Source organism: Manacus vitellinus, unplaced genomic scaffold (genome assembly GCF_001715985.3).
Source record: "Manacus vitellinus isolate BGI_N305 unplaced genomic scaffold, ASM171598v3 scaffold_48_pilon, whole genome shotgun sequence".
Classification (NCBI taxonomy): Eukaryota; Metazoa; Chordata; class Aves; order Passeriformes; family Pipridae; genus Manacus; species Manacus vitellinus.
The window spans coordinates 596,108-740,286 of NW_021940593.1; the positions used below are offsets into that span (position 1 = coordinate 596,108).

Genomic DNA, 144,179 nt, shown 5'->3' on the forward strand with positions numbered 1-144,179 from the left:
GCTTGCAGAGCCACGTCTGTGGTGGCCATTGACCTGAGGCAGCTATTTGCTGAGGCTCCCCACATGTGGCCACCTGCCCCATGCAGCCGTTTGCCCAAGGCTCTTCATGCATGGTGGCCGTGAGCTGACTGTTTGCCCAAGGCGTCTCATGCAGCGACCATTTTCTGAGGTAGCTGCGGTGCTGGTTTTCATCCCTGAGGGGGGCCCAGTGCGTCCTGTAGGCTGTGACTTGGGAGCACTGACAGGGGAACAGTGCTGCCAACATCTGAGAATGGGAATTTGTGACAGACAAGAGACGAGAGGGCCAACAAGGGGCAGCTCTGTGCTGCTCTCTGACCCCTCATACATGCAAGCACAAGGCAGCCCCCAGGGAATGGCCACAGGGAAGCACTGATCTTGGATCCTCCCTGGGAAACCACAAAGCTTCATAGGGAGGGCTGGGTTGGTGGCTCTTCTTCTTGTACCTGAAGGTCTGACTCTGCCAAGAGCCCAACACTGTGCTGTTCCAGTCCAGTTCCACCACAAACAGTGGTTTTCCAAGCTAATGAATGCTGTAAGGAAAAGAAATTAATCCCTCTAAAGCCATATTATCAAACAGGCTTGTGCTTAATTGGACAAGTTTGACTTGAGTCAAGAGGATTCCCAGAGTGAGAAAGGAGTGAGGATCATCTCATAATAGTAAAATAATGAAAAAAACTTAAAAAGAAATGGAAAGTAAAGCGATTGAGAATAAAATATATCAAATTAAACACAAGAAAAAACACTGAACTATGCTTTGGAAGTACTGTTTTTTTTCAAATAGATCTTGTGTTTCTTGGTATATGAAGGGAAACAGGCATTTTGTTGGAGATGCTGTTATTCATGTCATTTGCCCGTGGTTTGATCTAAATTTTAATCACACACACAAAGTTGTAAATAATAAATTGTGCATCCTTATTTTTTATCTTTTTAAGAACCCTGATCAGGCAGTGTGGAAACCTTCTGAATGCACAAGAAGGAAAGGAATCACTGAGAGCAGTGAGAATAAAGTATGAGGCTTCAGTAAGTAAGTCAACAGAGAGAAGAGGAGGAAAGGCACACGTCTGGAAGGCTGTTGGAAGTCTGCAAACTGATGATCAGGAAGAAGACGGGAATGAATAATAGCATAAGAAGAGAGACAATGACCAGAAAAGAAATGATGGAATAAAAGGTGAGGTGAGGAATGATGCTGAGTTGTAACAGTGTCACAGGAGATTCAAGCTCTTGTGATGTATGGGAAAGTTGAACATGGTTGCACCATTCTTGTAGTGTCTTGAATACTCCCCAAAAGCCAAGTCTCATATCAGTGCCTTCACTTCTTTGCTTGGCACCATATTTATAATTGATTTCTTGTAGGATTTGTCTCTGTTCTCCAAGATTCCTTTCCCCTGTGACTCGTCTTGTCTTGATTTACTTGTATGTGGGACTAACCTTGAAGGCTGTTCCCAGACAGGTGCAGAACATAAAATGGTGCCTGGCAGCTTGGTTATTCTGCTCCACAGGTAGTGAGAGTCTGGACTTTCCAGGCTGCGTGCTAAAGCTACACTTACTACTGTGAGCAACATGAAAGAATAACCCATCTGTTTGGACAATGTAACAGTCTTATCCTTGCCTGGAACAAAGTTTGATTTGTAAACATTGGTGAAATCTGAGGTCTCTTGCAGTGCAAGGGCTGTCTCACCACCTTTCTTCCAAGAGAAAGAGGTAGCAAGACTTCCCCTGGGATGGGGGAAGATGGTGTCCTGCTGCTCCCTGGGGAATACTTTAATGCTCTTAGCTGGCAGTGCACTTTTATTTGCTGTAGGTGGACCTGCCTCCTCCAGCTCCCAGGGAGGAGGCTGAAATGCAGTCACTGCATGCAGAATCTCAATAGATAATGTGAGCTGAAAAACAGGCAGGAAATAAACTCATCTTTACTCTGAGATGTGGTCTTGTCTAATACCTGAGGATTTTCATCTGAATTTGGGTGAAGTTTTCAGAAAACTCCTTAGTCAGCTACTGTTTCTTTGTCTGAAAGTAATTTTTTCTCTCTGGATTTACCCAACCTTGCAGAAGCCTCCAGCAGGGAAAAGAAATCCTTTTAAATCATGATAGCCACAATCATACAATTGAACTACCTTTTATACAGTAGTCGTTGCAAATGCTGTGTTGAAAAGAGGCATTTCTTTCACTAGAATAAGCTATCAAGTCAGGTTCTGTTATCCAAGTTCATAGCAATATTAGTTCTGGTTTATTGATGTGAATTGGTGGGGAAAAACCAAGGCAGAACAATAAGAATTCTGTAATGATTGACTGCTTTGAGGCAGTGTTGACTATCAGAAAAGGGAATGTTCAGAGTAGGAATATGCAAAACGTGGCATTTGTTTATGATTAAAGAAAACGGAGTGGAGGGAGTCGCATTTGCAATAAAAGTCAGAGTATATTGTAATAATACGATTGCTAGCTTGCTTTTTATACTCATAGACTTCACCTGTGATACACATTTTGAAGAAGCTTAATGTGAACCTTTTGTCTTGGAGTAGCAGATGGCTGTTCTGGTCTAGCTGTGGATTGGTGGTTTGGAGAGCACTGAGAAGCTCTGTGGCAGTGGAGTTAATGAGAGAGAGCAGACTTTTACTTAGTTCAAACCTGAATTCCAGGTAGCAGTTTTTCCTGCTGTCCACAGGATCAATTGTACAGATGACATAAACGAGGAAGATCACGGTGCTGGCTGTAAACTGCTGAAATTGCCTCTCATGACAGGGTCCATAGACCAATTTTCCAGTCTTCTGGGAATACAGGCCATGGTTTCACCCAGTGATCCTTCGTGGTTAACAGAAAGGCATCCTATCATGTGAAGATATTAGGAACAGGGAACCTGCTGTTTCTTTTCTTATTTCAGTAGTTTATCATTCATATTATTAAAAGCTTTATCTAATTTCAATTTGCCTCACTTTGGGGCTTTTTTTGTCGTTAAGTCTTGTTAGACTTACTCTGCAGGATTTAAGAGCCATGATTACAGGTATTTTCTCCTTTAAGAAAAGGAAGTGTCATCAATTTTTATTCTGTATTCTTTGTCCCTTCATTTGATTCCAAAACCTCTTCTGTGCGTCCTTCTCAATTTTGAAGTGTCTTTAAAACATGAGAAGTCCTAGGAGCAGCATTTTGTTATGGGTCTCAGGAGTGCTTCAGAGGTAAGCAGAACCACATCCTGATCTCTTATTACTTCTCTTTTGTACAGCCAAGGATCACACTGGAACTTGGCACTGATTTTAGAGTTGCTGCTGTGCAAGGCAGGGTCCCCCACTCTGTAGCTGTGGATGACAATATTTGTAGCTTTATGACTTTGCATTGGGCTGCCTTACAACTTTTGGGTTTGTCGTGTAGGCTCAGTTTAACAAGCATCTGGGTCCATTCTGAGTGAACTCACTCATTTCTTTACTGTTTGTCATTCTGAATGTGTTTGCTTCTAGTTGTATTTGCAGGGATATAATATTTGCCTCCAGACTGTAAATACTGTATCATCAATGGGACCGACTCCTGTTGAGTCATGATTACCTCTAACAAATGTTTTAGTGTTTCTTTTCTTCTTGTTTTCAACACTTAGGTAATGTAGTCCGTTTTTAATCCAGTAACTATATACTTTAGGGCCTTAAAAACCTCACAGAATTCTGAGGATATTGCAGTTCTGCTCTTGTCTTTATCAGCCAAACTTGTAATCCCATCAAAGAATGAGGCATCTTTGGCTCTGCAGGAACTGCTTGTGGAAAATAGGCTACAGAGACATTTTGAACAGCTGTTTTGCTTGAGAATTAAAACACTGTGGAATGCTGTAAGTGAAAGACTTGAAACTTTTTCCGTCCCTTAGTGTTTCCAGATATCCATGCAGGTTAATGTTGGCACCTTTCTAAGCATACTATGCATGTAGTTTATGGAAATTTGTGTGACATCTTGGCCAACTTCAGAGGTCTGGGCCTTTTGCTCGAGTTTTTATTCAAACCTTGAGGATAAGAGCAGTTTTTGGCACCAGCTTGATCTGTTTTCAGTAAATTAATTTCCTCCGCAAAAACCTGCATTCTTAACACAATGGGCACTGTTTATCTGCATTGCTGTTTCATTCCTCATGATGCTGAAAAATTAGAATTTAGAATAAGTTTGTTTTTCTATGCAAATATTTTTCCTACCCATTAAGTACCTGAAGGCTCAAACTGACCAGAATTTGCATTTATTTCTTGTGGTTTTGAATTCTTGTAAGTATTTCTTTACAGGTATTGAAAAAATTGAGAGCCTCTTTTATGAAGGAAGTTATCTAGTTGTTTAAGTCCACATTTATAAAAAAAACCCCTAAAGCCCCCCTTACTACATTCTGCAACACAAAGGAGTTCAAGTTGGAGGCTGATAACATGATCATGAAGTAGCTTTTCTCTTGCCTGCATATTGATTTGATCTTAATATAAAATAACATGAATTCTTTCCATGTCTCACTACCTCAGCAATTAGTGGAGACTTAAGGTTTCAGAAGAGAATGATGTATGAGAAGCGAGTATGTACAGACAACACAAGGACAGTGTCAGAGCAGTAATGACTTCATTTCCTTTGCATGTCCTTGTTCATGTGATTTATTAACTGTGATTTGTTTATCGGTTGCGGCTTTTTTCCCTGCTAATATTTGGCTTGTTTGGCTCTGTGCAGTGGTAAGTAGCTAAAGCCCTACCATCAGTAGTTCTGTTGCCTACTGAATATTTTCTTCTGAGATGAAAGTGTACTTCAGCTGTGCAGCTCTCAAATAACCGTCTGATCTGTCCTCGCTGTGCAGAGGAAAACAATATTTCAATTTCTTTTCACGTGGGTAACTTCTCTGTAAATTGGGTGCTTCGTGGGCACACTGCAGCTTCAGCATCACTACAGCACAAAACAGAGGGAAAGGGCGAAAAGGAATTAGCATGTGAGCTGATCTTCTCTAATGTTTAGAAATGGAATAGTTTTTACTCCTTCTTTATAAACACCTTCTAGAAAATTAAAATCAAGGAGGGCATGTGCACTAATTTTATCAGTGGCAAGAAGTTTTCAGCTTACAATACTAGAAATAAGGTCAAGAAATATGCAGTTCTGAGCCCTATAAAAGCCTCCTTCTCCTTTATCATGAAGTCTTTACTCGTGATACATAGGAGCAAATATTTAGTCTTAAATATAACTATATGCATTTCAGATTTATCAGAAATGAATGAGAGAAGAATAAGACATTCAGGTATACACTAGCAGTTTAGCATAAAATCAACCACAGAAGATTTAAGCATAATCCTTGATTCTGCAGAGCTCAAACTGCTCTAATTCCTACCCAGCACAGCACTTAAACACACTCTGAACTATAAGCATTTACCTGCTTCTGCAGGGTTCTGTGAGGAATATTCATGAATTTAAAGACTAAGAAATAACAGAAATGCTTTGTTAATGCAAGGATAGAATGCTTCTAACTTTGCAGGATCAAGCCTATCTTCCTTTTTGTGTCTTTTTCTTAAATTATCTTTTAATTTAGCTATTATAACGTAGACTTTGCTGTTCTCTCATGGGACTCTATTTTTATGTGTGTTTCATTGGATTAAAAACAAAAAAAGATGATGATTTTCCTTTCTAAAGAAAAAGTAATGCTTTCCCCTGTGTATTGTTACACCGACTTTCCCGGCAGAGAGGAGCACCAGGGGATTTGTTAGTGCGCACGTTAACTCCCAAACCTCCTTGCATCCACTGAATTTTTAGTGCATTTTAGTGTAATCCTGCTGTGCCCTTTTTGGCATCACTGCAGGTACAGTTGTGTCTCAGTGACTTCCTGACATTGCTTGTGGTGGCCAAGCAAGCTCACTCAGAACCCTGTTGACTTGACACTGCTGCATACTAATACTGCCAGACAAAAGGGAGTCCTGAGGAGCCGGCCAGAAGCTGTGTGTCATTGCTTCTATGAGGTATATCTTTCTGTAGTGTTTGAGATGTTTTGTTTTTCACCATGCACTGCAACAGTGGAAGGGGGGGGAAGGAAGAGCTGCTCTTCCCATTTCACACAATGGAGTGTGGAAAAATTAGCCCAAGGCTACAGATAATGTCTGTTATAGTTGAGTAACAAGTTGCTTGTCTTGGCCACTGTCTTGACTGTTGTCTTGGAGACTCTGCGCCTTTTGTGTCACACAGCTGGGAGGAATTTAACTCAAACCATTTTCATGCCCAGGTCTGCACCTTCCTCAGATCTAATGAGACCCTGCAATTAACTGCTGCTTTATGGAGTCCTGCGGGGTCAGACTATGGAAGAATTGCACTTGACAGGGATAAGTGGTGTAGAAATGTTTCTTAGTCTACAGAAAGGCACGGAAGGCAAATGTTTTCCACAAGGAAGTTCAGAATTTCTATGGTAAAGTTGGTAAAAGAATGCACCTTACTGTGGTGTTTTGGAATAGTCCAAAAATCTGCAAACCACAGCACTTCCTTTTAATTCCTGTCCTAAACTGTTGGGAGCTATTGAATTCTATGGGAAAAACATCTTGGTTAGAGGAGACTATCACAGAATGGATAGGAAAGTAAATTCATCATCCTGTATAGAGTGCAGTGCTGACTATTGAGATGGTCTGATCCTCCTGCTTTCAGTGCTGCTTAGTAAGAAATGGTCCTGAAGAAAAGCTGGTGACATCAGACAAACATCTCTGTTACTAGTGTGCATTGAGTTTGAACAATGTACTCAGGAAGTGAAGCAAAAAAAGACTTAAAGGTTTGGACCAAGCAATTATTTGGGGCTTGCAGAATGGACTTTTTGCCTGTGTGTATTGTATCTATTTCAGAGATTACAATGTCAGTGTTTTTTAATGCTGGTTATTATCAGTGTAAAAGAGACCCATAAGTGTAGGTGATCCTTGTATTGCTTTATCTAAGGAGTTCCAGAAGGCACGTGAAATGTTACAGGCTGAAATTTGGAAAAGGTTTTGAGTCAAAAGTTCAAAGGCTTGTTTTGACCCCTGTAATAAACATGTTATTTCAGGTAAGATTAAGCTGGAGAAAAGGGAGTAAGAGATCAGATCACACTGTGAGCCATCTTCTGTTGGTGCTTGTTCAGTGTAACTGTTTCAGTCCATGCACATGCATTAGCCAAGACCACTGGAGCTAACAAAAGAATACAGACCCCCATGGATCCAGGCTTGTACTTGGAAATGGGGATCAGTTCTTCTCAACTTCTTTAAAATTCAGGATGTTTTATGATAATCTGACATGAATATTTCAAAGCAATTCTAAGAAGAAACACAAAGTCACGACTCATGTCCCAGCATGTGCTTAACTTAGCATATGGTTTATGTTTCCTTGAGGTTTCTTTATTAGCTCATGAAGGAAGGCTGGGGTACTTCTATGCATATACAATTCAGAAGGTTTAAATTTGAGGTTTTTTTGAAGTCAAAGTATAGAACAATGTGCTTAGTAGTCTCCCCCTGTGTAGTTCGTAGGTCTACTTATTTTGGTGGTTTTTTTTTTTTCTTCAACAAGTCAGCGAAAATTGAAATTGGCTGGTAGTGAGCCAGACAATAAAACATATATGGACATTTATTGATAGCAGTCCCTGTGCTCTACTCAGTCACAAAGATAACAGAAATGCTTCACAATATAACATGAAGATTTTTTCTGACCCTTTGCCATTTAGGAATTGCCCAGCCTCTGTGGTAGATGTTCATTTATCTTTCCCACTTCTCTGTAGGTTTTATATTACTTTTTTCTCCCCTTTATTTCAGTAAATAACATAGTATCCTTTATGTGTATAATGGAGATTTTTGACAGTTTCATATATATTGAAATCTCTCCACAGGGAAATGATTTAGTATAATGAGTTTTATGTTGTTAGGATCAAAACTGAGCATATACTTTTGATCTACTTTGTAACCAGCACCATGAAAAGAATTCACCCTGAAATGTCAAACCCCTGTGTTGTAAGTGCTATATTTTCTTACTCCTTTCATTTTCACCTCAGATTTTTCACTAGAAGTGGAAGCTAAGGAATTCTATAACTTACAGCATCTTTGGGGTGGGTGACACACTCTGTCTGAAGCAGTTATGATGTACCAATAGGGAGAATAAAGGGAGCTCCTGGTGGGTGAATGTGTTGTTACCCAGAGCTGTGCTGGGGTGACTTTACACCCCTTGTGGTCTGGGCCATGCAGTGAGAGGAGCGCCATGAGCACTGTGGCTGTGCAGGGTCAGGCTCACCTCTCTGGGGCCACATGTAGCTTAGAAGGTCCTGCTGCTCTTCAGGTGAGCTTAGAGCATGGTATCAAAAAATCTGATTTTTTTCCCTGCAAACTGCTATCACAAATGCTGTCACTTAAGGCTCTTACTTTGTTGCCTGCAATCTGGGAAGGATCCAGAAGGAAAGATCTTCCATAAGCATGTCCAGGGTCATGCAATGAACCAGTGTAGTTGAAGGAAAAAAAAAAAAGGCTTGATTTTTGGCTCTCTGGTTTTACTGCTTCCTGGATTTGAAATCTGCAAAAGGTCTAACATGTCTGACTCTATGGCCCTCTGTTTTGTATCGCTTCAATAAATTAATGTTCTTGTATTTCACAAAGCAATCCTGAAAGGATCAGGGAAAAGGGACCAATTTCAGCAAGTAAATTACAGAATAAATTGGATGAAAAATCAGTCTCTGCTTTCTTTTTTTCTAGTTTTTTCCAGTGGTCTTCAGGGAGCAAAGCAGTAGCTGAGTAGGACTGGCTTGTGAAACAAGGGTTTTTTTTTGGTTGGGTGTCCTATCCTCTGTGCCCCCCTGCCTCTGCAAATGTAGGTGTTACTTCTCCCCTTGAGGTCTTCCAGCTTCCTTTTAGCCATGGTGGAGTGCTTTGTTATTTTTACCACTTGACTGCTTTATTTCAGTTAAAAAATATGTGAAGAGCTTATTTAGTCCTTCCCAGGCAGCTGCTGGTGAAGAAGGGGAAGCATTTATTCCTATTGCTGGAGTATAGAGTAAAGGAGAATTACACTGGGATTTGTGCATAATTAGAGATCTGTGAAGGGACAGGGCCTTGAGGAACCTCGGGCTGGTCATGCCTTGTTGACCTAATGGAGAGAGCTTGTACTGAGACTGAGTAACAGCAAGACAGCTGAAGCATGTTCTCAGTGGCAGCATGAAACAAATGCTACAGTGAGATAGACTTGGAACAGGAACAAATGGGCTGACAGCAGTGTGCAAGTCTGCTGTGGCTTCTGAAATGTGCACATAACAATTGGAAGTAGTTGATTGTAAATGCAGGAATATGCTTTATTTGGGATTTAAGCTGTGATGTGCCTCCACCCCACAGTGTGCTGGCTCTGAGTCTGCGCCCTGGCACCCCTGCTGAACCCTGCACTGGGAGCTGGGGGCTAACAGGGGGTAGCAGGCTGATGGAACAGGCAGGAGTGGAACACTGCATAGCAGTGGTTTAGTAAAGGGACATGTGCCCCTGACAGTGCTTACACACATCACCAAGTGTGAGTTTAAAACTGCGTCATCTGCCTGACTCTTCTTTGTCTTTTAGACTGTATTCACAATGTCTAACCCTTGTCACTGTGTGACTGGCCAAAGCATAGTTATTAGGGGTCAGTGATTTTAATCAGAAGAAAGAGCTGGTTATTTTACAGTCATTTGAGAGACAAATTCTGCCATTTGAGCAGGCAGAAGAATTCTGCAGCTCTAAGAACTGGTAAATAGCTTCTTTATGGAGTGGTGAGGTTTGGAGACTAAAAGAATAATCTTTATGGACCATGGCACACGAACTCTCTGTCAGTGGTGCTGTGTAAGCACCTTAAACTCCTCAGAGCTCTTTTGAGCAAATGCACACACAACAAGAACAACAAATCCCAAACAAAAAAAGCCATTGTATGAACAAGCTGAGCGATGGGGTTGTATGTTATAAAGTTAATCTTGGCCCCTGAGATGTCCTAAAAATTTGACTAGTTTTAATGCTTCGTGGTTAGCAATGTGGGTGTGCCAGGAAAGTATTTTTAAGGCATACTCTATTGCTGTGTTGGCCTTTTGTACTTCAGGCTTGTATTTATTTTTTTCTCCCCCAGTGTGAGATAGCTGCATTCCCCAGTCTGGGCAGTGCTTAAATATATATTCAGTACAAAGATCGAATCACATGCCTAACTGTTTGCTCTACCAGAGCTTTAATACTTGTCAACTTTCTTATGCACTGACTCTACCCCCAGTGCTCTACAGTTAAAGACATCCTATGGTCAGTTTGTCTCTTTCTGCCTTGGCTTTTAGTTACTAGAAGTAAAAGGTAAAGGAGATTTGTTCAACTGAGATGAAAAGAGAGAAGGACAGTGTGAGAGAGAAAAACATTTCAGGCAGTAGAAACAGTGCACATAGGGTCACATTTGCCATCATGTTAAAGACATCTGTGGAAGATTCAGTATTTTGTGGTTGGGCAGAGAATTGGGGTGTGCAAGACTGAGATAGAGAAAGAAAAGAAAGAAGCATCCAGCACTGGAGATACAGGGGAGAATTGTGAAATACTAATCCACCGATAGTGAATCTGACCTAAAGTTTTGTCCTTAGAATCAAAGTGATTTTGGTGCTCGTTGTTCTGGTATGATAAAGGAGTAAGCTTACAGGAGAGAGGGAAATCTCTCTCCTTTCTCACTTTTCCTCCTGAAATACTGATACTTCAGTATGATCTCAGTATGCTTTTGGCTTTTCCTTGGGGCTCTTTGCTTTATATACTGTAACTTAGGGAATAGCTCACTTGCCATGTGTGATATGTAGTAAAATGTGATGCCGTGAAAACACCTAGATCTTGAATTTTACTATAATATATTAACAATTTAGAAATTATACAGTAAAAACAGTGTGTGGGATTCGGTCTAGAGATTGCCAAGAATTCCTAACCATGTTTGTTTTTTTTCTGCTAGGGAACTTGGCTGAAGGTGAAGTATACCCTTTCTTTTTCAGTGACAAAGATTTGGGGTTCTGCTTCTAAAAGTCAATCTAAATCATAGAATGTGACCCAAAAACTTGTCAGACTTGCTTGAAATGGTAAAAGAATTCCATTTCATGTTGTTGGCTTTTCATTACTCCCTGTGTCACAAAAATTGTTCACTTCAAATCTCCTGTGTTCTCGAGCTGAATTAAATGGGCTGAGTTCTGGTTTGATGTAGTATTTGCTCTCTGCTTGCTGTTGTCATCTTTTATCCTCTGAAGGAAGTTAAAGCAGAAATATAAGTGAATGTGCTTTTTGATAATGAGAGGGAGGAAAGTGTACTTCATCTGACAACAGAAAGCAATTGCAGGAATGAGCAATTTCTCCCCATTTCAAGAAAGAAACCTCAAGAAAAATAAGAGGGATGTTTTCATTAAAAGGAGAATCATCTGTAATCTTAGTGTGTCGTCTTCCACTGCAGAGCTTTCATCAGTAGCATTCCTCATCCTATCTTATTTTACAAACAAGAATTAACATATAATAAATCAATAACATTATTATATGTTCAAGTGAATTGTTGGCTCAGCCACTCAGATGTAAACACTGCCTGGCTTTGAGGAGAACATTGTTCAGCTGCTTCTCTTGGAAGATGGATGGCCAGAGCGGCAATCTGTTGGTCAGCATATTCGTGATGTCTCACCAGGACAGTGGCACAGCCTTTGCCAGGGCTGACAAATTGATCCTGACATAGTGAAAGATGGTTCAAATACAGTGACAGCTGGGAAATGATAAGAATTTGAGAATGTGACCTATGAAGGAACAGGGTTGGTTTCTGCTGAAGAGGACTGGTGGATGGAGGGGGTTGAGGGGACAGGGGTTATGTTTACCGATACTGAAATGGTTGTTGGAGACAGAATAGTAATGGGTGTGTTACTGCTGGGCTAAGGAGCAAGGCATTGAACTGGTGCTGCTGTTTAGCTTGTTTCGGTTAGGAAATAGCTAAGTGCCCTCATTTCAATGGTGGATTTGAAAGGGTATAAGAGATCTGGGGAGGTTGTATGAGCCCTTAGGAGCTTTTAGGAGCATGGCAGATGAGCATCTGGTAATGCCAACTCATTTGATACTGCATCAATGATGGAGTCTCCAGAAGTCCTTTACAGTCCACCTCTCTATCATTCAGATTATATGTACAACACAAATGATGGAAAAATAGGAATTGTGTAAAAACCAATTCTGACTCTTGTGAGGACTGTGATTTAATGCTGTCCTGCTCTCCCCTCATTGTTTGAGTGTTTGTGACTAACAGGAGCCTTGCTACTAATATTGTAGAAGAAATCCACCTGAATGCAGCTGAGAATGTTCTGTTTCCCCCTTGCTTTTGCCCTTCATTTGCTTAGGCAGGAGACCTCTTGAAATATAGAGAGATTTTGAGTATCTCAAAGCTTACCTCTTTTCTATTCTAAGTGATGAAGAGCAAAAGAAGACTTTATGCAGGCATTGACACACAAACAAAATTTGCCATGTTTTACCTGATAAGTACATTCAAAAAACTGCCTTTTTATTCGATTAATTCAGAAATTTTTTGCCTCTTAGGGGTTCACTGACTGACTGTGGAAAGTTATGAAAATATTTTTTTCCTGACTAAAAAAATAGGCCACTTTCACCAAGCTTTGCCCTGAAGGCTTCTGGAAAGCTACAGTCCAAGGGGGTAGCTGACATTTCCACGTAAGTGCGTAACTATGTAAAGAGTTCCCTGCTTCTCTGAGAAGTTAGACTTCTCTGACTTCAAATATTTAAGTCCACCTTTGCTCTCATGACCTTGGTCTTAAATTTGTCCTCTGAGTCTTTAGAAGAACATTCTCCCTTTTCCCTGAAAGGCAGAACCTGTCTTATGAGATTTCCATGCATAACTTGAAGCAATTTACATAGAAATGTCAAGGTAAAGCTTGCAATGGCTTTACCTTGAGGGCTCACATATGGTAAACAAAATACAATAGGAGTTGGGTAGTAAAATATGAGTGTTCATGAGCTCAAATAAAGATTTTTCTCACTGGTAAAAAGCTTTGTTTCAATTAATAATTTTATTAATTATTACTTGGCATAAAATGACAGCTGTAGAATGCACTGAGAATTGAAGATAACTTAGTTGGCCTGTTGTAAAGCAAATTAATATTAACAGTCTGTCTATTTTTCCATGTAATTAAGCAATAATAATCAAAGCTCAATGCTTTTCTTGGAGATTAATAGTGACTTTGAAAATTAATGGTGTGAGGTGAAAGCAAGGACCATTAGCTGTAGTAAATTGTTAAGATTCCAGAAAACACACTGGGCTGAGTCACTCAATTTGTTTTATGATTATTTAAATACTGGTTTTCCCTCTATTTATTAGAAAACAAATGGATATTCATACAGGCTAAGTAGCGCAAGATGTAACAGTTTCACTGTAAGCAGCAGTCGGCTCAGGGTCCAGCCACGGTCACATCTGGGAACAAGCATAATGACTGTTTCAGGCTCTGTTACCTACTCTCTACATCTCCTTTTCATCACATGGATTCTAGGATTCATTACTGGTACTCAGCCTTGTTGCTCTCTCATGAAATGACTCTCCTAGCAGGTGATAAAAGCAAAACTAGCATGTGGCGTTTGCAGGATCAAGTCCCGCATAGCTCCCTCAGTGCCCAGCAAAGGAACCACATCAGCACTTTCACTCTACTTGTGCTCGGTGGGAGAGACATTTCCAAGATAACTTTTTTCTTTTTTAAGACTCACCCTTCATTATTAATGTTTTCAGACCAAACCGTGGACAGCAAAAAAAATGTCAGCAGAAACTGGCCATCTGGGTCTTTGCTCCCAGGGAGCTGCAATAGATTTACAAGATCTTCTAAAAACGGTGTTCTTTAGGTGCTGAGTTGATTCTGGCACTCACTGCAGTCAACGGCATAAATGCTATTGAGTTCTGTGGTGCAAAATCAAGATGAAAGCTCTTTTTTTTTTCTTTGTTACAATAGCACAAATCAGAAGTAATTTAGTTGAAATCAATGAAATGGAATCTCTGAGAGGAGACTAAGATCTAAGCTATTGCCAATTCATGCTACACTCCTTCAGCCACACTTCATGATGGGAATACTCCTGTTTCAATTAGATGTGCTATGAGAGAAATCTTTTCCACTAAAGCTTTTAAAGCGGGGATGGTTACTGAGATTTAAGAGCTGCTTCCAAAATGTTGTACTTAAGTTTTAACTGTGGGAGGTTGACAAACACCCTTTGCTCCCGAGTTTGTTGTCTAGGTAGTAACTGGACACCAGTATTTGACATTTGCACTGACCTCCTTTTTTAGATATCCCTTTGCACTGACTGCAAGTGGCAGCTTTAATAACTTAATGATAGCCAGAAAAGAGCAGTGTCTGCAGACAGCTGTAGTGGGAAAGACACAAGTATCTCTAATACTAAAAGGCCTGTTTTTAACCTAAAAATGCTGAACTCTTCTACGCCCTGCATATTTCTCTTGTACATGGGCAGATTTGTTAGTAAGTGTTCGAGAAATTAAAGAGAAGCCTGTTTATCCATTTATTTCTTTAAAACTATAATTCTCTTTGAAGACCAGAATAAATCAATAAACTGATTTGGAATGGTTTCCTGCATAGCGCAACCAAGCATGTTGCAAAGCCAGACTGGTGGATTAGAGGGCTGGGGAGGTGTTGGTTTGTTGTTTTACTTTGTTCTTGAATTAATTCTTCATTGCAAATTTCTGATCCTTTATATTTTGGTTGAAGATTAAGACAACAGAAATAATCTCTAACTTATTGAAGACCAGCCAACAAACCAGTCCCTTTACTGTTTCTATAAATGTTACCTTTGTTCTGATCTTCTAAGTATATTTGTGGAACAGAACATAGGTTTTGGCAATACTAAAAGCAAGATAGTACGTAAGTCATGTTTTCCTGCAGCAGATTGCGTAGTATACAGTGGGATCCTGCAGTCATTTACGAAGAGTTGTTTGTGCAAATGCTAGAAGCCTTGGAAGAAAGGACAGTCTTCTCTTGGAATACAGTATTGATATCAAGTCTTGTTAGTAGTCACGTAAAACAATGTGCTGTGTGGTTGTGGTTTGTTGTACAGCTTTCTAATATGTTGACTTTTGCATGTACTCTTTTTTGGCAATCCGTGTTCTTTTAAGATATAATTTGTGTTCCTTATGTTTTTTTATTCCAGCATATAGCAACTGCTGAGAGCTTTAACCAGTGTCTGCTGCAATTGTCTGGAGTCACAGAAGTCAGCAGTAGCATTTTACTTCAGGTTCATAATCCATTTGTAAATGCCTAAACATTGTCATCCTATGCTTTGTAACAGGAATGAAAAGCTGACCCAAAGTGGTGTCTGCTTTGTGGTGCTGGTAATGCAGCAGGGAAAGGCTCAGGAAATTCTGCACAGGTCCTGAGTTTGTCTCCCAGTGCAATGATGCAGCCCACAGCAAGAACATATGGCAAAACCATTTCTCTGTAGAAAAGCAAACCTCATTCTGGTGTCAGTGTGGAACTCCAGTGTGGCACAAGTTTTCCTGCAAAGTGCAGAGAACAAATGGGATTGTGTGGCTGCCAGCTGTGTCTGCATTGCAAGTGTCCTATGTTCTGCTGTGCTGTGCTGGGGCTTGAGAGTGCCAACAAGTGTGCAAGTGCTGGCCAGGGCGCAGTGCTTCCAAATGCAAGGTTTTGGGCACAGGAAGCTTCTTTCTCTCTAGCTCAGAGTAACACTGAGAAAGCCTAGATAGAGAAAGATTCAGAGTTCAGTGAGAAAATCTGCCACCCCTCTTACTTTTTCCAGTGATCTTAACCCCTGTACTACTTTAACCCTGCTGGTGTGTTGGCTGTGGTGCAGTTTTACGCTCACTCTTTGTTCTGGGTTACCCCACAGACATTATGTATGTAGTGTGGCTCAGAAAAGACGCAGCTTCTGAACAAAAGGGAACATGTAGATTCCTCTGTTTTGTCTGTGACTGAATTCAATCAAGTAACGAAAAGGGAAGGTCAGTGCAACTGCCTTTGCATGTAGCACACATACAGAACTCCAGCTGTCTGCCTACAGCATCCCATGTGATGTGGGAGCGAAGTGCAGCAGTCAGGGCAATGCTGCTATCAGCTTTCTAAGGGTACTGATACCCACCTCTGCTCCCACCTGTCCCCACACAAGTGTCTTACTGCTATTGAGATGGGAGAAACATATCCACAGGGAACACTGCAGGGACTGCCCTGTAAATGGGCATGAAATCTGCTCTTGCTCTGGAGACACAAGCTGTGGAAGAGGCCTGAGCAGCACTGGCACAGCTGCCTGTTAACCTGGTGGAAAACATGATGGTTATTCAGTGAATGCTGGCACAGTCCTTCCTTTTGGGTCCTGTGAGATTTGACTTGACTTTTCAACCCCTAGACTGGCTACATTTTAAATACAGTTAATTAGGCTGCCATATCACTCTCAGGCATAAGTGCTAGCTCTAAAGCAACTTTGGCTTTTTCTATCACTGGTGCTTTCTGCACGAATAGCTCCAAGAACATGATGCCACAGAAATTATTATCTTCCCTTCACCACCACAACTGTCAGCTCTCTCCTTGGAGTCAAATCAGAGATTCCTGGTCTTCCTGTGAAACACCATGACATGCTCCCTTTCAGACTCTTCTTAGCTCAGTGGAAAAGCAATACAAGTGCCCCTAAACTCCTAGATTGCAATAGTTGAACAGTGAGGCAAGAGAAGGAATTGGTACTTGGTTGTCAGAAACTTTGGTGTGTGTGGTTCGTGGCTGAGGATGAATAGGATGTCAGTGAGATCTGTGATTTCAGTACAGTAGAGATAATATCTTCACTGCTGTGGTCTTCACTCTGTTATGTGATGGTTAGACACATTTCATTTTGAAATCTGTAATTTTCCAGGGCTGTCAGTAACACAACTGCTCACTGAGACATTTGCTATGCTGGGAAACACAGAAAAATGTGTTTTGTTCCTCATTCATTATCTTGCTAGGAAATATAAAGATGAACTTATCCAGCTACTTCAAACAAAATCATTCTCTCTTGTTGAGTCTTTTCCCACCGTTAAGTTTTACTGCAGCAGTTTCCACACCAGGAATTTAATGTAAGTTATTAAGCAGTTCTGGTTTTCCTAATTTAAAAAAAAAAAGTGTCTAATCCTTCTCTTGTTACTTGCAGTAAGTGAAATGAATGTTAGATGACAGTATTATGGCTGGTGTGAGGGTCTAGGCTGCTAGAAAGCGATGCCGTTATTTTAACACCTACTAAAGCTATAGAAACACCTATTAAAACTATAAAATGGAAATATCAGAACATCAACAGCATATCCAGGCCAAGTGTAGCAGTTGTTCTTCATTTGAGCCCTCTATATTTTCTGCATTGAAACAGAAAATTGCCAGAAAACTAGCTTTCAGGCCTTGGCTGTGATTACTGCTCTTCCTAAACTGTTATAGAGATGCTGGAAAATACAACACTGGGATCGGACTGCACAGATTATTTTAGGTAAAAGGACTACATGGCACTTATTTTTTATTTTTATTGATGATAAGCCTATCAACTTTCTCCTCGGGATTAAGTGAAGAATAGAAATGAAACTATTTTACTTTTTGAATGAGGAATGGTAAAGGTCTTTCCAAAAGCTTCATTGAGTTGAAAGCAAAAGCTTGATAGTTCTGTAGATGAATGTTACAGAAGCTGATATTTTTGGATGAATTTGATAATTAGGGTGCTATCTCAAACCATGATGCAAGTGTAAAAATGAACACAATTGTTTTTTTCATTTATTTTGTCCTTTGCCAGGTGTGACTGTTGCTCTTAAGTCAATGACTACAGCAAAAACTCTTTTGACTCAGGTCAAGATCAGCTTCCTTTCTAGGAATGTTAGACTCCCAAAATTTAAGAAAAAAACATTTATATCATTTGCTTATTTGTGTTATTATGGCAAATATTAACAAAGACTCTGATTTGGCAGTTTTACGTTTGGTGGTATTTTTTTAAGTTCGTCTTCTCCTTACGAGTGATTATATTAGAAATCAGCAGTTTCCCTGTACACTTCCATGGGGAATTGTACACAGCCTACACATCTTTGAGTATTTCAGAGTTGGTAGTCTGCCCCAAGTTCACTTGTCATTTGACTCCAGCTTCTCTGCCTGGCACCTGTACAACTTACAAAAGGAAAAAGTAGATGCTGGAAATAAAATATGTCATCTGTGAGCATTTGTTTCAAATGGTTCTGTGCTCTGGAGAGGCTGCTGCCCATGGCCAACTCACAGCAGATGGGGATGCAGTCTGGAGAGGGAGAGGGTGGTGCCCAGAGTCCCTGTGCTGGCAGCCTGGCTCTGATGCCATGTGCTGGGATTTGCATCATCTGATTATTGTAGACCGTTTTGGAGTCTAACTCCAGACTTTGCTGCCTGGAATAACACTTTGGCCTTGCTGGTATCTGTGACTTTTTCCAGAATTTTACACCTGACTTCTGAATGTTATTTTAAATATTAATTTTTGTGACTGGAAGATGCCTTGCCATCCCTCTTGTCCCCTTTTCCTCAGTAGTAAAATACAGAATTGCTGAATGCACTTGTCTCTCTTAACAGTTGCATATTTGTAAATAGTCTGTGTGCTACAGTGGAGTTGAAGCTGAATTTTCCCTGGAGTCCATTGCCACAGACTCAAAAGATACAAGGTCAGGTCTGGAAGAATGCCATGGCAATCAAATGTTACCCAGGGAGGAATATCAGACAGATTTATGACTGCATTGGATGAAAAGCTTGAGGGAATACTATAGACAGGGCAAAAGAGATTTTACAAGTGGTCCTGCATGGCAAGAACCCTGCCTTGGGCAGAAATGGCCACAGTGATGCACAACTGGAGAGCTGTCAGGGTGAAGACAGGCCTGATTCCTTCTCACTCCATTTGCAAATCATCACCCCGGTGCAAAAGGCATTTTTGGGGTATTAGGAGTAGCTGATGTCATCAGTGCTGTCGCTGTGGAAGTGTCCCAGCTTTGCTCTGCCTGAGCAGGGTGTTCACTTCCCCGGCCCTGCTGTGCCCCAAGCCTGCTGAGGGGTTTGAAGAGCTGGTTGCAACCTGGGATGTTTGTGTAAGAGCTGATGGCAAGGGAAAGGATAGCTTTGCCAAGGCCTTGGCAGTGAAAACAAGGAGCATACGTTTGTGATAGAGAGGTGGGAAGAAGCAGAAAAACAGTGTGATGGGAGTCAAGGACAGGTGAGGAAAAGCCTTTATGTTCATCAGACAAGGAAGAGGATGTCAGATTGCACAGCTGAATGTAGAATGAGCTTGGTTGAGGATTTTGACTGTGTGATCTTGCAAGTCGATATTTTAAGAGATGTTATGCAGGAAGAATTTGCAACATTTAGATATAGTCCAAGTGCAAAGATGAGGAGGGATGTTTAATTTTTTCTGCAAATTCTTCATCAGAGCTCTACCTTTAAAGTCCCTTTAAATAATGCCCCACACATCTGGCCTGGTGTTGCTTTGGCTGAAGGTGAATTACCCTCTTGTGCTGTCAGGCCTGGTTCCTTTGACACAGCTGCTGGGTGTTACTCATATCACCAGTCTGCTCTCAGGGCTCCACCAGGAAGAACTAAATCAACTCTGAATGAGTTTCCCTTACCCTTAAGGAGAATCAAGTTTCACAGCAGGGAACCTTCAGCTAGGTGAGTAATTTTTCTCTGTAAACAGGCCAGCACATATTGGCTGTCTGATGATGATGGGTGTGTCTGGATCCCTTTCCCCCCACGGCGTGGGGCGGCCCAGTTCTAGTTCCATTTCCATCTGAGGAACCATTTCCGACGGCTTGAGGTGGATAGGGAAAGGGAACTCCAGCACCAGGGGTTTCTTAGGTCCTGAGCCTGGAGGGGAGAGGTGCCCTCCCCTCCTTCCACCCACGTGGTCCCATGGCAGGTACAGAGACAGCACACCGGCGCAGAGAGGAGGCAAGAGAGAGTTTATTGTTGGGGGGGTTACATTTATAGGGTTAGGAGGATTCACAGAGTAACCAATTACAGGTTGCAGGAAGGGGTTAACAACCAATAGGAAGGGGTTAAAAGGGGCCAATGAGAACACCTCAGAATATCTCCTCAGGACATTCCTGCATAGGATAACACTTGTCGTGGGGGATGTTGGGAAGAAGAAGCATGTGTTTACAAAGAGACCACAAAAAGCCATTTTAAGACATGTTTAAACAACAGTTTTCCCATATAATGCAGGTTTAGTGCTACAGGTGTGTGTCTTTGGTCAGAGTGCAAATGCCCTGAGAGATGAGACTACAATGCAGCATTTTTGCTGCTGAAACCCGTCCTCTTGTTTTCATCTTCAAAAGCAGCATATGCTTTGCTTTTTTCCTTTTTTCATTTTTCCAGGGGAGAAGGGGAAGGAGTATGGGTTGACTGATTGAGGCAGACCATAAGATCTTTCCTAGCTATGAAGGGCGACTGTCTGTCCCAATGGTCTATCACACATCACATGGGCACTGAGCTCTTACCTCAACCATTTAGTCCATCGTCACCCCTTCTAAACAGCTAAAGCAAAAGAAAGAAATGGAGGCATGCAGGGATCACAGAACTATTAAAGATTTTGTCAGGGGTCATGGCCAGCTTTTTATTTCCAGTGCCTGGCAGCAGCGTAATGATGGTGTTCATTTACTGCCAGGTACGGAGGTCTTACCTTTATTTTCTCATGGCTGTAGGAGAGAATGTCTGTCTTGGTCCCAGCATAAAGAGCAACTGTCATTTCTGCACCCTTGAGAGCAGAATTTCTCATTTCAATAATTAACTGTTGGCAAACCCACAAGCCTGCAGCCCTTTTTCTGTCTCCTCCGTGTAAACGACCAAACCATATGTGTTGGGGAAGGAGCATGTGGGAAGATGTGTATTGCTGCTGCTCCTCATCTCCATGTCAGCAGTGCTGCAGTTTAAATCAGCTGAGGATCTGCTACAATGGGCTGGCCATATGGAGTTTGAGAAAAACACTGTACTGCCCATTTAGACACTTTTTATTTGGTTTGTACTACACAGATTTTGCATTTGCACATTTCGTGTTACTGCTTAAGAGCAACCAAAATGACCCTTGTTTGTTTGAATGCAGGAGAACACTGCACACATAACTGCTTTATTAGCTAAATTCAGCAGTCACTCACTACCTGCTTTTGTCCAAAAGAAAGGGGAAGAATTTATTCCTCTGGCTGTTTCGATTCTGATTCGGTTTCTCTGCCAGATTTTTTTTTGGGATCTGCACGAACAGATTCCTGATGGCAGAGAAGATAAATGGGAGACAGTTATCCTGACATAGGCAGTCTTTGGTAATGTCATGCTTCAGTGTCAGCTGTTGATGGTATCGAGGGATCAGAGATGGACAACTCTTGGCTTTCCAGTGAATAGGACGGTTAAGGATAAGCTGCAGTTCTGGCAATATCAGCACCTGCTGTTCTTTCTACTTGATTGTTTTTCCTCTTTTAAAGTGTGGGTGCCTGTAACTACTGACCTTTCCTTAAACTTTCTTTTTCTCTTTTTTAGTTGGGAGTTTTCTCCTGTTTGCCTTGTTTTCAGGGCCATATGCTTTCAAAACCTTTTTCTCAATGTATTGGATTTTGTGAACCAGAGGGATTGTTGACATCTGCTAATGTGTGAAAGCTATTATGATCTCTGATTGTGAATTTTGTCTGAATTGCGCTCATCAGGTAAAAAAAATCACTAAGTGTATGGGATCTATCTTAACTAAACAAAGACTCCTAAGTAGAAATTGTTCTCAATAATCAGGAGGTGCAGCCATGGAACGTAGCCTTTCTTATTGTGGCCCTGAATCTAAACTGATCAGCAGCTGAAATGAGACCCTCGTTCCCTTGTGTTGAAATCTTCAATTGATTCTATACACTGGGCTTTTTACTGCACAAGCCAGCTTTGTAATGTCCCCAGTTACTTATCTCTCTTTTCAGGTGGTTCTCCTTTCTTTTTTTTCCTCCTTCTCTTTTTTTCTTTCCATCCCTTCCCCGTGTCCACATCTCACAGCACCAGAGGCTACAAGCTGAAGGCAGACATTGGGGCAGATATTGATGTGCATCTAGAAAGGCAGGATGCAGTCCCGAAGCTTTTCACCATCTTCTTGCTTGGGTAACTCTTCAATTAATTTTCAGAAGTTATTTAACTCAAGGTGTAGTCCTGAAGCAATACAGCATGAAGTCATTAGTCATGAGCAGAATCCCGACATCCTTCTCATGCTGCAGATGATAAAGCTTCTTCTTGCTTAGAGAGCTGGAAGCTGCACCAACACTGTCAAAAACTGGCTGGTGTTTGTGCAACAAGAGGCGATGTACCTTTATTCCTCCAAGTGCCCAAGAAAACTCGCAAGACCCTTCTGTGGGGCTTATCTCTGCTTTCTTAGGAGTGGGAAAGGGGACATTTGTAGTTCTTGTTGCTCTGGAATGCTCCCAAAGGATACAGCAAGTGCTCTTCCGAAAAAAAACGTGTATGTGAGTGTCTTGACGCTGCCTCTGAAATGAGTGTTGCAGAGATCCCCCTGCCCTGCCACCATGGTGGCACAGGACAGCCTTTCAGACCACTGGCACCCATGTCATGGAGGAGGTGGCTCAATTGAGTGCTGAGATCTCATACAGGGACTTGTACTGTTTAAAACCCACAGTGCACAGGCCAAGTGCTGAGCAGTGCACTCTTACTGCCCCTGATGTGTCCTAGAGCTTTCCTGAGCCTTCCAGAGTTGTGTTGGGTCCAGAATGTCTCTCTTTGCTATTTTTTGCATTTTTATCCTCTCTCCTTCCCTGGAGCACTTCCTTGGAAGTGCTTATATCACGAAGGTCTGTAAAGCCACTTGTGGTTTGTAAGTGCTCTGACTTCCTGCCAGTTCCCAAGGCTAGCTTTCTGCAGCCACTGGCCACTCTGTCTCTCAAGACAGGTAGGTGGTTTTTGAAAATGTTTGCAGAACTGAAGCTGCTTTTCCTTTATAGATAAATCAATATGTTTGCCCTTTTTTTAGGAAGTGGGAGTTACAGGTGTATTACCTTTAGGTGTGCTGCAGTTTTTGCTTTATTTCCTGCTGAAGTGCTGTAATGAGGGATACAGTTATCATGATGCTTATTTGGAGGAACTAGGAAAATGGTAGATCTCAATTAATGACATCTGGTGCAGATTCCTTTTCTCCCCAGAGCCTTTTCAACAGCCTAATAGCACAGGGTAACTTTAAAGAGGGCAGGAGCTGCCTGAGGCTGCCAGAGGAGCATAAAAGAGATGTGAAAAGACTTAAGAATTAGTTTACTGTATGCTTTTCTTATATAATCCCATCTTGACCCCTTTTTCCTTACATTAATGTAGTTCATATCCAGACAAGTGCAGTATTTCTGAAGTGCAGGCTTCAGTTGCAAAAGAAGCTAAGAGTAACAGAGACTGGCTGAAGGCAAAGTTTTAGAATGTTGCTAATAAAAATCATATAAGAGGGGGACTGAGAGAGAGGAAGAATTTCTGTGTAACTGAGCTCTCACCTGAAGCTCCCTTGAGCTCAGTTAGGGCCTATGGTTTTGGGGTTTTTTTTTTGTTAGTCAGAAGTTTGCTAATAACCCAGCAGGGTTTTTGGTCTTTAATGCTTGTTTTAAAGGCAAGCAGTTAAAACTCATAATCTTCCCTTAAAACATTATATTCTGTCCTTTCTTTGCCAGTAGCAGCAAAATAAATGCTTAGGAAGAGGCATGGGCCACACAGAGGATCTTTCAGACCGAGGAGGTGGTGAGTGCCCGAGATCACACAGCTTTGTCATTGCTTCCAGTCACAATCTGTGGTTATGAAACAGCTACTTTGAGCTCAATTATGGAATCATTGGTAAAGCTGCAAAAGCTTATGTTTTAATACCCTTTTAATACCCTAAAGGTGGAAATTAAACCCCTGAAGTCAATTGGTCACAGCAGGATGGTGGTTCTTCAATCCCTTCTGTCCCGTCTTCTGTTAGTTCTACCTAAAATCCCATGGCTGAGCAAAGAAATACACAAGCATTTTTCACATGATACCTTTCCTGCTTGGCTCTGGGCTCACAGTTCACTGGCATTTTGTAATTAATTAATAATACATAGACTGGTTCTTGTAGGTTCCACTCGCATTCATCCATGTGCTAAGTACACCACAGGTATCATATAAAGTTTGTTCACGTGGGTCTTTTTAGAAAGTCAAGAAGCTAACACTCCAGATAGGTGCTAAGTGAGCTTTTTCAGAATCTCGTTGGATGCAACTCTTGTTTGAAAATGGTTCTGAAAATCCCATTAGCACTTACTCATCTCTTTCACACTTAGTCACTGTTTAAAATGTCCCCTATGGGCCATCATTTACACTTGTAAGTCACCTGACCATACATCTGCAGGGTTAGCACTATAGGATGAGAGCAGATGAAAAAAGACTGCAAATATTCAATAATTTCTAATTACAGGTGATAGAGAGATCATTAGAAGGTTTTTTGAATTCACATTTAGAGGACTTAATTTTTCAATATTTTGTTATTCCATCAGTTAAGAATCTCTGGAGGAAAAATTGCCCTCGATGTAAGATTAATTGATATAGTACTTCATCCTTTCACCTACTTTTGGACTGTACCTTCAGAAGCATGAGAGGAAAACCCCTTGTGACTTCAGTGGAGCCAGAGTTTAATCTTTGTTACAGGGAGCAACTTTATGATTGGGCCCAGTAAGAATATCCATGGTAACTAATGTGTGCTGTTGCAATTTCTGACATTTATTCATCCAAAACACAACACTCTGATGATAGAAAACGAAAGTTTAATTTTCAATTCTGATCCTTTAAATTATGCTGATACAACATCTTCTGGGAACATTTATGGAGTATAATTTAATAATGATATTTTTTTCACATACAGATTGCACAATAGGTAAATTAAAATTGAAACATTAAGGTGAAGATGTCTTTACCATAATACTGAAATGATTGTGCAATATTTACAATTTATTTTTTTCCCAAATAACACTGGTGGCACCTAGAGTTTTGTTTATCAATTTCAGATCTATATTATTCATAAGACGAGAGAAATGCATAATTTAATAATATATTTTCTCATGCTCTGTTTTCCAATTTCCTGACTTAATCCCTATGAAACCCTATTACTTGTGCTCTCAGTGAATATTTATTTCACATTCACTTTATTTTAGCCTTTGTCCTAGTTGCAAAGGTTCCTGTAGCAGCACATGTAAAACCAGGATATGACAAATGGGGTGCCATATCTCTCACTTAGGTGCCTGGAGTTAAAACACCAACTCCACAACTGGGGTAGCAAGATCAGATCTGCACTGGGTAGCAGTGCAAAAGTACACCTGAAGTCAAAAGTGACCAGATGTTCCTCCGAAAGGGCTGTAGCAACCTTCTGTCAAGAGTCACAGGTGTCACTAGATTAAGGAAAGCTGAGCCTCAAATTAGTGTTAATCACCAAATCCTCCGTTTCACTACTTGTGAAAATCAAGGCTTCTCTTGCTCCTGCTTTCTGAACGTGTGGGACCACGAGGTTCTGGCCTTAAGATACAAGGAAAAATGAAGTCACAAAAATTGCAGCAGTGGAGATGTAGGTTGGATATTAGGAAAAATTTCTTTGCCACAAGGCTGGTCAAGCACTGGAACAGGCTGTCTGGGAAAGTGGTGGGGTCTCCATCTCTGGAGGGATTTAAAGGACGTGTAGGTGTGGTGTGGTTTAGCAGTAGGTTAATGATTGGACTTGATGATCTTAAGAGTCTTTTTCAACATAAATGGTTCTATGATACTGTGAAAAGGAGCCTGAAATAATGAAAAATTTTTTCTCGGCCGCATTTCTTAGTGTCCCATGTTCTTGGAGTCGTCTGTGCTCTTCTAGCACGCTGTTTTGGGAGACTCTTGAGTGTGACAGAGGTACATTCATGGAAGAACTATGCTGAAGGTGTGTGTCATTCTGAGAGTCTTTGGGTACTTTTGAAGAGAAGCTGGATCTGGCATTACTGTTGTCTAAAACAAGTACAGCATTCGCCAGGATCTCACCTAAGCCTTCCACCATGCACCAGCAGAAGTTACTAGGGAATGACATCTCTCCTTTCTGTTGCTGTTAGGACACCCATTCATTATTTTGTGATGCCAAGTGTAAATGGAACACGCCAAGGCTAAAGTCTAAAAGATCTTTTTTTTTGGCTTTGTTTTCTGCAGAATGGACACACAGCAATCCCTCTAATACTGTTACTGCACAGAATCGTGTTTAAAATTGCTTCGGTGCTCTCTCTAAATCAGTAATATGAAAGAAACAAAGTGCAAAACTGGCATTTGCTGACAATACAGACACAATTGGAAGCTGTGGGCTCGCAGGTCTTGTAGGGATGAATGTAACAAAGTGACATGTTTCCATTTCAGTCTTCCCAGCCCTTAACATAGTCCAGTGGCCATTGTTACAGTGTGTTTTCTTCTTTATACTTTACCTTCTTTCTTTAATGGCTGTACTGTTTACTTCAGGACAAGACTTACTGTATGGACTTTACATTTTTAACTTTTTATTATTTGACTTTCTGCGGTGCACAAGAGTAAAACATGAATGTAGAAAAGATGCCCAATAGTTTGGTGGAAGCTTGGTCCCAGAACTCTCCCTCCTTGTCCTGTGGTCTCTTTCCCCAGTGTGCACCTGGGCCAGAGCTAATCCCACTCTCTGGAAAGGAGAGTAGGAAAACACTGAGCTGAGATGCTGCTTGGAGCAATTATGAAGCAGCTGCACACAGGTTCCCTGTCAGAGATCCCTCCTGGCAGTGAGTTGGATACGGAGGTGAGAGCAATTCTAGGGCTCAAGTGTGACTGGTCTCTTCTTTCCCTCAGGTAGGAGCTCTGTGGCCTTTATCTCGCCCAGCATGGAGGGAACATGTTTTTAAATGAGATTCTGGGAGTCCATGGACTTTCAGTTGAGAATGGAGGTGATGAATGCCTTTCTTACTTCAATTTTATTGCACAGAAAAACATTTTATGCTGGAGTTTTCTGGCACCAGTTCCCGTGGCTTTTGAGAACAGGTAATAACTCATTCTAGAGCTTATTTAAGGCTGATAAAAGTGCTGGATTTTAAAGAAATTTCCCATTGTCACGCTGTTCCTTTATTGTCTATTGTAGGGTTGTGCATTGATCTGAAGGACACTGGCTGCCCTTGGCTATGGTGTTTGAACTGAACTCTGCATTGTTGTGGAGTAATAGTATGTGAAAATTGACTATTCATTTTAGGATAATAAACTGGGGCTGAGATCTTGGATCTCTTGAAATGAACGTGTGGTTTGTCATTGACTTCACTGGGGACATGATTTCTTCATTTTACCAGGGGGTATTTGGCATAGATATGTTGTTAAAATGAAAAACAAAGTTTGATGTAATTAAAGTAACTTGGAGTGCTGAGATCTACTGAGAGATGGCTCTTCCTGTCTTAGGGTGAATTAAAGTGGATTTCTATTGTTTCAAGCTAAGCAAGTGCCTTTTTGTCCAAGTCTTGTAAATATTTGGCTTGCTCCAAGTTTGCTGTGACTGGTGATTCTTCTCATCTTCAGTGCTAACTGGTTTAAAAAATGATATTATTTTACTGTGCCTATTTGCATCATCTAAGGAAATGGCTGACACCATTTGGCAAAGGTGGGATTTTTTTTCTCTTTATGAATAATTTAAATTCCTTAATTGAAGCACTGGGGTTTTTTTTGAGGCAGGTAAATCAGCTCCTCGAGGAAGAATGGTACTGCTTGTGTAGCATGCCATCATTAAAGTGTTCTTTAGGCCTGCCATTTAAATTTGGAAGGAAATCCATTCCCTAAAGGAATAAAAAGGGCAGGATTGGTGGCCAGAAAGTCAGGGTGAGTTAGTCACCAGAAAAATCTTTTATTCATGAAATTAATAAATAAGAGAGAACTGCAAAAGACATGCTGCTGGGTTTTGTCAGAAAAATGAAATAAAAGAAATTGCAAAGCTGGCTTCCTGACAAAACGTCACTTCCAGTTTAAAGCATAGTTTAAAATCAAATGCAAAAACTGCTAATCAGTTTTGTCCTCTTTGAGTTTGTTTGTGTCTTCTATGGATATTTTTAGATCTGAAGGCTTCCTTTATCAGAACATCCACGGAGAGCTCTGTTCCATGCAGAAAGCTTGGCCTAGAGAATCCTCTTAATTTGAAGCTGGTATCCTGCCACTTTCCCTGTCTCACTGCAGCAGCCCCAGTACTTGTGGTGTCCCAAACAAATAGGAATTTGGTCAGGAAGGATCCTTTGGAGGCTCAGACAGCCCTACTTCTCCCTCTCCTTTATTAAATACTCTTTGTAGTGATGAAATTTGTGCCTTTTGGCTTTACAAACTGTGGTTTTAAACAAACCTCAACCTCAAATGTGACAGCTTATTTTTTGTTGTTCATTTTTTGTCTTTGCCTAAAAAGCATCTCTCTTGATATTGCACATTTTTAATCCCTGTCACCTGAGCAAGCTTCTTCTGAGAAGCAATGGAAGAGAAAAAAACGAAAAGATTTTTTCTTGTGGAAGCATCCAGAAAAAGCACTCCTCTTTTTTGTTTTTACTGTTTAAAAAACCCACCCAACTTTAACCAATAAAATCAGTAAATGTTTTATTGTGGGATTACTTTCAAAGCAGTTCCCTAAGACAGAAGACTTCTAGGAGCCTGTGAAGTGTCCCTCTTGGGCTCAGGGACACAGGGACTTGTGCAGTAAGAAGCAATCCTTGCACTCCCAGACAGAATGGAAATGAGTATGATTTGTTCTCCTGGTGCTTCAGGAGAACCCTTTGAGAGGATCAGAGGATCTGGTAGCATTCACTCAAGTGTCCAAACTGTGACTTTCCTTTCATGTGAGACAGGAGTGACTCTTTTACATAATTCCTATCATGTAAAGTCATTTTCAGGAAGGAAAGAATCAAACCTAGAGTCTATAAAACATAACACATCTGTAGGTTCATAGATTTGTACTTGGAAGGAAGCTTTAATACTTTTCAGTAGCATCCCTGACCCTCTTTATTTTTTATTATTCCACAGTACAATTCTTGTAATTTTTTTTAGGATACATATACCATAGGTTTGTTGGCATAAAAGTAGTTCATGAATGTCATATATGGTATGCATAATGTTAATTTGATGTTTATTCTGTGCTTCCAGTCTTACCTTAAAGATTTGAAAAGAGAAAAATAAATTTTACAATTACAGTTTTATCCACTAGACAGTGGCACCAGTGTAGCATATGACCTCCTAACTGAATTACTCTGAATCAGCTTCACTTGAATTTAACATTATAATCTCTGCTGCTGTTTTGGAAATACAGCAGGCAGTGAATCTGCTCTGGTCTGTGTTCACTAAGCATCTACCTAGGCTCCAGCCTGTTCTCATAATGGCTTGATTTTCTTGTAGCAGTTTGACCAGATGTAATTACTGTGCCTTCAAAAGACTGTCTCCTCATTTTACATGAATTAGACCTAAAAATATCATTTAGGATAGCTAGAATCCAAATGCAGTACCACTGTGTAATTAACATATCTCTGTATTCCTGCAGAAAGAATTGTGTTCAGGATGAATTTCTATTATGTTCCTGTTATCACAGCAGTCAAGGTGAAACGCCACCTGTGTTATCCCTTGCAGTCACAGAGTAGATAAGCTGTATTTTATTGTCACAGTGTGAATCAGTTGTGCAGTCTGACCTGTTGTAAGCAGGTTCTGCCACTGGTATATTGCCAGGGGACCACTCATCTGGGGAGGGGCTGGTTGTGTGTCTAATCTCAGATCCTGCCTCTGGCTGCCTTTCAGCTGTGAGACCTGGGCCAGGAATTGGACTTTGATGATCCCTGTGGGTCCCTTTCAACTCAGGATATTCTAGGACTCTATGACTGTGGATTCTTTGACTCTGGGAGCAGCTTAGATTTATTCACCACCAGTCTGCATAAACTTTGATTGTTTTTGCTTCATCCAACAGCAATGTTAAACACTGTAACGGGAGCTTAGCAAAGATTTTTTGATTTCTTTTCTTTCTTCCCACTCATTTTTTCCCTCACAGAGTCCAAGAAAGTTTTAGATTTGTGGAAAAGTGCACAGTCCTTTATCTGATCTTTCTCTTTTCATAGACCTCTTGTGCAACAGCCTTGAAGCCAAGACCTCCCCTACCTCTGCTTCCTTCTGTCAAGTCCCCTTAACAAGGATGGAGTGGCTGACTTGGGTTTGGAAAAGCTCTCCTTGGTTGGCTGAGGCCCTCAAGCTGCTTCCCTCAAGGTTACATGACTAGAATTGGCCTGTGCAGCTTTATCTTCCTATTTAAGCTTCTGTAGAAAAAAGAAGTCACTCAAAGGCAACAGAGCTTTCTGGCAGAAATCCCCTTGTTCAGCTGGCTGGGAGTCTTTTGGGCTCAGTGACCTTGAATTCCTTTTTTGCAAAAAAGGCACAACTTTTTCCTTATTTCTAATGGCTCCTGCCACATCATGGATGATCTAGTCCTTTCACTCTAAGTGATAAAGCTGATATTCCCTATTATGTATTCCCTGAATTTTCAGATGTTACATGGAATATGGGGCAAAATATTGATAAATAGGACCTGACCCTTCTTTCTGTTGCCTTTCTGGAGGCAGCTCACTTCCCCTGCTAATAAATTGATGACTATGTGCTCCCCTTGTTATATCTGATGAGACTGATAAATAGCAAACACTGCAAAAGCAACTAGTGTCTCCAGTGTTTATCTTGCTCAGGGGCTGCATCCCAGGTTTAGTTTTTCTTCACTGGAGTTGGAAGACATGGAGAAAGAGGGAAATACAGGGTAGGTGTGGTGGTGGCAGTGTTGCTGTGTGTGCTGACATTTATCAGCACTTCCTTCTGTTTACTCCTGCATCAGATGAAAAGTCAAGAGGGTTTGTACACAACTAGAGACTTTAGCACTTCCTTTGTGCTATCTTCTTTCCTCTTCCCAGTTTCAGAGACCTGGTGGTTAGAGAGAGGCTCTTGGGGATAAGCCCTGAGTTGTTGATGTGATTGCCAGCTTTCCTTTTGCCTTCCCTGTCTTGGTGATGGAAAAGGCTGGTGGATGTGTGTGCATTCAAAATTTAAGACTTCCTAAAATGCCAGTGAGCAGGTGGTAGCATTTGGCTTTGTTGTGTTCTGAGATTTGGTTTTTGAGAAAAAGGTTCATTGCAAAGTGTCTCAAATGTCTCAAATTTCAATACTTTTACGCCTAAGAAATGCCCAAATGTAGTTTCTTAAAGCTTTCAAATTAACTAACCTACTACTAGCTCAACTACTAACCAAGCCAATGTCTTCTTACAGGTCAAACCTGTGTTTACACTGGAAAGGTGTGAAATAGAGGTAGAACGTAGCTGGCAAGTCAATATACTGTGTCTCAGGGAAAGTTTTTACATTTAATTACAAATATGACATAAAATTTGGATTTTTGATGGGAAATCATCTGCAACTTCAGCAGTGTTTGAAGAAATGTTATGACTGATCATAAATGAGAAGGACATTCATTGTGAAGGATACCTTTCCAGTCATCCTCCACTCTACTGGTTTTCTACAGATCTCTGCTTCCAAAAGTGCTGAAACAGAGCTCATGATTCCTCCACTGTGAGTCACCTTATTCCTCTATAATTAAGGTGAAATATCAGTTTAATAAAGTGAATGTAATGACTGAGTTTGAGCCCTATGTTAACAGGAAAGTTACTGACATTCTTTTCTCTAGATTCTTCAGTCATTGTCTGAAGAACATATGTCTGTTTTCAGACTTAGTCCTAATTTGATCAAACTGGGCTTCATGCCATATTCTTCCTATTATTATTTCATACAGAAGATCAAACTTGAGAAATATTCCTGCCGAAATTTTTAAGTTTCACACTTAAAATTCAGGAAAAAACTACCTAATTGAAAATAATTTTTCAAAATTTTAATTAAGCATATTTGTTACTTTAATAAGCAGTTGAACTTAGTTAACTTTTTGATTGGCACTCAGCAAGTTCCCCTGAGTGTGATATGGGCTCAGCTGAGTAAAGAGCAACCTTTTTAATTAGTTTTCCTTGAGGGTTTGGCTTTGTGTTTGCTTATCACTATGTTGTTAGTACTGTTAATGATTTGGTGGCAGCAGCTGCAGGTAAAGGTGCAGGGAAGATGATTCTGCCTCCTTCACCCCTCCAGGATCTGGATTAAAATAGCTATTTTTCACAGCAGGGGCAAATAGTAGCAGAGAGGTAGTGTTGAAGAGCACAAAGAGTTTTCTGCCTTCCAAGTCTGCCATTGTACCTGACCTGCTGGACACAGTCTCTTCATTAGTTGGTCTGTGTGAAAGAGATTAACAGCTGCTCCAGAAAGCCAGTTTCAAAAAAGAAAAACAGCTCATACTCTACTCCCATAGAAAATTTTCAATACAAAAAAATGTTCTGCAGCACATAAAGTGTTCAGCAACTAAAACAGAAATGATAGTTCATCAGAAATTATCCAGTGAGAATGTTTTCAGGTTTAATCGCTCTGCTGTTTTACCAGTTCATGTTGTAAGCACCTTTGGAAATGCCATACAATTATTAGTGTAGTATGGAAATGTTCTTAGATATTCAAGTTAGTTAAGAAGGCATGAAAAAAAATAGTCCAAGGAAGACTAGGCCTTGCTGAGTAAACCATAAAACTGAATGCACATTACTTCCGCAGAACCTCCTCTGCTCTTAAATGTCCCATTTCCAAATCCAAGAAGGATGGGAAGTGAAAGGATTAGATAAACACAGTATGTCTTTGTTTTCATGTCTCTACGTCCTATGGTTCAGATCTTCAAAGTCCAGCACCACTGTTCCTGACAAGGTGGCCTTTTCAGCAGCAAAGGAAATGCCATGAAGTAACATCAGCAAAGCTCACAGAAGTGCAAAAGCACTTTAACGAAGGCAAATACTTTGTATGTGTCATTCCCTTTTTGCCCAAATGTAAATTAAGTGTTCACTTCACACTGTTGGTACTTCATGCATCTCCCATTAGTATGTAGAAGTGGAAGCTAAGCTAGTCCATTACAGTGATTCATATTCTGTCTAAGGAACAAACATTTTCTGATGGGACTGGGGACTGAAGCATATTAATGCTGTTGAAATTTTCCAGCTTCCAAAACAGACAGAAAAAGAAATTGTTACAAGGAATACAACTAAAAAAGCTAATATTGCTATCTGTGCAGGTACAGTGAAAAGGCAAATGGTCTCCATCTGTATTGCCTGGCACTGTGTGCTGTCTGGTTTTTATCAGCTGAGCTGTGCGAGCACATCAGAGCAGGAGGTGCTGGCTCTCTGTGATGTGCTGCTTCCCTGACCTGGTTCCTGGGGGCATGAAGGGGGGATCATTCGGTCATGCTGTCCACTGAACTCAAAGTAGCAGTGAGATTTTTAATTCCTCTGTCATTAGAAGATCCTCTTACACCTTTGAGAGGATTAGCAGAAAGTGATGGCGACATTTGGGGCAAGTTTCAGGAATATGTTTGCCTGGCAATGAGAAGTGGATGGGGAGAATTCAGCTGGTCTGCAAACATGTATTTTCCCATATCATGCTCTGCTGTGGCTCACAGCCCTCCTCCCATCAGATCAGTGCTCTGTCCACCCCAAATGATTTAATAGCATTTCCTCTTTAAATAACAGTAATTAGTTATGGTTTCCTAGAGGCTCAGAGGAACACAACTGAGCATTTTTTTCTGTGCGTTGTTGCTTATTTTTTCTGAGTCTGCTGCACCGAGTAGCTGTGCCTGGTGAAAAGGCTCTTGCAATGCATCAGGGAGACAAATGTATTTCATTTGTGATTTCAGTGATTTCCATATATGAGAGTATCCTTAGAGATGTCTGTGCATGAAATGAATGCAGTTGCTCAGGTTGTTGCCTAAAAGAACAAGCATACGGAAATTAAATATGCCACTAAGACGCTCTCATTTTCTACGTATTCTCACTGATGCAAACCTCCATCTGTCTGCCCAGCCCTGAACGCTCACTCTCATTTACCACAAACACCTCTCCTCCACCTTCTGCCAAACACTTGCTCTTTCCACATTCTGAGACCACTACAAACTGCAGGCCCTCTGTGAGGACACCCCAAACCATTGCTCCCTCCCATGCCAGCCTGTAGCTTAATTCCCAGATCTGCCACGTGAGGGTGAAGAAGTGAAGAATACAAGTAGAGAAAGGTTAAGTCACCTTGAGCTACAGTGATTTAGTATTTTTCAGTGCCACTGCCTGAGAGGTGTAGAAGAGTATAGAGGTGGACCAATGCAGAAAGGATCAGTATCCAGGTGACTTGAACTATGGCCAGGAGGTTCCTGTTGGCAAATTTAATACAGTTTTCTGAAGCGACCTGAGAATCTGGCCTGCCATTTTTTGTGAAGTGCTTTGTACCCTGTACTTTTTTGTAAAGTATTTTGCCTTGAATCCTCAAAGGGTGTCTGAAAGCACCCCAAAGACAACAGGAACTCAGACGATGACTTTCATCTGTGTCCTTCTGCTTCCTATGATCTATTCTTGGGTCAGACTATGCCTTATTCAGCAGGTACAATATATATCACTAAGTGTATGATACAAGGGGTGAACGATACTCTTTATGCTGTTGTTCCCCATGTGTTGCTCCTGACATGTGGCTATAACTGAATTTGCTACTTTGACAAAGGAGGGTGCAGTGGGGTAAGGATGCAAGGATCCCATTATTCTTCTCTCTGTCTCTCCCTTCCTGCCTGCTCTGTCAGATTTGCTTGGGTGCAGTGGGGAGGACCCAAAGAGGTGGGCGATGCTTCTCCAGTGCAGGCAGCAGTTCAGGTGGGACCAAGTGCTGTCATTCTGCGTGGTCAGTGTAGCAACAGAGCCACAATACAGGTGAGCAGGGCAGCAAGTGCCACCACTGGGACTGTATGGCAGTGGTGTTCAGCTGGGAATGTGCACAGGTTTTGTATCTGTGGGAATTTTATGCCTTCTTTTTGTACAGCTGGTACTGGAGAGCAGATGGCAGCTTGGTGTGGGCTTTGGTGTGTCTCAGAGAGGCAGTTCCTTTTGCTCCTTTGCAGAGGTGGCCCCAGTGGTGCTAAAGCAGCATGTTTGGGTTCCTGTGCTGGGTTTTGCCCATGTCCCTTCTCACACAGCTGGGAATTCGTTATGTTTTAACCTTGACCTGAAAACTTTTTTCTAGGTCAAAGACTCAAATACTTCTAGCTGAAAATTCAATTCATCTGAGAAAGGACTAAAGCAATCACACAAGTTCACTTTTCTCTGCTAGACACTAAGTGCAAATCGGTTGATGCAGACGGGTTTCTCTCAGCGAGGGACAGTGCTCTAGAGGGCAGGCTTTCCCTATTTTGGGACAAGCATTTCCAGCTAAAGCCCAATTCAGTCAGCCCAAACAGTATTTTGACTACTGAGCTTTCTTTGTATTCATAAATCAGACAAGTCAATAATTGTTTAAAATGTGAAGGCTTTAATTTGCTGGCATTACATGTGAAGTAAAGGCAGCATTAAATTAGAGATGCTACTGTGGTGAGGTTGTGGTGTCTCTGTCACCTTTCCAGTGATGTGGGCTTTTCTTTCCCATTGGTATTAAGCACGTTTTTTTGTTGAAAATTAGTAAGGATCGCCAACTAGAAACGCAGTTATTTTAAGTTTTTTTGTTGAGCCTGTTGCAGTTTCAGAGAATGCACCACTTTAAGAGAATGTGTTGCTCTTTTATAAAAGCATTTCTGTAAAGAAGTTGCTGGGGGGGCTCTGGTCCCCTCAGCAGTGGTTTTGGTCACCAGGTCTTTGGTGGTGGTGAAAAATTCTGAGGTGAGACAACAGTGTCTTATCGTGCAGGGTCTGGGTTAATGTTTCTATGGCTGCCCACTTACAGACTGACAGATGGCCAGGGGGATTTAAAAAAATCTTTAATTATTGATATTTGTAGTGAAACTGTCAATGTGGTCTGAAATGGTCTAACTACACTGTGATCAATGAAGCTGGTACATTCCGCCTTTCCTGAGGAACTACTGTGGGCATCATGGATTGTGTGCTGTTGGCCTGGGGTCACAACCCGTGTGTGAGGTGCACAAGGACTCCCCAGTAACTGAGATCAGCAGCACTCTGGTGTGGTGCAGAATGGCATTTCTCCTCCTGGCTTATGAAGCTGCTGATCCACTTCTGGTCAGCTCTGCACCAAGCTGAGATGTGCCAACGTGCTCTCAGTTGCCAAAATGAGTTTCTGGAGTGAGTGATCCTGGAAAAAGGAGTCTGCAAGACAAAAGGAAGCTGACTTTATTCAGTGTTTTATGATTCTGTTTATTTTTATATCCTGTGTATAAAAGCTAAGGGGGGAAAAAGCTAAGATAAAAAGGATAAGAAAGAGCTCTAAATTGTTAAATAAAATCCTGTCTTCCTTTTCTTTGCTTCTGGGCTGGTCAGTAAGGGTAGAGAAATAATCATCTCTGTTTGTGACTGTGTGTTTCAACAGAGTGAGGAGGCTGAGATCTGTAAAAAAACGGTGAGAGACTGTATAATTTAAATATCAGTTTGAAATGTCTGTCTCCTAATTATGATGAGTTTGATTTTTTTCTTTCTTTTTTTTTCTCCAGACCTTTACAGCTTGCCTTTTAAGGCATTCACAATCTTTGGATGTGGGGTGAAATGATTAATAGCCTGTATTGATTTTTTTAAAATAAGGAGATACAGTAGCGTGAAGCAGGGGACAGCAAACTTAAATTTTCCATTATGTTTTCACTCCTGGAGAGAGTGCTTGGAAATGACTACTGCTATTGGAATGTCAGTGAGATTCTGAACATTAACAGTCCGTTCTTGTGTTTCTTTTAAGGCTGATAAATGCTTTCATTTACATTTTTTTGTCCTGCTATATTCTCTATTCTCTTAGGAAGTGATCACATTAAATGGGACTTTAAAACAAAGTGTCAGAAGAAATAGATTATTTGTCTGTCTGTCTGTACATGATTACCAAATGAACTGTACATTAAAATGGTGGAGCAATGGGGCATGCAAATAAAAAAAATCATGTTTAAGCGATCTGTGAGATTTAGAAAGCCAATTACTATTCTGCCAATGGAGAATTTTTCACTAAACATGTCCTAGTAAGTTTAAATGCCTATTAATTAATGTTTTAACTGTTTCTTAATGGCAGTGAAGTCTAGTGACTGTATGACTTCCACATGAAAATTAGTCTGACGTTGGCTCTGTGGAACGGGGAGATACATCACTGTTAATATGGTAGCCCATTTATTACCCTGCTGTCTTAATTCAACTGCATTCAGGGGCAGTGAATTGAGAAGATCATAATCAGTTTGGGTAGGAATATAAATTAGAGGAATGTCACGGCGGTGGCTGTGCCCCAGTCTGAAGGCTGAGGGAGCTGTGTGACAGTGCTGACCCTACTGCTCCCACCCACAACCTGCTGGGAGCAGACCCTGGCCCTGGGCTACGGAGATGCCGTTGTTGGTGAGGGCTACATAAGGCACCTGGAACACCTTCCACTGAAATGTCTCTTACAGTTCTATTTGGAGCAAAACTGTGGTAGATTTTTCTCCATCCAACCCGTCTTTGTTGCAGTCAAGGTTTCCAGCGAACCACTAAGTGCACTTCAGATCTTACCACAGACCTAAATTCCTGTCTTTGTCCCAGTCCAACCTGTCCACACCTTTCCAAACAAAATCTCTGTTGTTGATAAAAGGGAGCTTTGTCTCAGAGAGGCTGGAGTAGCACCAACAGGAATGGGGGCACAGAGCTGCAACATTCTCATCTACCACCTGGATTCAAATAGACCATCTTGCCATGGGGCTACAGGAGCAAACAAAACCCCAAAGCTGACCTCCAGCAGCCACATGTAAGGCATAGGATGCAAACTTAAAGGCCCATGCAGTGTACTCAGATGTATGCAAAGATGGTATGGCCTATGACTGTGAGCTGACTTTTTCAGTGCTGCAGTAATTTATAGGACAGTCTCTGGCCTGTGTATGATTCAGGAAGGAATTTGGTCAGTACAGTGTCTTAAAAATAAATGTGAGATAATCTCGGCTGTTGGTTGGAGTTTTTTCTTGCCTCAGGTATTTCAGCTTATAAAGTCTAGCATTGTTATTTCAGAGGTACTGATGATCTGGCATTTTGGCCCAGTCAGAATGATTTTTCACTCCTGACCTGACATCTGTAATTTCCAGTTATTTTTCTTTCTAAGTTGATGAGTTATGAGAAGGACCAGAAAGAACCAAACTCTTGATCTCCTCTGGTGTGGTTAGAGGCAGAGTACTAAAACCTCCAAATAATGATCTGCTTGCAAAATCCTATCCTGTTCTGCCTTAACCTTGGAATTCCTCTGAAGTTGAGGATCTTGAAGGAAATTTTGCTCCCATGAACTGCTGTCCCTGTAGCCATCACTGAGCCCATTCCCTCTTGTCCATGGGAACAAAGCATCACCACCATCCTTTAGCAGCAGGTCCCATGCCATGGATGCACAGGCACAGGACTGGAGCAGGAGCCACATCAGGAGGGAAGACTTGCAAATGCCTGTGTTCATTCTGCCAGGAAGTCTCTGAAGATTTCAAGATAATGCAGAGTTATAAACAGCTTTCTCATCCTTGGCTTGGAGCTGGAGCAAGTGTGAAAGCTAGTCTTCCAGGCACCACCCTGCTCCTCTGTCCACAGACAGTTTTGAGCCAAAGGCTCTGAAACCCTTAAAATGGTGTGCAGGTTTTCAGGGAGGGGTGTGTGTGTCTCAGTGCTGTACCTGCACATTCCTCATGGTCTTTTTCTTTTGCTGTCCCTTTGGTTTCTGAGTGCTGTAGTTCGAATTTCCTAATATGGCATTAATGACTTGCAATTTGAGAAGTAAGGCCTGGATTTGGTGTGGAACTTTGTCCCTTAGCAGAAACTAGGACCATATTTCATGTTTCCAGGCTTGATTCTGGTCTCTTCTCCATTTCTCTGCCATACTCAGTTTCTGTACTATGAAGAGGAAACCCAACATCAAGAGCTTCAGTGAGTGATCTTGCTACCGTTTCTCCCCCATTTAGAAAGGTACCTGGTAACTTCATCTGTACATCAGCTGTCAAAAATAGTCAACAATAAGATTTATTTGAGGTTTACTCTACTTTTTTCATGTTGGCCCTGATTGCTAAATAACAGAGCAAGAATGACTACCTCTATATAAAATTAAAAAAGACTGCAAAAGATGAATAGTTCATGTAAATTATTGTAGAATTGTATTGAGCACCTTTGCTTCAAAGTACTGTGCATGGATGCTTGAAATATGACTAATCATTAATTCAGTGAAAGAGAAAGTTGAGGATTTCAGTTTTACTAGTGTATTGTTCTGGAAAAGATGTTCAGAAGATGAAGCTTAACAGTTTGTGAAATCTTTTTTTCTTTTAACTTTTAGAAAGGTTGCCCTTAAACTTTTACTTCTGAGAGAGGCAAAATGGTTTAGATTGAATTAAAATGCACCTGATTTTTCCCTCCAAACATGAAATAAACACAATTTAGCTTTTTCCTTGCTGTTATATTTTCCCCCTCTCATTCTAGTATGCGTATTAGCCTTGGTCTCATGTGAGATATTTCTTCAGTTTGAATAATTTACCTTTATTCAGTATTGCCAAATAGAAGATGTTGAGAATTCAAAAGGCAGTTCTGAGTGACTTTAATAGGCTCTACAATTTGAAATTTTAAGTAAAATGAATAGTAAGTTTGTGTTCCCTGCCAGTTTACTCGTGCTACTTTAGAGTGTGTTTCTTCTGGCATGTGCAGGTTCTACACCTGTACGTTCTTGAAAAAGCTCAAATCCTTGTGCACTCTCTTAACTCCAGTACTGGGGCTTTACCATGGACTTCATTATACCAGAGATTCTCTTTAAGTCGTGAAAGTTTACAATGCTGTCAATAGTTTACAAAATATACTGACTGTCTGGGTCTACATACATGTGAGAAGTGTGTTCTCATTAGAAAACTGCAGTTTGTCTTGTTCTGGAAAATGAAAACAAAAATTACACAAAGAAGGGAGAGAAAGTATTTGTTTTCAAATACGGGGAGACAGAGTGTTGAGGAAGAAACAATTTGTTTAAGTGTTTCTTGGCACAGATCTCTCATGCTTCGATAGTTGATAAAGAGAAGTAATGGGCACATTCTAATCCAGATACTTTTGGCTTTCTTTTGTAAGGCAAAATAATAAGCATGATCCTGTAACTCATTGACTAAAATGAGAGGGTGTCTCCTTTGTTCTGCCCGAACTGTCCTGTGCATTGATGTCTCTGGAGAAGGGAATACTAAAGGGTGGTTGGATCTCATGAGGGAGTTGCAATAAGGATCAGTGACTGGGCCCTGCAGTCAAATTCAGAGAAGAAATCGGACAAGTGTGTTAGAGTCTGTTCGCAATAGTGCAGCTGGACTGAGCCCTGGGACAAAGCAGCACTGGGTTGGAGGCATAGCTGCTCTGTGCACTGGGGCCCAGTCGCGTTTCCATGAGCTGAAGCACAAGTGGTGAGCTCTGCACAAGGCACCCACTTGGCTTGGCACAAAAGCAGTCGGTACAGGTGTGGCTGTGAGCTCACTGTCTGTGGGCTGTGACTGCCCTCAGCCAGAAGCCTTGGGCTGCTCTCAGCTGCTCAGCCTCAACACCCAGGAGTGGGCTGAAAATAGCTGAGATGTGCCCACCAGTTCAGAAAGAAAGGCAAAATTTTTGGAAATCTCATCTAGTGGGGTTATATCTTGCCATTTAAGACATATTATTCTGTGCAGCTAAAATTAGGTTTTTCTTTAGCCCTGTCATGGACTGCATTAATATCACAAGTATGCTGGAGCTGAGCATGAGGGTATCCATCCAGCTGTACTGTAAAGCCATTGCTGCAGTGCTCCTAGAAATGGTAAGTCTCTGGTATTTTGTCAGTCCTTATTAACAAATGCCAGAATGGAAATTGATGATCAGTCTTAATAAAAGAAATGATTGTGCAATTTACATCAAGGCAGTTTTAATAAAATATCTACTCCTTAAATGTGTGTAATTAGACTTACATATTCACATCACTGCAATTAGAAGTTGGTATTTAAAGGGCATGCTTCCCGTTTCATGTGCTTTTAATCACTCTTCTCAAGTTTGCTTTTTCAAATTGCAATGTTAAGGTAAATACAGTCGTTTGTTTTTTCCCCCCTAGGCATGTAATATTTTTTCCTCTGGAATGAAATTTGTATATTTGGTTTGGCTTGTGCTAATCTGCAAAACAGATAAATAAATAAGGAGGTAATCCCATTCATCACTGAAGACTTTCAAACCTATTAAGAAGTGTGGTGGTAAACAATTTTTTTTCCAGTGTTGAAATGTTCTGGTAACAGTAACCCTCTGAATACAGCTTAAGCTTCCTCTCTTCCCAGCCACATGTCTTTGCTCCCTAAACCAAAGACCTTACTACTGTCTCTAGCAGATAAAGAACATGGATTGCAAACTGCCTGATCAGCTTCTGACCCTGCACAGGCTTCCCCAGCCCTTTGGCCAAACTGACAGGAGTGTTTCCATGAAAGGCACTTCCAAAATCAGTGGGGATCTGCAAAGATCCGAGGGAAGCATGCCTGTGGTTCTGCTCACTCCACAGCCCTGCAGTGGAAGGTGCAGTTGCCGTTCCTTTCGACACAGTGAGCTGTGCTGGGAGTGCTGTCATAGCAGCCTTGGACTGGCCTTGGGGCACAAACCATGGCTTGGAAGGTTCCTCTGAGCAGGCAACTGCCTCCAGCTGCATCTCAGCCTTCTGCCAGGAGACTTAACTCCCACTGCCCTTGATGTGTCACACTTTCCTCTGCCTCCCAGAACACTGTTTTTTCCTGAAGGCACCACAGACCGTACACTGTTGTCTTCCTTCAGGAATGGATCTGCAGTGCTGCTGGTGCTGAATGGTAACTGCATGTGGGAGAAGTTTATTTTGCACTTGAAGTAGCCTGTATTCGTAGGTCGTCTTAGGAGGGTTGCTGCTTCAGAACCCGAACTTTTCTGGATTATGTGAAGACTTAACATTATACAGAGACGAAAAAAAAAAAAAAGGTTAGCTAGTGACTAGGATGACATTAATAATTCAGCACATTGAAATGAAAGATGAAAATCAGACAGGCAATAAGTTAATGCTTATGTTCTGCTGACCATACACGTTTCAGTTTGAAATGCTTTCTCATCCACTGGCAAAAATGCTAATGGCTGGAGTAACCCTGTGGTCCAGCTGCCCTTCTTTCACTTTGGCAACCACTAGGGGTTGGTTTATCTGTCTGTTTAAGAGTATGTAGAAAATGGTATTTGTTTTGCATGTGCCAGTAGAAATAAACTGCATTTTCACTTCTAATTTTTCTTTTTCATTCTAGTCCTCCCTTCTGATATCCTGAGTTAACCTCTCATTCCCTGTGTTTAAAAGGATGTTGGCTTTTTTTTTTTGCTATTTCCTTCTCTTTCTTTTTTCCTTTTTCTTTCTTTTCATATCCATTTTTCTTTTTTTCTTCTTCTCTTGGTTTGTCTTTCCTTTTTTCCTATTTTCCCTTTTTTATTTTCTCTTATCTTTTTGCCTGTTTCCATTTTTATTTCTTATTTTTCCCTTTTGTCCTTTCCTCTTTTTTATCTTTTTCCTTTTTTCCTTTTTTTTTTTTTCCTTATCTCTTTATCCTCTCTGGTAAGTGGTGCAAAGTCTTTGGCCAGCTGGGGACCAGGTAGTCTGTTGTAGAGACACTGAAAGGTTCTTCTGCATCCTGGCATGTATCTGGAACCACAGCCTGTGGATGGAGAACAGGAGGCTGAAGTAGCTCCAGGGTTCTGCTGGTGAGCTGGGTCCTGCAAAGGGCTGTAGGTGGGTTACAGGCACCCTACAGACCCTGGCTCAGGGCTCTGCTCTCAGGTCTTGGTGTGGATAATGATTTTTCTTTTACGGTCCTTAGGGCAGGTTGAAGCAATACAGATCCAATTTCTCCCATCCCAGACCTGTAGCAACAGTCATAAATTCTGTGGTTAAAATTATCCAGAAGTCTTGGTTTCATCTCTGTCTGTACATGTAAAGCTAAGCAGAGACAGTGATTCAGATTAAATTCTTTGTTCTGTTGTCACATACTTAGCTAGGGAATCACCTTTTTCTCTTTCGACATCTTGTTTTGCTGCTGTGTAGAGTGAGAAGCAATTTGGTGACTTTGCAGTCACTAAAGAAATGATGACTGCAGGAACGTGAGAGAACAAGTTTAGGAAGAACTAGCACTGCTGGGGGAAACTATGATGGTCCTTAATTGCATTTATCTGTAGTGGCAGATAACAGTCTGTCCTTTAGCATCTTTTATGGTTCCAAGTGCTCCTGCAACCCCAGCCTTACCCCCATGACCATTGTGGAAATGGCCATTTCCCTGTCAGAAAGGAAGGGAGTGCTGCTGATTTGGATATAGAGGGAACTACTCTTATTTATTCCATCCCACATATGCTACTTAAGTGCACCAGAATCTGTGATGTTTTTCCAACATTGCCTTGGCAAAAGGGAAAGGTGAAGACTTGTGGCTTTTGGACATGTGGTTGCAAAGCTCCACAGATCAGAGTGTTTGTCAGGGTAAGGATGGTGGGGAGAAAAAGGGCAGTGTGGTCTGAGCTGCAGCTTACAACACCTTCATAAAATGGTCTTCTCTGGGGGACAGCTTGCCTGTCACTCCTTGGAGAACATGAGAATGAGTTACTTCCTCCCAAACTGAGCATCTGTAGTGTTTCTTCCGTGGCTTTGTCCCTTTTGTCTTATAAGCAGTGAAGAGAAAACAGATTTCATAATTGACTGAGCCCCAGTTTTTGCTTTAGTTTGAGTATAATTTCCCAGCACACACTGATACCGTGTGCTTAGTTTTTCATACATGCTCAGTTCTGAATACAATATTCTGAAGAACTGACTAACATCAAAGATGTTTCCAAAATCAATATTTGTATAACATACCAGTGGAATTCTGTTGAAATGGTGCTGACTCGTATGGCTTTGGATATGCACAGTTTGGAATCACCAAATAGCATGCAAGGTGAAGAATTGCAACTGAAAACTAAACATGCTGTGGAAGGTGTTATATTTAATAGAAATGTGACTGTTTCAACATCACTATTATACTGCAAATGTCTGAAGTAAAATGAAAAAGAGAGTGATCAATAACAAGTTACTTGTAACTCCAGCGTCACATTCCATAGATTACCTTTCTTGAATTGGACAGCATATGAGTCTCATCAGATAAAGCACAATGAATTTGATGTGCCCTAATTCAAATCATAATGAACTTCATTCTACATCACAGTGATATGAAAAGTTTGATACCCTTGGCAGCCTTCTGTTTACAACAGGTTTCCACAGAGGAACAAGCATAGCACAAACACTAACTAGCAGCTGGCTCTTCCACTACCGAGAAATAACTGCACACTTCTGGAGCAGTAAACTAGCAAGGAGTTAACACTGGTGCCTTAACTTGTAACCACTGAGGATGTAGCTATCTAATTTATTCCTGTGGATTTTGGTTACTGCAAAGTATCTTTTACATGTAGTTTTACCTGACTGTTTTTGCTGCTAATGGGGAAGGTCTCTGTTCCCTATTCCTCACCACTGGCTTGGTGTCAGAGTGATCAGGAATTTGGAAGTGGTTATCACCACTTTAGAGGAATGTGAAAATGCAAAGACAGGAGATATCAATCATCGTCACAAGTCAAATTCATTAAAGAGGAAGAACTGTTTTAAATAAAGACTTTTATGCCAAAAGGGCAATAACAGGTAAAAGTGTTCATGTAATTTATTCAGAGAATTTTGTGATAACTGTCAAGATATTCAACAGCTTTCTCTCATTATCATTTGCTTCATGTACCTTGACTTGGCAAAGCCTTTAGGAAGATATTTAATCAGAAGTATGCAAATGGTCCTGTTAACTTCAACAGGAAATCAGCACTTAGAAATAGCAAATCTTAAATATTGTCTTAAATGTTGAGACATATTGGTACTATGATGAGTTATGCAGTCTTCTTTTTTTTTTTTCCCTACAGTGCAGCTAGAGAATTTTTCTGCAAGTTTTCAAATATTCCCTTAGCAAGGCTGTGCAAATCATTCTACAGGAGCTGCTGCTGGGTGACCTGAACAAAAAATGTTTCTGCTTCCATATTAAAACATAAATCCTAGGAAGTTAGCAAAGATTTTTTTGTTCGAATGAAACTTTTCATTCCCCACTAAATGTTTTTTTTTTTTTTTAATGGAATGTACTGAACCTGGTCCCAAAATAACACTTTAAATTAAAAATTGAAGTGCTTCACTTGGAAAATGTCATACTGTATATTTTTTCTGACATACCTATTGCACAATATAAGTTTCAGAGGTTTTGGTTTCTCCAAACTGCCTTCCATAGAGAATGAACTATTTATGAGAAAAAAGAGTTTGGCTTTCCTTGCTTTTCCATTATTTTTTCAATGGAGCTGGTCAAATGTTGCAAATACTTAGCAAATGCCTTTGTTTCCTATCCATCCTGATGGAAAAGGGCTTTTCTTTAAGTAGGAGCATGCAAGGTAGACACCCTAACCCTGGTCATATGTACTGAGAGTAATTTGTGACTTGAACTGTGTTTTAACTTTCCGTAAATTGAAGACTTGGCGAAAGAGACTGAAGGATTTACATTCAAATAGCCTATTTTCTACCTCAGTTTTTGGACATCTGTGACTGACCATAGACCTTCAGAAATGTTTATCAGGAAAAATATTCTACAGTGGATTTTAGGGGAAACTTAGACAACCTGAAGGTGGACTTAAAGTGTCTTTACCTCCGTATTGGAAACAGTTACCTACAACACATGTAGTAAAACAACTTGCCCAAAGTCACACCGTAAGAGAGGTGGAGAAGTGAAGAGCAGAAGCTGTTGTCCATGCTCCTCCCTGTTTACCCTGTGCAGGGCCTTCCCTGGATTTGTTGCAGCTTACTGGGGAAATACAGTCAGTTCTCTGGGTTTGCTTGTGCCTGTTCCTTTGTCTTTAGCAGAGTGCAGCATGTGGGCCTACAGGGCTGCAAGTGCTTCAGTCTGTTCATTTCAGATATCCCAGTGATCACGTTTTTGATTGTGGAACTGTGGCAATGTTCTGAGATCACATGTGTGCCTTGTCTTTCATTATATCTGTTAGGTTCAGGATACCTAGAGACAAATGATATGGAAAAAGGCCTCCATGACAGGTCCCTACTGGCACTGACTGTACAAGCAGGAGGACACCTAGGCAGAAGGTAAGAAAAGCCTCTTTTAATTTTTTGACTTCACTGATGTAAAGCCTAATGAGGTGATTTTAATTTATTTGGCTACCAGCAATGGTATTTAAATGAAGCACGTAATTTGTTAAATACTAACAAATATGCTTGAGGCTGTAAAGTTAATGTAATTTTTTGCTTCACTGGGAGCCTCGGAGGCGTTTGATTTCCCTTTGCCCAAACTTCAACTTCATCTGTAAGCAGACCATACTAGCAGGTTTGATCAAGCATTTCTCTTTGTCATGTTTTAAAATATGGAATTTGAATTTCTTCTTTAGCCCACTGGACCCTTCCGAAGCCCTTGCTGCCTGTCCACCTGCCATTTCCAATGTTGGTCCGTGCAGGAACACCGAGCAAGCCGTGCTGTCTGCTCCGCTCTTGTTCCATTGCCCTTGTTGTCCTTGTGTATAATTCTGCTGCTTCGTTCGTTTCTCACATGGTGTTCAGTTCCTGACAACTCTAAAAACCTCCTCTAATCATTTTGGCAAACAGAAGGCTACAGATTTTAGGGCCTCACCACAGCTTTCATAGCGAGTACTTATATGCATCCTGATCTATAAATTTTCCACCTCCTTTCTCAGCCTTGACCCTGTAATTTGTGGGACAGAGCGGCAGCATGGAGTCCTCTGGAAGCATCACTAGCTAAATGCACACACCATGTCACGCTTACAACCTTGCTCATGGAAGAGCATGGTGTGGGTGAATACATAAAGGGTTCTATGTGGAATTTATTGTTACAGTGTATTTCATAAAGGTTGTGTGGTTATTTTAGGGAGGGGGAGGAAAGGGAGTATTTTTGGTTATTTTCCAGACAGAATGATGAGTGAAGCTCCAGAGAACTATTTTAACCATATGATACACATAAAACTGGACTAGGAAGTACTTTGAATGATAGGTGGTTTTCTTGTTTGGTTTTTTTGTGAAAATTCTTTCATTGTTAAGCCACATAAATATTGGGAACTTTGTAATGACTGTAGTTGCAGAGATTTTGATGGACATTTTAATATCAAAGTAAATTGCTATTAGAAGGAAAACTTAAAATGCTTTCTAGCTATAGAACGCTGATACGAAGAAGGTGCATTTGGGGAGATACTGGGAATGGTCGTTGTACAGCAAGACCAGACTTAAAAGAGGAAAGAAATCTTGATTGTAATAACTCTGTTCAGTAACGGTAAAAAGACAACACTAAAAATTTTCAATTAATATACAGAGTTAATACAATGTTCATGCGGGAACATTTTGCCAGGAAAAAAGGAAATATTCTTTTATTTCAGATAGGGGGAGGAAAAGCACTACTTGACTTGCAAATCTTCTGGAAGAACACTTATGTTCTCCGTCAAATATATGTAAATTAAACCGTATTTTAAATCTTTTCACAGGTCCTGCTGGATGGAACATGTCTCAAGGGCAATCCAAAGAAGGAGAACATTTGATAAGCACACGTATCTCCAGGCAAAGCTCTGTGCATTCCCACGGAGCTGTGATGCCAGTGAGCTCTCTGCCATGCCACACACTTTTTCCTTCTCCTTTGGGCTGTGAATCAAATCCTTTTGAAGTTAGTGGAGCTCTCCCTGCAGACTTCAAAGGGCTGTGGATCAAACGCTGTAGAGGAAGTGCAGTTCAGGAAGTGCTGATCTGAGCTTCACTTCCTTTTGCTTTCCTTTTCCCTTACTTCCCTTAATTTCAGAAAGGAACATACTATATTCCATCTGTTCTCAAACGGTCCTGGGCTGTGAACCACCAGAGCCTGGCACTGTGTCAGAGGGCTGTCAGAACAGGAAGGAGCACAGTTGTTCTGTTCTCCTGGCTCCTTTAGTGTCTGACTCCTTCCACCAGAGCTTCTTTTCCTTTCTCATGATGTGGTGCAATGGAAGAAAGTATCTGGCATCTAGTTTTCAGCTGTGAGATGAACATCAGATGCTTACATGATCTCTCTACCCACACACAATTTGTGTTCGTGTGTGCATATAAATTTATTCTATACCATTGCAGTTATAAATTTGTTCAGAACTTAAAAATTCTGTGGGTGGGTATCTACGTGAGAGAGACAGAAAGAGATGATCATGCTACAGGGATAACACTATTGCTTAGCTCCTTTTGCATCTAATGGAAGTCCAAAAGACTACCTGGAATCAAGTTGCTGGAAATTGGATCAATTTTGGAGGCAAAATAATCCACTTAAAACTGTTCCTTCTGCATGCATGTTATTTTTTTTTTCCAGGCAGGTGTCCAGCTCCATGCCCTTTCCTCTCTCTTCTCTTCTCTTACCTTTCTGAGCACAGGAGGCCCTTAACAGTGCTTGCATTGGGTCAGGGCAGGTTGCAGTAGCAGTGATTTAGGGATTAAATCTGATGAGGGGGAACTTGAAGCAGGGCCAACCTTTTCCAAAGGACAGTGCAGGAAGTTGGATTTGACTTGTCAAACTAAGCAACAGTGGTTTTCTGGAAACAGCATCTTCCTCTCTTTCCAGCAAAACCTCTCTTTTGCCAGGTATCAATGTCTACATCTGAGACCTTCCTGTAGCACAGAAATTCTGCTTCAGGCAGATTTTTACAGAACAAAATTCTGGTAATCCTCTCCTCTGGTAAAGAAAAATACATTTTATAATGAAATGTTTTCTGGACATGGCATCTCCAACACTCTTCCCACCTCTTCTCTTTCCCTTCACAGCAGAAGGATGATTCCTAGGTGACACAACAAGATGTGTTTTTTCAAGCAGTTTTACAGTTAGTAGTTAAATATGTTTGTGAGATAAGAAGTATTGCTGAAAAGATAACTCCCTCCCCTTCCTTAGCCCAGAGAAAGAGCAACAAAAGCCTTATACAATGCAATTAAAGCCTCTCATAGTATACAGCGGCTGTAGTCTGAAGTTTGAAAGAAGATAAGCCAGGGAAATTTCATGTTAATTATGTAAACAACATTGCTTGTGGGTGATCTTCCCTGCCTGCTGCTGCTACTCTGTGCTGCTTCCCAATATTTGAGCCTTGCCCCTGGTCAAGATGAGGGTGCCCAGGCTGATGTGGGACAGGGCTGCTGAGGTGCTGAGCTAACAGCTGGATAAACCTGATGAGCCTAAAATTTATACTGAATTTAGGTATGCAAGAAGACCAGGAGGTGTGTGACCACTGGGGGTTTTATTAACCATGAACTCCCTGAAAGGTTTTATACATTCTGCCGAAGGGGAAAGGAGAGGAAGTGTGAATGTTTAGCTCAACAGCAAAAGAAGCTGAATTGGAAAAAACCAAACCAACTACCTGTTATTTGCTACTACCTAGGTTGGAAGTTTACCCAACAGGTAGCTGATAACTTAGTAACTCCGGGGTGTTACAGGTTTCTGTGATGGCAAACTACTGAGAAAAAATGTGAACTGGCATTTTCCACCCCTGATGTTCTATAGCTCCCTGAAAGAGGAGTTTGCTCATGGATTGCATCTCAAGCTAAAGGCTGGGAAAGTTGGAAAATAGATCATCCACCTATGGAACTTGCTGTTCCTGCCCAGAAATCTGGTGGGGATAAAGTAGGGCTTCTGTACTAGCTTTGTGCCAGAGGAGTTTTACTCTGAGGACATATCTAGCAGGAAAATGACATTTTTGTACACCAAATTCTTTGCACGTAAGCTACATTCACTGTGATTCTTCCCTAATATGTCTGCAGAGTGAGACTCTGGAAACACTAGCAAAAAATAATATTTTTACAACAGAGCCATCTTAATGGAAGAAGAACACTGATCAAAAATCGTAGATGCATTTATTTTTTTATCTGGTATGAGCAGAACAAAAATAATATTTTCAAATGTGTTATATTGAAATCTCATGGGGGAAAACAAAAAAAAGTCAATGATTAATCATGCAATAGCAGGTAAGAAAGCAAGTGTACAGAATCCTTAGGTTTATTTAATTTCATAAACAGGTTTATATTCTTCTGTGGAACTCTAATTCAGAATTTTTTTGAAGCATCCATATCAAAAGACACTGGCCTGGAATAATAATGTGATTGATAAGATGAAAGAAAGCTCTGAAAGAACTCATATTCTTTCTTTTCAAAAAGATAAGTTTAACATTAGTGTTCTCAATAGAATTACAAGCCAGAAACACAGAGCACATGGGTCTGATTCTGCTGTCTGTGTCTGATGTTCCTACTCGTACCTGCTTAGAGCAGGTTCCTGTGAGGAACTCCCTTACCATCACATTTTCCTTCTACACTTAGAGTCTGTCTTAAATTAAAGTGTGAGTAAAGCTTACAAAGCCATGGGCTATGAGGAGAAGCAAATACAGTGAGTTTATTATTTAATGCAAATTAAATATCCTAATTCAGAGTCTTAGTGTTACAGCCACAGTGAGACTGAAGTCTACTCGACTAGAGAGGGAGGGTCCTCAGCCCTCACTTGTTATTTAAAGGCCATCCTCTGCCGTGCTTCCTTAGTGATTTCAGTGCAGCCTCTCCTGTCATTCCCAGAAGAGAGGGGTGATGTAGATGGATCATTCTAGTCCCTGGAGTGCTCAGTCAGACCCTTCAGAAGAAAATCTCTGCGGCATTATGAAAATGATTCCCTTCCCCCATTATGCAGTGACTGAGACAGGTAATGATTCCAGGAGCACGTGTCCCTTAGGATCCCTCTCTCTCCTATTAACATGGTTTAGCTGCAGGTGGCACAGCCACTCCTCTTTGAATACCAGCTCCCAGCAGGCATCTGACATCTTACTGGGATTAAATCCTTTAAAAAGTGTCATTGTTACTAGTTTGGAGGCAGAATTTCACATTTGGACTGTATGCATAACTACATATATTCAATTTGGATTACCTGCTACTGCATCCTTTTAAGCTCTCTCCCAAGAGGTCGTTTAGGACATGGGTGTGATAAAATGATCAAAGAAAAATGCAGCATGCTGAATTTAAACAGAAACTTCTGCAGAAAAGTGTGGAATTTGCCTTATGAGTTACATGCAGAACTGCATGTCATTCAGTAAATAAAATAGTGGGTTTTTAATGTGAATTTTGACTGTTGGTCCATTATGGCAGGAGGAGCAGCAGTGTAAGAGACTTTAATCACAGTAAGGGCTTCCTTCTTCCCCTGGCCAATGGAGCCCATTATCCTCTAAGTACATTCCCTTATTCTGGCCTTTCCTTTTCCTCCTTACACTTGTGTCACTGCTGGAATAAGACTCAAAATGCTATGGAGATTAATCAACCAAATCTCTTTTATCGATATTTTTTTTAAAGCGCTGTCATGTAAAAATGTGTTTACCTCTGTCAGGTCTCTTCACAAACAATATAATACAATTTATTTTCATTCTCTTATCTGATTTGGGCTTTCATATATGTTAAGCCTTTCAGTAAATCAACTTTAATATTTAATATCTTACCTTACTATCTGCAAGCCAAAGGTCTTACTTTTATTTTAATGTCAATATATCTGGCTTATACAGGCCTTTTAAATGATTCACAGCATATCTTACCAAGCCTCTTAAGCAGAAATAATAATAATAAAACAAATGCAGTTTTCATTGATGGAGATTACCAGCTGTTTTCAATGAAAATGCTAAAACAATGAAGGGCTATGAAAGATGTAAAATAAAAGGATTACCTAATTATCTGTATGCATATGAAATTGTACCAGCAGGTTTGCAGATGAAGCAAACAAAACTGCCATTTTCTGCTCATGTGGAATTATGTGGGTATTGCAATTCACCTTCTTTTATTTTAGCAGGGGCTGAATTGGAGCCATCTGCAGCTTTACTATAAAGGCAGGAGAGAGACACTGTGAAAGCTATTTTCACATACCTTTGATACAATAATGGAATTCTTTGATAAGAAACAAAATAGGAGAAAAAGGAATGATTTGGAGAGAAAAGAGAAGATTGATTGGGGAATTTGGCTAACACTTGGATAAACAATTTTAAATTCTGTTTTTTCAGTAATAGGTAGAACTGCTCAGAACTTGAGAAAGCTCATCTGAGCTGAGGCTTTTGTTATGGAGGTTTGAGGAGAGAAAAAAAACCTCCACAAAACAAATGGTGTATCTGCAGTAGAAAGGGGGGAAATTGAAGAGTCAGTTATCTCAATTGAAACAAAGATTATGGATCAGCATTGATTCGTTCCCTAAAAAAGCCTTTTCATTTGTTCACTGTGCATTTAAATGGGTGAAGGAACATGAATGAAGTTGGCTTTTATACCTCTGGGCACTTTAAATGCAGTCGTGCCATTTAGTAAAGCCTGATGTTTTAATTTTAATTCTCAGATCGTGGCATTTTGTACTTGGGGAAAAACCCCCCCACAATTCTGAGCATGAGCTTTTTGAAACAGTTTTCTTTGTTTCCCTTTATTATTATTAGTTTATTTTTAAAGATAAAAGTAAGGATTTTTCTATACTTGTAAGACATAAGAAGAAAATCCCCCCATAGCAGAGATGTGAACCATTGCAAAGTGTCTCATGTGGCAGAGCCCAGAACACAATGTTCAGCCACTGCATTATTCCTGGGTCTTTGGCACCTTGTGATCCAAATGGCCAAAGAGGCAGTTCAGGCTACCCCTCAGGGACTCCAGGCTGTATTGGAGCTTTTCTGAAGTTCTGGTGCTGTTACGTGGTAGAAAAGTGCCTTTACGAAACAATGACTCTGCTCAGGATTTAAATCTAGAGATAACAAATGACAGACAGAAGGGATAGTTGGCCTGCATGCTGGCTCTCACAGCCACAGGCAGCATAGTTACAGCACGGTGACAGCATTTCTCAAGACCAAGCTGAGGGGTGGCATGACAGGTAAAAGAAGAAACCTGCATAATCAGAGGTATTGATAGAACCCAGCAGGACTCACTGCTAGGCTTCCTTCAGTGTAGGATGTGATAAAACTGAGTTTTTAAATCAGCAAGATATTCTCATGTAATAAATGTCCACATTTTTTCTTCTCCTGTAGCTTAGCTCTATTATTCAGGATGATCTCAAACAACACAGCTGCCAAAATTTATTCTAGAATATAGGTGGTTGTCATGATGTGCACCTGCTTTAGCTGGGAATAATTCAGGAGCGACCATGTCCCAGCGCATTCCTGTGTGTGGGGAGCTGTTTGTCATTCTCTGTTTTAATGCAGATGCCAGCAGAGCACAGACCAGGAGATAAGTGTTTTAAATAGGGCATCCAATAGATGTGAACCAAAGAGTTCCATAAATATTCAAGCAAACCCTGTTTCCCTGGAAGCCTGTGGTTAAATCTGCCAAACCCTGTAGCTTCAACAAAACTCGACAGTTCAGCTCAGTACGAACCTTGAGATTTTAAGTCTTCAGATCATCTCTTGGTATTCTGTAAGGTCAGCAAATTGTTTAAAGGACTATTTTAATATTAAACCACAATATTCTGTGAAGAAAATATGATTGCATTGTCCATATTAGTCCATATTTTGTTAACCCAAAGGAAAAAAAAGGGTTTAGGAGAGAAAGAGGAGAACAGAGAGAAAGAAGAAACAAGAGGGGCACACAAGAACTGCAAATATTAAATGGCTACAGAAGAAAAACTTGTTATTAATTTCTGAGGTGAATATAAGAAGAAATTATACCCTTAGGTTTGAGCAAAGATGACAAACGTTAGTTATTAGGAAAGATTTTCAAACTGCAAATTTCTAAAGCATCTAAAATCCACAACTGTTTCATTCCCATCCCAGAGAGAGGAGAGTAGGGAGAAATGTCTGCCAAGAGCAAGCTCTGTGTTTGCATGATGTCCATGTCTACTGTTCTCTTGCTGTGGGGTTTTCCTTGGAAGGAAGTGGTGTGACTCAGCAAGTGAATATTCAGTTAGAACCAAGGGGTTCACGCAATCTTTGTTTCATCTGCCATCTGTATTTTTATCCTTGCTATTATTTAGTTTATTCAATCGAAGAGCTACACCATTATTTTCTGTTGCTCTATAAATATAGATGAAAAGCAGTTTGTTGATACATTTAAATTAGGTAAGCAGCAGAAGAAATTCAGCTCAGAGTACATTGCCACATCAAACAGGTAAATCAGACTTTTGTAAGGAAATATGTCTGAACTGTGCAGCTTCTTGCTGCTCGTCTGGAAATCTGCAAACAAATAGCTGAGGGAAAAAGTAAAGGGAGAAGAGCAAATAGATGGAACATTCAGATTGGAGAACTATTTTCCAGTATTTGGACACTTCTTTGTTTGAAAATCTTTAAGTTCTCTTTTTTTGGAAGGAGAGCTCTTTCTGGACTTTCTCTGTTAGCAATATCTAGGTCCTTCCTGGCAGTGTATCCATCAGAGGGGATCCAAGGAGACCTGGACTGTTACCAGAAGTGCAGTGTTTTCTATGTCCTCTTCTAGGGCTCCCATCTCAAGTAACATGAGTTATCACATATGGAAACAAGATCTGCCTACATGGAAACCCCAGTTTTCTTAACTGACTTCAGAAAGTGGGACAGCTCTGTTCTCAGACTTTTTGTTGAAGGAAGTTGGATCATAAGCCCTTAGAAGATATTTGGATTTTTTTTCTTTCTGTTTTTTTACTTCCACCTTGTAAAGTTACACTGCAGGAATGGCTTGCAATTGAACTTGCTTCTTGTGTTTGAGGAGTGTTATGTTTGCTAATTCATAACCATTCACAGAAACTTCTGAGAAATAATTTCATGTTTGTATGTGGTGGGGGGAAACAGTTTTCCCCCCTGAAGTTATAAAATGGTAAAACCCCAGGGGGTGGTGACCCTGGAAGTTTTGAAGTTTCACCCAGTGAACACTTCTGCAAAATATAAACATATCACACTTAGAACGGAAGAGAAGGGTAGTTGTAGTTTGGTGGTAGAAGTGGTAGCCATGTTGTGAAAGCCATGAGCAGAAGGGGCAGGACACCCCCCCCGGGGGGCTCTGGCCCCCTAGCCCCGGCTGGGGCTGCAGGGACTTGGAACAGCATAATGCTGGGCTAAGTACCTGTGACTCAAAGCTAAAAAAGTTTTCTCCACCGTGAGTGAGCAGAGACAGAGCAGTGGCAGAAGCAGCGTCCAGAGACTGTGGCTAAGAGCCAAAAGATAAGAAAGCAACAGTATGCAGCCAAGGAAGAGCTGTCTGAGAGAGCCGAGAGAGAGAGAGAGCAGCAGCGAGAGAGGAACTTGGGGTAAGAACTGAAATAAAAACCCCATACCCCTCTGAGACCTCCGAGAAAGGAGGGAGATGGACTCCTATTTAAGGAGAGGAGTCTTGGAGTGCTGCAGCACCGGAGAGAGAGGAGCTGAGAAGCTCAGGCATCCTGAAGCTGGACTGGGATGGAGAAGGAATGTAGAGGGGGTGACCTTGGCCTCCCCTTGCTGCTGCTGCCAAGCCTAGCAGCCTGAGACAGAGCACAGGAGCTCTGGTAGAACTCTTGAGGCAAAGGCTTTCAACTGAAAGCTGCCCAAGATGTTCTGACTCAGGGGTGAACCCCCTAAGGAAGGGACTTTGACGAAGATGCCCCTGCACTTCGTGATCTGACCGTGGTGAAGTGAGTTTTGTCCCTGCTACGCAGCCCACGGAGGAAGACCTTCGTTTGAAGGCGGGTGGCCGAGGGGCTTGGATACCCCTCGTGTGTATTGAAAAGAGATCCAGCTACAACAATCCAGTTACAGATGCTGCATGAGAAGAAGAGCGAAACAGATAGTCCTGCTGCCCTACAGACATTGCTGCTCTGAAGAAGGGATCTTTCCTTCTTCCCTCCTGGACTTTTATTTGGAGGGGAGAAGAGATTTGATCCATTGTAAATACTGATTTATCACAGTAGAGATAGTTGAGATCGTGTGTGTAATGTATTATAGTATTTAATTGTACAGTCGTTGTAATATATTCCCTTTCCCCCATTTTGAGTCTTGTGTGGTTGTCTGGAAAAAACCTTCTCACACTGAGTTGAGATGTGGGAGGGGGTTTGAAGATAGGGAATTAGATTTTTGAGGCTCTCAAACCATGACAGTTTTTTACTTCCACCTTGTAAAGTTACACTGCAGGAATGGCTTGCAATTGAACTTGCTTCTTGTGTTTGAGGAGTGTTATGTTTGCTAATTCATAACCATTCACAGAAACTTGTGAGAAATAATTTCATGTTTGTATGTAATAATATTGTACAAATACTAATTGTTTTCACAAAACTATAATGTCTGACAGGCACTGATGTTAAATATTCAGTGCTGACAGATCTGTGAAACGTTAATGGTTTGCAAATACAACATCTACCTATACTGAATTTTCTGTTCTGCTTTATGTTATCATAAACTCTTGAAAGTTTAAAGCTTGTACTAGCAGGGAGACAGCAAGGAAGTGGAGATGCTCACATCTATGGCAACAAATTGACTACAGAAAACAAATTTTGAGAACAGACTCTAAAGTAACTAATGAAAAAAACCAACTAAGAAAAACCCAATCTAGTAAAATAAGCCCTTCCAGCAGTCGTATCACAAGTGTTACGTTTATGTCCTTCTGATGCAGTATTTATTTTGTGCCATTTACATTGCTCACTGCTCACCCCTTTGGAGGGTAACATCTCTCTGAGGCTGGAAGACTGATTATGAATTACTAAATTGTTCAAATCAAGCAGTGAGAAACACAACAGGAAATAAGCACAAGGAACTACAAAATACTTTTCAGGTTGTTTTTTACTGTGATAATGTGGCTAAAATGATTTTTAATGACACAATACCACTATTGTCCATGATGTACCCTAATAGTTTCAGTCTTTTCTTAGGCTTGGAACTCCAGGGCCTGGAGCTCTTCTTCCACAAGGTTTTCACATGTATGTGCTTGACTTTCAGAGCTCAGAGTTACTGCAGGGTTGGTTCAGCTGGTCCTGAAAATGCCTTTATGTGCTGGGGCACAGAAGGGACTCTGCTTTTCCATAAAGGAGATCCTTCTGTTGGTGATCAGCAAGGCTGAAACCTGCTGGAAGGAAAGGAGGGTCGTGAGTGCAATGCTGAGGAAGGGGCTTTGCAGGCCCTGCCAAAGGGTGCTGCAGTGGGATCAGTTAATCCCTTGGGATAACTAAGCACCGCCTGTGGGGCTGAACTTGGGTTCTGCTGAGGTGACTGCCTTGCTGCTGAGGCAAAAGAGTGTTTTTGCAGTCAGATAATTGATATGCAGACAGAATACATTAATCACACTGGTTTTAGGGTTGCATGTGTGGGAAGATAATTTCACAGAATTTTAGAAGGAAGTGATATTATAACATCAATGTCTATCTATTTTTGTCCTAGTTACAGCTCTTCCAAGTGCTTCAGTGAGCGAGCCAGATTGTTTGAGCCTTTTGTGAGGGTGTGTGTTATTTTGTGTACTACCTAGGCTCTGGATCCTGCAAAAAGATCTGTACTGAGCCTTCTGCCCTATGATTAGGCCATTTTGGTTCTGTAGGGTGGACAGTTAGAAGGTAAACTGAAGCATTTCTAAAGGGGTTTTTAATATGCTTTGACCCAAGACACAGTCTATGAAACCTGAAATTGGTCTTGGATTTGGCCTGCTGAAGGCTTTGAGGCTGACTTTCAGTAGCAGTTCAGACCATGGTAGTACTCTCTTAAATTCTATGTCCATTGCTCCTGTTTATTAAATGAAATGGGAAATGCACTCAGAAGCCACACCAAACTTAATTGTCTTTTTTATAATAGCAACACTGCTACGGCAGTAAAGCAGCTGATTCGCTTGTCTGGGTTAATGTCATTCTAGTTTATAGAAAAACAGAAAAAGTAATCCATTCAAAAAACCAAAGCAGACTTAGAAGGAAATTCACTTTCAGATAAATACATAGTTTGTGAAGACTATTTAAAGTGCTTACCCAATTCACGAGGAAACAGAAACCCGTGGAAAAGATTTAAAGGCAGAGAGAACATTAAAGATGTAAATAGAAATGTTGATTTTTTTATGATAGAAGTGTAACCATAAATGCAAAAGCAGATCAACAAAGGCTAATAATAATAGCCATTCCCACATGGTTGTTTAGGAAGCTCAACCCAAGAGTGGGCACTGCTTAATGCAAAGGCTGCTGGGGCTTATCAGTAGATCATTTTTCTCCACTTAAAAAATGTGATTATTTTCTTGTGAGTATGAGAAAAAAATGGATTTTCTCTTTCTGAATGACAATATATATACTCTGAGACATATTCCACCCTGCACTTTTAAACACTTCAAAGATAAATTGGGTTGTTTGGAAGGTTTTAGAAAAGTGAATGCATACATTTATATTTACTTGAATTCTAGCTGCTTATAAAAGGAGTAAAGAATATGGTTTGAAAATATGATTTATTTTACAGTGACATCAAGACATTTCTGGCAGATAAAATGGCTATTTCAGATAATAAGACAGTGCTGGGTAAAATGCTGAAAATCATGCTGATGACATAAACTTTCAGTTGGCAGTATTTTTTGAGAACTTTTAGAAGTCTTTGTGAGTGGGTAAAAGAAAAATGAACATATACAGGAGGAATTAAAAAATCTACCTTAAATCTACAACTACGTTAAAAGGATAAATATTAGCAGACACAAAGGAGTCTCTTTAAGAGTGAAGTAGTGAAATTAAATGGTCAAATGTAGGATCATTGTGTGCTTTTGCAACTCCCTGCAAGGAAGATCACTAGTACAATATAGAACACAAAGATTAAAGCAAAATAGAGCGATGAATGTGGAGGATCTGTACACATAATTCCTGACTATTTAGGAAGTAAAGATGTTTTAGAAGTCCCTTGCAGAAAACATTTTCGTTAGATCCTTTCAAATCCAAGGAACTTTCCAAGATATGAAAGAACAAGTAGGAAAAAAGCACAGATACTTTGGAAAGTTTGGCAGAGTTAGGAATCAAAGTCATGAAGTTTCGGAAGTGCTGTTATTATTCATGGATGATAACTCAGCTGCTTGTAGATGATTAACTCCTGATAAATATCACAGTGACCCAGATGTGCAAATGAAGATGATTGGAGGAGGATGAGTGACCTTTCTGTTGAGTAGGTCAGTGAGCAACTGAGTTTAGATTGGCAACTTGCTTGGTTTTGTGTGTAGTGAAATGCCAAAGTACTAATGTGATGGATAGAGTCCAAAGTGTTTTATGGTACCTTGTCCATAAGGTCACCCACCCCCTGCATGCAGAGATAAAGTATGTTTAGAATAACTTACCCATTTAAGAGATGACTTTGTTCCTATTGCTTCTGAAGGTGAACTGTGAAACCCAATCAAGTATACTTATAATTTTTGGATAGTCTTACTTTGCTATCTAGACCAGATTTAACCAATAGTGAAGAGAAAAAATTCATGTATTTCAACAATGTCACAGCAGCAGCTTTGGCTAGACCAACTCTTTTCAGCCTTCCTCAAGAATACCTTTACAAGAAGGATGTCTACTCCCACAGACTTCAGGACACCATTTGCAATTCCGTAATCCTCAGATAGGGAGTTTACTGATGTATTTTTCCCCAGAAGAACCTTTGTGTTGTGGTCTCCTGTTAGATATTTTGCTCTAGGAGCTGTGCCCAGGCAAATGTCAGAACTGCTATCAAATGGTATCCTCAGAGGAGTATGTCAGTAAATAATTTGACTGAAGGTGGCATGCAGGGAAGAGAGCCCAAAGGAGCCAAGGACAGACCTTCATCTATGCCTTGGGCTTTGTATTTCCCGCGCAGCTCTCTCAGGCCTAACTGATTACAAACACTCTCATCTCTGACTAAGCCATAATTCACTTCGTTTCCCCAAAGAGCCAAAGTCTTGGTTCTTTGTCTCAAAGGTCAGGGTTTCATCTAGTTCAATGTTCTGTGTATTATGAAGGAGCACAGAGCTTTCTGCCAATAAATCCTGTTCTCCACTATCAAAGGCTTTGGACACCTTGGGCAGAGGAACTGCTTCAAAGGTGTGGGTAGCTGGATGGGGTTTTTATTTTGAAAGGTGTTGCCCTCCTTTTTGTGGATTTTCAGATTTCTAAGTTCCTTTGAACCCTCTGAGCAAAAGCTATCATAATCAAATGAAAGAAATAGGTTCTACTCATGAAGTGTAATGGGCCTTTCCTGTGGTCCTTGCAGAAATGGGTTAAAACCAGAAAGAATAGGTGTGGGTTTTTTTTAATGCTGCTTTCTTCTCCTCTCTCCTTGCTGGCATAATGTACATCTTTTGATAAACCCGTATAGCCCAGCACACATACTAGCAGATTTTCATGTGCTTTCATCATCTTTCTTGATGGAAAAGTCCTGTGTTGATTTAAAGATCTGTCGGTGGAGAGAAACAGTTCCATCTCAAGAGAGAACCAGCTAGAACGTACATCACTGCTGTGTCCTGTGCTCAACCATGCCAAAACACTGAGTAATAGCAGGACTTCAAAACACATCAGATAAAGTCCAGGATGTTCTAAAATAAAGCCAGAAGAGGATCCACCACCACCAGCGGTGTCATGTTTAGACACTCTCTTTGGGTACTTCTGAAAGCTTATTCTAAAACTAGTTGTTTTAGCAGCAGCTTCTTAAAAATAATGTATGTATTTGGAAAGCCAATTAACTAAGTTGAGGTTTTAAGCTTTTAAAAATCCTGTTATCCCTTGAGTCTGATAAGCCGTGAAATTATGCGTAAGTTACCAATTAAGCTCATCTGTTTTTTTTAATAGTAAAAAAAAATCAGATATATTTGAATCGCATTCAAGCCAATTAGGTTCCTTTCAAACAAATAAACTGAAGCTATTAATGGATCTGACTTTGCCCTAGGCTTTTAGCTACCAAATCCACTTCCCTTTGGTTGTTTCTCTACAAAATACCAAATATACAGTGTTTCCATGTTGCTCTTATAACATTTTCATGTACTTTGGGCCGCACAGAAAAGATTACATAGTTTTGTATCAATTTATATAATCTTAGTGAGAGGGTTGTAATAAATAGGAAGTCTTCTGCAGAGTTTTGAGTTTTTAGTGAAATCATTACAGATAGAGATACTGAACACATTGCAAAACATTGAAAAAGGTGCCTTTTTCAAGCTATATTTGACTTCAAGACTGCTGGATCTCATTCCATATGTGTTAATTGAATGGATGAAAAATTATAGGAAGAGGTTGACATCCATGATGATGTTCTTAGTGAATGGAAGTTGCTACTATTGCCTAAATTGACACAGGGCCAAGGGTATAGGAGGAAGGTAGTAAATGCAAAATGTCTTTCTCCCCACACAAAGTCTGGAATTGATTCAGTGTGATGTGTCACTTCAGCTGAATTGGCAGCAGTTTGTTTCCCATTCCTCATTTAGACATATTTCAAACTATCAGACCTTGATTTTCAGTTCTTTGTGGCTGACTGAAAGCTCTCAAACACACAGGAATGCTGCTTTCACTCCAGAACACAGAACTCTACAGTCATCTCTTGATGAGATGGGGGAAGAGTGATTCTCAAATATATTTTGCATATTTTGAAAAAAATTCTTCTTTGGAGGCAGATTTCCAAATTAATCTGTCATGCATGCCATCTTATTTATAAATTGTATAACAGAAAACAGGATAAGCCAACTGTGGTATTTAACATGTTATTGTTGCAAGGCTGCTGTGTGACTCCTGTGCTGGAAGCAGCACGAAGTAGGTTATTCCTTAATGATCCAGTATTTCAGGTTAATTAATCTGATGAACTATCAACAAATTAACTTCTCTTGTGTGTCTGTCTTTTCACATGAGACAAAGACACATTATCTTCCCGAATAAAAGCTCCACTTAACAAGAGTACAGCTTGAAGGCAAATTGATGGAAACAATGCACAAACCATTTGTTGATGTTAAATTTATGTGTTCAATTGAATGTTGGAAAAAAATTTGTTTGCTGTTGAATCTTGGAATATTAAAATATTTTAAGTTGCACACATGTAATCTTTGGCTAAACAATCCAATGTCTAATGCAGGGTCAAATTTTGTCCTTGAATTTTCACATAAACAAGTTTTGATAATTTCTCACAGGGAAAAGTGGTTTGGGGACTAAATACAGGAATGCAGGTGGACAAACCCAGAAGCAACTATTCCCAGACCTACCTGACAAGGTAGGAAAGGAAACAATAATTACAAGCCAGTCTCTTCTAAGAGGCAACTGGTGTCCACCTCAGTGTTTTACTGAACTGGATTATTTGCTTTGGACAAGCTTTTTCTTCTGCTTTCTGCTGTCAAAACCCAAGTAATTTCTTTCAGCAAGAGCTTGAGCCACTGTATTCCATGTGTTTGTCATCTCCACAGTTCACTTTTGTAATTCATTCACCCTGCCCAGGCTTACTTAAGCTCAGAATGTAAGCCATAATTCACACGTAGTGTGGTAAACCACATCCTCAGGCAGCAGCAGCGTAGAAAGCCTATTATACAGGTGCTTTATCACATCTGCTGTACTGGCTTCTGAGAGGAAAAAACAATTCCTGTGATAGATTAAGTCTATCCCAATAAGGGCTTCATAAATCAGTGCTCTGGAAAGCAGGAGTGGCTGTGGATGTGTGCTGAGATCCAGGAGAGGCTCTAGTCTGGCAGATAATTTACAAAGGAAGAGAAATGCCCTTAATGGAATTGAGAGAAAAGACCGATCAAGCGTAGGGAAATGGCTCCAGTAACCTCATTGCTGTTGGATTCACTCACTCATCCCTCCATCATGCCATTCCTCCAACAGCAAAAGGAAATCCACAGCATGCTCAGAGGAGGAACTTGAGATTCTGGTGGGAGAACTCACTGACACTGGGGAGAAGTCTCAAATCGCTGTGAACTAGTTAAAGGCACGAGGAAGAACATGATAAATGTTGTTAGACTGTTGTCAGAGTGTTTTTGACCTTGGGGTTGACGTTTTGATGAAGGTTTGGCAGTATTATTCCTTTACTGGAATTGTTTTGTCCAGTTTTATGAGTAAGCATATCACTCAACTCATACGTGCAGCAGGAAGGATGTACCTTCTTAGTCTTTATTATTTTAGTGCAAAAAATTGTAACTCAGTGTGTGAATGACACCGTAACTTTTCAGACAAGGTTAGTAGCAGATTTATCTGCCAAGATTCTGACAAGTAAGCAACTTCCAGAGGAGAGATAAATCAATCTTCCAGAAGGTTATGATGATATAAGACCTATGCATGAGTGAGAACGGGAATATTAGAGAGCAACAAAGGTGTGTGGAGTTCTCAGTGGGGGGTACCACTCATGTCTTGGTTCTGAGTATCCCCTTCTCCTAGACCTGGCCCACTGTTTTGGATGCCCTGGCTATGTTTAGAGCTAAAAGGTATAAAAGAGAATCCTGAGTAGTTCTCTGCTCTGTGGGACAGGTTATACAACCAGATGCTATTTTAACTCTACTGACCAATTTCTTTTCAATAAGGAGGAGATATATGTGCTGCCCTGTCAATGCATATTCTCATCTGAACCATGTACATGTCAGATAATACTGCAGGAATAACCCTTTGGATTTTCCCTGCATTAATCAATAATGAATAGATGAACTTTTCTTGGCTTCATTTAGCAAAATGAGCATAAAGCTAGCAAATAACCTCAAGATAAGAAAATCAGAGGATGCTGGATTATGTGAGCTCAAACCTATCACAAAGAAACTTCTATGCCCTGCTGCCAGCCACAGTTCTAATCCCAGGCGGCTGCTGCTTTGAAGTAGTAATTTATGTCCTCAGTTTCTTTCTGACCTGAGAGATGCCAGTGAGTTCTCCCGTGCCATCCCTGTTACAGGTACCATCCCTGTTACAGGTGCCACATTGGTATTTTGCTCCTCGGTTTCCTGTTTGTGTACAACGGAGTGCAGTTTTACCTGACACAAACCTCCTGAATTTAGCAAAGAGAAAATGGCTGGGAGGTGGCTTTGCAGAAGTGGTGGACATCAAGACCAAGAGCCAGCAATGGGCCCTTGCAGCAAAGAGGCCCAACAGCCTCCTGGGCTGCTTTAGGAAGACAACAGGCAGCAGGTTGAGGGAGGGGATCCTTCCCCTCTCCTCAGCCTCGGTGAGCTCAGATCTGGAGTGCTGTGTCCTGTGCTGGGCTCCCCAGTACAAGAGACTCATCAGCAGGCTGGAAGGAATCCAACAAAGGGGCACAACAGTGATGAAGAGATTGGAGCATTGATCAGATGAGGAGAGGCTGTGAGAGCTGGGATTGTCTCTTCCAGCCTCAACAATTCTGTGACCTGGATATAATCAGAAAAACCCTCACTGTAGGCACCACCCCACAAAACTTGTGCTTTTATAGTAAGAATAATGTCACAGCAGATATTTTAGACTTCTGCTTTTCTCAAATAACCCTCCCACTCAGTTGCTTCCTCTCAAAAAGGATCTCTGATGAAATTCTTGGTGATCACAGGAAGCATATCGTGACAGGAGTGGCTGTTTTGTCTGTGAGCAATGCTGTTGCTGCCATAATTGTGCTACTAGCCAAGATAGCTCTAACCTAATTTCTTGAGGTGTATTGCTCCCACTGCTTCATAAATGTGGACAGGTTGTTCCTTATTCATGGGCTGTACTTAAAGAACTTGACAATCTGTCAGACTTGCCCCCTGAGATGGTAGATATCTAACATTCTCCATTTATCCTAAACATTAATTATTTGTAAATTGTCTTCTTTTGAAAAGGAGTGATAATGCATCTGCACGCAATTCTGAGTTTTGGAGATTCATCAGAATCACTGGGGATGACCAGTGAACTTGAATTTAAATTTAGTGGGTTTGGTTGCTGTACCATTACCATCATTATACCACAGCACCGTGATTATTACAGGACACAACCCAATTCTATGTCAGTGGTGTGTATTGACATTGCCCATAAGTCTTTCTTTTTTTTAATGAAAATTTATTCAAGGGTCTTCCCTTCTTTCTGGCTTTACTTAGTATTTGCCACCTCTCTGCCCCTTGGGTGTCTCTCAGTATTTTGTGGTAATATAGTCAAACACACACAAAACTTCCTTCTTTTCTCCAAGATAACTCTCTATTAGATGATCTGGTGAATAGCTTATAAATTTGGTTTGATACTAAGGTCTCCTTTCATTTAGCTTGAATATGACTTCATACATAAAGTTGCAGATGAGAACTTAGGTGGATTTTCAAATGCAGGGCTTAGGTGCAGACAGCCTTGGAGGACCTTGTCCAAAATTGCTTGCTCATAGGTGCCCAGGACGTGTGGAAGCACTCCAAGCTCTAGAATGCTCAGCCTGCTTGTTGAACAACCTTTCCATTTCCAAGGGCAATTTCCGAGGAAGTAGCAATACAAAATGCTGCAATCTGTGATCATTTGGCTCCTATTTCCAGTAAAGCGATCAGACTGTCATTAGGAACAAGCATATGTCTTTCAATGAAATAATTGACTTTATAACTCTGGTGGAGGGTTGGCATGGATATTCATATATCAAAATTATTCAGATTGCACTTTCAAATATTAAAACATCTTTGATGTGACAAGTTATAGGTATTTCCTGTTTTAAGAATGAGCCTTAGTTGGTGAGAAATTCTGTCAGAAACAAATGAAAATATCCAGTAGCATACACTGGGCAAGGACCTGTGGCCTCACCTCTCCTGGCCTGTGCTCCAGACCCGGAGAAGTGGTTGTCTTTGAACCAGCTCCAGTAATGTTTTTGGTGTGCAGGTGTTTGTCTGTATTTACAGTGAATTTTACAGTGCCTGTCCAAACTGCTCCCCTGAGAGCCAACTCCAGGCAGCGGTACTGGGATGTAGCCCTGCAAGCTGGCCTTATCTCACAACCCTAAAGCAATATGACTCAGGGAAGAAACAACCCTACAGTTGAAGAAGAATCCAGAAAGACTCTAAAATTATTTTATGTCTTCTGTTTCAAAGTTACCACTCATAAATATTTGTTTATGATTTCAGAAAATAGTCCTATGGACTGTCACTGTATTCCCACTCTTCTGGGTAATTACTTGCCTTAAGGTACTGCTTTCAGAGCAAAGGAAAAAATTCCAAAACTTTATTTTTGAAGAGCTGAAAAATTAACTCTTTGATGTGAACCTGGCACATTTCAGATGTCGAACTGTGAGAGAATGATACAAATATTGTCTGAGTTACTTCCACTTTCTGAGCTGGAATTACTGTGGAGTGCCTGTAGGAATAGAAGCAGCTCTGTTGGAGCAGGATGCAGAGCTGCATTGCTGGTGTTTCTGTAGTGCCCATCTCATATGCCACTGGCACGCTGGCACAAATTGAGCTGGTTCATGCACAGATTTGCTTCTTAATGGAAAATGTTTAATTAAGATCTGCATTAATATAAAGCCATTAAAACCTCCTTAACATATTGCTGTAGATTTATTAGTTCTGAAAAGCCCGTTATATATTCAAGCCTGTGAACGTGAACAGTGATGTGTGAGCTTTGCTTATGTGTGTTTTGTGTTTGTTTGCTTATGTGTTCTGTTTGCTTATGTGACACCAAAATGTGGAACAGGTGTTACACTTGACCAGCTTTTATTTCCATGGAGTTGGCCTCTACATTTGTTAATTCTTCCCTGTAATTTTATCCCAAATGGAGAGAGGAAGAAAGGCTGAGAAAGTCAGCATTTCTATGGAGAATATGACTGCATTCTCTTGGAATGCAGAACCTGGGAAAGCGATGCCTCTCGGGCTTGTATCGCCGAGTTCCTCCTCCATGTACAGGTACAGCATAGTTTCAGTATTAATTGTTCCTTTTTTATGGTGGCTGCCTTCCAAATTTTTTTCTCTTAATCGGGACACTACCACATTATCAGCTGGGGGTTTCCTTTGTTATGTTCAACACTTTCAGGCTTTGACATATCATGTAGAGAAATAATGTTTATAAGTAGTCATTAGGAAAAATCTGTTAGTGACAGATAGCTTGGGGGAATTGTAAAGTCTCCAAGAAGGGAGATCCGTGGGAACAGGTTAAACCAGCATCTGTCTGAGAGCATTTCCATGCCATCGCTCCTGGGCAGGGTGGTGACAGGTACCAGATGACCTAATGCTCCCTTCCAGCTCTTCTTTCCTCCCATACTACATGTTATGCATTTTATCTACTGATGAGCTTCAGGTTTTATCCAAAAGTTGAACTTTCCGGCAATGGGATTTACGTATTTATTTTTAACAGTGTGGCTGCTGCTTCAGTGGAGTTTAAAATGTTATTCATGTTTTTGATGGAGGCAAATAACTAAGCAAAAAATTAATCAGGTTCATAATTGCTGTAAATTTGCTTTGTTCCACTGAAGTCTAGACAGTAATCCCAGTTTCACTCCTTATAAGGATGTGAAGTGGTATTTCATATGCACCAAAATGTTCATTAAAGGGAGTTATAAAGGCAACTGGCTTTTCAGGTGAGTAGATAAGGGATGTCAGTGTTTCTGGAGGCTGACAGGCTACAGACAAAAACCATTTGCCTATGATTTTTAATGTGCTATCAGTCTGCACAGATACTTGAACTTTTTTGAAGTGACAAATTATGACAGCCGTAGAAATTAAATGTGATGTTTAAGAAAGTTACTGAGTGTTAATGGATTTCTTCATTTGTTTTTTATATACCGGGTTTCATTCTAAAGCAATTCAGGAAAACAACAGAGGAAGCTATAAACATTTTGTGAATATTAGGATGAAGTTCCAGAAGAACTAATGAGTATGTAATTGGAAGCACAGATTTGCATACAAATTTGAACATGATATTTCAAAGCTTGCAAACATCAAAGTGTATTAAAATGACAAGCTACCCATGCTAATGTACAGTTTTTATTTTAAATTGGTGAAAGAATATAACATAAAGGTTTTATTTGTGAGATGGCTAATTATATTAGATTGCTCTAGGCAAAAGGCAACATCAAGTCATCATGACATAGATTTGCATTGCTTTTTTTCCTCTCATTGTGTGCAATTTCTGTGTCCCTTGGGGGCCGGAGAAGTGAAACGTGTCAGGCATATTAAGATAACAGGGAGTCCCAGCTTTCCATCTAGCAAATAACAGTGGCATCTCTTACTCCTACTTTGAACTCTAGGCAAATGCACATGTAGTGATCATCTTCATTTCATTCATGGGGCACAGCAGAAAGGAGCTTGTCTCTGCTTTGCTAAGCTGAGACTGCAGGAGCTGCCCTGGCTATGGGTGATAGTGTCTGCTGGTCCCTGAGTGAGAGGTGCTGTGCTGCAGGGAAGGCAGGGTAGATGGCACCTCTCTAACCATAACACAGCCTGCACCAATGCTGCAGCACCACTTGGCCTCAGTCTGACCGAGGCTCACCCCCTGAACTCTTGGGTTTGCCTACTGCAAGTGGAGAAACGGGGAGCCAGAATGGATTCAGGGTTGTCCTGTTGTGTGTTTCCTGTCCTGTGTTCCTGCTGAGCTGATGCTGCTGCATTGTCTTGAATGAACTTCCTGGCTCATGTCACACTAACTCAGGGTTTTCTGTGCCGTGTGTCATTACGACCTGCCACTTCCTTGGTATGTTCTACTTTGTATCAGGACTGTATTAAAGCCTTCATTAGTAGAGTCCTCTCCTACTACCTTCACTTGGGAGCTAGAAAGGCTGTTACATGAGGCTAAGTGCTCATGCAGGTGCTACATGAAATGAGTAAGTATCTAGTTCTGGACTACCACTTGGATGTGCAAAGTGTTCGCCTGTGTAGTTACCAAGAGGTTAAAAAAAAGGGCTTGTGCAGAAAAGTAAAGAATAAATAGTGATGGGCTTTTAAAGACAGTGAAGAATGTCAGACAGATTCCTCACATCTGCAGGGGACACCAGGTCATGGCAAGCATTCTTATTAATGGGTGAAGTTTCTGCTGTCTTTAAATGCAACTGCACCTGAGAGTTCAGCAGGTTTAGTGTATAATGCATGGCAGCAATTTAGCAGCTCTGTAAGAAAAGTGTAAATCAGTGCCCCTCTCTTGACTTGAATTCCAAACAGAAATATAGCAGGGAAGTTCAATACTGATACAGCAGGATTCTTACAGATTGACTCGGCCTCCTTACTGACCTTCAGCACCGAGGCTGTGAGGCCTCATATATATAACGAGGTGGCACTTAGTGCTGAGGAACAGCCCCACTGCAAAGACTGCACAAGGCCAACTCTTGCTGTACACGTCTGGTGGGAGGCAATAGGATGAGAGTGCAGCTGATAGCATAAAGTACTGCCACAAAAAACCCGGTTCAGCAAAAAGCACTAAGTGGACATAGGATAAAGTGAGTGCTAGATCGAATTTTATGGGCTAATAAGACTTTGCCTGCACAGAAAGGTTGTTGATTTTGAGTTGCCTCCATTCCCATCAGTGACACGTGGGGTTTAGCTCGAGTACAAGGCAGTTCCCTGTTGTTTTGCTCTGCCAATCTTTCCAAGGGCTTTTGAACCCTGTAGGGCTTCGGGAAGCAAAATGCTAAGTACACGGTTAAGTTAATATGTTAAACTTAATTTGCCTAATTTCGTCATAGAGCTTGAGTGAATCCAATTATTTATTTAGAGTTCAGGCCAGGTAGGTATGGCTACTCAAGTCAGATCATGCTGCTTGTGCTTGAATTAGAAAAAACTGGTAGCAGGAATTGTGTAAGGCAGTGTTTGCAGGGTAGGACTTAATACTCTCCAAAGCTTTTCCCAGGGCTATGCATTTCTAAAATTTTTATAAATGCTTAATTTTCAAACAGGAAAAAAACAAAACCCCCCAAATAATTGGGAAAATTAAGATTTATTGACTTAAAATAGAGCCAGCATTTGGTATAAGGAAGCAGCTGCTTGTATTCTCAGATCATTCATGATGAGTTTCTCTTTATCCTGCTTCTATACTAAATGTACAAACTTCTGTCTTGCAACCTTCATGAACTGTGTCCGTCAGTACAATGCTGAGTGTTATAGAGTAGCAATTACATAGGGCTTGTGTTGCTATTAAAAAAACAAGAAGAAGAAAAAAGAAAGCTATTTAGCATGTAGAGCCTGGAGATTAGGAGAAAACTTTGCCAGATTTACCACCCCAAGTTTCCTTGGTGTGTTATTCTCCTTATGAAGAAGTCACTGGATGGCTGTAGAGGGGTGAGAGGTTCCCCCTGGGGAAGAGCAGTTCCCCCTAGAAAGCTGGGCACTTGCCACACGACTGCAAAGCTCTTCAAGATGCCATAATCCATCCCCTGATCTAATACAAACATCCCCAATATCAGTGGCACAGAGCTGAAATAAATGTTTTTCTGCCATGAGCTGTAGCAGAAAATGGCTGAGATGGGGAAAGGTGTACATTTAAGCTGAACACCACCTGGCATCTGCAGTGAAATATGCTGAGGGAACTGTTGAAAGGCATGGAAGTACCAATCTTGCGGAATTTAAAAGAGACTAGAAGAAATACTGCTAAATATATGGGGGAGAGAAATGTTGTCCTGTCAAGGTGACAAATTGCCAAATGTGTTTCTTTTCCTCTCCCAACTTCCAGCATACGGTCTGTTATTTTCTGTATTTCGTGTATCACAGGGTATCAAAGCTGCATGGAACCATTGTTTATTTTTCCCTGGTGAGGGACAAGTTGAGGGCTTCTCATCTCAGAGCTTCCCCTGAACCCAGCACTGTTTGACAGGGGGGAGTTTCAGTAACTACTGCTGTACAGTTCGACTGAAACATTCCATAGGCATAAAATCTGGCCACTGCTTTCCCTAATCTTTTACCAAAGGTTTCATGGAACTTTGAAGCAGAAGGAAAAGATTTGACAGTGGTTTTGTGGGTTTTGTTATTTTCTGTGTGTAGTGTTCTTTTTTTTCCCTCTGGAGTCCTTGTACCAACTGCGTGATTCACCTGCAGCCACTGCAGTGCCGGGGACCCTGCAGCTCCTCCTCCCAGAGCAGGGAAACTGATAGGTTTTGTACCCCAAGATATTGTAGCCCTCTTCAAACAAGGCAAACAAAGCACATTTTGCTAGCAAGAAACTTACATTTACTTATATTACAATTATATTATGCTATTATTAATTAATTTATATTATTATCTATTAATAATATTACTTATATTTACAAGAAACTTACCTATTTAGCCACGTGGTGTAGCCAAATGAGATGGGTTTTCCATCCAATTTTAAAAGTTTCCCTTCCCATAATCTCCCAAGTGTGGGAAGGCTCATGTGTGAGTGCCCCATGCTCATCTAGGATATTCTTTGCCATTGTCAGTGAGTGCTCAAAAAAACCAAATGATCTCACAAGGAGTCACAAAATATATTTGTTCATTATATTGCATCTCCCTATCATTTTGTGGACATATTTAGCAGGTTACTACAAACAAAACAACTGTCTGAGCCCTGTCAGTTGTTCACCTGGGTCTCAGTGCATCACAGAGTACAGGTATGTTGAAAGTTTCTCTTCCATCTAGGTTAGTATTGATGCCAAACATTACCTACAGCCTATTTTTTGCTTTTTGTTATGAAACTGTTGTTAGGATGGCTGATGGAGATTATCAACCTCCTTTTCTCTGGATAACTACTATGACCTACTTAAAAAAAAAGGCAAGTAATTAAGACAAAAGCTTTTAAAGATAACAAGTGTTACAAAATGCAGGAGGTGTCAGTAAACCAGTCTCCTGTGAGGGTAATTTTAAAACAGATGGCGAAGAAACAATTTAGTCAAAAAGTCAAAATCACATCATAATCCTGGAAAATGTTGCCTGATGTTTACTATTCCAGTAGTTATGATCCTCAGTTATTTGTGCCCTCATAGATATTTGTGTCCATTCATTATGGAAAAGTGCTTTATGGCATGTGAGAGTGCAAAAGAAAGTTGCTGCAACAAGTATTAGTCCATTTTGGTCCAAATAATCCCTTGACTTTCACTCTTACTGTGTTTACCATCTTGCATATTCTGCATATAGAGTGATCTGCTCTAGGGGAACAGATGTTGACTGTTGGAATTGGATATGCAGAAAGGCATAACTCCTTCCTGCTACCTAGTTTAAAAATCAGTCTCAACCCAAAGTGCTTGTTTCCACAGGGAGACATTGCTCCTTGGGTGTACCAGCTGAGGTGTTGCCTTGGTGAGGATGGCAGATTTTAGTCTTAGCTCTGATTATTAAACACAGTCCTGTTTTAGTGTACCATCATTTTGACTTGCAGTGAAAACTTAGTGCTGTAAAAATAATATTTTTTGAATTAATTAAAAAAGCAAAACATCCCCTAGTTTAAATGACTTGCAGCAGCTTACTTAGGGTGGATTATCATCTTATATTTCACCTTTATATCATCTTAATGTTATTTCTGTCCTAGGCACTGTAATAAGCTACTCCATTTAAATAAGCTCATTGCTAGAATATTGGAAAGAAAATTGAGTAAAAAGTCATTTAAAAATTCAAGTTTAGAGCAGCTCACACTTCCCCTTATGTGTATCTGGCCTGATATAATGAAACTGCATTCTTAGAAATTACATGTGAGTAAGAAAAGGGAGCACCACTTCTTTGCAAAACATTTTTACAAATGATCTAATTGTGGTGCTGGTACTCCAGAAGCTGCAGACTAACAACTCCAAGCAGGTAAGAAGCCCTGGGTGGAATTTTTCCATCCAGATTGGAAAACGATGATTTGACTAAATTGAACTGTGTGAATCCCGATGACACTTTTGATTCAGTGCAGGTGAAAAGTGGGTTTGCCTCACTGGCTTCTGGCCTCCCAGCAACCTGGAAGAGAAGCAGCCTGCTTGGGACTTCCATGAGCAACTGTGTGCTTTCCAGTGTCCTGGCAGGTATTTTAAGCTTCCTGCAGTCTGAGGGTAAGTAGGCAAATCCCAACCTGCCAGATTTGCTTTCTGGTTCCTTCCTACTTGCCTGCCTCTTAAAATTCCCCTTGTCTCCCTGTATACTAATGAAGATTATGAATGTATTTCTGTTCTGCGAGAAATTTTATGTTTACATTGTTAGTATTAAAAATATTTTTCATGAGAACTATTCCCATATGATGGAAATTCCTGTTCCTACTGGTAAAAGAGAGAAGTGATCCTAGGACCTTGTGGCCTTTTTGGTGCTGTTTTGGTATGTTTTACCACCCCCACCCCCCCATACTTCTTGAATTAAGAAAGTCATTAAGGGAGTTCTTAAGCAAACCTCTCTTTAGGAAAGTATTCAATCGATAGGGAACAAATAGTTGAATGCCACAAGCGAATCAGCTAATCAACTGAAAATAAAAGGCTATTTTCCCTCTAGGTTATTTTGAGTTTACTTGTGGTAAAAGGAAGATGGAAATGTTCTTCCTGAACTGGATGTGTTTTGCAGTGTCTGACTGGAATTTCATATATACCTGGAGGGATTTCTGTCAGTGCAGGGAGCTGTGAGCGAACTGTGGAAATGCAATCCTGGGACAGCCTCTCATGGGGTTTTTCCTTTCAAAGTCTGAGCCCTTCAGCCAGGAATACCCAGCTGGTGTTCCTGAACCTACTCACCAACTCCAAACTGCCACAGCTCTTCCATGGGAGAGAGTCAGTGGTCATCCCATAAGAGCTTCTGCTAGCCACCCTCGAACAGATGCTTTAATAAATGAATATCCAGCTGTTGAAGCAATCCTACACTTCTTGTGTCTTTGGTTTACTTCAATCTTGCTTAATTCTCAGCCTCTGAGTAGGCTCCTCAAAGGCATCCTGTTGTCCCTGCGTGTATGAACTGCAGATTGTTCAGGTCACAGCAGTGACGAGCTCCACGTCAGTCCTTTCCAAACAGGGCTCAACCATTGCCTATCCCAGACAAATGTCCTCAGGCCTTTTCTCTCCCTGCAAATGCAGGTGGTGCAGATGGAACTCAGGTACTCTGGAAGGCTCCCTCTCTTTCTGCAGCACTCAGTCCTACCCAGGGAACCTGTACCGTGCACACCTTGTGTTGTATGTAGAGTGACTGTCTATATGTAGACAAGTGGTTCACCCAGCAATTCATGTTCTGGAGTCTGGTGGGATTTGGTGACCAATGAGTTTAAAAAGTTTTTGTCCTTAAAAAGCCATTGGAACTATTGCAGGTTTTTTTTCATTGCTGAAACAAACATAAGAAAATGCATTAGGACTGAAATTGTGGGAGGGAATAGAGTTCTTGAGTGACTGATATTTTGATAACGTTTTCTAGAGTAGCTGTTTTTGGAAGGTGATAACACAATGAGGTAGCACAAATTTTGTAGTTACAGGTGCAGATTCCAGGGAAATCACCTCTGTAAGTGCCTCTCTCCTTTTTACAATCATGCTAAATTTGATTGTGCTGCACTGATTATAAACTAGACCAAACACCATGGCTATTAACATTCCAGTCGGGATACATACTGAGTGATGGTGTTGCTGAGAGCTCTAATTTTGAAACAGAGGGAAATTTCTAGCTCTGTAACAGGTCTGTTGTGTCCTTCACAATTACGTGTGTGGGTGTACACATGCACTCCCAAGTGTGTGTGCACATACAAAAGCTTCAGGTGCACCCGTATGAGAAGGAAAATGTCTACTCCTCTTCAAAACTGGACTCCAGGGTGGATTTTGCCATCTGGCAGCCAAACTGGTCCCTCAGCTTTTGAGGCTGACCTTACTCTGCAGTACAGTCTGGCAGAGCAGAGACTCCAGTTTGGATCTCCTGTGCCTCAGATCACTTCTCTTCTGATTATAGTCACTACCTTAGTACAATAAGTTGCAGAAACTGGTGCTTCTGTGCATCTGTCTTTGAAAAATTGTTCCAACACTCTAAAAATTATCACTAACTTTTACGAAAAACTGTCTTTAAAATTAAGTGCTTTGTCCCATTGAAACTGTTCCTTGTAGAAAGGGTTTAGAAAAAATATGTCTTGGATTGGCTATTTCACATTCCACCAGAAAGATGAATGGGAGCAAGGAAGTGTTTGTGACTCAGAGAACGTTTTGTTTATCGGCATGATCTCAGCTCTTTGGTCCAAAACCTTTCCTGTTTGACATAGTGTAAGTGCGACCTGCCAGAGATTGTTCTGCCAGACAGGGGTATAACAGTGGCTGTGAGGTCAATGAGAAAAACAGGAAGAGCAAGAAGGAGGAGCCAGTGAGATGTGGTAACTATAGCTACTGCTCTTTTGTAGGAAAAGGAAGAATGGGATTGTGATGATGATGATGTTAAAAGGCATTAGCAGCATTCAAGCATGTACAATCGGTGTGAGGAGACAATAAAGCTACCTAGGAAAATAAAGCTGTTAAAATTGTAGAATAATTTGTGTTGGAAGTGGCATCATCTGGTCTAACCATCTGATCAAAGCAAGGTTCATCTGTCTTGTACTTGCATGTCCACACTGTCCACTGCAAATAATGCAGCCCAGGATCTTAAATTGGTTCTTGCAGCTCCCAGTGTCTCCAAAGACACAGCAAGACCTGAAGCAGTGGCACAGCCTCTGGGCCTCAGGTTTTGCTTGATGTGAGCTTGCCTGGAATGGCAGGTGGCCTGAGCAAGACTACAGGACAAAAGATTTCACCACTACGATCTACAAGTTGCCTTCTTCTTCTAACTTATGCCCCAAGCTTCTACTGACATGATTTCTCTCGCTTTCCTTTCTTTCTTTTGTTTTTTTTTTTTTTTTCATCTCCAAAGTGCTGTGGGGACTCTCGTGTTATGCCCTGTGGTGTTTTGCACCTTTACACATTGTACGTAGGAACACTTTGACCAACATACGCTGTTGTTCTCTCCTAAAGCTCTGGCAATGCAAAACAACCATAAACCACCCTAACTCTAAGTTATGACAGGTTCACCACTGCATTAGCCAGTGCTGTGATGCAGAGAACATAGAGGATTGCAGCAACTCTCACTCTTCATCTCCCAGCCACTGCATTCACTCTGAGGCACATGCTCAGAGATTCATTCTGCTCTTGTTTGCACCTTGGAAAGTCAAGAGTAACTTCGAGTCAGTAAATTGAATTATGTTATGGGTGGGGGCAAGAGGCCAGAACAGATTACATTTCACTTTTTTTTCCTCCTCTAGGCATTTACTTTTTTAAAATTATTTAATTTAGAAGGGGATTAGAATTCTTCTTTAAGCTGCTTTTCTATCCAACTTTATTATTTGCTTTTCATTTGTTTGCTGCCAATACGGGATGTTTTCTTTCTTAATCACTTGCTAGCATGGTGATTTTTCTTAGAATATATTCAGATCACAACAATTTTCTGGCAAAGAAAAGCATGAAATTCACTACCCTTGAAATCTGCATCCGTATGGAGGAAAATATACCCTTTCATATTTCACTGTCAGAAAAGAATAGTAGCCACAGAGTTATACTTAGTTATTGAACTTTGCAATATTCAAAAGAGGAGCAAAATAATATATAAAGGATACTGATTTTTCTGTCACTTATCAGGCATGTATGTTATTTAACTGACCACGATCAGCTAATAATTCCTTATAAAAACCTGCATGTGTTTCATACTAATGTAGGAGGATGACACTGAACAGACTGTCATTACTGTCCATATGGCTGTGGTCTCAGACTCCCCAACACTGTTCCAGCCATTTAGAAAGCTGGAGAAAAAGCTGCTCAGATTTCCAAGTCCATCTCACTTTCTTTGCCCTGAATGCTAATCCTGCATTAAGGTGGAAAACAGCTTGAAATATTGCATAAATAGGAATGCTTAGCACCTACTTTGTACTTCTGTTCTTCAAGCTGTTCTGTCATTTTTATACATTGCACTGAGAGTGGAAGAAATTCAGAAATTGTGTGGGCATCAGGCTTGCGAAGAGAATCTGTAGCTCCTGTGGGTAGTACAGTTGTTATTTAATTTATGTACTTGGGAATAACAGGATGGAGCTCAGAGCTTGTTGATTTGTGTAAGACCTGCAAGTTTCCTCTGCTGTCTCTTGACTTTGTGAATGGAAACTTCATATAAGCTGGAGAGCAACTGTTCCTGAACAGAAAACAGACTGAGAACTAAATCTGTTGATTTCTGTAAATGAGCTTTCTGAATGTTGAATCTTCGTCATTTTTTTGAGTGTTATGAAATTGGATCTGTTAGTATATTATTTATTAGCAACGTTACAATGTCGAAAAGAAATACTGCAGGTAGAAAGACCATTTCCTCATTCATTAATGACCAAATTTAGAAATTATCTTGTATGTTGTGTAACCAGTGGAATTTTTCAGTGCCTTCACAAAACCGAGGTTGTCCCAGTCACTGGTTTTATTTCTCTTCACCTACTAAGGCTACTTGCATACAGTGACATTCTCATTTCTTTTTAAACCCAATTTTTTGCCTGTCATGCACATTCTTTATGGCAAGATTGTAGCAGAGATGTTTTGTGTTCACAGAATTGCTACCTCATTCAAAAGAGGTTCCCTTGGAGATGTACCAGGATATACAAAGGCAAACCAGGTCCAGTGAGTATTTATGTGGAGGACAGAGGAAAGACAAGGCTGTATCAGATATTTACTATTCCTTTTTACCGTGGTTACTCACAAATTCCTTCTGTGTCCTTTTTTTGGAATCCAGCATTACCTGAGTAACCTTTTAGCTACCTCTGAAAGTTGACAGGTGCCAAGTTCTTCTTCCCCTGGATGTTATAGATCTAGAGGAAAATCCTTTCAGCTAAAATAGTTCATGCAATACAAAAATTTATTGCTCTGCAGGTGGACTCCTACCACACTGTAGCTTCTTGAACTGAAAGATGTGAAAACTTTCCCTGGTGTAAAATTAAAAATATACATTATCCAGTTAAGAAATATATGGGAACCCTATCATCTGCTGTCAGACAACTACTATAAAGTATATATTTTCCTCACTTTTTTCCCTTTAAATATTTAACTAGATGATTGTCTGATTAATATTAACCTGACATATTCAGTGTATTATCTCATTGCTGTTATCTCTGAGGAAACTGGATGTTCTTGGAGAACATGTGTGTGATGTCTTGTGTCTTCTCTGCTAACTCCACTTTTGTTCCATCTCATATGAATCTCTGTTCTTCTTTCAAATACACACTCTTTCTTTCCTTTGTAGGAACCTGACCCTGGTTTGTACCAGTGTTAGAGGGGATGGTGGTGCCTGTTTTCTTTTGCTCCCCATTTCACAGGGACCACGTAGAGCACAGGGTGACTGTGCTGCTGTATCATGTGTCTCTGAAGTCAAAAAATGTCGTGATTCTACTGGCACTGCCAGTCCTCTGCTGTTTTCCTGTCACCCATCAGTGGTATCTCTCCTTCTGTACTATCCTGCTATCCTAGTGAAGATTTGGGCCCACTTCTTGGCGTGGAGAGAGTCAGTCCTGGATAGCTCCTGTTTTGGCTGCTTTTTCCTTAGTAAGTGCCTCAGGCACACCACTTTGGCTCTTCCCCTTCTCTGCCATTTCCTCTGACCACCTGATTGATGTAAGGAGCGTATTAGCAGATGGCAGATATTCTTTTCCTGTCAAACAGATAACCTGAAAATATTGTCAACTTTTATGAAAAAAGGGCTGGAAGCCCGTTCTTTGGCTGTAATTTATCAAAGTATATCTCATTTCTGTTTACACCAACTACTCACACAGACCCCAATCTTTAATGGTTGTGCCCTGCACCTGCACTGTGTTATTGCAGAGTAAATGACAGCATGACAGTTTCTTGGGCTGCCTTATTTTTCTTTGAAGAAAAGGATAATCACCATTTATCTAAAGGAAGTGTGAGAGCCAGTGGCATGTCCACTGAATGTGTAAGCAGCTGCCCAGATAGCCTGTGCTGCTCTGATGTAAAGCTGGCTGAGTATGACAGGGGCAAAGAACTGAGAGGCGCTAGAAAGGTCAGTACAGCTTTTCTTTTGAATGTTGTATTAGTTCTATTGTGCTTGGATATTGCACACTGGGAGAATGCTGAGAAGATAAGTGGAAAAGTACGTGATTTGTTACGATGTTTCAGACAGACAAGTCAATCCTGCTTTAGGGAAGCAGCAAATCTCATTGGCTGCCTTCACTGCAATGGGAGCTCTAGGACAGAAATATAATATGCACATTTGACTCTTCTCTTTTATATTTTTTTGTAGGATGTTTCAGTACTTCACTGACAAATGCATAGATTTCAATAGCTTGCTTTTGATTGTTGTCAATTTAGATAAATGTGCCTGGAAAGTACTGTAAAAACAGCATTTTCTTGAGTTATTTGTACAGGGAGTTCCATTAAATGTGTACAACCAGAGGGTAAAATTAATCTGAAATTAATAATGTAGAGCTCTGCGAGAAGACTTAGCAAGTGTACTACAGAAATGGAATCTACAGATCTCACCCAACTAAATTTTTAACATTGTACTCGGAATGTGTACTTGGAATGAGTGAGCAAACATTAGATATTCAAGAAATGTTTGCCAAGTCTGCTGCAAGAAGTGTAGACAGCTAAAAGATGTCAACAGGGAATATTGTCATAACACTAAGAATTATGTGTTATCTAGTGCTTAACACTGAACGCCATGTAAACAATTAATCACAGAATAGAAACTACTGAAAGCAAACAAGTAGTAGCATGAGAGTTGCATTCACAGCCTTGCACTAATCAAGGAAGTTGTGTTTATTGCTTCTGATGGATAAATCATTTTAGCCTTTTTTTTTTTACATGTTATATCTTAAACACCTGCATCCTTGTGATGTTTGAGAGATCTTATTTCTGGAGAAGACTAAATGCAAATGTTTATTTTTCTGCAGTGGGATGAGCCTTGTAAAGAGTAATGAGAAATATGATTGCTAAACCTTAGGGTGCAGTGCTGTTTGCAATATATAGTCTCATATACACACATATGAAATAGACATAAGACAAAGGCAGCCATTTTGCTTGACAACTTTATGACCATCTACCACACTGAGTCACTGAGTGACATATGCTGAAGTTTCAAATATTTCATAAAATGCCAAGGCATTATTGTTTTAGTTATAATTCAGGAACTGGGGGGAGGGAAGGGGTGTTTCAGTGCCCCAGTGTTGTGAGAGGAACTCTTTGTGCACTAATTGGGTTTCACAGTACGTTATATTATGTTTACGTATCTCATTTCATTACACAAACCTTGTGTATTTTACACCATACCCACCTGTACTTTGCGGGTTAGGGAAGAATATTCTTTCTTGGTGGGAGAGTATTTTTATCAGAGGTTACCAGTTATCACTCCTGATTTTCACTCTATGTACAAACTGTCAGCCTTCTAAGAAGTGGCCTCTTTCACTATCCATGGAAATGAAGTGTTTCATTAATTCATTTAATGAGAGCAGGACTCTCTCATTGCTATAAGCTAATCAAAAGTAACCTGTTTTGCATGCAAAGGACTTTCCTCTAAACTTCTGAGATCAAAGCAGGTCTGAGACAGAGAAGCAGGTTTGATTGTTCTCTGAAAGTCCCACCTAAAGAGATAGTCATTATAATTATTATTTCCTTTGTTACTGAAATGTTATCTTTCTACTAGTATTAAATGACTTAACAATAAGGTATTATCTTTTTGCTCTGGGCAGAATTTGTCTCCATTTTGATATATGTCTCATCACAAAAGTTAATATGTAAACTAGTTGATCTTATTCATGTTTGGAACTCAAAGGGAAGTTGAACCTATCCTCACTTTGTCTAAAAATTTCTAAAAGGTATGAAAGATTAATCTCTTATTAACCTTTGCCTGCAGCTATTTCTAAAATGTGTTAGTTGGTTTCTGGGAAATTAATTAATTCCAAAGGAATGATCAAGTGTTCTTAGCTTTGTGGGTTTTATACAGGACTAGATTCTTACCAAAAGTCACAGTATTTCAACAGCAGAGCATTAAAAGGGACAAGTTCAGAGCAATGCAGCTTGACCTTTTCAGCTTCCCAGCTGTGTAGAAGTCCTAAAAAACTAATTTTCATAAGTCGCAAAGTGGCTGTTACACCATAAAGAGCAGCAGTAAATGTGCTAATATTTTTGTTATTTAAACTAGTTTCTCATATTAAAAGGATACACTTAGAAAGACACTGAAGTCCATATAATAATGGAATATCAAGGGAGTTAGGCCAGTCTGCAGGACCCTTTTGTGCCTATTCTGCTTTTATATTCCCTAGTCAGGCATGTCTATCACTGACTTTCCTGCCAAAGACAAGTTTTTAATGCATTTCTGCTGGGACCTCACCCTTCAGACCTCTTCAGAATTACAAACTACTGCTTTAGAGACACTGAAGTCTCTACCTCAATTTGTATTGTAAATTCCTTCTCGTGGTGTTGGAGCCGTTATAAATCACTGTCTGTAGCATTCCTTTTATGTTCCATAGGACAACTTCACTAAGGATGCTGCTGCTTTGGAATAGGCATCATGAGCAGAGCCTGCAGGGAAAGCAGGGGGGCAGCGTTGCTGCCTGGGCTGTGATGCTCTTTGCAGACTCCAGACTCTCCCTGATAAGTGTGAATTAAAGACCTGCAATAATGGATTTGAGTGCTAACACGGAAGGGATGGATGTCATCACTCCCTGCACAGGGATGTGACATGAACTATGACACATAACAGAGGAATGGAGGAAGTGTGTGAAGAAAAACTGAGAACTTGCAAAATAGGTGAAAAAGATGGGATGTGCTATAATAGGATATGCTCAAGTTTCAGTCCTTAAATAGAAATAATTAATGGCACAAATAGTTGTTATCGCAGTGATCTGAAGATGTTAAATGGCTCACAAACTGAATGTGAGTCAACAATGTCCTGTTGTCAAGAAAAAGGCAAGAATCCCAGTGAGGGTGACAGCAGCAAGAACTATTAAGGGTATCAAAAACTCGACCTGTGGGGACTGAGCTGAGGAACAGGGCTTTAGCTGGAGAAGGAGAAAATGGAGGGGAGACACAAAATTAGTTTTCAGCTCTCTACGTGATAGCTGCAAAGAGGGAGTGTATCTCCTCTACTGATACTGGGATATAACATAACAGTCTTAGGAGGGGACATATGGGATTAGAAACCAGGAAAACTTGCTAATGACTGGAGTGATTAAATGCCAAAGCAGGTCACAGGATTTTGGGGATGTTGTGGAGTTGCTGCTCATTGTCTTCTCTGAGCCAGTAGAACAGATCATCAGAAATTTCATCAGGAGTTGTTGATTCTACTTTTTGGTGGGAAGGTTTCTGACATGAACTCCTGTGGTCGGTTCCAGCAATCCTGTAGTGTTACAGATGACACAGGGATGAGAAGGATGGTGTCTATGCTGTCAACCCTGTGTTAGTGGAAAAGGATGGAACCATGCCTGTGTTTGGGGTTTCTCAGTCGTTAGAGCTGCACAAGGGCAGATGAACTCAGCTTTCCTGAAAATGAATTAATTCAGCTTGTTGCCTGCCTTGCTGCCTGGAGAGATCTGCTGGTCACCCAGGGAAGGCTACAGCAGCAGCATTTCTGGACAGTCAGCCTCTGGCTTGGCTTCTACATTAGAAAACATGGACTTTGCCTGACGTGCAGCTAATGCTGAGTAGCAAGGAAGCTTTCTCCCACATCTGCTAATTTATTTCCTGTGCTCTTCAGGATCTGTGATGTGAAGCTAATTTCATGATTTAGACTGTTAATCACTGTAGCAGGGATAGCAGGCTTTGTTCTCAGTTTACCCAGTACCTATTACAATGAAGCTTCACAGTAGCACAACAAACAACAGCAATAATGGCATGGAGGTACTTGTTCCATCACCCAGGAGGTTTTTTTCCTCTAGCTTTCTTGTGGCTCCACACATTTTGCATACAATGACAGCACAGAAAAAGAGCAATCTCTAAGCAAGCCTGTGAGACTGACAGCTTCTTACTCTTATTCACTGCAGGGCAGTCACATGCCAAATATTAAAAGGAGTGCTTTAAAAATACCAAAATGAACAATAACATCTGTAAGGCACCAAAAGCAAAGGCAGTAAACAAACCAAAACAAAGTAGAACACATCAAGGGTGGTATTTTTTTGTGTCTGTTCCCCTTAAGGTATAAAACATTTCATAGATGATTGACACATAGGATTGAATTAATCTGAAAAACTTACTCATTTGCATCCTTTGAAAACTGTTGGCCACACGAAAGCCTGGGGAAGTTACATAACTGTCATCCAGAGCTGTGCATTCAAGTAGTCATTACACTAGTTTAGCAAACTGATGTTTCTTACTGCTTCTGTAAGAAGGATTTCATGATGCTACAAAAAGGTAACAAGACTGTTATGCCTCTGTATATTCTGAGAATATGGTTGTCTGTCTCTGAAGTCTAAAAACAGCAATCTGAGTACCCAATGGAAAAGTAATAATTAATTTCTTATAGTTCAATTGTGCTTTCATTTTTTAAGTCTTGTGTTTTTTCCCCTCTCCTCTGTTACTTTTTATTTCATTTTACTACCAGTTTGTTCAATTTCTTCATGCATCTGTTTCTTAATTTCAGTTCATTTTAACTGTTTTGTCTCTTGTAGGTGACTCATCTGTATATATACGAGGCATTTGAGACTGAAATCTTCTAACGAGTGTTTGGCTTCTCTTTGATAGAACATCAGTGTCTGTGTAACCTGTGTCTCTTTAATCTCCACCCAAATGATATGGAGCGTGTGGGCCCTAAGAGACCAAGGCGATGTCCAGCAAGTCTAGATGTCAGAAACCTGTCACCCCTTTCTCTGCTCCCTCTGGAATATTATTAATATTTTTTTGACTCTTTTGAGTTGTGAAAGTATTCAACTCAGCAATAATCCTTTAATTGAAAAAAAATATAGCAGATTTGGCAGGTTGTGCTTGCATTTCACATGTATCCTCCTTCACAAGGTGTACTGTGTTCTTCTAAGGAGGTGGGACCCACTGGGCAGTGGAGACAGGGAGATAGTGGAGAACCACTGGATGTGATGGGGGGAACAGGCTTATGGAACAGCAGGGCTTGGCAAGCAGGTGAGTTACAGCAGGAACCCTGGAGCCTGGATCTCCTGCATGAAGATGGCTGGACTGTTGGGAGAGGCACTGAGCTGGGCAGGGTTCCTGCCTGGAAAGGTCTGTGACATGGTGTGCTGCTGCTCAGAAAGATGCTGAGTTGATTAGAAGCAAAACATTCCAAGTTTTGTTCAGACAAAGTCAGGCTTTTGGGCATTTAAAATCCCTCTGGAGGAGGTCTAGACAGATCTACCTCAGAGCACAGGCTGGCCTTTTCTCTCTCTCTTTCTGGCAACTGTCACGCTGATTGTGGTGCTCCACTTTCACACACCGAGGTGTTGGTTCAGGTGTGTCACACAGGTCTGCGTGGTGTTCCCACAGAGCAAGTCCTTTGTCATTTTGTTGCCTCTGGGAATCTCCCCTGCATTGCCACTATGCCAGCAGTCTGTAGGCCACCCTCTGTCTCTTGCTGTCTGGAAGCTCTGCAGGTGATGAGCTGCTGGGTTTTGCTGTGAGTCAATGTAGTCCTTAATCTCTTGATCAAGCCCTCCACAAGTGATATCCATTCTCCCTGCTTCCTTATACCATGGGCTTCTTAAAAATCCCATGCTGTTCACACACATTGTATCTTACACGAGAAATGTGTAACCGAACTCCTTCCTCAGTGCAAACGCTGTGGGCAGTTTAGGGCATAATGAGGTGTTGCAGATGCTTTCCCTCAGTTTTGCATCTACACAAAGTCCTAAATCCAGGATTACAGCAGGTAACAAGGTGACAGCGTGTATCAGAGTTGCTTTCACTTGTTTAGGTGGTTTGCTGAATCCAGGCCTAAAGGAAATTAAATACTCCTAACACTGAATTGGGGCTGAAGATGAGAACTTATATATGTAAGCCTGCGTATTGTTTTGGGCAATGCTCGTTTTAGTCTCAGGATTTGTTTACATGTAGAAGATAAATGCTGAATGGGGGGAAAAAACCCTACTGTTTCAAGTAAGGAAAACCAGAATAAGAAACATGCCTTTGAACTCTGTTGTCAAGTTTTAACTAAACATTTCTTGGATCTAACAACTTTACGTTGTATAAGCAGAGTTTGTGAAGAGCAAAGACAGGCAAGTTGGTGAATCTGTTGTCTGTAAAATACAGTTTGTGTGACTAAGGCAAGAAATATTCTTTAATCTAATAATGAATATCTTTCTGTATAAAGATCATTCTAAAATTCATTTTCAAAACTTTTAGGTTAGTTACATCAAAATATATAAAATAAGTTTCTTTAAACTTCATTTATTTCTTCATTATCTTCTCTGCCTACTCTGGTATAATTAAAGTACAAATGAAGTAAGTTTTAAGTGCAGGGAGAAATTGTAATAGCAGTTGAGTTAAAAAAGTAGTGGAAAGAAACTAAGTTGTACGTCAAATCTCTTTAGATCTTCAGTTAACGATATTGAAAATCCTGTAGGTCACGTTTGTTTTTATAACATTACCATGCAAAAACATCAGTAGGCAAAATCCAATCTGCATAATTGAAGCAAGTTAAATGATATGAAGAATGCCTCTAACAAACAGCTATGAGGGACATGTACTTATACATAACCATCAGTGTAACTCTGTAAGTCTACTTAGACTTAATTACAGTGCTGCAGAACTCAGCACAGAAGCTGTGAGCTGTGAAAAGAGACATTTTGCATATTGCTGTAGGGATCAGCGTATTTATGCAAGACACTGACATGACTTTACTCTTAAGGGCTAATTGAAACAATTGGTTTTGACTACACTGGCAATATGGAAACAGAGCAAGGAGAACAATGGCAAGTGCCGTAGGACTGCTCTGCAATCAGAGCTGTCATCTCTTCTGATCTGCACATGTCATATCAAAAGCATTCTAGTGCCTGGCTCAAAACTTTTAATTTGGTGAAACACACAGACACCCAACCCCAAACCTCCTCAGGATATTTTAACTTAACCACAAATAAATCATTGCACAGTCTCATCAACAAGCCAGGAAAAAAGGAATGATAAACATTTGCTACCCCAAGTCACCTGACCAGGAAAGGATTAGAGCTCGACATTGATATCACTTATGTTGACATAAATCTTAAGAGATTTTGTGACAGTTACTGGTATTACTCCAGTGAAGAGCTGGTCTGATATCAAGGTATGGTTTGCAGTTTATTGAAACAACTAAAGGAAGAGTAGAATTGCAAATAGCAGATTGAAAAGATAATTTTGTAAAGTTAACTGTGAAACAAAACGTTCTCTTTAGGCTGTGTTATTCCAGTAATTGCTAAATACAATCATTTTCTAAAGACAACAGCAAGGCTTGCAACGCTCTCCCACAGTGTTGGTCTGCCCGAGTGAGGCTGTTACAGCTGAGTGGGTGAGGACTGATGGGATGGACACGCTCAGAACTGCAGTTCTCTGCTCAGAGACCCATGACAAGGGTACCACAGGGGCACCTACTGACCCTGTCCTGTTCAGCATCTTTGTCAGTGACTGGAGCAGGCCACAGAGTGCAGGCTCATCACGTGTCCAAGTGACAAGCACAAGAGCACACAAGGGAACCAGAACTAAATCCCACAGCTGGGAAGGAAGAACCTGGAGCAATGATGCAGGCTGGGGCTGCCTGGCTGGTGAAGCAGGTTGCCCAGAAAGAGTTGTGCAGTCTCCATCTGTGAAAGCTTCTGTGATGTAACCAGATACAGCCCTGAGCAGCCTGGTCTGACCCCTCAGCTGACCCTTCTTTGAGCAGGAGGTTGGACTTAGAGCTCTTCTGGATTCCCTTTCAAATTCAAGTTACTTTGTGGTTCTGTGATTTCATGATGATATTTAAAACTAAGTTTTCAGGGGGTTTTTACAGTCTTTACTTTCAGGAGCTTATTCAGGAAATTAATACAGAGCAGATGAAGTTTTTCAACAAAATTTTAAGACAAACTTTTCTCAGAAGCAAACAATTTCTGGAACAGTTTATTTTTTTAACTCATAGGCAGAGTTTGGAGAGATACAAGACAGAGATCACGGATTCATCCAGGGACATACTCATAGAGTGACCCAGGAGAGGCTTGATGGATCTGGGGTAAGGAGAGGATTAGGGGGATCCTGATTTGCAAAGATAAACAATACTTTACACATCTAGTACTGCTTACTGCTAATTAATGCACTTAAGGGCATAGAATACATGAATTTCACTATAATTGCTGACATCTAACAAAAAAAAAAAAAAAGGATGAAGAACTTTTCTGTGCCGAAACCTTCAAGTGAATCCTTTTAGAAACATCCTAAAGTAACTACAAATTTAAGACCCTGGGCCAGGCCTTCGGGTGGTGGGAAGGAGCATGGATCTGCTGACCTCTGTAGGGTAAATCAGATCTGTACTCATGGAGCACAAAGACACATTCTAGGCAAAAGGAGCAGGCAAATGTTCCTATACATGAAAAATGCTTAGAAAGATCATGTGTGAGAATAGAATATTACCAAAGACCTTTCTCAAAACAAAACAAAACAAAACAAACACTCTACAAAACCAAAAAAAGGCAATTGTTCAAGAAGTCACTTTCAGGGCTGAGGAAAAGAAAAAGGCAAGTTGTTTTCTTTATCTCAGGTGAGAAAGAAACACATCAATGAGATAAAGAGACCATCTGGCTCCTGGACTCTGAAAATATGAGAGCTCTTGAGGCTGACATTTCTTCACTCAGTGACAGAAAAATATGTTAAAAAATAAAATTTATTAGGGTAGAAGAAGCAGACAGAATTGTGTGGTCCAGAGAGGTGAAATAAACTCACTTTGTACGAAATGATAAAGCACCTCCAGAAGATGAAGAGCATATTTCATGGCAGAATCATGTGCCAATAATTATCACTACATTGAACTGAAAATTTACATTATAGTAGATACCTGTCTTTATATAGAGAGGGGAAAGAAGGTTCTGAATCTTTTTTTTCACTGCATTATGATAAGAATTCTGACTTATCAGTCTGAAGGGTATTACCAATTTGGAAGGAAACCATCCTGGGAGAGCACTAGGATGGAGTTGTTTCTAAGAGCTAGGATCAGGTTTTCTTAATCTAGAAAGAATCAACAGATGAAGAAGAAAATAAAGCCTGTTGTATTGGACAACTACATCTGAAATATTTTAAAAGGCATTTTAAATCAATGTTCTCCACTGCCAGCTATAAATCCTCTGGGTGGATTATAAAATCTTCCCATGATTGCTAGATTGGAAAATAGTATGAATAATGCCAAGACATTGAGTCATGTTAAATTTTAACCATAAACCAATATCAGCACTCTAATAAATTTTAGGAGAATGATATTAGATTTCTATATCTTATTTCATTGTACTACTGTAAGAAATGATGTTATTTAATGATAAGTACTTTATGAAGAGCATGAATTCAAGTCCTGTAGTAGCAGTACTGGATTAATGTACATCACCACATCACAGATGGCTGTTCTACAGCCAAGGCCCAGTCTTTGGGGAGAGCTTCTCCTGAGCACAGTGAGGAGAGTCCATGCCACAAGGAACTTTGTGTAAGAGAGCAAAGCTGTCAGAGGGAGCACAATGTATTGCTAACAAATGGCACTGTCAAATATAATTTCTATATGCATGTATATCTGCACAATGTGTACTAATATCCCAGGCTTTCTGACTGGAGAATTTTAAATGCTCCTGATTTTTGGCAGTACTCGCCATGATCCCAAAGCTGAATGTCCAGGTATTTTCACGACCTTTCATGTGTTAATCCATGTTGTTATTCTGCCAGGTGAGTTTTTGGGAAGTGTGCACAGTGCCTGCAGGTTTTTTGAAAGTTTTCCAAAAATTGTTTACACAATATACTCCTAATTAGTTCTCATATATGTTTGCAATTTGGGAAACCTCAAATGGCTGGTGGGAAGTCCTAGCTGCTCTTTGTTTTTTTCTGGCTAGAGGAACCAAACTCACTCAGGAATAAGTTCCATGGGTTTTAGGAGACTTGAGAAAGCAATTAATGTGTTCTGATTTATTTATTATCCTTGTCAGGCATTTCTGCAGTGTGAAATCAGCTCAGTGTGGCACAGGTCTGGGTTGCACACTCTGCTTACACACATTTATGTACTCCACACATAGAACCAAAGCTTTCAGTACTGGAGGGGCAGGCAGAACTCAGCAGCCCTGATTTTTTCTGTGGCTCTATAAAAAGTGTCCCTGAGCTGTTATCTCTGCAAATAAAATCCTATTTCAAGTTAAGGTATGCATCCAGCTTTTTCTGGTCATTGCAGTGATCTGCAGAGGTTTCCCCAGTGGTACTTGGTGTATCAGACTTTGTTTCTCAGAACCCCCTTATCTGGAAACTCTCTGCCTTATGGGGTTGCTACAACCCCACGAGAGGTTTTGTTAGAAGCACTTGAGCCTTTCCCATTGCTCAGAGTGAAGTAAGGTACAGATATATGAAACAAGGGCACACTTGGGCAATCTTTCTTGGTTCTGACCAGAGAAAGTTGTTTTGGGAAGTGTTAAAAGTCCAGCTCTTCTATTTTGCATGGAATAATTTATGTGTATATTTATGATTGTTTTTCAGAAAGCTTAGATTTATTTCTCCGAATACAGTTTAATAGGAATCCATACATAAAGATTTTCATCAGAATGTTTTCTGTACAGACTCAACCCATTTAGCAATGAATCACTCCTTCAAAAGTATAACTGCTCTTTTTCACTGAGATAAAATATGTTATTTGCTCACAGTTACCCTAAAGATCATCAGTAACTGATGCCACAGAGATTCAATTAAGATGTAAATGTAAAATGTCAGTAGAGAAACGAGTCTTTTATGGGACACATGAACATTTGAAAGTTTTAGAACTAGAACATGAGTCACTGAGCTCACCCTAAAGCCCCATCCTGCTTAGTAAATGAAGATGTTTAAAAGCCTGACTGGCCATGGCCTTGAGCATCCTGCTTTGAGCAGGGTGGCTGGATTTGCCAATCTCCTGAGGTGCCTTCCAGTGTCAGCTATTCTTTGATTCCACAAACTCTTGAAACTCGCCCTTCTGGTGCCATTCTCTCCTTGTAAGAAAGTTCTGTGGCAAGTTATTGTATAAATTTGCAATACAGGAAAGTCTCTGCCTAAACTATTTTTGGCAAATAACTTCAACTGAATTTTATGTTTGTCTTTGAGGATATGCTATAGCTACCTATGTAAGTGGTTTTAATAATTAAAGCAAATAATCTTTCATGAAGGTTCTTGAACTGCAGTCATCTTAAATGGAATATTATATATGCAGTAGCATCCAAGTGATCTTGCCAAAGCTAGACAGCAATTTCTCTTGCTGATGGAACACTCCATCATGAGAACAAGGAGGCAGATCCTGCACTGTTTTGCACCTGGCAGAATTCCATTGACTTCATTAGGTGGATTTATCCTGAGTGTTGTAGATTTCTAAATTTTACAGGAATATGGCACAGACATGAAAAATTAAAATATAAAAAGCTACCAGTTCTGGCCCTGTAAAAACAAAGTGATAATGCTGGGGATGTATGTTCCAAATGGAGGAGGCTGAATTTACTAAATTAACTCCAAGGCTGTATTAGGATAGTAAGAATTTCAGCACTGTTTTGTACTGAAAATATCAGTTTCGCAATAGACACAAAAATAAAGCTGATAAAAGCCAGGGCAGAAAGTTTAAACTACTTTCTTGACCTCTCCAGAATGACACTCTGGGCTGGGAAAACCTGAATTGCCTCAGTGCCATGTGCGTGTGAGTGAGGGCTCTGCTTGACAGGTTGTCACCATTTCCAGCAGGACAATGTGCTTTTGGAAATTCCAGCACTTGTTTGCTGGGAGCTGGTCCCAGCAGCCAGTCCTGGGGAGCAGCTGAAGTGTTTGCTTCCTTGTGATATCTGTCACAGTGTGATATATAATGCCCATAGGTCCACAAATTAGTGATGCTCAAATGTCCTTCCTTCCACTTTGATCCAGGGAAAGGAGACAGGGGAGAAATGAAAAGAGGGAAGAACAGACAGAGAAGGAAAAAATAGCAGATGCAGAAAAAACAGGAAAAAAAAGGTCAAATGGTCATCCAAAAAAGAAACAGAAAGCTGTGAAGAACTTGAGGAAAAAGGACCTGCAAAGAGTTTTTCCTTCAGGATGTTTTTATGATTTAACTGTTAGTCTGGTTTTCCTGTGGAGAAGGGGAGTGTCTTTTCACACTGTGGGCATGCATCCCCTCTCCCCATAAGAATCCTTGAATTACTTGACCAGTTTAATTCAAATTTTGTGGAAGCACAATCCCTATTGGTTTCATCAACGTGAATGACAGTGGAAGAGAGGAGGAAAGTCTCTTTCTGTTTGGGAGCAGAGGGGAAAATGCAGCACAACCACCTAACCACACACTGTGTTACACTGCAAAGAAAAGGTGATGAGTACCTCAACCTTAGAAAAGGTTCAGCAAGGGCTTATACACCAGCCTATCAACTAGGAAACCCAGGTAAGAAGAAAACAAGGTTTTGTTAGTTTTGAAAGTTTTGGATTTCCCTAGGTGTTTTATTTTAAGTAAAAATTGACTGGAGATTGAGAAGGACTGTAAGAGCCAGGTCACTAGCTAAAAGCTATTTTCAATTAACTTTAGCTTTGTTAAATTTAGAATTGGGCTTCCAAATGGCTCTCTGGTGGGGTGAAAATAAGAGTTGAGGTGAATAGAAAGCTAGAGAACTGAGTCTTCCCTCTGAGAAAATTCTGCAAAATTCCAGGACTAGTAATGTAAGTAAATCTTGCCATTCCTCATCAGGAAGTAGGTCTGCTATGAGATGATAATTATAGTAGATGCATTAAAGAGAGGTAGTAACCCAGTGATGACTCAGCCTGGAACCTGGATATGTAGTGACAGAGGGCAGGTTTAGATTAGATATTAGGCAGCAGTTCTTAACTGAGGGTGGTGAGGCCCTGGCACAGGCTGCCCAGAGAAGCTGTGTTTGCCCCATCCCTGGAAGTGTCCAAGGCCAGGTTGGACGGGGCTTGGAGCAACCTGGGATAGTGTAAGATGTCCCTGCCCATGGCAGGAAGATTGGAACCAGATGATCTTTAAGGTCCCTTCCACCCCAAACCATTCTATGATTCTATAAAATTTAGAAACGTGACTTTCAAGATCATTCTAAGGAAAGAGAATAGAAAGGAAAAGTAAAACAGTAAGTTTCTCTAACTAGACTGTTCTGAGAAATAAATGTGTACCTTTGAGACTCTGAGGTCTGTGCATGGAAAAAGTGCAACTCTGTTGGAGAGTGAAATTTTATTGGTTTATTCACCTTACACCAAGGAATTTTTCAAATCACAGTTGCAGTTTCCACTGGAAAACCTGATGCTTTGAAGTGCAGCTTTGAAATAGTCTATTTTTAACACTCAAGACATTTTGTGAATGTAGCCCCTGTTCTCTAGTTGAATTGCTTTGTGAAAATAGCATGTTCCTTCCCCAGCCAAGTAACTTGAAATTATTTTCGGCTTTTAAGTCATACAGACTGTGAACCTTACAGAAGTGATGGATGAATGTCACCTCCCACTATTTTCTATAAATATTTGTTCCCATATAACATAATTTTGATTGTCATATTTCTTTTATTGTCAAGGCTTGTATAATCATGTATTCCTTATCTTACATTTGACTGAAAGTAGACACAGAGAGACAACATCCAGACTAAATACAATTTCTTACATATTTTTGGTATAGGGAGGGTCCAATTGTCCTCACCTTGTTTATCCTGGCAGAGTCACATTGACCTCAGTGGAACTGAGTATATTCAGGTAAAGCAAAAATCTAGTCTGTGAAACCCTCTCTTTCTCTCTCTTGTGGCTGTGCAAACTATTTGTTTTGTTACAGCATGCTCATTTTTCTTATGTGCAATCCAAAAGCCTTTATCATTTTCTTCTCAAGCATCCCATCTTAAGATTTTTAATATCAAATGGACCTTTTTGAATAATGCTTTCAACACCAAAGCCTTTCACCTTATTAGATAAAGATAACTATTATCCAACAGCCCCCTTTAATCTCCTAACAAACACATTCTATTTTCACAGGCTATTTGAACCATTTGACAAAGTGCTTATAACCACTGTGTATGTCCCCCATGATTTTATGGGCTATATTGGGTGAAAAATACATTCTTATTAAGATTTGATCATATGATGGCAAACATGACTGCCATGGAAGTTACAATGTATAAAACAGCTATTGGAAAGAGAAAAGCAAATATTTTATTTCCTGTTAGGTGGGTTTTTGTGTAGAAAGTTCGACTAAACAAAAGTAATTTAGAATTAAAGGTAAAAACAAATCATTTTTTTCACAGTAGCCAGCATTCCAAACCCAAATATATTGCAGTTATAGAAAATTACAATTTGTTTTATTTTGCTTTATGCATCATCAGCAAAATTGCCTGTTCATCTCTTCTACTAGAATCCATATCGTGGGTACTAACAGCAAGAATAATACAGGGGGTACAAAGAGAGTTTTAGCCATTATGTGGTGAGTGCAAGCCCATAAGTTAGAAAAACTGTGTTTTGACGTTATTTTGAGTATTGGTGATATCTCCATTAAGAAAATGATTGGATCAATTTTTTTTTGCTGAGGTATTTTGACAAGGAAGCAACAACTTAAAAAAATATTAATTTAGATGACCATAGAACTCTGTCCATGTTTCTCCCTCAGCAATCTTAAATTCTGACCCTGTGCATGATTTAAGTAAAGTGGTGTTGAAGAGAGTGATGTAAGGTAGAGATCATAAACTTTTATTTTATACCTATTGCAGCAGAAGAAGGTAGATATAATCACTGTGCACTGCAGCAGATCCTCAGAACATCACAGTACCTTGACCCTGTGCTTTCGAATAATGACAATAAAAGAAGACCAATTACAAAGCAGAACATTTCACAATATATAAAAAACAGTTGAAAGAGTATTTTTTCATTTAGTGTGAGTATGTCTAGCATTTCAAGGGACTGGAAAAACTGTTAGAATGTAATTTGTTATCTCTACACGCTTGCTTTAAACCACAGCTACAAGGGTTTATTTTGGAAACTGGGAATAATACCAACACTAAGGGCATGCTCTCACTTCGGTTAAAGTATATTTTTATTAATACAAACTTTAGATATATGATAGTTAAGGCTGAACTGATTTCAACTTACTTGTACAGTTTATGTTGTTATTCATTGTTGCATTACTTTTGGACTGGGACTTTCAAACAGACTTTAGGGAGTTAAGTGTCTCAATCTGACTGAAATTTAGTGGGAAATGGATATTTAGTTACCCTGGGGCCTCTTAGAAATTCCTGGCTAGAAACTTGCCAGCTTCCTGGAATTTTATAACACATAAATACAGGTGATATTTGTCGATTTTCAATGCAGAAAAGGATGGTTTGCTGCCCTCCCTCCACACGGGAGAAGGAAACAGCCAGATTAAATCAGGCATGGAGTGGCTGTACCTTCAGCAGGAAGTGTGAGGGCAGCAGGCTCTGCCTGCGCTGAGCCCCCTGTCCAGCTGCCCTCCCTGGGGGGAAAAGGAAAGTCTGCATACTCTAAGCTCCTCTGGTTGGACCCAAACATTCCTGCCAGCTAAACCAAGCCCATTTGCTACCCATGCCCTCTGGTGAAGCCCTGGCACAGCAGAGCAGCTGAGCCAAAGCATCTGCAGGGTGTCTCTGGTCTGGACCCTCACACAGGGAGAGCCCCTCCTGCCCCATCCTGACCTGCTGTGGGAGGGCAAAGTGCTGCTGGTGGCTCTGGAAGAGAGGTGGTGCACCCCACAGAGGGCTGTGAGTGGAGCAGATGCACAGGATATGGGATGATGATGTTGCCACAAGTGTTTGGGGAATGCTGTTGTTCCCAAGGGTGTCACCAGCTGCCTGCACTGTGGGAAGTTGTGGGGGTTCCCTTACTGAAGAACAAAGCTGTGAATGAGTGACCCCTGAAGCTAAAGGTGCTTATCCAAGGGAGAAGGCATCTGAGGACCAGGACCTTGGAGAATGTGCCTACACCAGTATTTATGGGCTTTTGTGTTTTCTCATGTTATTGATGTATTGGTATTGGACCCAGAGTGATTGTCTCATTAGTTTTCAAATGAGAATCATAAAAATTACAATCATAAATGTGCAAGACTCGACTACCCACTACAGAAGCAAAGCTACTAGAAAAATATTCAGTCTGGCAGTCTCATTTCTTGGTCTTTGATATCAATGTGAAGGTATGGACGTTTGATAAGCCCTGTTTCATTTTCAGAGAGTTTTGTAGAGTGAACTTGTTAATATGTTTAAGAATACCTTGTTAGGTAGCTTGTACAAATCAAGAGTCTCAGGTTGCATGCTGGTAAACTAACCCTCTAGGAAACCCCAAATACTATTATGGCTTTGAAACAATAACCTAGATGTTTCTATGTGCTTTTTTCTGGCTGCAAGAGAGCCTTTTTTCCCCCCAGAAATCCCACTGCCCCAGTCCTCAGTACCCCAGCAGATTTCCTACTTTGTTTTCATGCTATTTTCTGAGAATAATTGAGAATGTGGATTATGTAAGGATTTATTTTCTTGATCATAGTCTGTGTTGGAGGTGTGGGGTAATCAGATGAAAAGATGGTCACTTTCATGCTGCTGCCCAATTTCATAATTATTGGTTCATAAGTTAAAAAAAAGTTCATCTGAATGTTACAATCTTTTCCCCCAAAAGATCATGACACTTCAAAATAACATGATCTTGTCACATTGTTAATGAGAAAGATACTACTATGCTTCAAATTTTTTTGGCATTTTGATATGTTGTGTCAGGGTGCATCAGTCATATCCTGGGCACACACAGCAGTGGGACTGACAGCACTAGAGGAGAGCACAGCAGTTTCAGCTGTTCTTTCTGAGTAAAAGATATTCAAAGAGATGGGGACGTTCCTGCTTCTCATCTTTTTAAATGAGGTTTAACCCCACTCTTTCACATCTTCCTCAGCTCCATGGCTGTCACAAAAGCCACTCAGCCACACCCACTCCTGTTGACACCACAGTGTTTCCTGAGGCACAGGATCTAACTCCTTGGAATCTTGTTGTCTGTGGGTGGGATGGTTGCTGAAAATACTGGACGTGCTATGGGAGTATCAGAGCCCAGACATCCATTTCTGATTTCTTCAAACTCAAAAGGCATCTAGACCCAGCTTCTGAGTCTCTGTAAAAGAACTTTTTTTTTCTTTTTCTTTTTTAACTCTCCCTCATGCAGCTTTAGCGGTTGAGATCCACTAAAATACCCTGAGTGTGAGCTAAATTCAAATGGATTCCCTGAGCTTTTTCTTAATGCTGAATTTGAAGAAGGAGATCTGAAAAAGTCAAACATACAGCTGCAGGAGGTATTTGGAGAGAGAAAAAGGCCAATTTCTGAACCGGCTTTGTTGATTGAAATAGAGCCCCAGTGATTTGTATCCACTGAGGACTTGGCCTGATGTGGGGAAAGGTAATCCTTCTGAAATATTTTCCCTTCCCTATTCAATTTTCTTGCAACCACGTTTTTTTTCCCATGAAAATCAAGTCAGTTCTGAAAAGCTCTCTTTTCTAATGCACCTCTCTCTATGGTATAAGTGTTAAATAATATCTTGGCAATTTCATATTGCATAGTATATTGAAGACCAAATGAACAGCAACCAAGAAGAAAAAATGTGAATGAGTGTATTACTTGCAACTAATTAAACTTATTTGGAGTGCCTGATCAATGGTATATTAGCAGAAGTTGTGGAGAGAGCAGAAGTGGGATTCAGATGTTGTGCTTCACTAGAATGGGAAGCAAAAACACTTTAAATTCCATTTTGCTTTACTATCTTTTCATTTGCTTAACAGTGTGAAAGATATTTGTTTGGGATGAATGGCACTTGTCGGTTGGATTTTTCATCTAGACACTTCAAATTAAGTTGGTGTTCAGGGTTTTGAGTCATACTTTGCACATCTTATGAAATACTGTCACTCAGAGCACCTATAATGAAAAAATCTCTTAGAGTGGTATAATTGTTCTCTGCTAAATCTGACCATTAACCTTTTATACTCTTTGCAAAATGATGATGAAATGCTGATGTTTCTTCTTGATTATAAGCAGGAATCAGAAGGTGAGTGCTGTGCAGCAGTCATGTAAGGTACTGAGATTTGGGTTATGTTGGCACACCCACAATGGTAGCTCTCCAGATCCTATTCTGGATTCTTCCACTAAAACCCCAGGATGAATATAAAATAAAATCCAGGGCTGGTCTGGAGATCTGGCAAATAAATGTGCTGTTTTAGGCACTCTATAAGGCACAGTTAGAGAGTCATAAGACCCACTTCATCACACTGCTTTGGCATTTGGTTAAATTGAGAGCTATTTGGGATGGTTCAAAACTAGGTTAAAGCCAACAGTGCTTTTAAGTGCTAATTTGATGGAACTTTGAAATGACCTCAAACTTGTGTAGATGCCAATGTGAGCAGAGCAGCTTTTCCAAATTCTAAGTGAATTAAGATGCAACAGGTAAAAAAAATTCTTATGAGTGACAACCCAAAATTCAGAGTCTGGGTAAGACATGCAAACCATATGTTTACATTGTGAAATCTTCCTTGTTTGCAAAGGAGTAAGTACAGAGTAAAAAATTACAGTAAGATATCTAAATTCTTAAACTGTGGCTGTTGTATCTGTGAAGTTCCACCCCCCTACTTCAGGATAACAGCATGACTGACTTTGTCTCCCAAGTGTTTTTTTTCTCTAGTGTACGCAGCTGGACTTAGTCCCCTTGCTCAGGAAATGCTGGTTATGGGACTGAGTTCCACTACAGTTTGTGTTCTTTTCAGGCAAGGACAGAGCTCCATCCTCCCTGCACTTCCAGCGTGAGCCCTGTCCTGGGACCCAGAGAGCTTTGGGAACAGAGCCCCCGGCTTCTGAAGGTACTTTGCAGTAGAAGTCCCCTGCTCAGTGACAGCTGCCAGCAGGGTGAGCTGCCTGTGCGTGTTGACCTGAAACATGTAGGAGCCATTTGGTCCTTCAGTGGTCAGGAAATATCAGCTGATTCTCCTTTCTTGTAAAGAAAACTGGTAGGAGTCAGATCATTGTGATGTGCTGTCTGGATTGATAAGGGCTCTGGCTTAGCCAAGCTTGAGGAAAATCAGGAAAGAACTAAGACAAGTTTATGTAAAAACACTGAGGGAAGTCTATATGGGAAATGTAATTCCTATGCAGAACCAGAATCTCACAAATTAACAAATCTGACACATACAACTCTTGTGTAGTGGTTAGGAACCATTTACGTCCTTTGTCAAGAAGAATGGTTTTCATTCCTCAAATTCAATCTTTGTATGAGTTTTTGCTGCCAAGATCAGTGAACTTTCTCCTTCCTCTTTCTTTTTCTTTTTTTTTTAAACCTGTAAGATATCGACTCTACATAGAATCCCAGTGGAGGTGAAGAAACAGCTCTCAACTTCATGAGTAAATCCCATGTAGGAAATACAAGAATGGTCTCCTCTAACTACACTATGTATATTCCATCTCTGACAAGATTTTTGCTGGGAATTAGCTTTATCCTTCCAGGATCGCCTGGTGAATGTGAAAGCTGTACTTCTGAGACTGAGTTTTTCCATGCCTGGTGGGGATGTGATTGTGCACATGTGGCTCAGGGAGCACTGATACAAACCTAGTCCCACAAACAGCACAGCTTCCACATTCCCAATGCACATCCGCACTGCTGTCAGCTCCGCTGTGCTTTGGGTGTTCTCCACATTGTCATTATTTGCTCAAAACTGCCACTACATCACAGGGTGTAACGTTATGAGCGGGAATGCTGGGTTTCTGTCATCAACAGCAAATGTGAAATGAGATCACGTAGGTGGAGGTTGTCATGACTTATTTCTTGTACGTGATGCAAAAACATTAACATGCTTGTTAAAACAACAAATAAAGTCATTTGTTTTTCCTCCATCTACAATGAATTTCTAAAAGATGCTTTGTATATAACTTTTTTTTCTTTAGTTTAGGGCTTGACCCTGCAAATATTTTTGCTTCTTGAACTGCTTCTCTAGGTGATTTCAGTGGAAAAATTACCATATGATCATTGACTATTCTTTTAGAAAACAATTGCTTGCGTACTTAACAGTTTGAGAGCAAGGCTTTGTGATGCAAAAAAAACCAATTTAGTATTGTAATCTTTATCTTAGAAATTAACTTCAGATAATTCAGTTGAGTGTGAAAGAGAACAAACTTCAAACCTAACTTTTACCTCAGGAAATAGAGAATTTTAGAATAACTGTGTTGAGTTTTCTGACTTTCTTTCATCCCGTGGTTCTTTCATGCTTTTAGGTAAACTGTGTTTTTTACTGGCCTTAAAACTTTCTTTTATTCGTTTATTTGAAAAAATAAGTCTGTTTCTAGGTAAAACAAGGTGATATTATTCAGGAGAAAGAAAGGAAATAGATAGAAATATGTATTATTATGATGCTTCTCTACTTGAGAGATTTAGAGTAAGGGGAAATCAGCTGAAGGGGATTCATAGTTGGATATTAAAGACCAGAAATTATTGGACAAAAGTGAAGTAGACTGAGATGATGCTTAGCTGGCAAAGGATTCCTTAGCTTTTGTTACTTAGAGACTTTGGAAGTGTGGAACTTAGAGAAGTGCACAAGGGATGTTTCTCCTGGATTGTAATTGCAAATCTAATCTCTTGTCAGGTTTTTGAAACACTTTTTGTTTTAAAAGTTTTGAAGGCCAGAGCCTTCACTGTACAATCAGCTGTGGTTACAGTATTTTCCACTATTGAATAGTCTGGATAGAACAGTCACTGGGGAAATGTGCAGCTCACCGTCCTTACAAACTTCCCAGGCTGTCTGCTCAAGGATCCATCAGCCGTCCCCAAGGTACCTGTGGTCTGTAAGGATGCAGCAGAAAACTGTCACACATAACAAGGCATGGCAAAGCAACAGGCTTTGTATGGATTTAGTAAATGTAGATCCTGAAAATCAGTTTGTGAAAGAGGCTGGGGAAGCTGATAGTGCAGGGCAGTTGTGAGAACCTTTTCGTGCTGCTGGTTGCAGACCAGCCTGATTTAAGCTGGGCTCAGGCCAGCTGTGTTTGTGCTGGTGAAGTTTAAAGTTGTTGCTGTTAGAAAATCATCTGCTGTGCCAGTGGGCTTTGCACCTGGGAAATTGTACCAAGTCTGCCGTGCTTGGGAAACAAAAGCAAGTTCATGAGCTGGGGGACAGGGGAGCATGTGGGTGAAGATTGTCAGGCTGTATAGATACAGGTTGTTTTGGAACAGGACACTCACACACTCACCTCTTCGGTGCACCAGGAAGAGAAATGTGCTTTATTTACAACTCAGTTCTTATAATGTTAATGTTTATCCAGTATTGGAAGACTTAGCTCCTCTATTTTGTTCATTAAAACGCCACCTCAGGCAGGTTCTATATGTCAGAAGAATGGTTTATTTCATCCCTTCTTTACATTGCAAGGGATCTGGCTGCCAAACAGCTGCCTGAGCTGGCAAACTGAAGGGAGCTTGGTTTGTGCCAGAGGGATGACTGGCTGCTTCTGGCTGAGGAGGCTGCTCCTGCCTCCTGCCCAGCTATTCCTCTTGGGAGAGCAGGCAGGAGACCTGCGTGTCTGGGGCTGTTTGTGAGCACGTGCATCCTCTGCAGCTGTCCCTGTGCTGGCTTTGCAGGAGCGTGCTCTCTCCTGGGATGGGGAGGTAAAAGGGAAGATCCCAGCCTGCCCCAAGGAATGGAGACACGAATGGGGACTGTTATTCAGTGGCAGGGACAAGTGGCTGCCTGAGGAGAAATCCTGTGCCTTAGGTGAGAGGGGAAGGAGCCATCCAAGAGTGGAAGGAGGTGTTGTTGCCACCTTCAAAATCACCTTTGGTCTCTTGTTGAGTCCTCTTCCCATCAAATTTAGGGGTTTACTCTCTTGCAAACCTGATGATGTGTTTCAGGTTTGTTTTTTTCTTGCTTTCAGACGTCTCCTTCTTCCTCCCTCCCTCCCAGGAGTTGCTCTCCAGTCACCTCTGCAAGCCTGTGTATTACCTATGTTTCTGAAAGGTGTGCTCAGGTTCTGTCACCTCTTTTTCAAATAGTTCAGGAGGGCAACAGCCAGAATTCCCAAAAATAAAAAATGCAGGATTTTGATAAATGCAAATACATTGTCCAATAAAATGATGCAGATTAACCTACTTGATCACAATGTACCTTTGGTAAAAGTACTTGGGAGATTAAACCCAGAAAAGCTGTTTAAAAGCTCACTTTCTCTTCCAATCCCTTAATCTTTATGAAGAGAAAAAGTACACTAGCACAATGTTTCCAAAAATTTGTTTTTAGTAGGTCTACAAAGAGTTAGCTAACCTGCTGAGAATTCTGCACCCTGTAAAGTGCATCAACTGGGAGAGCTCAGCAAGTGTCCTGTTCTGCAGCCTGTCAGTCCCACAGTGCCAAGGTAACAGGGTGTCACTGCACTTCTCACAGGTGCTGTTTTCAAAGCCAGGATTGCAGAGGGCAGTAGAGTGAAAAATTATTGCAGTGGTGTGCAAGTCCAAGAAGTCACATATCAAGGACTGGGAGGATCAGTGGAAATCCAAAATGCTTTGTTTAACCCCCAGTTCCACCTCTTTACCATCACTAGAGGAAGAGCAAAGCTCTTCTGCCAATAGAACTTTTTTTGTCAGAGCCCAAATGATTTATCATAGATTTGACACTTCCTTCCCCCTCAGTTGAAGTTGTTTGGTCTTAAATATTTCTAGGTGAAACATTTAAGTGATGCTTAGAACACTTTTATTCAATACTTCTTCATTGAGAAGTCCTTTAAAATAATATGATGAAACATAATTGTCCATTTTTTTATTCTCTAGGAAGAGTTGACAGAGTATTTAATTTTGAATTTTGAAAAAAACAAATTGTTTCACTTAAAATCTGATTGCCCTGCCCCTCATTGCCCCCCTGCAATTTCCCTACATGTATCTGCTAAAGGTAAGTGAATCTCATTGTTTCTAGAATTAAACAAGAAGATTTGTTTTTGGGCAAGCACTGGGGGAAAAAACCAGAACATGCCAATGAAGGAACTGTTAACTGCTTTGTTCCAAACAGAGCTTCCCCCTCTCCAAATAATAATACTTAATTTGCAAGCAGGTTTTAAACAAGGTTGTGTATAAATTAGACCTCAAAGAGCTGGGGCCAATTTGTTCCCCTTAATTTGATTTACTCTTGAAATTTGAGAGGGATTGAAACGGTGACCACATACTGGTTAAGCAACGTGGAAAAGACCATGCCTGAAATGGAGAACTCTGTGGTTTCACAGGGGTTGCTGTTCTTCAAACTATGCTCTTTAAAATACACTACTTTAGTTAAACAAACACTATTATTAGCACTGCTGATAAGCACAGTCATGAAGATAGATGAAAATACCTCTGCCACTCAATTGAATTTTAGTAAAATTGATTGTATTTGAAGGTTCTTTAATCCTGTGCTACATTCTCTCAAATGATAAACAACACCCTTTTGGGCTGTTGCTGGTTTATGGAGTTATAGATAATCAGTTCCTTGACTGGAATTGCAGCTCTGTCCATTTGAACAGGATCTGAGCTGGTCACTGTGTGGGCTATGGCAGCACTGTTCAGGATAGCTGAGGACTTGGTGCTTCAGAAAAAGGACATATGATGCTCAGGAAATGATTTGGGTTTTTTGCCTGAAAGAACTTGCATTGGAAGCAAAAGCTCTGTATTTGTATGTGCATGTATCTGTTGTTAGGTGGAGAAGTGCCTTACTTTCCACATATCTGAGAATATAAAGATTATTTTTCCCCCCCTTGATACCAAGCATAAGTACTTAAAACACATGGAGGTCTGACAGACTGTATCTAAAGTCCAGAAAGGTTCTCTGCTGTGAAAATCTGTTGAAAAGCATTGAAGGTAACAAATGGCAAAATATTTCTTATTTTCTTTATTTTTGCAGGGGTTATACTCATACCTTTCTGCTACCCAGCATTTGTTTAGATTAAAATTAGAATTACTAAAATACCATGGAGATTCTTATTCCAGCAAAAATATTTTTAACTGGAAAAAAAGTGTATTCCAGTCACAGTTGCAGCAATATCTTTCAGATCCTGGCCTTGCTGTAGGTGTTCATTGAGTTCAGCCACGCTTCAAGTATTTTGTTCCACAGAATCATCACCTACAGTATTTCTGATTTTGGTAAGTTGTATTATCGTGCTGATTCTGTATATTGCATTGTCTTTTACAGAGAGGAAAAATGGCTTTTTTAAAGAAAGAAATCTGCTTAACTTTTGTTGCCCACAATAATCACTGAAGTATTCATTCTGCTCTTGATAAAGTAATGCCAAACCCCCAAACCAGGATTTTAATTAACTCGTGGAGAGTTTCTGAAGACCTGAACATCTCTGTCTTGGTGTTTTGCTACCCTTGTTTCTACAGTTCTAATTGGGTCACTGTAGACAATTGGTGATGGTGGTATTAAATAAACTTTCAAAGTTGCTGGCTAGTGATTTGAGTGATTAAATATGGATTAGATTCAGAATAAGCTGATAGAAAGATATTTTGTTTTCTGACATGCTTAAGTTTATGAAGATGTTGTGTCACATTGTATCTTATCACATTATGTTAATTTAGCACTGTGCAGGCTTTTGATGTGATATGCTCATTAGAATGTTTTCCAACTTTAGAGAGGTTTGTTACCAAGAGGCACAAGACTTGGCTCATTTGACAAAGCTATTACAACCTAATGGAGTGGCAACATTTTAAAAGCTACCCGGATAAAACACATTGTGTGTCTGTGTGTGTGTTTACAACTATATAGTTTTAAAAGTAATTGCAGAAATGGACTTTATACTTCCCAGTAAAAAAGGTCACTGACTATTCTGGTTTCCAGAGTGGACCTTAAAAAGACAGGTCAATCTTGCCAGACTTCTGCAGAGGTCAGGTAAGGTGTCTGAAGTGGAAAAGTCAGCTGTTTCTTTTTTCAAGTCTAAGGTAATTTATTCTTTTCTCATGTCCTCAGTGCACATAGTTTTTGTCTGAGTCATTGGCAACCAGAATTATTTGATATTCAACTGACAGACATCTTGCAGGAATGGCCTTTGGAGCCAGTCCTTATTTGTTTAGTTTTAGCTAATATCCGTGTGTATGCACAATTTAAGAAAAACAACAGTAATTTAAGTGACAGAAAAGGGGAATTAATTCAGAGCCTGAAGCAAGAACAGTCCTTTCTTTTGATTACAGTTCTGGTGTCTGAATCTGAATCCAGCATGCCCTGGATCTTTCTCTATTAGTGTGCTGTCAGACATCTCAGGGTGAAATTCATCTCCCTTCTCGTTACAGTGCTGGCAAACAGCAGAGCTAGGAGAAAGGTATTGTATAAAAAAGGAATTATTCTATCTTGAGTCTTCCTTTGTAGCATAAGCCCAGCTTTCTCTTCAATTCTTCTTCCTCCAAAACCCCCCTTCACCTGCATTTTCCATTGTCATGTTTTTCCTACCTGTAATCCCTCTTGAGGCACGAGCAGATCCTTGGCAGTTGTGTTCCCACACACAGCAGTCTGCGTGGAGGTGTCTGGATTAAATACATACTGCAAAAAGCAGAAAATCTTGCAAGAGAAGAGCAGATTTTTGGGGGGCAGTACTCAGAAGCAAGTTTATTTTGTCTTGTGCTGGTGGTGTGGGCAGCACCATTGTATGAACCAAAGAAGAGCAGGTCCTACCCTGAGGGCAGATGCTCTGAAGCTGCAGTGCTGCAGCATGGAGCCTGTGTATCCATGCAGAAATCACCTCCTTTATGCTTCCTTTCAGGACCCTGACAAGGCATTTCATAGCACTTCACTGAAAAGTAGCAGGGTGAATAAGAACAAGAGGCTTGATGGTAAAGCAGCATCAGTGGAGCTTGGGTTGGGCTGACCTCTGAAAAAATTGTGCAGAGCAAAACCTCTTAATGGGTGTTGCTTTGTGTTTTGACATTTGTAATGAACTGATATGAAATAAAGAACTGCTTCCCTTTGTTGGGAGGGAAAACTTATACAGGTTGCAAAGAACATTTGAATGTTTACAGGTGAACAGGACTGTAGTGAAAGGATAAAATCTTTTACCCAGAAAAGTGCACTGGCTGTGCATCCAGCAGAGTCCCTTTTTGTGAGACTTAAGCACTTCAGCCAACTGACAAGGGTGTGTGTGCCTTCTCTGCCACTGGCAGAGCTCTTTTCCCAGTTAAAATGAGGGTTGTGTGGGATCACATGTGAATGTTGAACTGGGAGAATTGACTGAACCAAATCCATCCAGCAAGACTGGAGGATGAACAACTGTGTGTATTTGAGGTTTATGTGCTTTCTGAACGTAATGTCTGATACATTCATGGGGTTATTGGGATTCTTCCCAAGAAGATTGCAATATTATCACAGGAAAACAAAAGCAATTTACTAGAAGATATTGGAATTGTTTTTAAATCAATGTTTCTTGTTATTACCATAGACAATGGGAATAGAATCAATTCTAGAATTTTCCCTCCCCATCCCTGCCATGTTTGCTTCGTGTCCATCCTCTTGCTAATCCCAGGTGTTTTCCTTCACTCAGAGAAAATGACAGTAGAGACTATTTTTCTGGTTTTTTTGTTATGCTTTGCTGTCCTTTTCAGTTTGTTCGTATCATCAGCTTCTCTTTAACTTCTCTCTGTGAGCCAGCTGAGCTCAGAGAATACTCAACGTGCACTATGAATGGCAGATTGTCTGTCAGCACAAGTAAGTCTGGAGTCAATAGTAACCAGAGGAAAGAGAAACTGGGTATCTACAGGTAAACAGAAGTTCTTTAGTGCTCAATTGCTGCTCAATGCCAATAAAAAGTGACATGAAAGTGTTGGACACAAAAAAAGGACTGAAATATAATCTCTTAAATTAATTCATAGCATTTATAGGGGAAAATAAGGAAACCTAACAATAGTTTTCAAGGTGACTTCATAACTGTTCTTCTTTCTCTCAGTATATATAGGGTTGAACCCAGAAAATTTTGTGCATATGTTGTTGAGATGGCAATAAGTGGTAAAAATAAAATTTGTGCCAGATTTATAGCTCCTTATGAAACACACCCTTTGAAGAACACAACTCATGGTCTAAGTTTGGCTTCCTGTTGTATGACTTTACCTTCTCCTTACATCTTCATGCTTCCAGCGTGAGCCTGAAAACTCACAGCGCTACCAAGAGAGGGATGTTGAGAAAGTGAGAGATTCCTTTTCTTTTGCATTGTGCTTTATATGGTTTATTTCCCAGCTTTTGGCATAATACTCTTATTCCTGGGAGTTTTGTGCCAAATGTTATGCCTAAGTTGTTTTACCTTCATTGTAACTAATTCCTCTCTTGTCAGGTTTTGATTTATATTGGTTCATATTTTCTGTTGTTTTAGGTAAATATATTTTCAGCTTTTTTGAAAATGGTAGGGCTGGTCTTTTGTTCCAGTTTGGGACTGGCCTGTAAAGAACCTCTACCCTGGATAGATGTTCTTTCTGCTGCTTGTGCTTTGCAATCTTTCATGCCTGAGGAGCTAATTTATAAGAAGTTTTGAAGCCAGAAACCAGGCCACAGGATGCCTTAAAGACAAAAATTGAGCCTGCTCTAAGGGTCTGTAGGAAACCAAAGTAGAGGGCAGAAATGTTGTTCCTTCTGAAGTTTTCAAAGGGCTGATGGATGCATGCCAGAAATGTTGGATTCCTAAATAAAAGAAACAAAAGGTCACAGCTGAGGGCAGATTGTTGGTCACTGAGGGGATGTTCCCAGTCAGTGCCAGCAACACGGTCAATATTGGGTTTAAGTGTTGCTGTTCTGAGAGTCTGATTTCAACAGTAAGTCCATGAGCTCCTTTTCTCAATGAATTTGTGTCATGGAAACAGAATGCATTGCTGAGGTGAATTCTATGTCCTGTTCTCCATTGCAACCTTCTTTTTTCACCTGAATTCAGCTCCTGTCAGGTAAACTTGCCCACAAGTGTTGTGTTAATGTGTGGTCCTGTAGGGCATGTTTACTGATGGACTTACACCTGCTCCTGTGAGCCTTTGAGAGCGGGCAGCTTGATTAACAGTGTCAAAAGGTTAAGAGAGGTCTGGAAGGGTGAGAGCGGTGTTTGCTTATCACCTGCTGACATGAGGAGACTTCTGCTAATCCCGTGTCTGCCCAGACCCACTCCTGGATCCAGACTATGGTGAGAACAGTACCTGGATTCAGCTACCAGCCCTTCGTTAGCTTTTAGCTCGTTTTCCTGTGACCTTTAATCAGAATGATAGTAAGGGACTGTTTGGCTGTGATCCACATACTCTTGTTTTTTATGAGGGAAAAACTCTCACTTTTTGGAAATGTGTTTTTGAAGGATGAAAGTAAAATTTCTTCTCCAAGTCAGACATTGGCAATTGTGACCAGCTAGGAGTGGAAAGGCAGGTAGGATGTTCTTGGGTGCACTCTCTGAGCCCAGGGCCATGGGCTTAGGACCTTTCTGAGCATAAGATGCTGTCTTTGAGTTTTCCCAGTGGATTTTTCCAGTTCTTTTTGAATCACTGTATACCTACAAACAATTCCACAGTAGAACTATGTATTTGGGAAATAACTTTGTTCCTGCTAATTTTACAAGGCTCTTGGTTCTTGTTTTGGAACAGAGAGTGAATAATCATTCCCTCTCACATTCTGTACATTATTCAACACTTTAGTCTGTGAATTGAAGATTTTTTTACTTTTGTCTCTGAAGTTTTCTACTGATAGAGAAGAATTAACGTCTCACTTAAGGCACACCATTTACATTTTGTATTCTAAGAGAAAGGCAGTATAACATCTTATTTTTAGTGTCTACTTGGGCTCATGGTGGTTGAGAAACTCCACTGGCAGAATAAAACAACTTATCAGAGGTTTTTGATGTCAGATCTTAAAAATGCTGTTTCTGGCTCTGTTATATTCCACACCTCTTCATAAATGTGGCTTGTTTTAGTCATGAGAGTTATTTATTCTGAGTTTCAAAACTCTGTAATCCCACAGAACTGGCTCAGCTTTACCAGCTGTCCAACAGTGGGACCGGCTCTAGCAAGGCTTTAATACAGAACTGGGAAGATATCTGAATTTCTGTGTGGAAAGGATGAATATTCTCTTTCAGAAATGAGAGGGGAAACACTGTCATTTTCTAAAGAAAGAATATTTAAAAAAATACTAGTATTTAAACTTTTCAGCCTTTCACCCAACTTCTTCATAATGTCCCAACTTAATTTTTTTTTCAAGTATACAAATGCGTAAACAGTTAATTTTCCTGAAGACACACACACATACCCCAAAGCAAACCTTAAACCAAACCTTGTTTGTTTTTCATACAGGTTGGAGATTGCTACAGTTCTCCCAGTGAACAAGAGATTAACTTACCTGCTTACATACAGGACTTAAAAATGTTATATCCTGATCAGTGATCCCTTTCTCTGTAGCTATCCTGTGAATTTAGATCCAGAGGTTAGCTTTTGCATTTGGAAGTGGACATGAAAGGATGACTGGACGAGGAATGTCGAACCTCAGAAACTTGCAGTGCCCTTGTTTTTCTTAAACAGGGACAGGGGGGAGATGAGATTTACAGTGTGAAAGAAAATTATGGCTCAGGAGCTTTACCTCCACTTTGCTTAAGCAGTAAATGCCAGGGCCATGGTTGTGAGAGGGTGGGACTGAAGTAGCCGTGAGCGATAGTGGAGTGCTTAGTCTGCTTATTTTAACTTTTTTAAGTGACTGCTCTAATGCCTTTCAGATGCCTTTTCTCTTACTGCAGAAATGGCTTACTGTGCTCTTTTGATACGCTGCTTTTAGAGGGTCAGAGCCATCCCTCAGAAGCTGTTTTTGGAAGTGGTGCTTGTGGCACAACTAAGGGCTTGGAGCAACCACTCTGGACCACAGCAAATGGGATACACAGCGCCTGGCAGCAAAATCAGCCTGCACACAAATGCAAAGTGATGGCAGGGTAAAGCTTGGTAAACAATGACACTTAAAGCACTACAAGTAATTTACAGTTTATAGATATATGAAACCCCAGCACAGTTAAATTTCTTAATCTGAATTCAGGTAGGACAGATGTTCCTTTACAATATTCAGATCTATTCATAAAGACTGGATGGGTGAAATTAGTGAGAGGGTGTAGAGCTTTATTTTGTTTTTATAATGATCAGTTTCCCTTTAACATCACCTTTTCTTAAAATTCCTGTGTAAAAATTGAATCAGAGCATTTACAACATAAAAAAATTATTTATTCAAGAAACAAATGGAGGTAATATAGAGCACCTCTTTATGTTGCTGAAGACATTGAGAACTTCCTGTGTGACAGAATGGTTGTTGAACATGGTAAGCTCTCAGAGGGCTTTCCCTGTGTTATTTGATATCAAGGATCTTGTTGTACAAGATGATTTTCCAGAAATTTAAAAAGAAACAACGGAGTTTGTGTGTTCACTTCCGAGCTGTTGTTACTGAACATGTTTGCAGTTCAAACAGCTATACTTGGCAAGTCCCTGTATTTTGGATTCTACTTTCTCTGCTCTTTTTTTCCCCTCAGTGAAAACACCAAGGGAAGAATTGATGTAAAACAATTGAGGATGGTCAATATAAAGTATTTCTAGTGTGCCAGTTGTGAGAATGCTCTTTTGCTTGACATATCGTGACTTTTACTTTCCTTTCTCCCATACACTGCGTAAAAAAGTAAAGGAAAAAAAAGTGGGGAATATCAGGGAGGGAATATATTCTTTCTTTTCCTAAACTTCAGAAGGAGGAAGGAAGTTAATAAATAGAAAATGTTTTACATGTTGTATTTTCATTTCAAACTCTCCAATGCAAATATAGTTGGCAATGGAAATTATTTTTTGTTTACCTGGCATTTGTGTTAGAGTTGCATTTATTACAATTTCTGAAAATCTGTGATGAAAACTTTTCAGAGAGTTTGAATTTGTCAAGCAAGTTTTTATTTAAAATTTAAAACTTAGTAGTGGTTCTCTCTAAAATTGATTTAGATGGAAGGAAAATTGGGTTTAACAAAAGCCTATCAGATTTGTAAAACCCGTTGGAAATCTGAGGGCTCAAGAAATTAGGCTCTGGATTAACTAAATCACTCTATTAAAGATTTTAAATTTAAATTCACTTTCTATCTTCTGTTTTGTCTTATTAACTTAACAGTGTCTTTTGACAAATTTATTTTTACATAAATCCAACAAAAAGAATATAAAATGCAATATCAGATCCTCTATCTTGGAAAACCTGGTACAGATGGGGGGTTGCAGATGTGAGTCTTTCCAAGGGCAGCTTCCCAGAGAGGGGAAAAGGAACTTTATTTCAGCAGGCAGAGGAGGCTGTGGTGGCTCCTGCATCCCTGGTGTCAGGAGGAGGGTTGGGAAGGTACGAGTTTGGTTTTTGTAGAGCTGACAATCTTTACTGTTAACAACATGGTTCTGTACAAAGGGGATGGAGTACCAGGGAAGTAGATGGTGCTTTATGTCCTTTCTGTTTGTTGTTTTTTTTCTTACTAGTTGAGAGGCCAGAAATGCGCAGAAATTATGGGTTAATGAGAACATCTGCTGGTTTTTTTCTAGAATTAAATTTCATCTGGAACCAAATTTGATGTGATAAAGACGGTTTGTTTTTGCAATATGAGCTCAAATTATTCCTGTGGTGTCTGGTGCTGTAACACTGCACAAAGTGTGGAATCCTTTCATCCTGTGATTCAGATAGTCAAAGGCTTGCTTAGTTACTCACTCAAAGCTTGAGGAAAAAGAAAAGGCCAAATGTAGTTTGAAAAGCCAGTGAATTTTAGATCACATTTAATTATTTTTCAATAATAGACCAAAGGATCAAAAATCCCCCTTTTCTACATCCAAGTTGCTCTGTGCTCCTGCGGTTTTTACCTTGTTTCACAAGCTACAATAATTTTGTTGTGGTTTTTTTTTTAATGGCAACAAAAAATATTTTTTTCTGTGTGACAGTGGTGTGCTAGATGTATCAAAAGTCAAGTGCAAAACTCTTTGTCAGGGAAAGCTGCTTTTAATACCAGCTGAAATTTTGTTTGTTGTATTCCAGAGAGATTTATAAATTACTACCTTTTGATATGGACAAGTGTCCTTAGGAAGATCGGCATTACATTTCAGGCAAAGAAAAGGGGTATTTACATGGTGTATGCAATGGTACCAACAACTATGTTGTGTTTTGCCAGAGCTTCAGTGTGCCCAGTCTCACAGCTTTCCCTATTAATGTTTAATAGGAAAAGCAGCAGGGCCCAGCACATTAGTGCTCCAGCACTGCAAAATGGGTTTGGAAACTGCACTGTGGTTGCTGGCAAATTTTTTTCAAATACCTGGATAATTACCATTAATAAATCAGTACTGAGAAGGCTCCTGACAGCTGAATCAAAGAGTCACTTGGCAGTTGTAGGATAACAAAGTGTTATTTGACTGTAAATGTTCAGGTAGGGAGCAGTTGTGCAGTCCCAGTCAAACTCTTCTTCTGCAAAACGAGAGAGGACGGAACCCTGCTCCTGCAGAAATGGCTCCTTGGGATCCCCACACCTGTCTGTGTGTCTGTTAGAAGCTGTGTGCTGAGGTGCTGCTAATTTAACTCAAGTTTTTGCACTCCTAGGGATGATGAGAAGTGATGTAATATGGGCTAAGGAAGTGGGGAGAGCTGCATTTCCAAGGTTTGTTTCTTGCCATTCCAGACTTTTCCTGCCTAGAGCAGTCCATGAGCTGGTCCATCAGCTGCTCTTATTCCAGAGCAGCAAAACCTGAGTCAGGCTGTTTTATCACTATAGTGTAGTAGAGTCTTTTAATAGAACAGTCTTTCCACAGGGATGCATTTTTCCCAAAATGGCCACTGCAATGTACATCCAATGTAGTAATGTCAGTCTGCTTGTTTTTCTGCTGTCACTGGTTTTACTGCTGTGGGGAGGGGGATTCTTATGCCATTTACAGTACCTGATTTAATTTTTTTTGTAGGCTAGGACTGTTTCATTGACTTGAATTCTCTCCCTTCTCAGTTACTCCTGTTTTGCCCTATTTAGTATAATACCTTCCAGTGTTTTGGTTGGGGTTTTGCTTGGTTGGCTTGGTTGTTTATTTTTGTGATGGCTTTTTCCTGTGTGTTTGATGCCTCCATTTCAATGAGATTGAATCAGTGGCACTGTATTCATGTTCAACTTTTTGACAGCATGTGAAACTACAATAAGAGTTAGATCTGGGCAACCCTTCATGTTGTAAACCATTGATTTTGTGTCCTGAAGTAAGACTAGATTTGTGCCTAAATCTTCTGAAGTTTGAATCATTCATGTTTCTGTGCTTCTGTACTTGGTAGTCCACTGGCTTTGTAGGTCACTGGCAATAATACCATGTAAATGAGATCTCTCTAGGCAGAGAGAGCATCCACACAGGCTTGGTACCACTGAAACCATCCCAGAACCTGCCTGTGTTGTAAATTTAATGAATCTTGTGAAGAAATTCATAATGTTGGCAAAATATTTGAAGAGTTCATGGAATGAATGTGGCCTGCAGTTCTACATGAAGATTCAAAAAAACTAGAGAATAGATAGTGTAATTGAATTTCCTGGATTTCAGTAAACACACCGGGATGCAGTGGATATATTCAACAGAAGCATTAGTTTTAAAAATATAGCTGTGCACTGTAAGTGGTCAATAAAACTACGTGACCCCAGTTCAGAGGTAGAAACTGGAATATTTATTGAACATGGAAAACACAATTTAAGGGTTTTGGGGGCAGGACATGTTAATAAGGAGGGTGGGTTATGCTAACTAGGGGATGGATTATGTTAACTAGGGGATTACACAAGTTTCTGCTACAGTTACACAATTGGTTAATATTTCCCGTAACAAGGATTACATGGAGGGAAAAGAACAAAGGGGTTTCTACATGGTCTGATAACATCATCACAGAGTCTTTCCATGATCTTTGAGGTCCCTTCCAACCCAGCTGATTCTATGATTCTATCTTGCTGGAGGAGACAGGACAATCAACAAAGCTAAATATTAACAGGTCTTGTGTTGAAGGTCCTTAGAGTAAGGAGTTTCTCCCAGCTGCTGCTGTCCATGGCCTGCTACATAATCTCATCAGCTCCTTCTCTGCTGATAGCTGAGCCTGGATCCCAACAGTGCATCAAAAGTTCCAACAGTGATAAGGGATAGCATCTGGCAACAAATCAGGCCTCATCAATTCTTAGTGTATGAAGGAAGAGAAATATGTAAAGCAAACAAATAAGCTGTTTGATTAAATATCTATACAAGTTGTGATGCATTTGTGGCCCCTTTGGGACCACTATGGGGAAGTACAATATTTCAAATTACCTTGCAAAGAAGCAGATGTGTTTTTTGGAATCTACTGCATGCATCAAACAGCAGTGTGAACTGCTGGCAGTTGTTGCTAACATATGAATATTCCTGTTCTTTGTCCTGAGCTTAATAATTCTGGGGGTTTTTCAGTCTGTCCAATGGGAGCTGACACCTATACAAAGGGTATTATCAACAAGTTAAAAATCTCTATAAGCCTAGGAACTCTATGCAGATTATAGAATTTAGTGACATTTCAGGCTGTAAGAAAACAAGGCCATCTTTATGCCCCTTAACTGTATCATTGATGAAGGTCACAAATATCATCAACTCCTCTACTGAAACTGGTGGCACCAACTCAGCTTCCATCACCCAGTGTGTGTTCAGCATGTGTCATGTGCCAATAATCAAACGTGAGCTGAGAAGATGTCCCCACAAAATATACCTTGGAGCTTAGGAAATACAACTGCTAAATCAGAGACTCTGTTTACTGTAATAGTGGCTGCAAGTGCACACACAGGTTATCTGTAAACTCCCATCTTGCACTGACCAAAAGTTTCCCCATAAAAAATAGGCTGGCATGAAGGGCCATTTCCAGGGAATCCTGAGGGAGAGGAACATTTTAAATGTCATTACTTTCTACTGCTTTGCCATTATCTGATGACACAACTAATTATTCTCAGAAAATGTTGTTTATTTAAACAGTAATTCTTTAGTACCCTATGTTCAGAATATTCTCAATGGGATCAAATAATTCCTTATAATATTAATCATCATAGCATGGAATCATCCTCAAGAGCATAATTATTGGCAGTGCAACTAGCATGCAGCAGAAGTTCTTGTCAAGTCTACAGGTAAGGCAGATATGGATGTCTTCAAAAGGCATCATTAAAAGCAGCCATTTCAGCAGAAGAAGCTGAAATTTATGATCTTGATGTAGTAACTTTGAACTGAAAGCAGTGAAGTCACTGAGCAAGTGGCAAATCATCCATGAATTTATGACTTGCAGCTCCCTTGCTCACCCAAGTCTAATTGTGTGGAAGAGCCCCAAATGTTGACTTGTTTTGATGTTCAGCTGAAAAAGCAACTTGCTGATCAGGAGTTGCAGTGCTGTTCACCATCCACAGGTCTTGACATGCTCAGTGAAAGGGAAGGGACAAGGTACAGAGAGAAGTTATTTTGGATTCAGTCAGTTCTGCCCTGTACAAGAGAGATGTTGGATTGGGAGGGAGGCCTCTGAGAGGGAAAATCCAGCTCAGTCCCCCAGCATGAGCATGAAACGCAGGTGTTCCTGCTTCCTCACTCCAGTCATCACCTTAAGTGCTGATGATTCTGCTTTTCAGAGCAATAACTAAAGCAGTTTCTTCCATCCTTGTATTAACAAACTTAGTAAATCATATCCAGCATGATCTTTAGTGGGAAGTTTCACAATTTATACTGGTACTTACAAGCCCAGTGAGCTCTGGGATATGTGCTCTCTACTTATAGTACAGTGGAGATTTCCTTGGCAGTATAAAAAGCGGTCCAGACAAATAATAGCTATGTTTTGGTTTTGTTACACGTCAGCATGTATCACTTCACAGTGACAAATATAAATCCCAGTTCTGATTTTGGATTCCTGGCCAAAAGCACTAGTAAGTTTTGTTCTCTCATACAATTTGGTATGTCTCTTTTGAGATACATTTCCCCATAAGATACCAGGTGCCTTGTGAGTGAGACAAGTTCTAGAGGCACTTGAGCTCTATGGGCACTTCAGCACAGCACTAAAAGCTGTAACAGCTGACAGGTCCTTATTTTCAGCTCATCTTCCTTTCTCGCTGGTGCATTGTGCTCTCCAGTGCTTTTCTGTAGCTGCTGCTTTATCCTTCTCAGCTGCCACGGGAAGGACAACTTTTCATTGATCACCTTTGGTGCTAAAACTTGGGAAGGGATCTTGTTTCTTCTGAAGAAATGTGTGTTGAGCTTCCCAGTTGTTCACTCTGCAGTACAGTTATTTTGTTCACTTTGCTTGTGAACACATTTGCTCAACCTTAGCTTTCAAGTGCATATATAAATACAGAACTCACTGGAGTGTTTGAAATGTGTTGGTAGTAATCTGTCAGTTGGGTGCTGAAGCTGCTGAAATCTGCACATAATAGGGTCAGCATTTTCACCATTAAGGCAAAAAGCAGTTTTTAAGGATGTGTTGAGTAGTTCTTTGCTCAGTATTAAACTGTTAGTTTTTCAATAGGGAGACAAGACTCTAGCTGCATCAAGCTTACTGTAGAAATTACTGTATAGTTTTATGACCTGTATTATTCAGAAAGCCCGACAAGATGATACTAATGCTCTCTCCTGGTTGTAAATTCTGTAAGATGCTTAGATACCACATGGTTACAGCATTGGCATAAATATGCTGATTGATACAGATGTAATTAATTTTTAGATCTTTCTTGCAATTATTCTGGTGATAGATGTATAAATTTGTCCATAACCTATTAGATAAAATGTCCCACTCTATCACTGCTACTTGTAAAATTTAATGTTTGCAGGGCTTGAGGTTATGGTTCTGCTGTTGCTTTTTTGTTCTACAGGTGTACTTGTGAATCCAGTAAAATTATGAGCTGACCTGCTCACTGAAGTGTGGAGTTACCTCCCAGGAGCCGCAGCCCATGAGTACTTGAGAAGGGCTCTCTGGCTAAGGGGAAGGGATGACCAGTGGGGCTGATCCTGGGTCTGCAGGGCCCCGGGTGGGAGCAGTGGAAGAGTGAGGAAGTAGAAATTCAATTTTGAGGCTGAGCATTGTTTCCTGAAGGTCTGCTTCTGAATTTTGGGAGGATACACAACTTCTGCTGTCCTCACCGAGAAGTTCCTTGTGCTGCTGTTCTACAGTAGGTTTTAACTTCCAGTGCATCCTGATGGTTTTCAAAGGAAGGAATGGATACCTCATGACAAGTAAGTGTTGGCCTAGTTTTCTTTTTTAGTTGAAAAAAGCTATGTTTATCCTTTATTAAATTTGTTGTGGTGTCAAAAATATCTTTGGACATGCAAGGAATAAAACAATATATGGTCAACTTAGTTATACATTTTTATTTTGCTGCAGCTCTTGATAAAACCAGAGATATCATCAGGGCAATACTACTTCAGTTGCTTTTCATTTACTTTGATATACTCTGTAAGTGCTAACAGCTTTTAAAAGTAGTACTGTTCCACAAGGGGGTTTGGCAGAAACAGGCTTGTATGGGTAGCCTGTGGATTCCTACCGGGTGCTGCTGTTGTACCTGAGAAAGGAAGTAAAGAAATAAGATGATGGTGGTGAACTTTGTCCATGTGGGGATACAACTGAACCTTGTATAATTTAAACTCCTGCTGGACTGAATGGATGAAGTTCAGAGGATGAATACAGACCATGCCCTTTAATGTATTTTCCCAGCTGAGAGAATAACAGGGAATACACTATGAGAAAGGATCAACTTCTGAGAGCCTTTGACTCATGGTGGGATTTTTATCATGTGTCTTGGCAGTCTGATACTCATTTAGTCTATCTGATTGCTGCATGCTAAAGATGAATTAAATATTTCCAATTTTTAAAGCATGGAAAAGACCTGAATGTTCTATGAAGGAGCTTTGTGTAAGTATTACTGTTTCTTTAGCAAGTAATGCATCAGTCACCATTATGGTGGCCATAAATGAGTAGCTATTTAAAGCCAAGAATTTATCATTGTTTCAAACAATGTTTTAATAGTCTGATATTTCAAATTATCACTTTAGTTAAAATATACACTCATAGTTCATGTTAACATAGAAAGCTTCAATAGTCAGATGTAGTTTCCTACAGGTGTTAGGGATGTCTAAGCTGAGAGGGTGATTGGAGTTTGGAGGCTGAGTGCCAGGACATGTTAAATTGTTTTACCTGGGTGCGTGCAGGTGCTCAAACTGCTTTTTGGTTGCAGCACCCTCAGAAACGGGGAGGCCTCTCTACAGGTGTAAAGGCTTCTGGGCTTCAAAAGGTGAGTTTTTATGCTGGGCAAAAATGAGAAAGGAAAAGGCCCCAGTTCCAAATGTTTCCTTCTTCTTGAGAAGAGACAGGAAAACTTCAGTCTCTAAAGCTTCCCCTTTATTTTTAATGTGCTAACCTGGTTTCGTGTCAATAGGAACCTCCAACTATGTACTCTTGTACATGTTGTTTTAACACATTGACTTGAGTCACTTAAATATTCTTGTTGTTGAACAGCTTCTTGTGTAAAAACCATGTAAATTTGCAAGGAGTTTTTTTCTAGGGTGATGATAACACCTGAGAAAGCCTCCACTTAGTAGGAGAAGCAAAAAATCTGTGTGAATTCAAATCTTAATCAGGAGGCAGGAGTCTTTAATTAGGGTGTCTGTGTGAGGATGCAGGTGGGGAGTAGCTGTTTGCAGGGTTGGTTCCTTGCTCTGTGGTGGCTTCCTCTGTGTTACTGGTGTTTCATGGCAATTACCTTTGGGACTTTGAATGTACTCTCTTTCTCTTCTTCCCTTCAACCGAACAGACTTGAAATCTGCTACTTGCAATGAAAACTTGAATACAGAAGCATCAAGTAGCTGGAGATTAGCAAAACAGTAAATGTTAGACAATTATGTACTCTTCAGTGTTAAGTGTTTGCCAAAGCTTTCTCTTTGACAATACAATGTTATGTCTGAAGATGCACTTGCCTTGGAATTTGGAAAACAAATACTGATTTGTGCTTTTGAGCAAGTGGTAAGCCCTGGAGAAAAGCACTTGCCCATCTTTCTTGCTGATGCTCACCTTCATAGGATGTATATTTATAACCTTACTGTTCTAATAATCTTAAACAACTAGCCCTGAAGATAACTGAAGCATGACTTTGTTGCAATTTATCCTTCTTGCTGAAAGGGATTAAATAATATAAATCAAAGGTTAGTGAAAGCATTGCCTTGAATTTTAGATGCTTTTCAGTGCATCTTTTAGAAGGCTCTCTTTGAATTTCTTTGTTAAAAATACTCTGCAGGAGGAAAAATATCACTTGGGATCCGTATATTATTCTGTGAATGTTGTGCTGGTAGCAACAGGAGACAATGGATGTCAAAAGAACCAGGTGCAAGAATTGCTTTCTAGATGCATAGGACAATCTGTGCACAAGCTCATATAATACTATATAATATATATAGTATAATACACATACTATATATATATAATATATGTTTAATATATAATACTTGGTGAGACTGGTGCCAGTCAGAGTTTTATATGACTTGAGGACTGGAGAGAAAACCTAAACTCACCTGCAATCAAAAACTATGTCTGTTGGACAAGAGAATGTTCAACAAATTGTAGCGTTGTCTTGGAAAGCACCATAATTTACACCTTGCTCTGTTTGGTTACCTCAGCTCTCCTGAGGTGAGCTGTTCAGTGCAGCTGTGCTGCAGGTGACCCAGAGTGTTGATTGAGAAAGGCTACTCCATAGGTTCTCAAAAGTTTTGATGGGCAGCAAACTTTGGTGTGTCTCGGTTGTCCATGCAATTGGCTCCTGGGACTGCAGCTGGTACTCTTCCCTCTTAGACCATTCCTCTGGTGCTGTTCAGGTCAGGAATCTGATCACTCTGTCTCCAAAGCCAGGTTTATTCATGGGTGGAAGGCCTAACCAACTTAGAAGGGCTGTCATTATTTGTAACAAACAAAGGTTTATTTTCTTCTTTTTTGTCGTTGTTGTTTTGCTTAGCTGCTGACCTTAAAATAGACATCTGAGTGATAATGAAGATGAGATTGAATGTAAACCATCTTAAAAAGACAAATGCCACCAGAACCTTAAAAAACTGTCTTAATCTTAATCAAACTCTGTTTTCATTATCTGTTTGAAGGATTTTCTATTACTGCAAAATAAACTGCAAAGAGTGTTCATGGATCTCCTGGTATAGCCAAATGCATTAGTCCTATTGGAGAGCCTAATCTGCACCATGGGTTGGTGGTGCCTGATCTTTCTGGCTGGGATGGACACTTAATTTAATCTTGAACCAGGGGAGCACCCTTCATACCTCCGTGCTAGGTGGAGTGGCAGTGGGATGGGAGAGTTCTCGCTGTCAATGTGAAAACTCGGAGAGTACTACTGCCATTTGTTTGGCTGCTGTCTGCTCCCTCCTTGGTGAATGGAAAGAGAGACCAGCGGGGTGGATGGCTCAGGGTCTGTGCCTTTGGCTTTTTAGGCTCACCCTGCACCTCTCAATCCCCAGAGGAGAAGCATTTACTTATTGGATTTTATCTGCACAGTCAGGGGCTCAAATCAGGATCTCCAGGATACAGCTGTCTTGTCACTTGCTATAATTAGACTTCAAAGGCCTGACTTCAGGCCAGAATCTGGAGTTCTTTTTAAGCACCATGGCAGACCTACACTGCAACAGGGTTTTTAATCACAGTCCTACTTGTTTTAAACCAGAAGCATGTTATAAAGCAGTAATTCTCTACAGGTTTCAAAGCTTAGGGTGTATTGTTACCTGCTGGAGTGCTGTGCTCTTTCAGTTCTCAGGTTTATCAGGTTTTTGTTTTAAGATGAGTCTCCCTGTGACCTCATACCAATTCAGCTAAGAACAGTCCTGCTTGTGCAGTGTATTGCTTCCTTTATTTCATGGCTTCACATTAGGATACAGAATTACTCAGAAAGCCAGAGGCTTTCTCAAGGCCTGCTTGTTAGTTATTCCTCCTCTATACACAGCCAGCCTGGATCTTTCTGTAGTTATGTGATACAGGCTCCATGTGAAGAGGCTGAACAGCTCAAGCACCTGCTGCATTTGGCACACCTCTGGGGTTTGAGGCTTCTGTGGTTTGCATCTGTCGTGATTCCTTTCATTCTCTCTGGAAGTGAGAGAAGGAGCTCACAACGTGAAGGCAGTCTGAGTTCCAGATGAGTCTCATGTGATGCCCTTTTTGGGGTAGACTTTCTAGTAACTGAAGAACAATGATACAATTCTAATTACTCTTGCTAAAATGTAAAATAAAGGTTTTCTGGTTTGATAGCATTGAGCTGATTCGTGCACTTCTGCCAGTCATTCCATATTTCAGTCACTAAAGACTTTTTTGTTTTTAATGAAATGTACTTTATTTAAAATAAAGGTTGTGTGCATTTTTCATTTGTCACACCTTGAAACTTGATTTTGAGCTGGTGGCACAGAAAATGTTCTTTTGATGCATTTTAGGGGACAAAATAGTTGTCTTTTTCAAGTACTTTTTTCTCAGTAAAGGAAGGTGGTTTTGTTGTTAAAAATACATTGTGTTAATTATACACATATGTAGGAATCGATCTTCCTCCTAGAGGAATGGTGAAGGGGCTCCAGAACTCATGGATGAAGTGTTAGGAAGCTGTAGGTGTGGGTGAAAGTATGAACCAGATTTCTTGTGCCAGACCCACCTGCTTACAAAGGCCTCCAGCTGTGCAGGCAGGGTTGTTTAGGATAGGAATTGCCTTGCTCCAAATCATCCAGCTGTCCCTAAAAATGGCCCTTCTGTATGTGCAGAGAGTGAAGTGCATCCATGTGATGGTTTGGACATGTTGGATGTCCCGTGCCCTGCTGCCTTCAGGCTGGCCAGACTTGGGAGGTTTGCTTCAAACCAAGACCACTGTTGATCTCTGTGGAGGCTTACAGGTTATAACCCTCCCTGGTCCTGACTTACAAATATGCCTGAAATAATTTCTGGTTTCCAAACTGCCCTGGAGGGCCACGAGCAACTGCAGTTCAAAGGAGTGAGGTGATGGCTGTTGAAAATGGTTCTGATTCTGAGGTTCTGCACTGCAGGACTGGCTTGCAGAAAGGTCTTTAATACTGAAGCACTTATGCTCTCCTGCAAGGAGTTTTATTTTTTCTTGATGCCAGCAGGATTATCTGGTTGCTGGTGCTATAAATGTTGCCCATGTGAATGTCCTGAGGAATCCTGCAAGATACCTTCCCTACTTAGTAATTTTGCATGGGATGGAGCTGGAACTGAAGCCTGGGATAACTTTCTTATGCCAGTGAACTGCTTAAAGAAGTGGTGCAAGAAGTGTCAATAACTGTGCAGGACAGGACTAAAAAAGAAGCTTTTTGGTGTTTGGTATATTGTGTTGGGGTCGAGAGACTTCCTATGTGTATTCACTCCCTGTATATTACCTAGTTCTTTAGGTTTACTGGGGATCCTGGCTGAGGGCTGCCAAGGAATAAAATGTACCCCATGAAATGCTGGTCAGCGCAAACAGCAGAGCTGTAAGCAATTTATATTCTCTAATTATTAAAGATTCAGACATGCAAGATGAGCTTACATCTTTGCAATTATCTAGTAAGGTAGAAGAAAATAAATTTAATTAAGGAAGTATATCTTGGAAACACAGAGTAGTGATTTCAGCTTGTTACTAATTTCAGAGTGTGCTTGAAATACTTTGTTAGTAGAAAGACAATTTCCTGTTCTGCAGTAACCCTCAGCTGATGTGAAACGAACCCCAGACCATTTCTTGCCTGCAGTTCTCATCACCAAGCTCAGCTGCTTTTCCCAAGCTGAAGATGCCTCTAACATATGTCCAAGAAGAGAAGCGTGTTCCAAAGTGGAGTGTGCACTGGAAATGCCACATTGCAGTGGAAGTGGTAGGAGAGTGCCTTGGTTATAACAGTGGGAATTGGAGCAGCTGGCTTGTTTTGGTTCACTGGGAGCTGCCCAGGGGAGGCCAGGCAGTGCCCTCACCATGTGCTCCACTGGCCCTTGGAGCTCTAGGCTGGGCCTGGATATCCTCTGCAGAGGCAGAAAGAAAGAGGCTCCAGCTGCTCCCTGCTGAGCTGGGCTCTCCTATTTCACAGTGGTGAAAGGAAGGGGGATTGCCTGGCAAAGGAACAGTCAGCTGGTGTGCACAGGAGAATGGGGATTTCTGTGGGGTGATTTGACCCGAGTAAAGACAGAAAAGCTTGTTTTGCACACTCTTTGCTTGAGTTGCAAGGTTTGAAGTTGTGGCTCTCAAATTGGGAAGGAGGGAAAAGGGCTATTTAAGTAGTCAGGTCACCAATTCTGGATATATAAGCCTAAAAAATTACAGCAGTTGTAAAAACCCAACCAAATCAAGCTTTGTAGTGCTATACAGGAAATTCTTATGTGCACAGTTGTGGATAGGTTTTCCTGCTCTAACAAAAAAGTTTACAAATTAAGATTTTATGGAAATTGAGTAAAAAATACTGTTGTGACTGTTTATACATAGTGCAATTTCTTTCACCAGGAGCAATTTTCCATGCTTAGTCAGAAAGGTTAATTCTGGCTTTGCCATTTTGTTTTTGCTTCTCCTCTATGATCTCCTTTAGTCTTTCCCAGATTCTGCCCAGGTTGATGGATCCAGTGCTGGCAAAGCCCTTGGCATCACTCTGTGGTGGCTGAGAGGTGACACTGGTGGGGCTGGTCCCTGGCTGGGTCAGACCAGTGTGTGCAGGAGCTATTCAAGCCAATCCATAAAATAAACAGCATTTCCCCTGCCTTGAATGGCAAAAAGTTGGCACATTTGTAAACTTTAATAAGTTTTAAGAAAACAAACATTTGACTGTAAAAAAAAAAAAAGGCTTTTAATAACTTTTTTAACAGAGAATTTGCTCTAAGACACTGGCTCTCTACTTCCAAATCAGGATATCTGTGCAGTGGAATGGCATGTAATAGATGAGATTAACTCCATGTGACCTCAATGTCACCTTTTCAAAATTTGCAACAATTCTATACAGCAGAAACCAAGCAGGGATGTCTGCAACTGGAGCTGTAGAAAATAATTAGTGGTCATTTATCATCTTGGTCCCTAAACAAGAAGCAGAAAAATGCTCAAGAATCTTTAAAAAAATATTCTCAAACAAAATTTAGTTTCATACGATCTCAGAATGGTTTTTCTTTTTTCTCAACAGAAGTAGTCAACATATGAAAAATAAAGTTGTATGAAAATAGCAGCTAAGAAGCTTGATAGTTTCTTAGGCAACTTAAGTGCTTTTAAGACTATTTCTTTGGCATATTTGTCTATGGTAAAGATTAACCATAGGCCAAATGGATGTACAGTGCCTTTTCAGTTGTAACAGAAGAGAATTTTTCTCCCACCGTTTGGCTTACCTTAGCTATGGGCAGTTATGTTAGTTTGTGAATACACAATATTTTCAATCTCTTGTTGGTAAAGACACAGTTCTGTTGGCCTGAAAGCAAAACTGTGTGGTGTGGTTTTTTTCTTTACGAAGCATAAAGTTGAAGTACTATGTTTTTAATTTTTGCGAAGAGAAAGTTCTATAAGAGTATTTGTTAATGTCATGTAATTAGGAACTTGCTCAGCACATATTTTTGGGAAATACACTTGGTATGCACATGCACAGCTGTTCTTAAATATGGAACAAGTGGGAGCTTAAGAGCCCTGGGCTTACATGGTTGATCCACTATTGGTTTGGGATTTATTCTCTATTATTTAGAAGGTGTGACTTGGGAAGCAATTACATGATTCTTTCCTTTCCTTTCATGCCCACTCTGCATTGACCAATGAATAATTTCCTATATTTTAAAATCGGAGAGGCAGTTTTTCCTGTCTCTGAACTTAAACACCTCATTTGCATATGTAAATGATGTTTGGAAAAGGTAAGGTGCATAATGCTAGATTAAAGAGCAAAATAGCTAATAGGTTGTCAAGCAGTAATTTTTCAGTTTATGTCCTAAAAACAGCAATTTTGTTTACCTTAGATATGAGTGCCATGGGCTCCCAAACTGTTTCAACTAAAAAACCCAGTATTTAGATACTGTTCATATTTACTTATTTTCTTCAATTACTCTCTGTCATTTTATTTGCTTTTTGAAGAGGCAGAAAACAAATCTGTCAGCTATATCCATATTAATTATCTGTTACTTAAAATGTAGACTCAGTAATCTAGTTTTAGGAAATGTCTTTTTTAACCCTTTAACACTTTTCTATGGCTTTAAACCATATTTCAATTATGAAATAAGTTTGTTATTTTTCAGCAAAAAATAAACTGAATGCACATCTTGCCTTGTAAATAAGGAGATAGGGAAGGGAAGGAACTGTCCAAAGCAATCAAACCTGTTCCACATTAAGACCATTATCTGCCTTAATGTAATCATGTTCAAGTCCAGACATCCCTTAATCAATGCAGTCTGGACAGATATCACTACAGCTCTTCAGAAAGTACAGATAACACCAGTGTCAGTTGTCTGACTTGGGGAGAGGCTTAAATGTGCATCCAGAAAGCAATGAAACCAGGAGATAAGAGAGAGCTCTGAACTGTGTCTCTGGTGACACAAGTAATATAGTTCCAGTGGTAATTTTTTGATAGCTGACTGTACATTTTTCATCAATAAAGGCAGAATGACCAGAATGAAAAGTACCTGCTGCAAAGGCAAAGCTGAAATCTGTTCTGGGAGACTTAACAGTTAGTGGTGAGACCTTTAGGTGTTTCTGAGTAGCTTTGTTTGGGGGCCAACACTTTTAACATTCTAGCAAAAGAAGAGTTAATTTTTTCTCCCCTCCTTAACTTTTAATATTTATTTTAACATGAGTTTCTCAGAGACCCAGGATTCTGGACAACTAGGCTGTTGTGTGCTCTGAAGGAGTTCTGTTGACAACACTGAGGGGTCAGGAGGCTGGAATTTAAGTGCCTGTGTATTTTAGAGTGTAGAAGTGAAAGATCTTACAACAGTCCAAGGAATGTACAGTGTTCTGAGTGGTGGTGCGACCAACAAATGGTACCTGACTTGGGGTTGCCCCTGTGCCTTACACCTGCTGATGATGTGAGCCACGAGGAGAGTGAAGGAGCTTGCCCAGTGTAGGAGTGAGTGAGTGCCTCCCAGGAGACGCTGCAGTGTTTGGCCTTAGGTGTTCATTGGTTTGTTTTTGGTTTTTTTTTTTAAGTCAGAAATTGAACCAGTTGCACTGAAGGGAACAAGAAGGCTTCTGCAAGTGCAGGAAATCTCATTCATGTGCAGCTCTGAGGGTAATGACCTGCAAGGAGAATTCTTAAATGATAGGACGAGCCCCTGAGAGAACTGCGGGTGTTCAGGAAAGGATCTTGTCAACACCACCCCAAAATGAGATACTTTAATTGGAAGAAGTACAACTAAAATGATGCAGAAGAGGAGTCAAAATGGGAGAGTCTCTTCTAGTTGGCAAAACAGCAAGCCAGCTGTTGGCTTGGGACTCCTTCCTGCCAGATCCCAAAGGGAGCGTGGGCCTCCCATCTTTGCACTGCTCCTGTCAGACATGCTCTAAAAAGCCAGAGGAAGCCTTTATTCCCAGTTCTTGTGCTGAATGTCAGGAGTTTTTAAAATAATGCATATGAAATGGATGTTGTTAATACAGGTGCTGCTTTGTGTGTCCAGCTGTCTTAACACTAATCCTGCAAATTTCTATCCTATGAATTAGGACTAGTGCCTAGATCTGCATTTCTAATCACAGTAACGAGAGTAGTCACATGCAAAATCCTGCAGGGTTACAAGCAAAGCCCTGAATATGTTGCATCTGAAATGCTGGTGAGACTGCCTTCTGCAGTTATTTATGCTTGGTTTCCCAGGGCTCACCAAGGCAGAAAGTGGCTATAGAGCAGCTATTACTTCTGCTTTTCCCTTTCTTCTTACTACTCCTTAAGTTAGACCTCTTCCTAGACCAGCAAGATTGATCAAGAGCCTGTTGTTATGTATACGATATTTCCAGAATGCTCTCCGTGATCCCCATTACAGTTTGTGCTCCTAGAACCTCCCAGAGGAGTAAATTTTTGAAGCAGAATTCTTAGTTAGAATAAAAGAAGATTTTGGGTTTCTTAAAAAAATGAATAATTTCCTCTGTGACTTAATAGACCCAAGGCAATGAATGAATGTTTTCCCCCTTTAGAGATGAAAAATATGAAAACTCCTGTGCGATGTTAGAGTGAGAGTCTTGGACAGTAGATACATTTACTATCTGTGCAAGACTTTCCTCTTGTCCTAACACCAGTGATGGAAAGAGAAAGAACTTTTTGACCTGACTCTTATTTTATTTTGTACCTTGATAATAATTCTACTGGAACAAAGATCCTGTATGAGGGTGTCCAAGAGAGAACATCTGTCATTTCTCTCTACTGAGTTTTTCTGCCTTCCTCTCTGAATCAGGTTTTTTTCTCTGATGAGAAATTACAAGTGTAATTCCTGACAGCCCTGTTTGTTTCTCTCCTGTGATCTGGAGGAAGCACAGAGCAGGACCATGGCAATAGCTGTGGAAGAAAACTTAAACTACATCCCTTGTACCCTGGTATTTGAATGATCCCTCAGTGCTGTTGCTGCTGTGCAGGTTTAATGCCCACCTTGTGAGAAATCATTCTATCTGGTTCTTCTCTGAGCTCTTACTCAAGTAAGATTTCTACTGCAGGGCTTGGTCCTTTGGATCCATTTGCTTTTCTGTGCCTGACGTGATTTGTTCATGGTCAGAAAGGAACCAGCTTCATGAAGTAGGAGTTGCACTGTGAATTTCAATAACTTATCTTCTGGCACTTTCTGGTTGCAGAAGGATGATAAAAACATTGCCTCAAGAAGTCTTCACTACTGACTCCCGGTTTCTGAAAGAAGTTCAGACTTTTCACCTCTTTTTCCTGGGGAAGGAGGATTGGCTTGGCTAAGTTTAAAGGTACAGTGCTGCTGGATCAGCAAGGGCAAGAAGGTTGATGCAGGGTTCTTGTTATTACTGTTTCCAACCACTGCTTTACCAGAGGAGTGTAGGTACTACACTGTATTTTATGAATTTGCTGAAGTGCACAGGGGTGATGCTTAATTAAACCTTGGTGATTATAGACACTGGCCTCAAGCACAAACAAAGCTGCAGCTGTTTGGGGTGATGTGGCTTGTGAGATCTCTACTGCAAAGACCACACTCACTGCCAGAGAGGAGTGAAGGTGAGAAATAAATCACTGCCAGAGCATGATGCACCTTGCATGGGCCTGGAGAGGAGAGCAGTTCATTCCACAGCTCTCACTGGAGTGCTTTGTAACAGCCAGCTTTGGAAGGATGCACGGAGGAAATTGAGATGTAGCCAGCAAACCAAGATATTTTTGCTTTTTACTACTTGGATGTTGGTTGTTTATGTTCTTCTTTTGTAATTGCTTTTTTGTCTTGTACACTAAGTTATTTAGGAAGCAGCCTACTTATTAGATGCATCTCAGAAAAGGATTAAATTGTGGTTTAGCCCTCTCTTTAGAGAATGATCAGCGTGAGCACGTGACTGGATAGCCTAAAATATTAATGGATTTAAAGAGTTTAAGATGAGAGGAAATAAGTCAGGACGGATCAAGGACACGTTGTGACAGAGAGGAAACAGAATGGATAAAAGAATTTAAAATACCAACCCAGTGCAAATATTAAAAAAAACATAATAGCAAATGGAATTTGATAAGGAGTTGATAGGGAAAGTAGGATTAATGGGGAAGCTGAAATAGCTGTCATAATGATACCAGTATGAAGGCACAGATGTATTTTCATGTAACAATCTCTTTGTAACCAGCAATTTTTGTCTTTACTTAAAATAAATATTGTCTATTACTACATAAATATAGGACGTACATGAACAAGCTGGAAAATGAAATTATCCTGATGAACTTCTGAATTTATCTGCAAAATTGAGAAAGCATTAGTATCACTAGTATACCCCAGTAAAGCTAAATCTGGCAGGTAAGCTGGAGCAAGGCTAGGGTTGGATTCTTAGTTAGTCTGTATGGCTAAGAACTGGGCCTTCGGTGCTTCTTCTGTTGTTTTATTTACTTTGCTATAAGATTTGTAAACTTACTTAGTTTTCCTGTGCCTTTGTTTACTCGTCTTTACTTAATGAAAGGAAGATTCATGCTGAAAAAAAAAGACAAACAAAAAAACGAAACAAAAAAGATTGTGAAATTCACAGGTGTGTTTTAACTTCTAATGTTTTCTTATCACTAAAACTTGTTTTAACTGCAGGTATGCCTTCAAAATACTTTTTATTAGGAGAATTGCTTTATCACCTTTAAAAATTCTTAAAATCATAACATTTGAAACTCAAGGATTTACATCTCACGATCTTTCAGGGTTGCCTACTTTCCTCTTAAGTCTCCAGGTAAGCAGTTTTAGATTTCTGTGCATTAGTTAAAAATCAGTGCACCAGAGATCAGTATTCTCTTTCTGCTTTATCACAGAGATAGTGTTTACTTCGTGCAAGTTACTTCTGCCTCTCTTTTCCCTCTGTTATATGGGATGAAATATTTTGTTTAGGGCACTGCTGTCTTCAAACCCTCTACCCTAGTGAGAGACATTCAAATATTGTAGGGACAGAACATGGGAAGACTGACACAGGCAATGCCACAAGTTAATGTTTGATTCCCATCTCCCGTAAAAACCCAACCAGTTGAGACAGTAATTTAACGTTGGAGACTTCTCCAGAGACTTGTTCAGATGTGCTTTGCTTAAATTTCATTCAGGCTTGTGTGGTTTGAAATAACAGCAGCTGAACATGGATTGACTGAGGACTCAGGAATGCAAAAGCCTCTGGAAAGGGCAAGGCACAGGCCATAGGTTCAGAGCTACTTGAGATAAGAGCAATAACTATTCAGGGCAGAACCTGAACTTAAAAAAAATTATCCTTTTCCTTCCTCTTGTCTCTTCCCTCTCGCCCAGAATTTTGGTTAAAGGGGTGGGAAGGGGGTCATCAAAACCAATGGCAATATTTCTTTGAAAGTGTTCATTGGCTTTGGATGCTCTTTGAAAAATATTTTTTTCTTTTAAAGCAATGAACTTTCCCCCCATGTATGTGCAAAGAAGATTGTCTTCCTGTCTCCTTTGCTTGTTTGGCAAGACGCTGAGGAAGTGTGAAGATGGCATCTTCTGAGGACAGCGTAACAATAGAAATGAAAAGTGTTTTCCCAAAAATCTGATCTTTTCCTAGCCAGCAATAGGAAATGAAATTTTGAGAGATAAGTTAAGAAAAACATAAAGAGGAAAGTCTTTATTTCCTTGCTGATTCCAGACTTTTATAGTCAGAAAGCAAGGGAAAAGAAACATAGTGGGTTAGGGATGACCTAGGAAAATGGATGCAAGGAATATATTATTTGTGTGTGTTTTTCCCAGGTTTTCAGACAAAGTAAAATGTGTGTTTGAAATGTTCTGTGAAGGATCACCTGGCAAATGCTTTTAAATGAACAAAACAATACTATTTCCACATACTCCTACAGCTTAGAAAGCAACTGAGAATATGCTGTCTGTGTTTGTGTCTGAAAGGGAAAGCCTCTGTTATTTTAGTAGTGCTTCTTTTAATTTTTACATATATTACAGCACTCAGATCATGTCTTTTATTATAGTAAAACATTAAAACATGACTGGTAACTATGCTTTAGCAGTAAACCTTCGTATAACCCGAAAAGCAAGACATTTTTAGTGTGTTTTCATCATTCCTTATTAATACTATGAATGGGGACTATAAATTTCTCTCTTCTACAATATATGTAATAAAATACTTAATGGATTGTGAATGACATGTTATAAAACTTGGCATTAGGTACTGCAATTTATATTTAAATGCATCTCAGGCATAAATACATGCTCTATAAATAGAAAACTCTTTGAATTCACAATACATAGAACCACTCATTTAGGTGTAGCAGTTTGGATGATGAAATCATCAGATAGTAATTTATTTCTGCAGAAACAGGTATTTGTTGTATTCTGAGGGGAGCTCCCCCAACTGCCCTGAGTAAACACTTCCAGGTAGGAAAGGATTTTATAAAAACTAGAGGTGTTGTATATATTCCTAGTAGGATTTTAGTAACCTATAAACAGAATCCATAATTTAAAAAGGACCAAAGCAGCCTAACTGCTACAAGTTAAACAATAATTGTGGGGAATTTCTTCCAGGAGGAACCAGAAGAATCAGAGCAGGAGCAAACAGTTTTGCAAACACATTAAACTTCTCATTCAGCCCCGAAATGAGGGCTGAAGACTCTGAAGGACAAGTATTTGTGAAAGTGGCCTTTTGCTGTGTTTCCAACATGCAGAGGACTGAAGCATCACTTGGAAAAAGGCCACTGAGTACATTCTAGATCATTCCCTTCAGGATTTTCAAGTGAAGACAGCCAAAGTATTTGGATGGGTTCAGGTTTGAGTCCTTCTTCCTCTTGTGAGAGGGATTAGTAGCCATACTCCTAAAACAAACCACACAGAATATCTGCAGCACAGCTCAGACATGAATAAATAAAATCATTGACCTGCCTTGCTGCCCTCACTGTCTGCCTCTCCTTGCCAGCTGTGCTCTGGGGCTGTATCTTCCTACCTCTTCTGCAAAGGCTAGAAAGCAGTGCTTGTAAATTAATGTTAGTTTGGGGCAACAATTAGAAACAAAAGAGGTTCTTGTACAGAACAGGTCTCCTGCATCGATTCTTCCAATTTTTGCAGGCCCTCAGTCTTGCTTCTGCTTGAGATAGGGAATTCAGAAAGTAGCTTTTTCAGTAGCTTGCGGCACAGAAAGGCTACTAAACAATTGTTTAGTGTTTCTGTGTTTTCTGGTGATATTTTCCCTGGATGTGTGCAATGTGCTGTTCTGTGTGGTGCAGAACATGGAGAGCAACTGCGTTGCAGAAGGTTCCTAATGCTTAAAGCTTCCGTGATGTGTTTCGTGTTGGGCTGAAGTTGTTCCTTGGGGAACCAAGATTTGGGGAAGAAAATTTACATTTAAAAAAGCATCAGGGAGACAGGGAAGACAGAAGAGCTGATTTCAGAGTTATCTGAGTGGCTGTTTCTGCCCTGCAGAGTATGGGTGCAGTATACAGAGATAAGGTGTGAGCTCTTGGGCATGGGGAAGATCTCTTTTGTGAGATCATTATAAGGGGTTTTCTCCCTTCCCAGACTTGTTTTCTTTAATGAAACTGGGCAGACATTAATGTATTACCACTGCAGATGTTATCACTCAGATACTACCTCTACCAGCAGCAGCAGTGTAAAGGAACATGAGGAAACTATTGGGTGATTTTCAGGAACCAAAAAAAAAGAATAAGGATCTAATCCAGCAAAATGCTGGCCAGAAGGGCATTTTCCTTTCATCTCCATCCTGGAAGGGAAAGTTAGAGGAGAGGTAATTTATCTGGTCTGTGGCTCTAATTCTTTGTTATATAAACCTGTTGTGTGGTTTTAGCCAGCAATACCTCTAAACACTAAACCCACTGGTACTGACTGCCACTGCAAAGATACTGAAAGAAGATGTGAAGGGTTTGAATATTTTCATTTTCATCAGATTGCAAGTACTTCTCTTGAGCATCAGTAATAACTAAATGTCTTTTTGAAAGGGCTCTCCAGAGGGTGAAAGTTAGTCTTCTGTGAATTTCCACTTTAGTATATTACAGACCTCTATTTCCTTTTAACAATTACTTCAACTTGAATAAATTGAGGATTTCTTTTTGAGATGAAGATCATTCTTGAGCACTGAGATTAATATTAAAGCTTTGATCCTGCAGGTCACCTGATGTCTGAGGCATTTGCAGTAAAAGTTATGTCCCCTGCATTCCTGGGTAGAATCCTCAGGATTTCTACACAAAAGGTAGAACCTGTATGGCACCAGTCCTGTGAACTGTCATGGTACCACTGAGATAATCTTTTTGGTATGTCTCTATTCCTTTATTTTTCAGACTTTGATTATGAGGAGTAGTGTGAGATGTCATTCAGTCCCCAGCAATGCCTGCGTGGAGGTATTTGAGTGCATCAGTAACCTCACACTCAAATGGAAGACCACAGTACTTTGATCTTTGATCTGGATCTAATAAACTTTCAGGATTTCTACAGGACTCAGGGAAGACTCCATCTGTACTGGTAGGAGTTCAGCTGGTCTGACTTTGTCCAAAGCTTGTCCCTGCAAGAGGACAAGGGTTAAACCAGCTGTGAGATTTCAGTGCAAAGGTAGATCTCGAGCAGAATTTCTGTCCCATTTCCTTCAGTGGAGGAGGCTGTGGGAAAGAAGCTGCTGTTTGACTGATGTAGGTAAATTTGAAAAGGAGTGGCTGCTACCCTTTCTGATTGCATCTTTTCCCAGATGCTCTTTTTGTCTTCCCTGGTTCTCTTATTCTGTAGGGCTGATACATAATTACTTATTAGATGGCCTGTAAGGTAACTGGATTGGTTGGACTCCCTTTCCTTTAGGGGGAAGGAGTGCAACCAAGCAGGCCGTCCCAGCAGCACCTTTCATGGCTCAAGAGGCATGCAAGCACCAGAATTGAATTAATTCCAGATAACCCATCTTAAGGCCAAAACAAAAACTTGTCAAAACAAACCAAAAAAGCAAGTACTTTTCCTTTCATTAATGCTGCATTTCCCCTACTTGGAGCTGGTTCATTAAACTGAAAATTGCTCAAAACAGGCACCTCTGTAAAGAATGCTTGGAGCAAAATTAATTAGTTTTGCTAGGTTAGTAATGCACCTTGCTTGGACCGAAATTAAAATTATTTTTTCAATAAAGCCACGACACTTTTTATCAGAATTGTCATTAGTTGTAGGAAATAGGAGTGTGAGGGAAGAATTTGTCTAGTCTAATTTATTTATACAGTGACCCTAAAAATTACTCATTTGCCTCATGAGATGCAGCAAGATTTAAAGTAATATCTGAACATCACCTGAGCAGTGCTGATGTCCTGATGTCTGTATCCAGTCTGAGGAATTTCCAAGCCATCCTTTCACCTTGTTAAGAAATAGATGGGTAAATCATGCCTAAGGGCATTCATAAGATGTTGAAAAAAAATTTAATCTGACCGTGGTCATGTTTACTGTTCTTTTTTTTTAATCTAGATTCATGTCCATTTTTAAGTTTCAGTACAGTTTGAAGAAGAGCCTTATATTGTAAGAACTGTTTGTGAGTGGTGATCCACTAGGAAATTTTAATTCTGCAGCTGTTTCTTTGATACTTTAAATGGCTGGGTTTGATACTTTTGAGTGGCTAAGGCAAAACACAACTGCAAGGTCGGATGAGTAAATCTTCTTAAGAATTGGTTTTTTGTTCCTGCAGTGGATACCCTCAGAAAACTCTTGAGTGCCACAAAATTGCCCATCACAGAAACTAGGTTACAGGGAGCTCATGGAGACAACACCCTGCTATGTATTTAAAGCAGTTCGTAAGTTTCCAGCTGGTGCACTGAGAATTTTGGCTGGAATTTCAAATAGATTTACTTAATGATCAGTGCTTGCTTCTGGTAGCATTCCTAAGTATTTTTTTTAAATGAAAAATGAAGATATAATGTGTGATAACATCACTTTAGTCTCATCCCATGAGAATATTGTCAAATTTCTGATTCTGACTGCAGTTCAGCCTTATCCTGGTTGTCTGGTTCCCTCTGTGAATAATTGAGATGTTGCTGTTGCATTTTCAACAGAAACAGCATGGTTTGGGTTTTGGGGGAGGGGTTATTTTTGTTTTTCTCAAAGACAGCTTTTCATGATTTCTTCCCACCAACAGTGCTCTTGTTTCTCATGGCACCTTGACTGTGTCTTCCTGCTTTGTTTGGTTTTTTTGTAATCCTCTCCTTTTATGTAGATCCTGGTGCTGAATTATGCTTTTCTTGCATGGCATTCTGCCAAACACAGAAATATGGGAATAATAGCGACAGTAAGTATCCAAAGTATTTATCACTTTGGACAATTTTATTTCTGCTGGAGTCCCTAATTTCCTCTTTTTTCCCATCTCACTGCTAATCTCTTATTTTGTTGATTGATATATTCATTAGACTATGGTGAGGCTTTCCCCCTTTTTTTCTTCCTCGTGCACAGAGAACATTTCTGCTGCAATATCTTATTTTTATGCTGTTGATCAGCTCATTATCTTTCTCTCAGTAACTAATATCTTTTTAATGTATTTAGACTTCTTTCATGGTACCAGATCCATGAAAGGAATAGACACTGTTTCCTCACTCCACTTTTACTATCACACTTCTGAAATTGTTCACCCAGTTGAAAGTATCAAATTCCTTAACTTAAAAATCATGTTCCCTGTGTAGGTTTAGATGTCCCATCAATCTGACAGGATATTTCTCTTCCTGGGTGACTCCATGGGGCCAAAGGTACAGCCTAAGCCACGTCTGCACAACCTGAACTTGGTGGGAAAAGTGTTTTTCCTGTGTTTTCTCTCCACAGAGGTGGAAGAATTACCATCCAGAATTCTCTGTGTACCTATCTAATCACACAGTAACTGAGGAGTTACAGGTGATGTGACAATAGTCAGTACAGAGATATTCCAAGGGGTTTTCTGGTGATTGCTGTTCCCTTCTCCTGCTCCAGCTTGGCAACACCACATGCATGAAATGGAACACTTGTTTTAGTGTGATAGGAGACCTATCCCGGGGTTTATCTGCTGCATTAAAGCCACTGTGTCCAGTCTGGTGTCGGAGCTCAGGGTACAGCTAACACAAGGGGGGGGACAGTTTGTTTGGGGTTCGAGGGCTGGCTGCAGGCAGGGGCAGAACTGTGTGAGGAGTTGATTTTGGGAGGGAGCATGGGTACTTTGGGTGAGCTGAGTGATTTCTGATTTAAAGATTTTGAAAAGTCTGTTTTCTCATTTAAAGGATGCAACAGTTCTGCTTTTTTGGTTTTGCTGGCAAAAGCATTTGCTACCAGTGGTGCTAATTTTCAGTATTATTTTTCCTGAAATGAAGTTTAATTCAGTAGTTCTGAAGGTATGCGGACAAGACTCTGTTACGTCTCTATCAAGTGGCTTCTAATTTTCTGTAAACATTTTACAGCTGTATTCTCACCCAATCTGTCCAGTTGCTGTGGTGCCAACACCTTGCCTCGTGGTGCAGCAGGTGTTTCACGAGGCAGGCAGTGATTTCAACCCGCTCCCACTTCACACCACAGGCCGTGACAGCCCCGCTCCTCCTTTGTCACTACAGGCTCTATTCTTGTCTCCAGATTGATGTATCCATTTAATTAAAGGCTTTGGGAGGGTGTTTGGGTCCATAGATGATGACAGGAAATAGGAATTTGAGGGGGGACACTGTGTGGGAGCTCCTCTGCTCTTGTCCCACTCACTGTTTGTTGCAAAGTGATTATAAGTGATGTTAATTTAAGGCACTTGGCACAGGATTTGAAAAGGGAATACATGCACTTGGCAAGCACTAGCTCTCAGAAATCTTGCTGCAGAGTAAAAGAACCAGTAACTCCGAGACAAATCTATTTATTTGACACAAACTGCCTCCATGAGAATTTTCTTAATACAATCTCTTCAGTGAATGCCTTTTTGTTTGTTTTATAGTATTTTGTCTTTGAATGGCTTAGTGTTTTTTGCAGAAGTGTATTGTGTTTAGGACTGCTTGACAGAGGTTAATCCCTGGAGGAAGATATCAGGTCTGCTTTTCGTGTGAGTTGGGGAGGTGATAGAAATGAGAAAGGAATTAAAAGTCTTTAAAAACAGGACATAAACTAAAAGAAAATAGTCTGACATAAATAGTTGTGCTAACTAGGGAAACTGAGAAACATCAGAAACTATGATCCCTTTTATTATGTGGGTCAGAAATGTAGAATATTTTTGTCAAATGAAATGCAATATTACACTTTTAATTGTTACTTTGACAGTGAAGGTAAGTAAATTGCTTATGACTCATTACTCATTACTTGCTAGGAAATGTACTGATTGTGGAAAAAATCTTAGGTGATGAGTGGGGGGATTGTTGAAAATGTTACCATGTTGTGGGTGATTGACATCCTTCAAAAACTGAGACTTTTTAAGTGGACTTTTACTCTGGGAGTATTAAGTAAATAATTAATTAAATGGATAATTCACATTTACTCCTAATAAACTGTAATTGATGTGTAACATGTGAAATATGTGTTCTAAATATCAAGCAAGAATAACAGCAAAACCAAAGTTATCACAAGTAACTAGCCAAGCTCTGTGTTTGAGGAAGGAGTGCTAAAAAGGTTAACAAACACCTGTAAATGCAGTTTTGCCTTCACAGTGGGAACTGAGCAACATTACTTGGTAAATGGTGAGATTCCAGCTGTTCCTATTGGGAAAATACGTGTATGTAAACTAACCAAAAAATCCTAGCTATCAACAGGTAATTCTGAACTTCTGGTCTGACTTCAACCACTGCCAATTGCTGTAGCCAGGGGGAATCAATCATTCAACATTCATTGCTCACAAATGGCATTTAGACCCTCAAAGAGATAATGAAACTCAGTGGCATCTTAAAGTGTGTTCAAGAGCGTGGAAAAGGGAGGTAGTGGTGCTGATACAGAAGAGTAAAAGTGAATGAAATCAATACAGGGGACTGGCAGTTCAACAGCATCCAGAAAAAGCACATTCGTGTGAACCAGTGCCTTGCTGAACACAAACAGCTCTGAGAATCTGTTGGGGTGTTTATTTACAAAATTCAATACGTCTGCGTTACATTTATCCTTGACAGGTATTGTTTTAAGCATGTGGTACCTTACTGTCTACTTCTCATCAGGATCATCTTGGAAACTCAGCAGAAAAGCTCAGCGTTTCTCAGGGAGGAGTAGGAAAGTACACCGGAGCATCTCGGCTCCAGCAGGGATCACCTGCTCTTTGTTCCGGGCATCGTTCTCACAAAAGCTCCTTTGCACTGGGTTCTCCTCATGCTTCTCCATGCAGGAAAGTGTCCATGGAGCAGCACATCCTGGGCAAGTAAGTACTTTCCTTACAATACCGAGCAAACATGCCAGGTTCTGTCAAATCACCATAAAATGATTACCTTGGCTTTGCACACTGTTTTGGCATAAAGAGGACTCCATTACACTGTTTTTTAGCATAGATTGTTCTTGTAGCCAAAGTGCCATGGAAAATGACTATTTACCCCATTGCCTATCAACTGATAGGTAGGAAAAAGAAACTACAGATCAGTGTTCCTACACTACTCAGAATTCCTCTGTAGTGCTGCTTAGGGATGTCGTTTTACTGTGTGTTGATGATGGTTAAGAACCAAATACTTAATAAGGATTTAATTACAGCAGTTAGTTATTTAAACATTTCTGGGACGCATTATTATAATTAATTACAGTTATTAATTACAGGGCTCGGTGCTTGGCTTGGAAAGCTGTGTGCTGCTAAGGTCTCCAGGCCTTCTCCATCAGCCTGTGAGTTCTGGGGTTTTAGGGATGATGGACCCTCCTGGGACAAGCACTCCCTACTGCCCTTTGTGATTTCTTGCTGTCACATCTTCCTATTCCCAGGGTGGTGTGTGCAGCCTGTGGGGAAAGGAGAGGGAGTGGGGTAGAAGGCAAAAGGGCTTGTTTGCCCTCCAAGGTGAGCTGAATGCCCAGGGCAAGGCAGAAGGAATGCACTTCTGCCAAATTCACAGGGCTGTTCCAGCACATGGAAGCTCTTGGGAAGCTTCAATGAGAAGTACTAAGACCACCAAACAAACTGTTTTTTTCAATTCATTTTTTCAGTGCACAATAGTTCTGATATTCCCTTTGGAGCCCAGTTGTAATGAATCTGTAACCTGTAACTTAAAGAGTATTAAATATGCCAGAATTCCTTTTTTAATCTACTTTGATTGCTGTATTTCCCAATCTAGATCTGTTACATCCTTGATAAATCTTAACAGACTCTGTGTATATGTTGGAAGGATATTCTACATCCTACTAGATATATCAAAGTTTTTGTTAGCTTACTATCAAGTAGTTGTTTCTGTGAAGTAAAAATCAGCTCTTTAAAACTTGAGCTTAACCCTGGTCCCATTTCTTGAAATGAGAAAGTTTTCAAGATCTTGTTTTCAAACCTACCTTTTTAAAATCATTTGTATTCCTAAGGAAAAGATGGAGATGCTTTGACAGTCTACTTTTACTTCATCCAATCACTATAGTTTTTGAGATAGAATTTTTTTTGATGAAGAATCTTTTCTGGACAAAAATTGTTTTCAGACAGACAAGCTTTACATGCTCTAGAAGTCCTCCAAATCTTACCTTGTTACCCAAGATTTTAAGCTTTTTTCTTTAAATGGTGTCAGTATCTCGCACAGTCAATATTTTTAAGACCAATCAGACCTATAAATATATGTATATTTGGGCACATAATACCTTGTGGAAGCCCCATGCCAGTCCTGCTGGGGTTTCATAGTTGTTTTCTAAGACAACTGTTGTTGTGACATCCCAAACTTGGGATTCATTCATTTACTAACAGAGGTCCACAGTACTGTGCTGTGATCCCTACAAAGACACAGGCACTGGTGATATTTCTAAAAATATCCTGTTATGTTTTGTAGGAAATTAATTTTGATTGACAGCTTTAAGAAGGTCACATTCACTTAATTAGGAGTTGTGTTCAGGCCTTCTACTGTTGTTTTATAAAGATTACTCACATTTTTGTGCAGTTTAAATATTTCTGTTTTCTCAGAAAACTTAAGATGCAGCAAAAAGACAGAACCAATTATCTATCAAGCACTTGCATAATCCTAAAATATTCCTCTCTGTAAGTATATAATGACAGTGTGCACTTCTAAATAAATTCTTCTAGCAGTAACAAAGCTGGGGATTTGATAAGTCTCACAGGCCAATTTCAAGTGAGCAGAAAGAGACAATTTGTCACAGTCAAGTGGTCTTAGGACCTGCTGTCTTTATTTTTTTAGAATGTGAAATATAAAAATTTAATGCTGTAATTTTATGGAGATGTTCCTAACTCAATTCATAGGGATTTAAATACAGTAAAGTAGCAGTATATAATCGTTTTTGTGAGAAAAGTTTTGAAGTCAACCTACCTACATCAAAATAACTACCAGTCTGTAGAAGTTAGAGGAAAATATAGAGATAAGTGCATGACAAAAATCTTCGGTTATTTTATACATCTGAGCTCAAAATTCTTGAATTTTTTTTTCCCCCTCTTCTCTCTACAAAATGGACTCTGAGTTGCACCTGGTTTACTTGTATCAAACTCACAAGAGTTTGGGTTGTAGAGGATGATTTTTGGCTCCCTACTGGACTTTTTAAGTTGCTTTTTCTAGTCTCTGAACCTCATTTGTATGCTTTGCACAGGGACACCAAGCATGGTTTGGGTAGGATTTTTGACAGAGTTAATGAACATAGTTGTCTTGCTCTTTATGCCTCTTAGGCAGTGGAAATGTTCTGCAACTGCTAAGCCACTATAAACAATGCAGGTGGTGAATAAATGGCAAATAAAGATTTTGGAGTAAATATAGTAGCATGATTAACCTTTTACATTTGCTGATACAGATGGTGAAAATGGGCAAATTGAATTTGAAGCAAACCTGTACTCCCCTGTCAGATCCCTGATCCTCCCTTCCTGAGGCTGGGATTTGGGGGGACACTCACCCCCCTCACCTGCCAGCACCTGCATTGATCCCTTGGCTCTACAACCCCCACAAACCTTCGTGACATATTTCTGTGGTTCTTTTCAGTGGCCCTGAAATCAGTCACAGGATGTAAAGCCTGAGTGGTGTTGAGGGAGAGGGAGTGTTTATTTTCATGGATTAAAGGGAAGTGTGTTCTGTAATAAGTGATTTGGCCTGAATAGGAAAGTGCAAAGTTTCTACTTAGAAGTGATTTGTTTTTCCTCCTATTGATGTACTTTTGTCCTAAACTTTTAACCTTAATTTATAGCAAGAAAAGTGACTTCTTATATTCCTGTAGTTCTTCCAGTCCAGCTTGCATGCTGGCAAGTGAGCCATGGCACCCATATGTCCTAAGCAATTGGGTTTCCTTGTCCAGTGTAGCACTTCCAGTAAAAGCCCTCTACAAGAACTGGGTGCTGATCATGTCACCCAGTGCTTTACAAGGCTCTGTATTTTCTGTGTCTAAGCAAGTATTCAAATGTTGTCTTACTAAGTGGTTTTTTAATCATAGTAGCTGGTATGGAAACCACTATTAGGACCTGGCTGTGTTGCTTTGCCAGTTCCCTGTTATCACCTGATCACCTTAGGAGGAACATTGACAGTAGTGAGCATGAGTGGGCAAACTTTGGTTTCTGGAATGATTTAGCATTACTGCATCATACTGTGCAATACCTTTATCTGCTTCAAGTAAGTGAAGAGTAGCTTCAGTGAAGCTTCTAGATTTAATACTGTAAAGAAATGTCAACAGTTACAGTGCAGTGTGGCCAGATGTCATTTGTTTGACATAATGGTATTGCACTTATGACTCACTTATTACCTGCAGCTACTTACAGCTGAAAGAGAGAGGACTCATAATGTCTTTTTGTTAGATAATGAGAGAAAAGATGAGTCTTGTGTCAGGTTGTTGACTTTTCTCAAAGAAATGGAGTGCAAAAATCCAGCATGAGCTGACGAAAGACGAAATATTCTATAGGAGAAAAAAAAAAGGTAAAGTAAGGTGTGAAAAATACCTAGCTATCCAGAAATTGGGTGAAATGGAAGAAGATAGTTTCATGTGGATTTCTTTATCTATAGTTTCATGTGGATTTCTTTATCTATAGTTTCATGTGGATTTCTTTACCTTTTCTTAAAAAAGCAAAGAAGCCTCTCACTCTCTGATCACAGCAGCACAGTAGCAATGTTGCAGTGAGTAGTGTGTTATTTATGGCTTTTGTGGCAGGCAAACAGTGCACATTCTGCTGCTTTTATGTAGTCCCTTCTATTACAGTTTATGAAGAAATGGAATTATCTCGGGAGTCAGAAATGGATAATTAGCATCAACAACAAAATACAATTATACTTGCAAAATTAACCTATTTGGAGAAGATTGGGTTCTTAAAGTCATACACTAATTTCAACCAGAAGAGGGCTACAGAATGTGGATTCCAATCTTATATTAGTTATCCTTTTCCTGACTTCCCAGAGCAATGGATGGTAGCTGCAAAATTTACATATAGCCTTTGAATTCTTGCCAAGTAGAACTGTCTGCATCCAGAAATTAAATGAGGCTCCATTTCTGTGTTAAAACACTGATTAAATGTGGAAAGGAATTTATTGAATTAATCCATGTCAAGCCTTTGGTTTAGTCTTTTCTGTTTTCACATTTCATTATTCTTCAAAGCTTTTTCACCCCATTTATTACTCTGTTCCAAATTATCTGCAACTCCTTTCTATGTGAAGTCTTCCGCCAAATTTTTTTTGCATTACTACATTGTCCAGATCACTAATGGAAATATTAAATAGCATTGACTACAGGTAGAGTTGCACCTGAACTGCACTTGATTAAGTGCACCCCCACTTGCAGGGTAGACTTCCAGTTGGGTGTGTGCAGCTGCATTCTCACGGTGACATTGATAGTGTCCCTTTGTGTTTATGAGAACATCATGTTGGGGTAACATTGAGGAGCAGAGGGGTGCTTCAGGCTGGGCACCACAAAGCTGAGAGCTCCTTCCAGGAAATAAAATGGGACTGATTTGGTGTTACACAGCTGCTTGTTTGTAGCTGCCTTGAAGCAGTGTGCAAAGGCCTGCAACTTCAAAATATTCTGGAAAGTTAAGCTTACTTACCTTATTTATTTTGGGATGTGGCTGGTGAAGTTAGGGAGTTAAAGATGAAGAGAATGTTTCATGTAGTGTTTTATGTCCTGTACAGTGGCTTAGAGCAGGACCATCAGGTGACTTGGACAAAACTAACTTAGTAAATATTCTTCAAATGATTCTTCTTGTGCAGGTGAGTAAAGCAACACAATCAGACCCCGTCCTTCCATGGCTGAGGGTCTTTATCCCTGATCCAGCACAGCATTTTAACTGTCCCTAGTGAATATCCCTCTGAAGTTAGAGGAGCTTTATCCTGCTAGAGGTGAATGCAGTCCTTGTGCACCACTACCAGTCCTAGAATTATGAAAGGTCTTGGGTTTGAAAACAAAATGCTTGCTTTAGCTATTGTAGAGGCAGCTGTGCCCTACAGGGGGAATCAGTGCTTTGGAAGCCAGGCAAAGTTTATCATATGATTTCCTCAGGAGTTACCCAGGAGTGTCCATTTAATCTTGATCAGTGGCTGCAGAGGAGCCTTGTTATTAGATGCAGCCTTGGAATGTGCCCTGCAGGCAGAAATGGATGCTGCTGCTTGGGAGAGCTGCCAGATTCTTTTAAATATTTAAGCAGAAATAATAAAAATCTTTGGAACATCTCATGTATTCTAAATATTGTTAAATAATTTGAGTTGCAAAACTGGAAGAAGAAACCAGGAAGAGTTTTTCCTTCAGCTAGGTAATTTGCTGATAGGAAAAATCTTATATGAAATGATCAGTCAGCTTATGTACAAGCCTGTTGCTTAGCAACTGCACAAGTAAACTTTCACTTCTCACTACATTTTCCAGATTTCATTAGATTCAACAAATAAAATTAACTTTAGCTTCAAAATACAGAATAAAACCTTGCAGTGTAGAAAATGCAGTCTTCCTCTCATGATATATATTTAAATTTACATCTTAGGAGCAACAGGTATAGCAGAAATGAATTTGTAATGTTCATACAAACTGCTAGGGTAGTGGCAGTTCACATCAGTAAATATTAGCTAACTGTGTTTTCTAAAATAACATTTTTAGGTGGAAAAACATTTACTCCTTGTCCTAGTTTCACCCCAGCCAGCAGCTCAGCCCCACACAGCCACTCACTCATTCCCTCCTGGTGGGATGGGGAGACAAATGGAGGTGTAACAGTGAGAAAACCCATGGGTTGAGATAGACAGTTTAATAGGAAAAGCAAAAGTAGCACATGCAAGAAAAGCAAAATGAGGAATTCATTTCCCTCTTCCCATGTGCAGGCAGGTGTCCAGCCACCCCCAGGACAGCGGGGTTCCATCACATGCCATGGTAACTTCGGAAGACAAATGTTATCACTCTGAACATCCCCCCTTCCTTCTTCCTCCAGCTTTATGTGCTGAGCATGACCCCCTATGGTCTGGGATATCCCTTGGGTCAGCTGTCCCAGCTGTGTCCCCTCCCAAATTCTTGTGTGTTCCCAATCTACTTGCTGGCCAGGTGGGGTGAGAGGCAAAAAAGGCCTTGGCTGTGAAGCACAGCTCGGCAGTAATGAAAACAGCCCTGCATTGTTCACACTGATCCCAGCATCCCAACCCAAAACACAGCCCATACTGGCTACTGTGAAGAAATGTAACTCTACTCCAGTCAAAACCAGCGTATCCTTAACTCTTGATCATTTTGCAGAACCACAGACTTGTGAAGGTTGGAAGGGGCCTCTGGAGAACATCCAGTGCTTTGCCACCCTCAACATACAGAAGTTCTACCACATGTTGAGGTGGAACTTCTTGGGTTTAATTTTCTGGCTGTTTACTCATTTGATTTCACGTGCACTCCTTTGACTGGTGTTGGACCAGACCCATACAGGAGCTGTTAACTGCACTCAAAGGCTTAAGCACAACGATAATTTGCAAAAGTATGTGTATCTTGCATTGTATGGTTTTGAAGTCCTGTCTTCATAGCTTTAGATCTCTCTTACCTTCTGAGGACTGTAAGTTTACAGGCCTTTGAGTACAACCATGTTGCCAGCTGGTGAAAGTCCATTGCACATTTCTGAGATGTTAAAAGCAGTTTAGGTGCAGATAATTTTGTTTTCCTTTCTAATTGGCTGTGTACTGTTTAGAAGGGCTGGAGATCCTTACCGTCATCATGTTACACTGCACTGCACATTCCTCAAATGTGCTCTGATTTTTTGTTTTCCTTTTCATTTTTCTTTAATATTGTGTGTTCAAAGGAGGTAGTAGACCCTCTTCAGGTGAATGTTAAATGAGGTGACAGCGATGCAGAAATGCTGTTGAAGGATTCAGGTTTTGCAGTGTTGTTGCTGGGTGAGCACTGCAGTAGAGACCCTTTGTTACACATCACTGTTGGTTTGTGTCTGTGCCAGACCAACACTGGGACACTTTCAGTATCTATGTGGTTCAAAAACCTTAAAGTTTTTTAAGAGGTCTTCTCTTGTTATGGCCAAGGATTTATTTTCAGCTCACAAAGTGATGCCTTCATGTTAGACAAATTAACACATGAAATGGCATTTAAAAAGAGAGTTGGACAGGAGGGTAGGAAGAGGAGAGTCCTGCTGTGGGAATGGGGCTCCATCACAGAAAGCTGCTGTTCTTTACTGAAGTGTGATGGAAATACTAAAAAATGCAACCTGTGCTAAGGGTCATGGAACAGGGTGAATCTAAGTCTAGTTTCACTCTACATGTCATTGTCAGGTAGGAACAAAACAAATCTTGCTGCATAAAAACATGGGAAAACTAAGAAATAACT

At 40.3% G+C, this 144,179-nt stretch overlaps 1 long non-coding RNA gene across 1 annotated transcript; it reads left to right on the forward strand.

Moving 5' to 3' along the window:
* The first annotated feature begins 40,672 nt into the window (after positions 1 to 40,672).
* LOC108640928 lies at positions 40,673 to 101,700 on the forward strand. Its single transcript, XR_001921598.2, has 5 exons — positions 40,673 to 40,777; positions 46,039 to 46,135; positions 97,566 to 97,658; positions 100,714 to 100,796; positions 101,600 to 101,700. It is a non-coding gene; the product is annotated as an uncharacterized LOC108640928 (long non-coding RNA).
* Positions 101,701 to 144,179: the final 42,479 nt, after the last annotated feature.